The sequence below is a fragment of the Petromyzon marinus genome, chromosome 4, assembly GCF_048934315.1.
Source record: "Petromyzon marinus isolate PM22_M1 ecotype Great Lakes invasive population chromosome 4, UKy_Petmar_22M1.pri1.0, whole genome shotgun sequence".
Lineage (NCBI taxonomy): Eukaryota > Metazoa > Chordata > Hyperoartia > Petromyzontiformes > Petromyzontidae > Petromyzon > Petromyzon marinus.
In genome coordinates this window covers 599,810-743,988 of record NC_133670.1, presented here as the reverse complement: position 1 = coordinate 743,988, position 144,179 = coordinate 599,810, and the positions used below count along the sequence as shown (strand labels likewise).

General features: G+C 47.2%; 4 protein-coding genes across 14 annotated transcripts; 3 read left to right on the top strand and 1 right to left on the bottom strand.

Moving 5' to 3' along the window:
* Positions 1 to 24,338: 24,338 nt before the first annotated feature.
* Positions 24,339 to 31,070, top strand: YBEY (ybeY metalloendoribonuclease). Of its 4 annotated transcripts, none has more exons than XM_032946581.2 (4): positions 24,340 to 25,553; positions 26,370 to 26,558; positions 27,568 to 27,636; positions 29,081 to 31,070. In XM_032946581.2, exons 1-4 carry the CDS (start codon positions 25,293 to 25,295, stop codon positions 29,165 to 29,167), a joined length of 606 nt encoding a protein of 201 aa, XP_032802472.1. In that variant the 5' UTR covers positions 24,340 to 25,292; the 3' UTR covers positions 29,168 to 31,070. The 4 variants fall into 4 exon arrangements, with proteins under 4 accessions (XP_032802475.1, XP_032802472.1, XP_032802474.1 ...); XM_032946583.2 differs by having other exon boundaries at positions 24,341 to 25,553; positions 26,370 to 26,468; XM_032946582.2 differs by having other exon boundaries at positions 24,345 to 25,553; positions 26,370 to 26,525.
* A 430-nt stretch (positions 31,071 to 31,500) lies between these two features.
* On the top strand, positions 31,501 to 42,170 carry LOC116938860 (uncharacterized). 5 transcript variants are annotated; one of them, XM_032946593.2, is made up of 5 exons: positions 31,501 to 31,702; positions 33,337 to 33,374; positions 35,454 to 35,558; positions 36,710 to 36,871; positions 39,620 to 42,170. In XM_032946593.2, exons 2-5 carry the CDS (start codon positions 33,347 to 33,349, stop codon positions 40,726 to 40,728), a joined length of 1,404 nt encoding a protein of 467 aa, XP_032802484.2. In that variant the 5' UTR covers positions 31,501 to 31,702; positions 33,337 to 33,346; the 3' UTR covers positions 40,729 to 42,170. The 5 variants fall into 5 exon arrangements, with proteins under 5 accessions (XP_032802484.2, XP_032802481.2, XP_032802480.2 ...); XM_032946590.2 differs by lacking the exon at positions 31,501 to 31,702 and adding an exon at positions 33,943 to 34,036 and having other exon boundaries at positions 31,733 to 33,374; positions 39,623 to 42,170; XM_032946589.2 differs by lacking the exon at positions 31,501 to 31,702 and adding an exon at positions 33,943 to 34,036 and having other exon boundaries at positions 31,736 to 33,374.
* A 3,572-nt stretch (positions 42,171 to 45,742) lies between these two features.
* Positions 45,743 to 125,421, top strand: LOC116938859 (uncharacterized). 4 transcript variants are annotated; one of them, XM_032946587.2, is made up of 20 exons: positions 45,743 to 48,755; positions 59,425 to 60,757; positions 62,273 to 62,340; positions 62,900 to 63,060; positions 66,047 to 66,180; positions 69,040 to 69,122; positions 85,638 to 86,063; positions 87,447 to 87,528; positions 91,278 to 91,417; positions 93,398 to 93,440; positions 102,262 to 103,226; positions 104,214 to 104,320; positions 107,907 to 108,009; positions 108,741 to 108,932; positions 109,528 to 109,662; positions 110,156 to 110,364; positions 111,496 to 111,542; positions 117,908 to 117,998; positions 119,922 to 120,100; positions 121,744 to 125,421. In XM_032946587.2, the coding sequence occupies exons 1-20, from the start codon at positions 48,699 to 48,701 to the stop codon at positions 121,779 to 121,781; spliced, it is 4,593 nt and encodes a 1,530-aa protein (XP_032802478.2). In that variant the 5' UTR covers positions 45,743 to 48,698; the 3' UTR covers positions 121,782 to 125,421. The 4 variants fall into 4 exon arrangements, with proteins under 4 accessions (XP_032802478.2, XP_032802476.2, XP_032802479.2 ...); XM_032946585.2 differs by having other exon boundaries at positions 108,738 to 108,932; XM_032946588.2 differs by lacking the exon at positions 45,743 to 48,755 and adding an exon at positions 54,890 to 55,166 and having other exon boundaries at positions 108,738 to 108,932.
* An 8,677-nt stretch (positions 125,422 to 134,098) lies between these two features.
* LOC116938861 (toll-like receptor 2 type-2) lies at positions 134,099 to 139,312 on the bottom strand. Its single transcript, XM_032946597.2, has one exon. The coding sequence runs from the start codon at positions 138,644 to 138,646 to the stop codon at positions 136,247 to 136,249; it is 2,400 nt and encodes a 799-aa protein (XP_032802488.2). The 5' UTR covers positions 138,647 to 139,312; the 3' UTR covers positions 134,099 to 136,246.
* Between the last annotated feature and the right edge of the window lie 4,867 nt (positions 139,313 to 144,179).

Here is a 144,179-nt window from a genome sequence, read left to right as displayed (position 1 = left end):
GCTTTAAATCAAAATTTAATCGCCTCTACGGGGAGGGTTTTCACATAACTTTAAGATCTTTCAACAAACTCCGGGATAAGAAAGCTCAGCTGATCGAGTCTCTCACCTTCCTGAAGAGATGCCGCGACTCTGGGGTAATACCAATCGCATTTACACTCACCTCTGCTACTGTAACTTCTTCTAATGCGAAACGAATTCTTTTCAAAACTAGCTTAGCTCTTATCTCAGAAAAAATCAGACTTATACGCACAGAACTAGATCAGTTAGACAAGACACTCTACAAATCACACTTATCATTGACGGCAATAATGTCCACATCGGATTGGGAACATGTAGACAATATGACTGCCTCTTCAGCTGCTACTATGTCGACCAAATGTAAGGAAAACCTGATTTCCAAATTTAACCTCCTCTTAAACAAAAGACCGGACCCACACACCAAAAAGTTAGACGTTAATAAAGTCGTAATTAATCGCAGTAACAGTTCTATTTCCGATGGTCTGAAATCCGTTTTAGCTAAAGGTCTAAACTTTGCAGTCACACCTAAACACATACCAGTTAATGATATAATTGCCCAAGTAGACGTTGCTCTCAGGGGCCTGGGTCACATCGCTGCAGACGTAGCAAGATCTGAAATCGCTGCAACCCTCAAAAACGCTAAGATGCCAGCTAGCAACCTCAGCAAAGATGAGCGTTTTGAATTATATAAATTAAAAAAGAGGAATGATATTGTAGTTCTCTCAGCTGACAAAGGCAATGCTACTGTTATCATGGATAAAATAGAATACAACAACAAAATTAAAGAATTACTCGACGATGGTAGTTATACAAAAATAAAAAGAGATCCCACCAACAGCCTCGTCACACAAACCAACAAAATAATTTCTGATTCAACCGCATTAATTGATCAATCTAAACAGTTTTCGTTGAAACCTTCTGCTGCCAGGCCACCAAGATTATACGGCTTACCAAAAATACATAAAGTTGATACACCTCTTCGTCCCATAGTCTCTACTATCAGCTCCCCCACCTACAAACTAGCTCGTTTTTTGTCTGAAATCCTGCGTCCTTTCACTGGAAAGACCACCTCTGCGGTACAAAATTCTACTCACCTGGTATCAACAATCAAGGGTATTTCCCTGTACCCAGACGACCTGCTTGTCAGTTTTGATGTAGTTTCCTTATTCACCAAGGTTCCTGTACCTGACACCATTGCAATCATTGAAGACTTGGTTCATCAAGGACTAAACACTGAGGTACCCCCCCTGGTGAGACACTGTTTAACCAATACATACTTCACTTGGAATGGAATTTTCTACAAACAAACTGAGGGCACCCCAATGGGCTCCCCCCTTTCTCCAGTTATAGCTAACATTTTCATGGAGAAATTTGAGACTGACGCCATCCAGACTGCCACTCTGCGCCCAACCTTATGGAAGAGGTACGTGGATGACACTTTTGTCATCTGGCCACATGGCCGGCCTGCTCTAGACAAATTCTTCGACCACATCAATTCCATACACCCAGCCATCAGATTTACCATGGAAGTCGAAATAGATGGCAAGATACCTTTTTTGGATGTCCTAATTAAAAAGAGACCTGATGGTTCAATGAGCCACTCTGTCTACAGGAAAGCTACCCATACGGATGCTTATCTGAAACCGGATTCCCACCACCATCCATCACAGAAGAATTCTCTCATCAAGACTCTGTATCATAGAGCCCAATGCATATCCGACCAGGAACACATAAGCAGTGAACTCAAGCACGTACACCAAGCTCTTAGGGCTAATGGTTACTCCGACTATACAATCCGCAAAGCTATCACTCAAACCATGAAGAAGAACCCTCTTGAGGAGCCTTTCAAAACCATCACTTTACCCTACATTGCTGGGATCACAAAAAAGATCTCCAAAATCTTGAATAAACACAAGATCCAGGTCCGTTTCAACACATTACATAAAATCCGTGATCTGGTTCCGTCTGTAAAAGATGTGATTCCGGACATACAATACCCTGGTGTCTACAAACTAAGTTGCCTCTGTGGTAGTAGTTACATTGGAGAAACCAAACGCCATATCTCGGACCGCATTCGTGAACATAAAGCAGACCTTAAACACGGTAGGACCAACACCTCGGCCGTAGCAGATCATTGTTCTAATTCAGTAGGCTCACATGCCATTGACTTTTCCAAGACGGAGGTTCTTTGTAAGCCATCTGGCTTCCATGAGAGATTCGTTCATGAGGCTATCCACATATACAAACACAGAGACAATTTCAACCGAGAAGATGGATTCTATCTTAGCAATCATTGGAAAGATTTGATAAATCATTTCAGTTCTTGATTGATTGTTCACGCTTACAGTGCCTTTCAGACAGCATACATAAAAACAAATTTCGTCTCCCCCCTCCTCTTTTCAAAAAATAGATGGACTAGTCCTGGCAAACTGCCATCGTTGCGCGTGACGCAAACGTTATTTTTATATATATAAATAAATATGCCGTTTTCAAAATAAATTTATGCAAACCGACACACCTGATGATGACCGTTTGAGTTATGGTCGAAACGTCGTGAGAATTTTTTTTTTTTTTGTTTTATATATATTTTGTTATTTTGTTGTTTCTCTTCAACGTGACTTTACCGAAAAAACTAAGAATATGAATTACTGCAGTCACGAAAGCTTTAAATCAAAATTTAATCGCCTCTACGGGGAGGGTTTTCACATAACTTTAAGATCTTTCAACAAACTCCGGGATAAGAAAGCTCAGCTGATCGAGTCTCTCACCTTCCTGAAGAGATGCCGCGACTCTGGGGTAATACCAATCGCATTTACACTCACCTCTGCTACTGTAACTTCTTCTAATGCGAAACGAATTCTTTTCAAAACTAGCTTAGCTCTTATCTCAGAAAAAATCAGACTTATACGCACAGAACTAGATCAGTTAGACAAGACACTCTACAAATCACACTTATCATTGACGGCAATAATGTCCACATCGGATTGGGAACATGTAGACAATATGACTGCCTCTTCAGCTGCTACTATGTCGACCAAATGTAAGGAAAACCTGATTTCCAAATTTAACCTCCTCTTAAACAAAAGACCGGACCCACACACCAAAAAGTTAGACGTTAATAAAGTCGTAATTAATCGCAGTAACAGTTCTATTTCCGATGGTCTGAAATCCGTTTTAGCTAAAGGTCTAAACTTTGCAGTCACACCTAAACACATACCAGTTAATGATATAATTGCCCAAGTAGACGTTGCTCTCAGGGGCCTGGGTCACATCGCTGCAGACGTAGCAAGATCTGAAATCGCTGCAACCCTCAAAAACGCTAAGATGCCAGCTAGCAACCTCAGCAAAGATGAGCGTTTTGAATTATATAAATTAAAAAAGAGGAATGATATTGTAGTTCTCTCAGCTGACAAAGGCAATGCTACTGTTATCATGGATAAAATAGAATACAACAACAAAATTAAAGAATTACTCGACGATGGTAGTTATACAAAAATAAAAAGAGATCCCACCAACAGCCTCGTCACACAAACCAACAAAATAATTTCTGATTCAACCGCATTAATTGATCAATCTAAACAGTTTTCGTTGAAACCTTCTGCTGCCAGGCCACCAAGATTATACGGCTTACCAAAAATACATAAAGTTGATACACCTCTTCGTCCCATAGTCTCTACTATCAGCTCCCCCACCTACAAACTAGCTCGTTTTTTGTCTGAAATCCTGCGTCCTTTCACTGGAAAGACCACCTCTGCGGTACAAAATTCTACTCACCTGGTATCAACAATCAAGGGTATTTCCCTGTCCCCAGACGACCTGCTTGTCAGTTTTGATGTAGTTTCCTTATTCACCAAGGTTCCTGTACCTGACACCATTGCAATCATTGAAGACTTGGTTCATCAAGGACTAAACACTGAGGTACCCCCCCTGGTGAGACACTGTTTAACCAATACATACTTCACTTGGAATGGAACTTTCTACAAACAAACTGAGGGCACCCCAATGGGCTCCCCCCTTTCTCCAGTTATAGCTAACATTTTCATGGAGAAATTTGAGACTGACGCCATCCAGACTGCCACTCTGCGCCCAACCTTATGGAAGAGGTACGTGGATGACACTTTTGTCATCTGGCCACATGGCCGGCCTGCTCTAGACAAATTCTTCGACCACATCAATTCCATACACCCAGCCATCAGATTTACCATGGAAGTCGAAATAGATGGCAAGATACCTTTTTTGGATGTCCTAATTAAAAAGAGACCTGATGGTTCAATGAGCCACTCTGTCTACAGGAAAGCTACCCATACGGATGCTTATCTGAAACCGGATTCCCACCACCATCCATCACAGAAGAATTCTCTCATCAAGACTCTGTATCATAGAGCCCAATGCATATCCGACCAGGAACACATAAGCAGTGAACTCAAGCACGTACACCAAGCTCTTAGGGCTAATGGTTACTCCGACTATACAATCCGCAAAGCTATCACTCAAACCATGAAGAAGAACCCTCTTGAGGAGCCTTTCAAAACCATCACTTTACCCTACATTGCTGGGTTCACAAAAAAGATCTCCAAAATCTTGAATAAACACAAGATCCAGGTCCGTTTCAACACATTACATAAAATCCGTGATCTGGTTCCGTCTGTAAAAGATGTGATTCCGGACATACAATACCCTGGTGTCTACAAACTAAGTTGCCTCTGTGGTAGTAGTTACATTGGAGAAACCAAACGCCATATCTCGGACCGCATTCGTGAACATAAAGCAGACCTTAAACACGGTAGGACCAACACCTCGGCCGTAGCAGATCATTGTTCTAATTCAGTAGGCTCACATGCCATTGACTTTTCCAAGACGGAGGTTCTTTGTAAGCCATCTGGCTTCCATGAGAGATTCGTTCATGAGGCTATCCACATATACAAACACAGAGACAATTTCAACCGAGAAGATGGATTCTATCTTAGCAATCATTGGAAAGATTTGATAAATCATTTCAGTTCTTGATTGATTGTTCACGCTTACAGTGCCTTTCAGACAGCATACATAAAAACAAATTTCGTCTCCCCCCTCCTCTTTTCAAAAAATAGATGGACTAGTCCTGGCAAACTGCCATCGTTGCGCGTGACGCAAACGTTATTTTTATATATATAAATAAATATGCCGTTTTCAAAATAAATTTATGCAAACCGACACACCTGATGATGACCGTTTGAGTTATGGTCGAAACGTCGTGAGAATTTTTTTTTTGTTTTATATATATTTTGTTATTTTGTTGTTTCTCTTCAACGTGACTTTACCGAAAAAACTAAGAATATGAATTACTGCAGTCACGAAAGCTTTAAACCACAAGGGTTGTTCCAATCAACGTACTCCCGATGGGGCTCCACTCCACGCTGGCCACCTTCCAACGATTAATGGAACTCGTGTTATCCGGACTGCAGTGGGAGTCGTGCTTAATATATCTTGACGACATTATTGTTTTCAGTAAGGATTTTGACGAACATTTGCAGCGGTTGCGTGCCGTCTTTGGCCGAGTGCGGCGCGCTAACTTAAAATTTAAGCCTCAAAAGTGCCATTTGCTGAGGACGTCTGTTAAATATTTGGGTCACGTTGTTAGCGCGTCAGGGGTGGCCACCGATCCAGAAAAGACGAGCTGCGTGCGAACGTGGCCAGTATCAAAGACGGTAGCTGAAGTGCGTAGCTTCGTGGGCTTCGCGTCGTATTATCGATGGTTCGTTAAAGATTTTGCCACCATTGCTTTTCCGCTGCACACGCTAACTGGTAAGGGCATGAAGTTTTGGTGGGGGGACGAAGAACAACGTTTGTTCGAGGCACTGCAGGCCGCTTTGGAGGACGCGCCACCGCTTGGATACCCTGATTTCACGAAAACGTTTATTCTTGACACGGATGCCAATGACACGGGCATAGGCGCAGTCTTGTCGCAAAATCTTGACGGTATTGAGAAAGTTGTGGTGTACGGCAGCCGCGTGTTGTCTCCGGCTGAGCAAAAATATTGTGTGATGCGCAGGGAGCTGCTGGCCATCGTGCACTTTGTTCAATTGTACCGACCGTACTTGTATGGCAGGGAATTTCTGATCCGCACTGATCACGCGGCGCTACAATACTCGTTGCGGGTTGACCAGCCGTCAGGCCAGATGGCCCATTGGCTCGAGATCCTGCAGGAGTACTCTTTCACGATCCAGCATAGGAAGGGGACGCGTCATGTCAACGCTGACGCTTTGTCGCGATTGCCGCAACCGACGGGTTCATGTCGGTGTGCGGAGGGCTCGCTGCGTTGCGGTCCGCCATTGCAGGGCGTTCCGGCTATGGTCCCTGCAGTGGATTCAATTCGAGGGGAAGCGATTCCCGCTGTGGGATCGGGTTTATTGGGGTTGACGCTGGCCCAGTGGAAACGCTTACATGCGGATGATTCCTCCCTGGCCAGAATGAGGCTTCGGGCCTCTCGTTCAAGGGGATCAGAAGATTGCCCCTTTCTGCGACTCATTGACGGTCTCCTCATTCGCTGGGATGTCGAAGCGCAAAGATTCTGTATTGTTGTTCCGATGATGTTGCGCGGGAAGCTCATTCGTGATACCCATGACAAATTGATGCACTTAGGGGAGAAAAAGACCACGCTGACCTTGGGGAAAGAGTTTTACTGGCCGGGAATGTATAACGATGTACAACAAGATGTTAAGGCATGCCACGAATGCGCACGGCGGAAGGTGCCGGCACAACCCTATCGCGTGCCGCTGCAATCAAAACGGGTTTCGTGCGTCAACGAAATTGTCACCCTGGATATATTGGGTCCATTTCCCGTCACCCCCCGGGGGCACAAGTATCTACTCGTGGGTGTAGAGTACCTTACTCGCTGGCCTATGGCATGGCCGCTAGTGGACCAATCTGCGGGGTCGATCGCAGAAGCTTTCCTACAAGGATATGTTCTCGATAAGGGCGCCCCGGAGCACTTGCTCACCGATCAAGGCAGGAATTTCTCATCCCGATTGCTTAAAGAAGTGTGTGATTCGTTGGGGACTAAAAAGATTCGAACGTCCCCGTACCACCCGCAAACCAACGGGATGGTCGAACGCCTGCATAGGACGCTGATGTCTATGCTTTGCCACCAGGTTAACTCCTCGCAGGATGATTGGGACCTACACGTTCCAGCGACCCTGGTCGCTTATAGACTGGCCCCACATGCCTCAATGGGGTACTCACCTTTCTATTTGATGTATGGTCGCGGACCAGAGGCGCCGGCCTTGGTCAAATTGGGTGTGCGAACACAAGGGAAGTCGTCGACGGTACCTGCTCCCATGCAGGTGGCATTGGACCGTCTGAGGGAGGCTCGGCAGGCCTTGTTGGGTAACACAGCACGGCGGCAAGCCGCCAACGAATGATTGCTTGGTACGCAGCCTCCTCGAGAGCCTTGGCGTGTGGTGGACAGGGCTTGGTTGCACTGCCCCATGGTACCGGTGGGAACGTCTCCGAAGTTCCATCGGCCCTGGCAGGGTCCCGTAGAGATTGTGGAGGCTCTCCGGGACCAGAGTGTACGGATTCGGTTTGGTCGTCGCACATGGTATGTTCATCCGTCGCGCCTTAAGAAATTTATATCGCCCTACGACGCGTCATCTCCCATCCCAGAGCGGCCTGTATTGGATGTATCCGACGAACCTGTGATGCGGTCGCATGTGAACGCGCCTCAGAAGTCTGCCTCCCGTGTGCCTGCAGGACCATCCCTATTGACCCGGAGAGGGGGTTCTGGCAGATTTACTGGCTGGAAGCCGGCTGACCGGCCGCAACCTCGGGATACTGTCCGGAACGCACAGGGGCGATGGGCGGTCCTGCCGGCGGATGGTCGCCGTGACAGGGACAGGCATGCGTCGAGAATCAGACGCAGCCCTGAATTAACAGGGGAGCATTCCCCGCGCTTGCCCCACAGTGTCCCGTTCAGGGGAAATGGGCCGGCAGCTGGAACTCGCTCCCAAGGAAGAACCTTCCGTTAACGCTACATCTTGTACGGTTGTTGTACAAAGTTCTGTGATGCATTGTTATTGTTATGTCCTTGTTGTGCTCCACTACCTGAAAGTCTAAGTATGGTCTTAGCCGGGACGGCTAGATTTTTTTTCATCGGGGGGGTGGGGGGGGTGATGTAGTGGAATAAATAGGCGCATGGGGGTAAATGGTGAGATCGCGCGGGGGCAGGACAGTATGGGTCATATTGGGACAAACAGGTGCGATGGTTGGGACGATGAGGTAACGATTGGGTCAATTAAGCTGGGGAGCCAAGGACGGCTGTGATTGGCTGGTATTGTTGTCAGGGCTGAAGTGGTGTCTTGAAGTCTGGTGAGGTAACAGGTGCACGGGCACGCGGAGCGTCCTTGGGACGCGGGTTAATTAATTGGAGAGTAATGAGAGCGGGGATAAATTGGGGAGACGGGAGGAGAAACGGGAGTTGGAGTCGGGGCTGGACGAGGCAGGAGGTGGAGAAGCTGAAGAGAGAAGCAGTTAGCAGTGGAGAGAGCACAGTGATAGTGGAGAACGGAGAGCAGAGAGAAGCAGCCAGCAGTGGAGAGAGCACAGTGATAGCGGAGAGCAGAGAGAAGCAGCCAGCAGTGGAGAGAGCAGTGATAGTGGAGAACGGAGAACAGAGAGAAGCAGCCAGCAGTGGAGAGAGCAGTGATAGTGGAGAACGGAGAGCAGAGAGAAGCAGCCAGCAGTGGAGAGAGCACAGTGATAGCGGAGAGCAGAGAGAAGCAGCCAGCAGTGGAGAGAGCACAGTGAGAGCGGAGAGCAGAGACGAAGCAGTTAGCAGTGGAGAGAGCACAGTGATAGCGGAGAGCGAAGAGCAGAGACGAAGCAGCCAGCAGTAGAGAGAGCACGGTGATAGCGGAGAGCGGGGAGCAGAGACAAAGCAGCCAGCAGTGGGGAAAGCACAGAGACATCGGAGCTGACGGAGAAGTAGAGATTGGAGAGACAAAGGCGGCGAGCGAATCGAGTGAAGCACGGCGGGCGAGCCATGGCAACAAGGGAACTGTGAAGCATTGAGGACATGTGGAGAACTGTAAATAAAGTGGTGTTGGAAGAAAGACAAAAGTTGTCCGAGTGAAATCAACCACTACATATATAAAAGTCTCTGCGCGCGCGCGCTTGCGGGGGATTTGGCTCACGGACGGTGGGGTTTTGGTACAAAAAAATTGCCGGGTGGCACGCCCGAAGCCCCGCGGTGGGAATAGGCTATTCCGTTTTCCCAGCCGTCAACTTTAAATTAGTTTAATTAGCGATTTAGTGCCATTCTTATTTTAATTATTGCGCGAGCTCGACCGTACCAACTGACGACAATTGTGTGGGGGGGCGGACCCTGCCAAGGCATGCGCGTTCGGTCCAGCTTACGGCCACACCACGGCACTCTCACGTGAATACTTTGATCTATAGAGTCACTATATTCTGCTATAGAGTCACCATGTACTCATCTACTCATAGCAGGTACCACCACTGTCGCTTGCCCTGCTGTAATCATAGCAGCTTACACCACAGTATGCATGCACTGCTGCAGGGAAAGCAGGTACCACCACAATATGCACTGCTGTAATCATACCAGCTACCAGCCCATTCAGTATGCACTGCTGTTGTTAAACCATGTACCACCACAGTATGCACTGCTGTTATCATAGCAGCTACCACCACTGTCAGTATGCACTGCCTTTGTGATAGCAGGTTACACCACACTCACTAGCCACTGCTGTAGTGATACCACACACCACCACAGTCGGTTTGCACTGCTGTAGTTCAAACAGGTACCACCACAGTCCGTGTGCACTGCTGTAGTGAAAGCAGGTACCACCACAGTCGGTATGCACTGCTGTAGTGATAGTGCATACCGTCGATATGTGTGTGTGTAAGTCCATGTGTGTGTGCGTAAGTCCATGTGTGTGCCTGGTGTGCGTGTGTAGAAAACTACTCTTTTTTTAATTAAGTTACTTCTTTTCACAATAATAATGCCTGCATCTAAGTCCATGTGTCTGTGTGTGGGTCGATGTGCATGTCTGCGGCCATGTGTGTGTGTAAGTCCATGTGTGTGTGTGTGAGTCTGTGTGTCAGAGTCGATGTGTTTGTATGTGTCAGTCGATTTGTTTGTGTGTTTGTGTCAGTTGGTGTGCGTGTGTGTTAGTCGCTGTGTGCGTCGCTCCATATCAGTCAGTGTAAGTACATTTATTTTTGTGCGTGTGTTTTTGCCTGATGTGTGCGTGTTCGTCCATGTGTGTCTGTACGTACATGTGTGTGTGTGCGTACGTCCATGTGTGTGTGTGTCAGTCCATGTGTGTGTGCCTCTATGTGCGTGTGTGAGTCCATGTATGTTTGTGTGGGAGTCTATGTGTGTCAGTCGATGTGTCTATGCCAATGTGTCTATGTGTGACAGTCCATGTGTGTGTGTGCGTCCATATGTCTGTGTGTGTAAGTTCATATGTCTGTGTGTATGTATGTGTGAGTCGATGTGTGTCTGTAAGTCGATGTATGTGTGTGAGTGAGTTGATATGTCTGTGTCAGTCCATGTGTGTGTGTGTTAGTCGCTGTGTGTGCGTATCTCCATGTTAGTCAGTGTAAGTCCATTTCTTTGCGTGCCTGTAGGTCCATGTGTGCGTGTTAGTCCATGTGTGTGCTTTATTAACCTCCTCAAGGCCTATCATACCATCAGTAGGCCTGGCCTCAGGGTTGCTCTTCCTGCTTTCGGAGTCCCTGACCCTCTGCTCACAATCCTTAAGGACCTTCATGATGGTGAGCAGCCCCACGTGGCTGTGAGTCAGAGCCATTCCCTCTACACCTTGGGGTGCGACAGGGATGTCCTCTGTCTCCCACATTCTTTTATATATATTTCGACCACGTAGTTTGTGAAGCCTTCAATAGCTGTACCGGAGGAATTTCCATCTGGTACAGATACAATGGGAGGCTGATCGATGCCCAGGTGCTGAGTGAGTATTAAATTCTGGTAATTAATACTCACTCAGAAGAGGAGTTGGACACGCTGCTGCTGAACCTGGAGCTTGCCACTAAGACGTGGGGACTTACCATCAGCCCCACCAAAACTAAGCACCTGCCTGGGAATTTTGTACCATCGGACAATCCACCCCCACAACTCACAATTGCTGATGGGCCAGTTGTGGAGAGTTTCCCATACCTACCCAGTGTGCTCATGACCGGCTCCGGTTAACACCAGAGGTCTCACTCCGAATCAGTCGAGCGGCATTATCTTTTCATCGGCTGCGTAACACTGTGTGGAAGCTACCTGGTTTCTCGCTCCACACGAAGCTCCACGTCTTCTCACCCACGGTCATTCCCTCCCTTCTCTACGCTTGCGCAACTTGGACCCCCCTAATCCAACATCTTTGCCAGTTAGAAACATTTAGGCTGGCTTGCTAACGATCCAACTTGGGTTTAACCATATCTGTGTGTGTGCGTCGAAGTCCATGTGTTTCTATGTGTGTGGGTCGATGTCTGTGTGTAAGTCCATGTGTGTGTCTGCCTTTTTCGCCTGGGCAACACCGGGTACTAACCGCTAGTAGCTGATATACCAAACCTTGACCTTAGCTGCCCGATGAGTATCATGGTCGATGGTGTCAAAGGTGGCTGAGAAATCGAGGCCAACCACTGGTCATCCATGATCTTGTAGAGGCCATCGGTAATCTTTAGTAGAGCTGTCTCAGTGCTGTGGAACTTCCGGTATGCTGACTACAGCGAGTTGAATCTGCCCGTCGCAGTGATGTGGGGAAGTAACTGCTTCAAACATAGGGGCTCTATGACTTTTGTAATGGTGCTCAGGCTTGTGATCGGATTGCGGTTTGTGGGTTCACTATAGGTCAAGCCAACTTTTTTCAGGAGCTGTGTTACCTGCTCCATTTTTAACTGGTCTGGGAAACACCCCTCGCTGAATGAAAGATTTGCCAGGTGGACAATTAGACGTGCAAGCACGTTTCATCATGATTTGATAATCGACATGTGGATCTATTCTAGCTTCGATGTCTTATTTGGCAGCCATGCAATGAACATGGACACCTCTGCCACCGACCTTGGTACCAGTGTCTCGGGTTTTCGATTGGTTCCAGGTTGATCAAACTCAGATGTCAGATCGGGAGAATGTGTTACCTTGAAGTTAGTTGATCATCATTATTATTTGGCGAAGAACATCACAAGTACTGTGCACAGACCTGGTTGACTAGTTGATGAGTGTTTGGAGTGCAGCAGACCCTTCACGACGCACCATAGAGCATGGAGGTCGCGAGTCAACTCATATATGCGCAGAGCACAGAACAATCTGTGAGACTCAATGAGTTGGTTGGCATATCTGCAGGCTGCTCTGTAAGCGAGTGGAAAGTCTCGAAACCAATTTTCTTCCAAAGATGCTCCGGCCTCCTCTGCATATGCTTTGCAGCAATCGCCTCCGGTGGCAGCCAGTTACTGTGTGCTTTCCCCGTTCTCTTTGTTTTTTTTCGGATGGCCACTAGTTCATGAAGAACAGAAGTGGTGTCAATTTCTAATAGAGCTGCAAATGTATAGACTGTCGATGCAGGATTCAGACACGCCGATGATGACCGGATCTTCTGACAGAAAGCATTGAGGTCCAGTCGTTTCCAGTCTCTGTATGATATCGTTGTGATGGGTGGGTGAATAATATAATCGTTAATGACACTTTGTATGTCACGAGACTGATGTGAAATAGCCACGTCTTCGCGAACAATGCAGGTCACAGTTACAGCATTGGCAGATGTGATGATGTGATGCAGTATATTTCCCAAACGAAATGTTGCGCCACTGACTTGCTGGATTAAATTGTGACTGTCGATAATCTTGGTAAGATCACTTTTGATTTTAGTACAAGAACTAGTCGGTCCCGGACAATTTAATTTACTACAGATGATTTAGCGAGAGCCAAATAACCGACAGTCTAGCAGACCCGAAATCTCGGAAAATAATTCCGACAGCGGTGAAGTCGGCGACCAATAGATGGCAGCGATCGTAAGCTGCCGCGCTTAATTACGTCCGGTGAGTCGTGATCAACTGTTGACGACGAACCACTTTCATATTCTTAGTTCTTTCGGTAAAGTCACGTGACTTTACCGAAAGAACTAAGAATATGAATTACTGCAGTCACGAAAGCTTTAAATCAAAAAGACGAACCACTTTCTTGAGCTGCACGACTGAGCGGTCGTGATACAGTATGCAAAATGATACAATAATGCAGTGGTGGGGTACACTAAGTTATTGTTTCTGCTATGTCATTGTGTGTGCGCAGTACATCATATCTTGCCAAAATTTACAATTACTACTATAATGAGCCAAGAATATCTGTTTGTGTGTAACGCGCGTGACGTCACTCCGCATGCCGCACCTCCCCCCAGCAATTAATTTTCATGAGCGGATGGATTTTTACACTCACGAAGAAGGCCGAGCGAATTTTTTTTTATCGCAAATTCGCTTTAAGTTTGACGTTTCTTTATTGAAAGGGAATCTAATAACTAATTTTACGCAGCAACAAAGTGGATTTGGTGTCTGTATTTATTTCTTTAGCATTTGAGACAAAAGGTAAGTCTAATTTATGATTCTACATTATGGTAAAATAGAAAATTTCGGTGATTTTCCAGAAGAGAATAAAGTATAAGAGCAGTGACTTTGAACAAAGTGAAGGTCAGTTATTTTCAGTGCTACAGTGACATGAAGTGAGGTCTTTTATGACTTATTTTTGTGCAAGAATCACTGCCATTAATACAGTGAACTGCAGTGAAGTGTTTGATGAAATACTTTTGTGCAAGATTCACTTCCATTACATTTACACACGATACAATTATACTCTGCTAAAATTTTTCGTAAATATTACAGCTTCCGTCCTCGGACGGGCAAAAAGCTCGTTATTACATTATTTATGGATAATTATTTTCGCTTAACGTGTTATAATTATTACATTATTTATGGATAAATTATTTTCGCTTAACGTGTTTTTCACTTAACACGGACCTTTTCAGGAACGCATCGACAACTACTAGCACGTTAAATGAGGACTTACTCTATTTGTTTCCGGGTTTGCTCCACGTAGTGGTTTTAATTGTGTCAACATTCTTGTCTTTTACCCTTCAGAATCCGACGGGAACGTCACATTTACACAGATGTTCTTGTTACTGTTGTTATTTATGTGCACCAATCTATGGATCTGGTTGTGACCAATATAACTCCCCACCGGTGGATTAAGGCTTTTCATAACCGAACGTAACGTCAACATAGAGATGACATGTTGCTCAAATTTCCGTGAGCTTCATTAGGTAATGAACTCGGATCTGTTTTATTAAATAATATTCACTGGCAATAAAGGCGAATTCACTCAGCTTGCAGGTTATTAGAGCCACCACAATGACCCGTGTTTATTTCCTGGTTTTATGCCATTAACTCAAAAACAACTCTGTGAAACCTACGTTGTTGGGTTTTGCTTATTAACATGTACATATGTGGGTTATCACGTTCTTTTTCCAGAGTAGCACTCAATTATTACGATTTAAATATATATTTATACATGGCCTCTAATTTCCATATTAATCGATGAATGTGTAGTGGGTAAGAAGGGAGAGCGAGACTTCACTGGAGGCAACACGTTTATTATAACAATAATAAACCTTAACACGAAGGAGTAACTGCCCCTTCCAGCCGATACTCTAAGGAGGTATATCCTCTGGCTAACGTGCCCTAACACACTGGGGAGGCTAACTCCGACCCGACCCTGGCCAGGGTCCGGGTCCTGTCTTCGGGCTTCTCTTCAGGGTGACGGCTTCAGGTCTTCAAGTGTACAACAGCAGCCGGACCCGTTCAGGGGTCCGGCTTATATAGTCAGTCCCGGCCCTCTCCGCCCCTAGCCACGCCCTCCTTCTCGAACCTTCGAGAAGGACCTGGACTGTGGAGACGTGATCCACCCAGCCCCCTCTTGGGGGTCCTGGGGTCCGTACCTCCGGTCACGAGCCCCCCCCAGGTTCAACCAAGACTGAACTCGATTCAGGCACTCTTCCGCCCCCTGTCGTCCCGGGGCTGGAACTACATCCAGAGAGCAGTGGCATTCGTGCATCAACATCCAGTAACGCCACTACAAATGTGTAGTGTTTATAATGACGAATAAACTTCTTCTTTGGTTTTTTCGGTAAAGTCACGTAGAATGAGAATAAAATAATAAATTGATAAAATAAAATAACACAATAAAATTCTCACGACGAGATAAGCATCCGTATGGGTAGCTTTCCTGTAGACAGAGTGGCTTATTGAGCCATCTTATCTGAAACCGGATTCCCACCACCATCCATCACAGAAGAATTCTCTCATCAAGACTCTGTATCATAGAGCCCAATGTATATCCGACCAGGAACACATAGGCAGTGAACTCAAGCACGTACACCAAGCTCTTAAGGCTAATGGTTACTCCGACTATACAATCCGCAAAGCTATCACTCAAACCATGAAGAAGGACCCTCTTGAGGAGCCTTTCAAAACCATCACTTTACCATACATTGCGGGGATCACAAAAAAGATCTCAAATTTTGAATAAACACAAGATCCAGGTCCGTTTCAACACATTACATAAAATCCGTAATCTGGTTCCATCTGTAAAATATGTGATTCCGGACATACAGTACCCTGGTGTCTACAAACTAAGTTGCCTCAGTGGTAGTAGTTACATTGGAGAAACCAAATGCCATGTCTCAGACCGCATTCGTGAACACAAAGCAGACCTTAAACACGGTAGGACCAACACCTCGGCCATGGCAGATCATTGTTATAATTCAGTAGGCTCACATGACATTGACTTTTCCAAGACAGAGGTTCTTTGTAAGCCATCTGGCTACCATGAGAGATTCGTTCATGAGGCTATCCACATATACAAGCACAGAGACAATTTCAACCGAGAAGATGGATTCTGGCTTAGCAATCATTGGAAAGGTTTGATTAACCATTTCAGGTCTTAATTGATTGTTCACGTTTACAGTGGCTTTAAGACAGCATACATTCATTTTTCGTCTCCCCCCTCCTCTTTTCAGAACATAGATGGACTAGTCTTTCTAAATAAACTGCCAAATCGCTGCGCGTAGCGCTGACGTTTTTTAAATAAATAAATACACCGTTTAAAATAAATAATTTATTGCGAACCAACACACCTGATGACGACCGTTTGTGTTATGGTACTGTCCCCCCTCACGATATCCTTGTCAGCTTCGATGTGGTCTCCTTGTTCACCAAGGTCCCGGTACCTGATACCATTGAAATAATTGAAAATTTGGTACAACATGGACTAAACCCCGAGGTACCTACGCTGGTCAGGCACTGCCTCACCAACACCTACTTTACTTGGAATGGTTCCTTCTACACGCAAAATGAGGGTACTCCCATGGGTTCCCCCTTGTCACCAGTGATAGCCAATGTTTTCATGGAGAAATTTGAATCGGACGCCATCCAGACTTCCACCCTCAGACCTTCCCTGTGGAAGAGATATGTGGATGACACTTTCGTCATTTGGCCACATGGCCTCCCAGCTCTGAACCTTTTCCTACACCACATCAATTCCAGACATCCCGCCATCAAATTCACCATGGAAGTGGAGAAAGATGGCAAGCTACCATTCTTGGATGTTCTGTTTGAGAGGAGACCTGATGGCTCATTGGGGCATTTTGTCTACAGGAAACCCACCCACACAGATTCCTACTTGAAACCTGATTCCCACCACCACCCAGCTCAAAAGAATTATCTCATCAAAACTTTATACCATAGGGTTCATTGCATTTCAGACCAACACCACCTGACCAGTGAATTAAAACATGTACATCTGGCCCTCAAAAGGAATGGATACTCTGACCGTACCATCCGCCAAGCTGTTTCTCCCTCCATACAGAAACAACCACTTGATACTCTGGTCAAAATCATCACACTACCATATATAGCAGGCGTTACTAAAAAGATTTCCAAAATATCCAGGTCTGGTTCAATACAGTACACAAAATTCGTGATCTGATCCCATCCGTGAAGGATGACATTCCTGACTTACAGTACCCCGGGGTTTACAAATTGAGTTGTATCTGCGGTGATTGCTATATCGGGGAGACGAAGCGACATGTTTCTGACCGAATTCGCGAGCACAAATCAGATTTGAAACACGGCAGAACGAATTCTTCTGCCGTAGCTGATCACTGTTACAACGCTGTGGGTGATCACGATATAATTTTCTCTGATACAAAGGTTCTTTGCAAACCCACGGGTTTTTATCAGAGATTTGTTCACGAGGCAATTCAGATTTACAAACACATACACAATTTCAACCGAGAAGATGGTTTCAAATTAAGCAACCATTGGAAAGATGTTTTAATCGAACCAAACATTAAACTAATTTTCAATGGTACAGTATATTTTTTCAAGTAGTGGTACCCCAAACTTTCGCAGTTCTTAAAATTCCCTTTTCACACCATCGAAGTGTATACCCAGTTGCTGTTAATAGTTCTGCTTATTGAAGAATATATTGAGTACATTTATTATATTGATGTACTTTGGACTTAGTTTTTTCACATCGGTTTACTGTATGATAGTTGGGTAGTGCAGCCCCTTTGGCGTCCATGTACTAGGTGCCTCTGTGGATGTGTAGGCTTTGACTTTAACATAGCTATTTCTGTGACCAGTCACAAGCTAATCCCTCAGCTATTTCAATGGTAAATTCTCCTGTTTGATATGTAAACTCCTTTGTCAAGGTGCCTCACTTCTCTCACCCAGCTTAAAAGACGCTACGAATCTTAGCAGCGTTCATTGAAGCTCTGTCGTCCCGACAGTTCTGTTCCTTCACCTGAAGAAGGCTACTTGTGTTGTGGCCGAAACGTCGTGATTTTTGTTGTTTTATTTTTTACCTACGTGACTTTACCGAATAGAACCAAAGAGTATGGTCAGCCAGAGGCCTAGCCACAGGTCAGATATTCAACCCCAACGAGGAGGTACTTGTGTCCTCTCTGGGAGACCGGAAAGGGTCCTAAAATGTCAAGGGCCACCAACTCATTCCCCGTGATACAACAATCGACTGTAACGGGATCTGCGGTCGCAGGGCAAGAGATTTCCCATGCGCATAATCGCCACAACCTTTAATCAGGAGGAGTACATCGTTTTCCATGCCGTGCCAGTAAAAGTCATTTTTAGTGTCGCTAATGTTTTATGAACGCCCAGGTGCATCAATTTCTCAGGCACGGCTTTAGTAAGTTTTCCCCTAAGGACCGTAGGTACGACCAAGGAATAACGCTGTGACTCCCCTTCCCACCGCATGAGGAGTCCCTCACGTAATACAATGGATGGGCGACCCACGGGGCCCGGCCCACGAGAAGCACGACGGCGCAATCTCAAGAGTGAGGCATCATCAACTTGTAGCTTAGCCCACGCATCATGGTCAAGGTTCAAGACAGAATCGCGTGGCGACTGAGCGCCCTCATCCCGTGTTGTCCCGGCCGCTGCAAGCACCATGGGTGTACCCTCCTGCGAAGGCTTACATCTCGACGCACCCGAGGCACACGTGCACATGACATGGGGTGGCAAGCGTCACGTTAACGTGCCGAGTGCCTTTCCTGTACACCACCGTGAATGAAAATCCCTGGAGGATGTCAAGCCATCGGGACAACTGCCCGAATGGCTGGTCGATGTGCAGGGAGCACTGAAGGGTCACATGATCCGTGCAGATGAAAAAGTCCCGCCCGTACAAATACGGACGGTAGAGCTGGCTGAAATAGACCATGGCCAGTAACTCCCTGTGCGTGACGCAATAGCGCTGTTCAGCAGGAGACAATACTCGACTGCCGTAAGCCACGACCCTCTCTGTGCCCTCGACAAGCTGGTAAAGGACAGCCCTAATGCCTGTATTGCTGGCATCCGTATCCAATATGAAGGGCCTGGTAAAATCGGGATATACGAGTGGAGGGGCATCGGCAAGGGCAGCACGGAGAGTGAGGAAGGAATCCTCCTCAGCTTTTTCCCATCGAAATTCATGGTCCTTGGCCGTGAGGGCATGCAGTGGTTTCGCAATGGTGGCAAAATCCCTGACAAAACGCCGGTAGTATAAAGCGAATCCGATGAAACTGCAGACTTTCGCCACCGACTTGGGCACCTGCTACGTGCGCACGCACGCGGTTTTCTCTGTATCCGTGGCAACCCCCGGCTGCGCTGACTATCTGGACCAAGTATTTAACTGATGTCTAAAGTAATTTACATTTCTGAGGTTTAAATTTCAACTTAGCTGCACGTACTCTCTCAAAGACCAAACGCAACCGCTGTAAATGTTCATCAAAGGTACTGCCAAAAACGATGATGTCATCCAAATAAATTAGACAAAAATCCCATTGCAATCCAGCCAGGACCAATTCCATTAATCGCTGAAAGGTGCCTGGCGCCGAATTCAACCCCATCAGAACACAATTGAAGTGCCCCTGGGGCATGCGAAAAGCGGTTTTGGTTTTGATTTGTTATCGAGGGGCAATTGCCAAAATCCGGACAGTAAATCGAGTGTTAAAAGAAAACTGTGTGCCCGATAATGCATCTAGCGAGTCATCCATACGAGGGAGGGGATATGCATCCGCTAACAATATCTTATTCAACTTGTGGAAATCAACGCAAAATTGTAAGTTACCATCACATTTTTCACAAGGACTATGGGCACCCCCCACGGGCTGTTCGACATGGAAATAATATCAGCTGTCTGCATATCATCCATGAATACGGGCGAATTGCCCGTATTCATGTGATTCAGAAGAAGAGGAGTGTGCCCAATATAAAATTTGCTGGCGCTAAAGACATCAGAAAAATCACGTAAGAGCCGGCGCAGCTGAGCTCGCTGAACCTCCGTCAGTCCGGGGTTCTCGGAGCATAGAAATTCCAACCATGCGGAATCCGGCTCATTGGTTTCACCAACGCTTCCCGCGAAACCAGGTGTCACCGAGGCGTGCACCAGGACAGTGCAGCCTGAACCACAACCGGCGCATTCCCCGCATTAAGTACTTGTAGGAACGGCATCCGCTACGCGGATACAATAGTCATAGCTCCCGCCAGGGAAGGAGATCGCGACATGGCGTTTGAAGGGGTTAGCAGGATATCCTCCTTTGGGCCCGTTGCAGGCAACTCTTTGCGCAATCGCAGCGGTATGAGCATTTGGGAGCCTGGAGGAACTTTAACGGTTTGACTGGCCATCGCTTGAATGACAGCGTTCTGCTATGGCTCTCGACCGGGGGAATTCAGAAACAGCAATCGCTGTCCTGATGGCATTTCAATACACCCCTGGTCGATGAGAATTTTCAAGGGCATGCTGCCTAGAAAATCGGTGCCCAGCAAACAGGGCATGGCCAATATCCGTGAAACCAATATATGTCTTTCCAAAGAGATTTCCCCAATTTGCACATAGGCCAACATTTGACCTATTATGCCCAGACTCCCTCCGTTAGCCGCCACAAAAGCGCTTTTCACGGGGGCAAGACGATCGGATGATGAAGGCAACATACGAAACACAGCTTCGGAGACCATAGTCACTACGGCCCCTGTGTCTATCAACAGACGAACCTGGATCCCCTGAATTAACCCCATAACTGTTGAAGAACCCGCCATGGCAACCACTATGTGATGAGCCAGTGCGTTCCACTGTTCAACGCCACGCGGCCAACACACTAACGACCCTGCACCCTGTGTACGAGTCGCGACGGGATGAGTTTTCACAGGATGAGTCCGCACGCGGCTTAAGCTAGATGGATGATGGGACAAAAACGGCCGTTTGTCCGATGCATCCGGACTTGCCTGTGTATTTCAGGAGGAAGAGGTGTTGAAGCCGGAGGTTGGAGGCGACGAGAACCTGCCGGTCCCGTAGCGGCAGTCAATGGCAATGTGGCCCGGGCGGCTGCCCCTATAGCAGGTCCGGGAAGAATGCCCAGGCGGCTGGCTCAGTTTGGGGCGCCATTCCTCTGCTGATGGGCGTAGGCCAGCGCTCCTTCCCTCTGATCCCCGTGCAAAAGAGGCACACGTCCGGTCGTCCACGGCCGGCTCCGTTGCACTGGCCACCACCGCCGGCCCGTCCTTAAGGTTGAGGTGTGCTTAGATGCCGTGGGCCACCTTCAGAGAAGTCAGGTCGTCTTCCTCTGCCACGGCGAGGGCGACCCCCAACTCCCGAGCCAAGGAGAGAAGCCGCTCCAAGGCGAGGGAATCCAAGGCGACTCTGGCCATGCGAGGGAAAGCCGCGTGCCCCAAGGCGAAAAGCGCACTGCGATAAGCCAGCGGCGTCTTGTTTTCTCCCCGTCGCTGCTGCCTGAATCTTCTCCGAACATTAGACGGGGATCCAAAATAGCGGCCATATCGGTGTAGGCGCGCTCGAGGGTCGCTATATCCGACTCGGGGATGGCAAAAAAGTAGCTAATTACATCAGAAAAATCACGTAAGAGCCGGCGCAGCTGAGCTCGCTGAACCTCCGTCAGTCCGGGGTTCTCGGAGCATAGAGATTCCAACCATGCGGTCCGGGAAGAACGCCCAGGCGGCTGGCTCAGTTTGGGGCGCCATTCCTCTGCTGATGGGCGCAGGCCAGCGCTCCTTCCCTCTGATCCCCGTGCGAAAGAGGCACATGTCCGGTCGTCCACGGCCGGCTCCATTGCACTGGCCACCACCGCCGGCCCGTCCTTAAGGTTGAGGTGTGCTTAGATGCCGCGGGCCACCTTCAGAGAAGTCAGGTCGTCTTCCTCTGAACACGGCGAGGGCGACCCCCAACTCCCGAGCCAAGGAGAGAAGCCGCTCCAAGGCGAGGGAATCCAAGGCGACTCTGTCCATGCGAGGGAAAGCCGCGTGCCCCAAGGCGAAAAGCGCACTGCGATAAGCCAGCGGCTTCTTGTTTTCTCCCCGTCACTGCTGCCTGAATTTTCTCCGAACATTAGACGGGGGATCCAAAATAGCGGCCATATCGGTGTAGGTGCGCTATATCCGACTCGGGGATGGCGCCTAATGGGATGTCCATCCCACCGAGGTGTAGGCGGCCTCGAATCAATGACGAAAAGCCGTCCAATCTCCTCTCGCAGCAGTGAACTGATGCACCGGTTGTAGCCGTCGGAACTTGGAAGCGTCCAGCAAGGGCGAAGAGGCAGCTTCAACCTTGGAAGTTGGCGGCTGCTGCTGCGGCGCGGGCGGATCGCCCGAAATGGAGGACGGTTGGAGCACGGCTGCAGCCACCAAAATGGCGGGAAGGTCCAGCGCCCCAGTCATGTCGGTCATGGCAGCGGCGGGAAGCGTGTCTTGGTGTCCAAATCGCAGCCGTCATTCGCTAGAAGAGATGAGCGGCGGCAGACAGCAATCTTCACAGGTGACCGGCAATGTCCAGCCAGCTCTGCGGAGGAGGCGGCTGGGCTGGACTCGCCACGCATTCCTGAGCCGACTGAAATAACCAGAGCTGTCAGAGGAACGAAGTCTTGCTTGGCGTCGTTTTCGAATGACGCAACAGGTGGGATTTTACGTTTTACCGCTGCTTTGGACATGACGGCGAAGGATCGTCAGCACTTCTAACACCAAATGTAGTGTCCTTAAAAATTACTCACACCGACACGTAGTAAAAAGTCACCTGCTTACACTTTATTACTCCTGTTCACACGCCAGTTGTAGGCACTCCTATATCTATATTCTTGGTTCTTTCGATAAAGTGACCAAGCTCTTTGGTGACGGTTCTTCGCCAGATGGTTTTTGGCCTCCCCAGTTTTCATTTGCCCGTAGGCATCCATAAAGGGGCCATTTTAGGAATGCGGTTCTGTTTTATTCTTAGGACATGGCCGAGCCATCGCAGTCTTCCTTGTTGAATCCCCTTTGTGATGTTCCGGCTTTGGGTCCTCAAGTACAATTCATGATTGGAAAATTTATTTGGCCAAAATATATATGGCAGATATTTGAGGCATCCATTGTGGAAGGCCTCACACTTTTTCAGGTCTGCTTTCACAACTCTCCAGCATTCAGCCATATAGCAGGATGTACTTGACAACGGTTGTTTAAAAAAGTGAAAGCATGAAATAAAAGTTGTGCCCATCTCTCACTATCCCATGAATGGATCTCTCTGCTATAGTAATTCTGGTGCCACGACCACGGAGCAACTCCGCAAGCGCCGCGATTCCCTCCCGGCCCCTGAACTAAACACACACGCACGCAGCGGACCCACGTAGTGTCCTGGCGGGGGATTGCCTGGCACATCGGCTTTTAATTCGAAGGGACCCTAGAGGCAGAGTCCCACGGTTTCCCGGTGCCAGGAGATTGGCCGACCCTCGCAGGACAGGTTACATTGCGATGCCCCTAAAATTGGTTTAAAATTGTATGGGTGCAGAAAAAGGTTCCCTGGGCCAACCGCAATACGTTACTCACAACACTGGGGGGAGGACGGAGGGCGGAATATTAAGCAAGCAAAAGCGCAAGAGCCCTTCCAGACAATAGGCAACGAGGGACAATTGGTGGCCGGCGCTGCCGCTGTGGCACGCGAAGAAAGACGTGGTAACAAGGGGGCCGTAACCACAGGAAGGTGCACAATTGGTCGCGCGGGACAAACGCCATCCCAGGCCCTTTGAAGTGAGGGGATTAAGCCACGGTAGAAAGGAAGAAACAAGAGCGCGAGGGCGCAGGTAAGTGCACGATTGGCTGCGTGGTATGACATCACCCTGGGTCTTTGAAGTTTAGAGAATAAAAAGGGGGGCCCCAGACGATTTTCGTTCTCTTGTCTTCAAACCTCTTGGCGGTCAAGACCCTCTCCCTGCCGTCCTGCCTATTTGAGCCGCTCACAGCATCCGTGTGATGCCAGAGAGTGCTGCTGCAAGACAGTGATAGGTCAAGTCTTCTCTCGTCCTCCTCCCTCCGACTTAGCTTCAAGGTACGTGGTAGGACCTTTGTGTAACTGGGTTCATAGGCAGAGTTAGGCTAGGCTCTCCTCGCGAAATATTCCCCCTCCAGGTAGTGTGTATTTGCGCCGTTGATAAACTTTAGTTCCGAGTATCGGTGCATACTCTGAACTAAAGCTTAATCACTCGGGAGGTACGCGTGCATATTCATACCGCCGCCGTATCTTTTTATTAGCGCCGGCCTTTGTGAAAAACACGCACCTGCAGGGGCGCGCGCGTGCACGCCACCGCGTTCGTTTTTGTGGCGTACGTGTGAGAGATAACCCCGGGCGGTGGTAAGCCAGCCAATTAGCGATGTCCCTCAGAGGGCGCTGGCGCGGGGAGGCGGGCGTCAGCCCCCACATAATATCGTGTCTCCCAACGCGGGTGTTCGTGCACATACATGGAAAAAGATCCTCCGTTTAGTCTTAACAGACTGCTGGGGCAAGTGCTGTTAGCGAGTAGCACCTAGGTCGACTGAGCCTCAATTGAGTACCCGGTGTGATGTGTAAAAAGATTACCACGAGGGAGACAAAGGCGGCCGGGCGTGGTTCTGGCCACCCACCCCCTCGCGTGCCGTGCGCGGCCTTCATAGATGCTCGCTATAACAGCACTTGCCCCAAAATTCTGTTAAGGCTATACGGGGGTTTGTTTGTCTTTGATCAATTTTGAGTACATAATCTGCAAGTATATTTTTCGGCATTGGGATATTACAATGGTACACGGCGTGTTTTCGAACCGGAGGGGGTCGCTCACGCACTTGCGCCGGCTCGCTCGCGGCTTTAACGTCTCACTACCGCTCCCTCGCTGCCCAGAACCGAGCGTTCTGTTGTCACAATGTGCACCACCCTGCCGCCTGCAGTAACATCTGCGGGATGAGACGGTGCTGAATGTTGCTGTGCCGCTGCTCGACGTGTTAAGGGGCCCCTTTGCCTGGGCCGTTCCCGGGGAGCGCCGAATGCGCCGCGGCGAATCGCGAGCACCGCGGCCCCCATCGAGCACCGCGGCACCCATCGTGCACCGCGGCCCCCATCGTGCACCGCGGCACCCAGCGGCCCCCATCGAGCACCGCGGCCTGGGAATGGAGGCTGTGGTGGTAATGGTACAAGTTGGTGGTGCTAGAGGTACTTAGTTTCTTAAAGAAACGCGCGGTCTGTCCCGTCGCCTAAATCTGCCAGTCAACCCACGGCACCTGCACGGTCTGTTCCGTGAAATTCCTGCCAGCAGCGAGCCTCCGGACACCTCAAGTGGCCTCGAAGTGCACTTAGCCTGGCACAAGCGCCGTGGTTAGGCGGTGGTAGTTAGTGGTGAGTTGTATTGGTAGTTGGTTGCGATAGTTGTGGTCGTGCAATTAGTTTAGTTATGGCGGTAGTTAGTGGTGGTATGAGTGTGCTAATCCGTAACGCGCAGGCCCTGGTGCCCGTGTCCCGCTCGCGTTTGCGGCGCGACGCGGAGCTGCTGCTGCGCGTGCTGCTTGTGACTGGCCGCTCGGCGCCTCCTCCACCTCCCCGTCGCCTCCTCCTCTCCGCACTCTGCGTCTCCTCGCGTCGCATCCGCAACCTCAACCTCCACTACCGCGGGGAAGACCGCGCCACTGATGTGCTGGCCTTCCCCTACGCGCAGGTGCCGCGCCGGTGGAATCGTTCGTTCATGTTTGGTATTCTCGCCACATTGCCGGGGTGACGTCATATCTTGTTTACAATCATGGGTGTGATGTAATTCATTCATTCAAACCACTGGCTGAAAGAACGTCACTCACATTGTCAGTCAAAAGTGATTGCTGCTCAAATGAGTAAAGCTCGATTATCTGCGTGCCGTTTCTCCGATTTGCGGATTAACCGCGCACCTGAGATTTTGACATGAATGAATAACTCATGGATTTTCCTTTAAGCCCAAATGAATAATCTAAAAAGTTATACATTGCTATTCTTGGAAATGTTTTTTACAAGTCACGTGCTTAAACTAAACAAATGTGCTCCGGTTAATACAAAATTCCACGTGATCGCCTCCAGTATAGTAGGTGCAGATCTTTACATTAGTAGGTGGGGTCTGATGTTGATTGGCGTGGCTCTGCGATCCACTTAGTGGGCGGACTCTTCTGCGGGGAAGCAGGAAAGTGTTATCACTGAGCACGCACATTGATCAGTCGATCGTTAGTTTTTGCACAGATCCGCGGAAAATTTGTATTTTTGGATTATCCGCGATTTTGAATTATCCGTGGCCGTCCTCCCTGTCAGCGCGGATAATCGAGAGTCTACTGTATTTAACAGTCCTTCAGTGGTAGCCATGGAATTACACGTTCACGTGGCAGGGGCGAGTCTGTATGTAGCTCAGCTGGCAATTGACTCGCCGCAAAAAGTGGAACTTATTTTATTGACCCTCAACCCCCGGAGGGCTGATTGGCTGTCAACTTTGCAAACCCTTCGGGTGTCCCCGTAGGTCGTGGCTCCAGGGGTGTTGCCGGAAGCCAAGGACGGCGCGGACGACTCTCTGATGGACTCTCTGGGGGACGTGAACCTGGGGGATGTGTACCTGGGGGTGAGCTACATCCAGCAGAGCCTGCGTGCAGGAGAACGTTTCCATGATGCGCTCACGGTGAGCGAGACTCCGGCCAGGCGGACTCCCCAAGTACGCCGAGCACCAGCCATGCGTGCTCACCACGTGGGCTCACGACAAGGACTCACCACGCGCACTCACCATGACTCACGACGTGCACTCACCACCAGGGCTCACAACGCGTGCTCACCACGAGGACTACTGTTATGATTCATAGTTAGCTGTGGGCTAGTACATTAAAGCCAATATTCAGCTATGGCCTCCGCCAACTAACAGAGCCAATCATATCAAGTACTGTAAGTACTTGAAGAGGTAGATGTATTCCTGAAAAGTGCCGTGTTAAGCAAAAAACGCATTCAGAAAAAAAATTCCGATAAAGTTTGGCGAGATACGATGTACTTCGCATACCACGTATTTTTCCAGAGTTTCCTGCCAAGTTTTTACAGCAAGGGGCAATGTTGCTGTTGTGTAATTCCAAATTTGGTAAATTGCAGTTTCTCAGCATTTGTATGTTTAGCCAATACCAATTGAATTTTTGTCCGTTTAGCTATGGGAAAAAAACTTGAGACTCAGAAAATTAATGCATAACAGGGGCAGAACATACAAACTCCACACAAGGCGCCAGAGTTGAAAGTCAAATCCAGATACTTCTTGCTTTGAGGCGCGAGCGTTACCACTGGTGCAGGGGTAGCGCGTTCGTCACTTGTTGGAGAGTTTGTAGTTGAATGATGGCGGTCACCCTGGTTAATACTGCGGTCTGGATTAATAAAAAAAACACCATGCACCGTTTCCTGCACAGTGGAAGTCAAAGATCCCGTGATTTAATTCTAAAAACGCAGGTCATCGTCTGCCGGTGTCATCCAAAATTTGGCAAATGATAAATATTGCATCTCAAATTTCTCTAAGAAGATTAAAGAAAGCCACATCACCCCCCATACTGTGAACACTTAGCAGGACCCTCCTGAAAGAGTTTGAGACTCAGTAAGGCTTTCCTGGCTTAACAAGCATTACACTAATATGTAGTCATCGTTAACTATTTGCGCGTGTAACGATGATTAGTATGTGTCGTGTGCCCTCGCAGGTGACTTTATTACATGGCATGTGCCATTTACTGGGCTACACCCACGATACCATGGCCGATTGGAAGCAGGTGAGGTACTGTGCATGTACATGAGATCAGGCTGGTGCTGCGTGTGCTCGCTGAGAGAGCGTTAGTGGACGTTCTGTGCTACGCTGCCACTCAAGATCAAGGTGCCATGATAGCCAGAGTCACCAATGCCTCCAACACTCTCTAGCCTCCGCCAGATCCCTCAGGTGAGGTCTGCTCTGACAGTATCTCACCATCTAGCCGTAGACTCACAGAGACCCACATTCTCACAGTGACCCACAGAGCTGGCCTGACAGTCTCCCACCAACTGCTCTGCCTGTCTCGGCAATTGGCACTCCCCCTTGCTGCGTTATCATAACTACAACACTCACCTGCCATGTTCTCTTCCCGACTTGTGCATTTCTTCTCCTAGCTTCCTAGCATCTGGCTCAGTCACCTGGGATCCAATGCATGACAACTTCTTTCCTAGCTACCGAGGGTCCAGCTCTCTGACCCCTACCATAATGCCGATAGCCTTCCTGCCTCAAATACACTCAACTTTACCTTCTGTTCCAAAGTGGTTTTATAGCTAGCGCTTGGTACTCGTGGTGGACTCATACCCATTGGCAGGCGAGGCCCTCCGAGTCACCTTGTGCCCCTCCACTGCCACTGGGGGTGCCCTTTCACTTGTTTAAGATCACATGCACAATCCTATGAAATGCCCCGGAGTAAAGTGAGGTTGCTACATCAATAACACATCGTGATCAGTAATCGTTTAATTCACAGGAAGTGGCTTTTCGGTGATCTTGGAAGACGTGAAAAATGTCGATTCAGTCTCCTGGCATGGCAGTTGGGTGTGCACCACAGTTATTCGATCGGCAAGTCAGGTGCGGTGGCGAATCGGGGCGATCGCCCCAGGCGCCGCACTTTGGGGGGACACCACGCTTCGATGTCACGCTGTCAGATGTAATACCTACCGTTTAGTTTTAAGGCATCCGCTGGCCCAACACAGTGGGGTTTGCCCCGGGTCCCCTATCTCCCTATAGACGGCCCTGGTTACCTCCTATCTCTTCCAGAGCGCCTGAACGGCCCAGAAGAACAGAGCAATACCCTTCAGATCGGTCTCTCGTGGAGGCCCTGCCACCAGCAGTGACTGTGAGGAAGCAGTTCTGTATCCGTCCTATCAACCATGGGCGGCAGGGCGGCGATGACGCAGTGGTAACGCTCATGCCTCACAGCAAGAAGGGACTGGGTTGGAGTCCTGACTCGGGGGCCTTGTAGAGATTGCATGTGTCCTTGTTTGCATGGTTTTCCTCCGGGTCCTCTTCTTTCCTACCATATCTACAAAAAAAAATCCAATGCTGAAAATGTTCCTGAAATTTATTGAATTGGAATTATACATTGCAACATCACTCCCTACAGTGGAAACTCAGCAGGACCCCCTAAAAAAGTCTTGAGACGAGCTGTGTAATAATAAAGTGGCAAATGTTGGCGATTGTGCTTGCAGATGTACGAGAAGGAGAGTGAGGTGCTGTTGGAATACGGCCGCAACACAGGCATCACGCTCGCGCCTCTCACAGCTGGGACATTCTGACTCCCACCGTCGAAACCTGCTCGAGCTGCGGGTGGCACAACATTCTAGAGATGCCTCAAGAACCTTACCACGCTCTGCTATGTCAGCCTCACTACCTCTCCACGCTCTACCATGCCAGCCTCCGGACAATGACTTTGGCAACTACCTCGTTACCCTGGAAGCCCCTCTCGAACTTTTGGGATGGTGACGTGGCTCAGAGTTAGCAAGTTCGCCGCTTATTACAGAGGCTTGTAGTTCCAATCCGGTAGGCCATCATCATTAATACTGCATTGTGTGTATGAACCGTAAAATACCACTCGTCATCTGCTTCAGAGTGGACGGTAAAGATACCCTGTCGTAATTTGAGACGGGGAGGCCATTGTGTGCTGGCATTTTGGTCCAAATTCAAAAAAATGACATCGCAAATTAACCAATTGGGATTACACACAGTTTTATTTCAGTTTATTTATTTTGGTATAGCCCTGTGAGCCATTTGGCTCTTGAATCGGGTGCAACCACAACAAACAAAAAAACAAAAACACGAACAAGAAAACATCTTAAAGTGACTATATGACTGCAAACAGAAAATCCATGAAAAAAAACAGCAAAATATTCCTGAAAAAAGCACCGTACACCAACGCTGTGTGCAAAAAATCCCAGTGGGATGCAAGTCAAGCAAAAACAACAGCAGCAACATCGCTCCCTACTGTGAAGTGACCACAGACTGTGAAACAGAGCAGCGCCTTCTTTTGTGATAGCCTTACGCTGTAACAATGAGAGCATGAATACCAAATTGACGGTATAAATTTTGTTTTAAATCAATTGCTGAGGACTGGCACAAAGTTCTATAATGGCAAGTGACCAGCAACAAGCAGCACTATTGAAGGTCTAACAATTTGCATTCAGGTTTGGAACTCAATTGTAAATACTGAATACATTATGGACGTTGCTGAACACATAAAACAAAGTAACCATTGGAGGAGAGGGTCCTAGTCTATAAACATTTGGCAGTTCACCAGGAAACCTGATTCTGCTGATGAGACAATGTCAAAACTGGTCTAAAACCGGTCCAGAGTTTATACTTTGCACTCCTGTCGTTTTTTGTTATTGTTATAACTTGTTAATCCGCCCCTACTGGACATCTGTGAAAAGAGCGTCATAGCTCATTGGATTCGTCCTGCGGAATCAATGAAGATTATGATTCGTGCTTGCGTTGAACAAGTGCTGCTGAAATAATGCACTCCCTGAAGGAGGCAGTGCCGCTAATGGGATGCGTCTAAGAATGCATTTATTTTGTATGGAGGGATGGATGTGTGTGGAGCTGTCTGCAGTTATTTTGTAATTGTCTACAACAACGCCAATGATTGTTTCAATATTGCATTCCTTGGAATTTAGGAGCGTATCACAAATGCATCCTGCTAATTATCATCAGCCATCATTGATCCACTGCTGGATGAAGGCCTCCCCAAGTCGCCCCCCAGGTGTTTACATGGGTGTGTGCCACGGTGGCGAGATGTGAACTCCCTCGCCTGGTGTGCAGTTGGTTCAATCCTGACCCTGACGTCAGCTGTATATATTTGGAGTTTGCATGCCTCTCTCCCCATGGCCGTGTGGATTTTTCGGTCCTCCAGTTTTCCGGTTTTCCCCGCCACATTTAGAATCAACATTCGTTTATAGTATTTGGCAACCATACATTTCCAAATGATCAGCCACTTCATTGAACTATGATTTTTGGCCAAGTCACTTCTGCATAAGAGCTACGCAGTGCAGTGGGCCTTAGGGGCCGTCCATAAATGACGTCACGCGATTTTGGACGATTTTGACCCCCGTCACACGGCGCCACAAAAAGTAAGACCCCCCAAATATGACGTCACAAAGCTCTGCCCCCCCCCCCCAAATAAAACATGCTTCAAATCGCTTTAAACTATTGTCATTGTAGTGCGTATTTAAGGTGGCGCTGCACTCTGATGTAGGAGAAAATATAAAAAAGTATATTTAATTAAGTAGAATGTGTTTATATTTATTTGAAGTTGCGCATTTTGATGTGACGTCACATTTCTCAACCCCCCCTCGTCACAAATGCCTGACCCCCCCCCCCCCCCGGTCTATTTAATTAAGTAGAACGTGTGAGTGAGCCGAGGCTGCGGCGAGGGGGAGTGAGAAAACCTGCCCCCATACTTGACACCTGTCACAAAAAAGAGCTTTAGAGCGCATCGGATTCCTCCTGCGGTCTAAATACAAATTCCGATTCTTTACGTCTCAGTCGTTCGCTGCAAGCGGGCAAATGACCGCGGACCCTCAGGGGATTCTTCCGCGGTCTAACGAATCGCTGGAGTCGATTTACTCCCCCCCCCCTCTCGATTCACCGCCCCCCCCCCCTCTCGATTCATCCCCGCCCCCCTCTCGTTCGTGGTGCAGCGAAGCCACGGGGCCCAGCGCGCCCAACAGCAAACAACGCGGATAGAATTCGCCGCGTGACGGAGAGACAGCGCCGCGTGTGTTGGACTGAGCAAGAGCTTTGGCGGGGGGGGGGGAGAAGCAGAAAAGGTGCACGAGGTGAGTGAGCGAGTGTAGTGGACGGGGTAAGCCAGTGTGGGTGAGTGGTTGGGTGAGCCAGTGTGTGTGGGTGAGTGGTAGGGTGAGCCAGTGTGTGGGTGAGTGGTTGGGTGAGCCAGTGTGTGGGTGAGTGGTTGGGTGAGCCAGTGTGTGGGTGAGTGGTAGGGTGAGCCAGTGTGTGGGTGAGTGGTTGGGTGAGCCAGTGTGTGTGGGTGAGTGGTAGGGTGAGTCAGTGTGTGGGTGAGTGGTTGGGTGAGCCAGTGTGTGTGGGTGAGTGGTTGGGTGAGCCAGTGTGTGTGGGTGAGTGGTAGGGTGAGTCAGTGTGTGGGTGAGTGGTTGGGTGAGCCAGTGTGTGTGGGTGAGTGGTTGGGTGAGCCAGTGTGTGGGTGAGTGGTAGGGTGAGCCAGTGTGTGTGGATGAGTGGTAGAGTGAGCCAGTGTGTGAATGAGTGGTTGGGTGAGCCAGTGTGTGGGTGAGTGGTAGGGTGAGCCAGTGTGTGAATGCGTGGTTGGGTGAGCCAGTGTAAGGGTGAGTGGTTGGGTGAGCCAGTGTGTGGGTGAGTGGTTGGGTGAGCCAGTGTGTGTGAATGAGTGGTTGTGTGAGCCAGTGTGTGGGTGAGTGGTCGGGTGAGCCAGTGTGTGTGGGTGAGTGGTCGGGTGAGCCAGTGTGAGGTTGAGTGGTCTGGTGAACCAGTAGGTGGGTCGGTGAGTGGGTGTGGTGTTGTGACCTTCAGTGTGGTGCTTGAATAAGTTTGTGAGTGAGCCGAGGCTGCGGTGGCCGGCCATGCGGGATACGTGACCCAGCCACCGCACGCTGCCCAAGAAGCTTGTGTTTTACCGGATAGGAGGGGGCTAAACGGGCGCGGCACGGGCTAGAGAAGAGATGGAGTGATGTGGTGCAGGAGGATATGGAGCTAAGTGGACTTGCCGTGGCACGATCGGCCTCTGTGGAGGAGGCTCGTGAAGGATGCTACTGGGCAGTTGGAGGCAGTCGCCCTCCAACAACAACGGAGGGCAGAGGAGCGACCCTCACAACAACGAGCGTAGCCCCGGGCAGCTAAAACGCAGAAAGTTGGCACAGTAGGGGGTACGGGTGGTGCATCTGCCATTCATCTCAGTCAATCAACCCGTGGCACCTGGCTCTGTTTCGTGACCGCCTTCCTCAAAGTGCACCTAGCCTGGCACAAGCGCCGTTGTGGCGTTCACCGAGTGTGTTGTGACATGCAGTGGTGAGTGGGAGAAATGAGTGGGAGAGTGCTGTTGTGACCTGCGAGTCCGTCTGGTGAACGCGAGTCTTCCAACTTCTTTGGCCGCACTGAATCAGGGCAGTCGACCGAAACGTTGGCGGTTAGGCGCTATTTTGATGTTTACATCCTTAGAGAATCGATTCCTAAAACGCGGGCACCACGGACTCGGAGACGCGGGAGAATCGAGACGCGGAATCGCGAGAGGCTAAAGAATCGCCGGTGTGAATGGGCGCGGACCCTGAGAGTGAGACTCGGGAGAGTGAGAGACGCAGGGATGTTGTAAGTGAGATGTTTAGTTCAAGGGTTTGGTTCTCGAACGCGTTTGTGAGATGAGCCGAGCACGAGTCCATGCCACCAATTCGCCTCCTCTCGCCGTTTTGCCTTGCAGAGAATGAGCGATGGAGCAATCCCTGGCACTCGCATCAGGTTCGGTGAACACCTCGCAGTATTTACACATTTGAGTGTTTATTTTTACTGTTATACTATTTTACCCAGGAAAGCCTCAGTGAGTCTTTTTCACGAGGGTCCTGCCAGGTTTTCGCGGTAGTAGGTGATGCTTCTCCTGTGTAATCCTAATTAAGTGATTTGCAGCGTAATTTTTTCAGCATTGGGATTTTTTTGGCCAATACCAGTTACACTGTATTTTTTTTTGCTTTTGAGGAAACCCATGCAGAACAGGGGTAAAACATACAGACTCGAATTAGGTAGCAACCCTAATTGAAATATAAGTTCAAATGCCAGACTCAAGAACATCATCCTATGTGGGCAGAACAATGGCGTTTGACCTGTATTTGCAATTAATAGCTAGCGAAATTATTATCGCTTGCGTTGTTTGCCCAGGAATACAGCCTAACTGAATCTCAATCGTTTTAGGAGGGTCCTGCCAAGTGCTGCTGCTGTGTAATCCCGATGGAGCAATTTGCAGTGCAATTTTAAGTATTGGGTTATTTGGTTAATTATAGTTACATAGTGTATGTTTTTTTTGCTATGGTAGGGAACCAGAGAATCCGGAGGAAACCCACTCAGAACAGGGGGGAGAACATACATATTCCACGCATACAGGCTCCCAAGTCGGGAATCGAACCCAGGTACTTCTTCCTGCGATGCGTGACGCGCCACCCAGAGCCATCGCTAGGGTACAGTGAATCAGGGCGACTTCCCAGGGCCCCGCGCTTTGGGGGCCTCCGCACTTTGACGTCACGCTGTCAGATGTAATACTTCCCGTTTAGTTTGAAGGCATCCGGGGGGCCCACACAGTGGGGTTTGCCACGGGCCCCGCACCCCCCTATAGACGGCCCTGGTTACCTCCCATCTCTTCCAAAGTGCCTAAACGGCCCGGAAGAGCAGAGCAATACCCTCCAGAGCAGTCTCTCATGGAGTCCCTGGCGCCAGCAGTGACCATGAGCAAGCCGTTCCGTATCCGATCTATCAACGTGGGCGGCAGGGCGGCGGCGGCGGAGTGGTAATGCTCGTGGCTCACAGCAAGAAGGTTTGAGTCCTGACTCGGGCGCCTCATGGAAATTGCATGTGTCCTTGTGTTGCATGGCTTTTCTCCGGGTCCTCCACTTCCCATATCTACCACCCTGCCGCCCTTTGCGTTCCTCCTACCCCTTCCCGTCAGAGCATGCCGCTCGGTGAGCCACATGTGTAGAAGCATCAGAATCACGTGACCCGATGTTCATTCAGAGGGAATGAGAACCCTGGTGGTGATGCGGCTCAAGTGGCCTGCTTGTTGCAGGGAAGAAGTTCATGGATCTAACCCAGCAGACCACCCAGACTATCACTGCGGTGTGTGTGTGTGGCGCTAACTGTAAACTACTATGCGCTGTTAACTGTAAACTACTACGTGCTGTCTCCTCAGTGAACGTTGACATTCGAATCAAGTAAGGCCATCATGTGCCAGCGTCGTCAAAATTTGCCAAATTTGCTAATTCCTGTTCGTGGGATGTTGATTAACTGTGAATAACCCAAATAATAATAGATATCCGTTGTAATTTATATGACAACATTAAACCCCTCTCTGGGCTTCTCATTTGGTCGGCTCACAGTGAAGCTATCACATTTATCTCTCTATTTTTAAGACCGAAACAGGAGGATTTATCCACAATTCTGGCTGTCGCCTGATGAGCATTGTTGTAATTACCGGCGAAACGTCATACTCGAATTGTAAATGTTGTAGGTTTAATCTCTCCAAAACACCGGTGTGCTGAACTAATAACTACTTGGTATGTTTTGTTTACGTGCCAAATTTTACTAATTGGCTGTGTCGGGTGGTAGCAGGTTTAATGACACATTTATATTCACACGATCTAACTGAAAAAAAAACCTCATGGATAACACACTGTAGTAATCATCGCTTCCTGCTGTGAAACTACTACATGCTTCGTGAAACGGAGCGCCTTTTGTCGTGATAGCCTCGTGCTCTAGGAATGGCGCCAGCAGTCCACTGGTATTAGGTTGTCAGGACCATGATTGTTGATGGTGACGAGTGGTCTTCACATGCAGGCACGGAGCGGGAAGCGCGTGGGGCGGACTCACGTTTACCCGGAGCAGTGAGCGTCAAGCAGGAGTGCGAAGAGACGCCGAGCATTGGGACGTGGGTGGGGAAAGGTGAGGAGGCGGGTGGGGAAAGGTGAGGAGGCGGGTGAGTCACGGCATTGTGGTGACAAAGGCATGGAAGTGGGCTCGCTCATTGTGGGGAGCGGTGGCGCAGTGGTAAGCGCGTTGCGTTCTGAACCTAACGACCCAAGTTTGATTCCCGCTCACGATCACCAACACTAGTGTCGATTATCTGAACCAGTCCTGGGCCTCCCATAGGTTGACTCAGCCACAAATGAGTACCTGGTACGATGAGTAAACATCACCACTGGGGAGACAAAGGCGGCTGGGCGTGGTGCTGGCCACACCCCCTCGTGTACCATGCCGGTCTTCGTGGGTGCTCGAAAACAGCACTTACCAAAAAAGTCTGCTTAGGCTATATGGGGGATCTTTGACTTTGGAGCCAGTTGAGCCCATCATAGGTCGACTCAGCCTTAAATGAGAACCTGGTGTGGTGTGTACACATCCACATTTGGGGGACAAAGGCCTCAATAGGGGCGCCGCGGTGGCGAGATGTTAACTATCTACAGGTCATGAGTTTGATTTGACCATGACGCCTGTATATTTAAAAATTGCATGTTCTTCCCGTGGTTGCACATTTAGAAACATGTGTTTTAGGGTAGTTTGCTGCTATACATTTACATTTAATGATAAGCCACTTCCTTGAGCTATCATTTGTGGCCAGGTTGCTTCTGAACAAGAGCTATATAGCTGAGTGGGTCTTACCTGGTAAAATAAACCTAGTTTTAATAGTTTAGGTGCTCACTCACAGCACTTTCCCTAACGGTCTGTTGAAGGTTATACGGTGGGTCTTTGTCTTTGTGGTGTCAGGTAAGGCAGGGGACCTCTAGAACATCCTTGTGTTTTGCGTGAAGCCTTGAATTTTTCATTTTTAGTAGCAGAATATATGGTGTCTGTATCAGAAAAAAGTTGGTTCTTACATTCAAATTAATGATGAATGATATCAAGTCATGTTTGATCTAGAGTCGTGTTTGACACACAGTTGAGAAGAATTTCAGATGCGATTGGCGGATAGCCAAATAGGCGAATAGCAAGTTCGTAAATAACGAGGGATTACAAATTTTAGCACGGTTGACTATGTATGGTGCGAAAAAAGTTCAACATGCATACAATGTCAGTAACATTGTGTGTTTTTGTTTCAGTTATGGGAGTAAACCGGAGGTCCCGGAGGAAACCCATGCAGAACAGGGGGAGAACGTATAGACTCCTCACAGAACGGCGCCCGAGTCGGGAATCAAACTCGGGCGATTCTTGCTGTGAGACACAACAAGCGCTGCCCCACCACCCTGCCGCCCCATGTGTTGGTGAGTTTTAAGTCACGACACGCGATCTGATGCACAGTAATTCCTCTTTTAAGGCAGTGATAGATGTGTTCCATGAAAAGTGCCGCGTTAAGCGAAAACAGTTTCCCCATAAAAAAACGTGACGATAAAGTTTAGCAAGATATGATGTACTACACGCATGCGGTGAGATGGTGCGACAAATAACTGGGGTATACTCTTTGGGTCTTTCGGTAAAGTCACATAGATAGAAAAAGAAAAAAATCAACGTTTTGATCGCAACATAAGCAATTGTCTTCAGGTGAAAAAATACAGCAGGTGGACTACTGAGGCAGGAAGAAATATATATAATTAGGGTATATCGGTGCGTTAATGTATAATTTCAGATTTTATCACGGTACAGCTCAGCCGCACAGCTCAAGAAAGTTCATCGTCAACCGCTCAGAAACCGCGGAATAACAGCGCGCGTTGTGCATTATAACGGGTCGCCTTCCGCTTTATAACGGGGTGCGCGTTCCACGTTATAACTGGCGTGTTCCACGTTATGACGGGGAGTCTTTCACGTTCTAATGGAGTGCATGTTCCGCGTTGTGTGGAAACTGTTCCCTTATGGAACAACCGTGTTAGAGTGACAATGTGTTGTGTAAACCCCGCGTGTTAAGAGAGGACTTGGCGTAATCGCGTGAGCACTCCAGCTCTCTCCGCGTCTCTCAGGGACGCTTTTCTAGGTAACGAGCGTTAATCACAATAAAGAATACTAACGAGATATGCACAGCATCGGCTAAATCCAGCTCCGCAAGCAAATGTGATTTGTAACTTTGAACATGACCCGTGTATCAATAGTTACATTTTGAGGGACTGTGTGTTGTCTTGATGTGGTCTGGGACTGTTGTTGTTTTGCTGCCTTTACATTTTCTGTTGATAAATCGGAAGGAATGCATGTGCTTGTGTAATTTGTAAAAAAAATATAGGCAGTCCCCGCGATATGAGCATCCGTCTTACAAACATCGGCACTTACAAACGAACCGCCATTCGATGTTATGATTTTTAACCATCCGACTTGCGAATGTTCGGTTATACTTTGAACTGATTCGTAAAACTATTTTGTTCGGCGGAGTGATCCTCCAGGACTCAAGGTAAATGAAAATGAAACAGATATATATTTTTATGTTACTTCATTTTTTTTATATACGATATATAAAAACCCTTGAATATCGGTGGAGTTATGTTCTTGTAAAGTGCCGCAAACGCCCAAACCGCTTTATTCAATAAATAAATAATAGGGTTAGGTACACGGTAACTAAAAATAGACATGACAATTGATATAAGTGTAGTGACATAGGACGTCACTACTGTGTCGACCTGTACGAGGGCTGGGGGCCTCAAGGGAGTGCCTGGGGGGTCACGTGGTGGAGGACCCCGACCTTCCCAGAGGTGGGGGAAGGGAGGCGTGACCTAGGCGGAGCCGGCCACGCCGGAGCGATTATAAGCTGGGTGTGAATGCAGAGCGGGGCTGTTCAACCCCGAAGTGAAGACGACATCATCGATCCTCAAGTCCTGGGTCGTCGTCTGGGACCAGGCAGCCCGTTGCCTGCCTGGGTCTCGCTGTATAGTGTTCCAGAGTGTTAGTGAGTTGAGAAAGGTGGTCACCACCTTATGTACACTTTTATATTACTTACCGTTCTAATAAATAGTGTTGCCTCCAAGCTGTGTGTGTGTGCACCTAATTCGAAGCCACTACATAAGTACTGTACTGTAATGCAAATGAACTAAAAACTATATAATTGTAATAAACATGTAATAGTATTAATACTAAATATATGCTGTACTTACCGATGATGATCCAACATGGGTGTGTGTGTTTGTCCGTGAGTAGGGAACGGTAGCGAAGCAGTTAGCGCGAACCCGGCAATCCGAGTTTGATTCCAGCTCAAGCCCAACACCAGTGATGATTATCTGAATCGGGGAAGCCCAGGACCGATTATTATCTAAATCGGTCCTGGGCTTCCGCTAGGTCAACTCGGCTTCAAATGGTTACCTGGTGCAATGTGTAAACATCGCCAATGAGGAGACAAAGGCGGCCGGGCGTGGTGCTGGCTACCCACCCGCTTGTGCCATGCCGGCCTTCATAGGTGCTCGCTAACAGCACTTGTCCCAACAGTTTGTTAATAGGCTATACAGGGGGTGCTTGTCTCTGTCCGCGAGAGCTTGCACGGCAAAGGTTGAGGTGTCACTGACTGCCTCCCGTCCCTCGCCTGCCCTACACCACAGTATCAGCCACACAACACCATCACTCGAGAAGCGTCTCGAGTAATACTTGTGTACAGTATATCCGCGAAAGGCTAAAACAAACCACCGAAATAGCTAAATTTGGTTTCCAGAGAAGTTGCCCACGATCGGTCGAAATTGTAAACGATAAGCCCACGATATTAAGTATTGCATACAAATTTATTTTTATTTAGGAGTTTCACAATGCTTCTCTTTATTATTTAACCTTATGTACAATTCAATGTTTAGTTCAAAGATACTAAAACATCGACTTATGAATGGGTCCCAGGAACGTAACCCATTCATAGTCGATGACTGCCTGTATAATGGATTTTTCTTTATTTATAATAACTTGTTTACCTTTTCTCTACTTTGTGCTCATATCGATTTTCGTATTTGTTGTAACTCACTTGACACACCAGCCCCTACTGGACGGCTAGATTAGAGCTTCATATCTCATTGGATTTTCTGAATAAAGATTCTGATCATGATTCTTCCCCGCAGCAGAGACGGCGGACGGCACCGGACAACGGCAGAAGCCATTCCAGTGCTTCCTGTGCCCCTACAACACTGACCACCGGAGCAACCTACAGCGCCACCTGAAGACGCACACGGGCGAGCGGCCGTACGTCTGCCGCGAGTGCGGCAAGGCCTTCACACAGTCGAGCAACCTGCGCAAGCACCGGCGCACGCACTCGGGAGAGAGGCCCTATGCATGCATCGAGTGCGGGAAGGCCTTCGCGTACCGGCACACGCTGCGGGGCCACGCGCGCACCCACTCGGGCGAGCGGCCGCATGCCTGCAGCGAGTGCGGCAAGACTTTCGCCGACGTCACGAATCTCAAGAGGCACGAGCGGACTCACGCGACGGGGGCAGCGAGTGCTGAGGCGCCGCTCGGTTGCGACCGAGGGCTTCTCGAGCCACGCCGGCGGACGAAGCGACGCGAAGCCACGGCAGAGACCGCCCGGACGGCGGAGGAGAAGCCGCACGCTTGCTTTTCCTGCGGCGAAGGGTTCTGCCGCCCAGCCGAGTTTACGCAACATGCCGAGCGTCGCCTGCCGGAGGGGGCCGGCGAGGAGGGCTGCGCCGCGGACGCCTCAGACGACGACGTTGATGGCTCGACGGATGAGGTCGGGGCCTCGGCGGGTCCGGCTGTTGCCCTGCGGGCTGGGGCCAAGCCACATGTCTGCCGTGAGTGCGCCAAGTCATTCGCCAATGCGTCGGGTCTGCGCCGGCATGGGCGGACGCACGTAGGCCACAGGCCGCACGTGTGCGCAGCCTGCGGGAAGTCGTTTTCCCAGTCGGGCAACTTGCGTGCGCATGAGCGCGCGCACACCGGTGGCAGACCGCACGCGTGCCGGGAGTGCGGCCGTGCGTTCTCCTACCCGCACGCGCTGCGGCGTCACGCGCGCTCAGCGCACGCCACCGAGCGACCGCACCGTTGCACCGAGTGCGGGAAGGCCTTCTCGGACTTCTCCTACCTCAAGACACACCGGCGCTACCATGCTGGCGAGAAGCCGCACCGTTGCGCACTGTGCAGCAAGTCCTTCGTGCAGCTGGGCGATCTGCGCCGGCATGAGAAGATCCATGCGAGGACGGAGACGTGCAAGTGACAGGGGTGCTGTAATACGATACAATCGGATACCCCACGAAATAACCCATCAGCCCATACATATAAGAAAGTAGCTGTGGTGTTTCCCATAAGGGTGTCTTCCAATATATGGGAGAAAGTAGGCGTGGCATTGCCTGTTGGGACATATCTGTCCATCATGGGAGAAAGAGGGGGGGGCGTTGCTTGTATGGGTGTCTCTGTTCACATATTGGGAGATGGTCGGCATGGTATTGTCCGTAGGGTTGTGTTTCCCCCAATATATGGGAGAAAGTAGTCATGGCGTTGCCTGTTGGGACTTGTATCTGTCCATATATGGGAGAAAGTAGGCGTGGTGTTCCCTGTAAGGTCATGTCTATTTCCACATGGGAGAAAGTAGGTGTGGCGTTGCTTGTAGGGGTGTCTGTTTACATATTTGGGAGACGGTCGGCATGGTATTGCCCGTAGGGTCGTGTTTCCCCCCATATATGGGAGAAAGTAGTCATGGCGTTGCCTGTTGGGACTTGTATCTGTCCATATATGAGAGAAAGTAGGCGTGGCATTGCCTGTTGGGACGTATCTGTCCATCATGGGAGAAAGTAGGTGCGGCGTTGCTTGTAGGGGTGTCTCTGTTCAAATATTTGGGAGACGGTCGGCATGGTATTGCCCGTAGGGTCGTGTTTCCCCCCATATATGGGAGAAAGTAGTCATGACGTTGCCTGTTGGGACTTGTATCTGTCCATATATGGGAGAAAGTAGGCATGGTGTTTCCCGTAAGGTCATGTCTATTTCCACATGGGAGAAAGTACGAGTGACGTTGCCCGTAGGGACGTGTCTTATCCCATATATGGACTTGTGGAATCTGATTCAAGGTATCTTTTGTATTGATTCTGTTTACAGTAGATCCAATAGCCATGTGAGAGTATCAATTCATCCAGGGTTAATCACTATGTCGATTAATTGGCATGTGATCCATGGATCGAGTAATCCCTGGATCGAGTAATCCCATGGGTTAATATGTGAAAGGCCCCCTTTTTTTGATTGGTTAATATCAGCATGATGAGTGATTGGTTCGCAGTCAGTTTTTATTGGATTGTGGCAGAGGCTGGGTGTCCGTGCGTGAGATGAGATCGAGTACGTTATGAGTGTGCGCAAGGCTTTTTTGCAAAGTGTGTCTGATTGAATTTATTCCGTTTGTAACAAAGTAAAGGTTGTTTTAAATGTAGCTTTGTTGTGGAATCGTTTCTCGTGACACTTTATTATTTTATTATTGGAATCCGATTATGTATCTTGGAAAATGAATCAGATGAGCTATGAAGCTCTTATTCAAAGATGTCCAGTAGGGGCTGGCAGGTCAGCGAGTTACAACATTAATTCATTCATCATGCATAGTCTGCGAAGGACCGTTGCGCCAAACTTGTGACCTCTTGTGACAGTATTCACATAAACTGCTTTGGCTGCCATAAACCGGCGTCTCGAGTAATTTGTTTAATCCATGGATCACGGGAAGCGACCACGGGGGTGGCGCCATTCCTTTGAGAGTCGCAGTCCACTTCGAACGTCAATCGCCAACTGAAGTGTATTATTTGCTGACGTTTGCACATCCAGATGGGCGACGTATTCAAAAAGTGATAGCTGTGTCACTATATGCATGTGGAAGGACTGCAGCCAATCCAAATCAGCTTGAATGTCCATGCCTCTGCACGATACAACAAAACTGATAAAACAGCACTGCCCAGATTTAAACATTTCTGGGACCAAATAAAGTTCAGACCATTATTCCTGAGGCCAGACCTATCCGGCACATGATATCAGGTCTACATCATCCATCAGTTGTCTGTACAGATCCCAGGTAGAGAAATTCCTCCACTGCTTCGACAGCATTGCCTTTGATTATGCAGAGTGCTGGAGGTCTGCAGCCTAAGTTCTGAACTTTTGTTTTCTTCCACAAAACATTTAGTGCCATTTTTCATGGATGGTTGTGGAAATGGTGGAGGACTGGTGTGAATGTTTAGGGCTCTGAACAAATAAGGCTGCATTATTAGCAGAGTCGAGGTCAATTAAGTAGTGCCGGCCAATCCTGACTTCAAGGTCATGGGTCATCTTTTCAAATATGCAGTCGATCGCCTGACAGAAGAGCGCCGGTGCAAGGATGCATCCTTGATGTACTCCAGATGTGGTCTCGAATTGTAGTGAAAAACCGGACCCGACACGAATATTTGCACGTGCCTGCATGCAGATCCTTCACAAGGTCCAGGAGGATGCCAGGGACCCCAATTCCAATCAAGGCAGACCAGAGAGCCAATCAATCCACTGAGTCAAAAGCTGCCTTCAAATCAATGTAAGTGACATGCCATGGGTGGTCGAACTCACGGTGCAGTTCTGGAACTAGGAGGAATGGACACAGCATTCATCTTAGATTGACCAAGCTGTGAATACTGATTGCTGTGGGCGATGGTGTTTTGTTAGGAGTGTGGTTGCAGCTGGCCCAGAAGTACATGTGAAAAACCTTTCCCGGTACTGAAAGTACGGATATAGGTCTATAATTGATGCATGTTGTACGGGATGCTTTCCCTTTGAACAGAGAAACAATTATACTGTCTTTCCAATCAGCAGGTACCTTGCTGGACATCACGACCTTGATTAATAACCCTCTGCTGATAGGATGCAAAGCACCTTTCAATAGTTATGGAGAAACAGTTGTGGAGAAATAAAATACAGTGAGGGAAAAAAGTATATCATCCCCTGCTGATTTTGTACGTTTGCCCACTGACAAAGAAATGATCAGTCTATAATTTTAATGGTAGGTTTATTTGAACAGTGAGAGACAGAATAACAACAACAAAAAATCCAGAAAAACACATGTAAAAAATGTTATAAATTTATTTGCATTTTAATGAGGGAAATAAGTATTTGACCCCCTCTCAATCAGAAAGATTTCTGGCTCCTAGGTGTCTTTTATACAGGTAACGAGCTGAGATTAGGACCACACTCTTAAAGGGAGTGCTCCTAATATCAGCTTGTTACCTGTATAAAAGACACCTGTCCACAGAAGCAATCAATCAGATTCCAAACTCTCCACCATGGCCAAGACCAAAGAGCTCTCCAAGGATGTCAGGGACAAGATTGTAGACCTACACAAGGCTGGAATGGGCTACAAGACCATTGCCAAGCAGCTTGGTGAGAAGGTGACAACAGTTGGTGTGATTATTCGCAAATGGAAGATACACAAAAGAACTGTCAATCTCTCTCGGCCTGGGGCTCCATGCAAGATGTCACCTCGTGGAGTTGCAATGATCATGAGAACGGTGAGGAATCAGCCCAGAACTACACGGGAGAATCTTGTCAATGATCTCAAGGCAGCTGGGACCATAGTCACCAAGAAAACAATTGGTAACACACTATGCCGTGAAGGACTGAAATCCTGCAGTGCCCGCAAGGTCCCCCTGCTCAAGAAAGCACATATACATGCCCGTCTGAAGTTTGCCAATGAACATCTGAATGATTCAGAGGACAACTGGGTGAAAGTGTTGTGGTCAGATGAGACCAAAATGGAGCTCTTTGGCATTAACTCAACTCGCCGTGTTTGGAGGATGAGGAATGCTGCCTATGACCCCAAAAACACCATCCCCACCGTCAAACATGGAGGTGGAAACATGTTTTGGGAGTGTTTTTCTGCTAATGAGACAAGACAACGTCACCACATCAAAGGAACGATGGACGGGGCCATGTACCGTCAAATCTTGGGTGAGAACCTCCTTCCCTCAGCCAGGGCATTGAAAATGGGTCGTGGATGGGTATTCCAGCATGACAATAACCCAAAACACACGGCCCAAGCAAACATAGGAGTGGCTCAAGAAGAAGCACATTAAGGTCCTGGAGTGGCCTAGCCAGTCTCCAGACCTTAATCCCATGGAAAATCTGTGGAGGGAGCTGAAGGTTTGAGTTGCCAAACGTCAGCCTCGAAACCTTAATGACTTGGAGAAGATCTGCAAAGAGGAGTGGTACAAAATCCCTCCTGAGATGTGTGCAAACCTGGTGGCAACTACAAGAAACGTCTGACCTCTGTGATTGCCAACAAGGGTTTTGCCACCAAGTACTAAGTCATGTTTTGCAGAGGGGTCAAATACTTATTTCCCTCATTAAAATGCAAATCAATTCATAACATTTTTGACATGCGTTTTTCTGGATTTTTTTGTTATTCTGTCTCTCACTGTTCAAATAAAGCTACCATTAAAATTATAGACTGATCATTTCTTTGTCATTGGGCAAACGTACAAAATCAGCAGGGGATCAAATACTTTTTTCCCTCACTGTAGGTTAAACGTTGAGTTTTATAAGGGCACCACGGGGTGACCAGCCCCTCCCCACCCAGCCCCACCCCTCCCACCCCCCATTCAGTCCCATTGGATGCCAAGGAGGCACCTTTAGCATCGCGTGTGGTAGGACTGCAGCTGATCCAAATCTGCTTGAACCAATGTCCAGGCCTCCGCACCATACAAAACTGACGAAACGCAGAACTAGTAGACTGTGAATTTGGTGCCGAAATTTAAACGTTTCTGGGACCAAATGCTGTTCAGACCAAAAGTGCAAACAATTGCCCCATAAATAATGTAACGATAAAGTTTGGCGAGATATGATGGTGAGTTACACGCAGTAAGATGGCGGGACAAATAATTGAAGGTACGCCGCTGCATTGCGGTATCACTCCGCTCAGCTGTGCAGCTCAAGAGAGTAGTTAGTCGTCGACCGCCCAGAAACCACATTATAACAGGGCATGTTCTGCGTTATATCGGTGTGTGTTCTGTTAAGATGTTAACGACCTATCCTGGTATACAGGAGGTCGTGGGTTCGATCCTAACCCTGGATTTTTCTCCGGGCCCTTCACATTTAGAAACATGATTTTTGAGTATTTGGCTGCTTAAAATTTCCACGTGATAAGCCACTTCGTTGGGGGCCGTCCATAAATGACGTCACGCACCTGGGGGGGGGGGGTCAGACATTTGTGACGATGTGTGACGAGGGGGGGGGGGGTTGAGAAATGTGACGTCACATCAATATGCGCAACTTTAAATAAATATAGACAACACGTTCTACTTAATTAAATATACTTTTTAATACATGTTTTCTCCTACATTAAATACGCACTACAATGACTATAGTTTGAAGCGATTTGAAGCATGTTTTATATATTTTTTTGGGGGGGGGCAGAGCTTTGTGACGTCATATGTGTGGGGGTCTGTCTTTTTGTGACGCCGTGTGCGAGGGGGGGGGTCAAAAATCGTACAAAATCGCGTGACGTCATTTATGGACGGCCCCTTGACCTATCATTCGTAGCCAGGTCACTTCTGAAAAAGAGCTATATGGCTAAGTGGGCCTTACCTGGTAAAATAAATCATTTGTATTTCAGTTTAGTTTAGTTATAATGAGCGCGTTCCGCGTTGTGCATTCCCGAATGGAAGAACCGCATTACAGCGAAAACGTGTTGTATGAATACCACGCGTTAAAAGCGAGGACTCGCCATACTGAGTAGTTAGTATCCAGCTCTCCGGGTGCTCTCGTCATCCGTTAAGGGCTGGCTAGATGCTTCACTGCTTCACTGGTCATGGCTCGGCCCCAACCTAACACTGAGACTCGGCTCGGGCTTGAGTCGCTCAATTCGTTTCAAAGTTGCGTCAGTTGAGCGACTCAGCCACCGTGCGGTTCTGGCTCTGGCTCAGCCTCATGGGAATCCTGAGAGTGGCAGGCACTGTGCTCAGAGCAGGCACAAGTTAAGCTCATGGCTTTGAGCCGTGGCTCTCTGGAGCCAGGCGTGGGTTAACAAAAGATATGTACGACGCATAATTGAACCTTATGGCGGTACCCCGGGGTACCATAGTAGCCCGGCTCTCGCATAATTTCCGTGATACAGTAATTTTTAGTCTGTTGATGGTCGGCGATGCGGCATTCGACTCATCTCGACGATCTGTACACGATGCACTATACAAAGTTGAATTTTTCGATAACGTTCGTTTTATGCTAATGTTTGGCGTTTCGACATCGAGGAGTAGCACTGATTTCAGATTGATTGGTACCCCAGGTCGCGGAGTTAAGTACACCCCTGGAAAAAATAGTGTCCCAGAAATAAAATATTTAATTGCCTCTGCCATTTTGTATTATTTGGTACCCCGGGGTACCACCATAAGGATAATTTATCGATCCATCCATGTACATGCTCAAGTCTGTTTTATTTAGCAAGGCGAGAACTCGAGAGAGCAGGATGGAGTTACCGATAGGCAAAAAAAAATCTGGTTTCAAACGGTTACCGGTTTATAGGAATAGGTTTTACCCTTTTAACTGGCACAAAAACTGACACCTTTATTCAAGGCATCATGTTTGCAATGACCACAACACAAGCAGTCAAAATGTCTTTTGGCGTCTTCTGGTCCAACACCAATGGAGACTAGGCTCTAAGAAAAGCTGTCTCGGGTGTGGACCAATCAAATTCAAGGACAGTGCATATTATTATCAGAGTTGTCTTTTTTGTTTGCATTTTGACTGCTTGTGTTGTGGTCATTGCAAACATGATGCCTTGAATAAAGGTGTCAGTTTTTGTGTCAGTTAAAAGGGTAAAACCTATTCCTATATCTTGTTTCTGGCAAAGGAGGTCTCATAAGGTTACCGGTTTGTGCTTATACAGAGCCGTATACTCTCTAGCAATGAACACGCGCTTGCATTTAGGTTCACGCTCTGTATGCTGTTTTCAGGGATTGCAGATTTGTCACCGAATATTTTTTCCGGCTCCCTGTAAGATTGGCGAAGGCACGTGACTCGTATCCCCATTCATAGTGAGAGGTACACTTAATCCGCTATTTCGGGTGCAGAAATATTTTCAGGCTCACTGAGTATCTGAATCAACCCCCGGTTATTGCAAGAAAAATTTCCACTGGTAAGATTCAGTGTCCAATTATCACGATTATAATACTCTTCGGTGAAAGTCTTCAAATGCCTTTTCCTACTAAATTAAAGTTCAAGACGATGCCACCAGATCTTGGTACAAATCATGTGCTGCCAGCCAAACATAGATGCCGATTCCCGGACAGGTAGAAACCCCTAATTGAAATATAATTAGTTCAAATGCCAGATTCAAGAACCTCCTACGTGGGCCGAGTAGGTCGGTGAGCAATGCCGTGTGACCTGTATTTGCATTTCTTAACGAGTGAAATTATTATTACCACTGCGCTGCTTAACCAGGAATAAAGCCTGACTGAATCTCAAGAATATATTTTAGGAGGGTCCTGACAAGTACTGCTGCTGTGTAATCCCAATTGAGTAATTTGCAGCGTAAATTTCAGAATGGGGTCATTTAGGTTATTATAGTTACAAAGTGGAAATGTTTTTGTAGCTATGGGCGGAAACTGTAGAACCCGGAGGAAACACGTGCAGAACAAACGCAGAGAATAAAAACTCAGCACACTCACTCTCCATAACAGGGGGCGATATCATTCACACTCCACCAATTCACTGCAGAACAGAGGGAGAACACACAAACTACACTCACTCACTGTCACTCCACAGAACAGGGTGAGAACACACAAACTCCACTCATTCTACAGAACAAGGGGAGAACATACAAACTCACTCTCACTGCAGAACAGGGGAAGAACACACAAACTCCATTCACTCTCACCAGAACAGGGGAAAACACACACATTGCACTCCCTCACTCTACAGAACGGAAAGAGAACATACACTCCACAGAACAGGGGGAGAACAAACAAACTTCGCACAGAGAAAGGCACCCAGGTGAAGAATCGAACCCAGGTCCTTCTGGTTGTGAGGCAAAAGTGTCACCACCACCACCCTGTGCGTGAGCGGAGTTACCGCCAAAGAGCCTTGGGGCACATTCCGCGGTGAGTGACGTGGGACGGTGAGAGACGGCTCACCCTGCTCACTCACCGCGAGTCCGCAGGCCCCAGAGGCACCCTCGCTCCACTAGCGCGAGGCGGCGGCGCCATGGAACGTGGACGGAACAGCGATCAGGAGGCCTCGGCAGCAGAGTCAGCCCTGCAGGTACCCTGCCAACACCTGGGTGCAGGTACCCGGTCTCCACCGAGGTGCTCAATCACAGCATTCGCCGTGGTGGCGAGATATTATTTCCCCCGCTTTGTATGCAGGAGCGCGTGGGTTCGATCCCGACCCTGATGCCTGCTGCTGTATATTAGGAGTTTGCATGTTCTCCCCGTGGGCGCATGGATATTTCTCCAGGTCTTCTGATTTCCCTCCACATTTAGAAACATACGTTGAGAGCATTTGGCTTCTATAAATTTCCAAACTAAAAAGCCACTTTGTTGAGATTATTTGTGGCAATATTCTCTCTTTTTCTCCGGGTCCTCCAGTTTTCCCCGCCACATTTAGAATCAACATTCGTTTAGAGTATTTGGTTACTATAAACACATGATAAGCCACTTCGTTGAGCTATCATTTGTTGCCAATTCACTTAGCTCAGTGGACCTTACCTGTTAAAATAAAATGAGTAGCAGTAGTTGCCCCAAGAGTCTGTTCAGGCTATATGCAGATCCGTATCTTTGTACGTGTTTAGTGCAGTGGTCTCCGCATTGCGCTACGAACGTGGCGCCCGAGTTCGATTCCACGGCCACGATTATCTGAACTGGGTTTCTTTGACCTCCTCCCCTAGGTCAACTCAACCTCAAATAAGTACCTGGTGTGGTGTGTAAACATCGCCACCAGGGGACAAATGCGGCCGGGCGTGGTGCTGGCCACCGACCCCCTCGTGCGCCGTGCTGGTAATGAATATGTGCTCGCTAACAGCACTTAACCCAAACGTCTGTTCAGGCTATAAGGGGGATGTTTGTCTTTGGTAGCATGAGGAGCTTGGGATGATGATGAAGGAAACGTGAGAGTGTTGTGACTGGTTGCTGGTTGCGATGACGTACAGCATTTAAATGGTTTTATATGGATAGGCTTGCTCTGCCTCACTGTAGGAACGGGGCTCGCTGTAGGAAATGGGAATGTCCAACACTTGTTCTTCATTGGCTATACACAGACCGGGTGATTAGTTGGGCTGTGAGGCTTGTGATCGATCTACGATGGATGCTGTGCTTGCACTCTGCCTACTTGCAGAACTGCACTGCGAGTTCGACCGCCCACTGCATGTGGCTTAGATTTATTTGAAGGTAGCTTTTGACTGTGGATCAATCGGCTCTCTGGTCGGATTTGAGAGAAATCAAACTAAACTATAACAGCGAAAAAAATATATTTTACCAGGTAAGGCGCACCGAGCTAATTAGTTATTTGTCAGAAGCGACCTGGCCACAAATGAAAGCTCAACGAAGTGGCTTATCATATGGAAATTGATCGTAGCCAAATATTCTAAACGCGCGATGTTGATTCTAAATGTGGAGGGAAAAACCTAAAGTCCCGGAGAAAAATCCACTCGACCACCGGAAGAACATGCAAACTCCAAATGTACAGGCGTCAGGATCGGGATCAAACCCACGACCTCCTGCAAACCAGGCGATGGAGTTAACATCTCGCCACCGCGGATTAGAGCCGCTTTAACAAGACATCAGAATCATAATATTTAAACTGGAGGAATCCGATGAGCTATGAAGCTCTTTTTCACAGATGTCCAGTAGGGGCAGGTCAGAAATTTACATCAACAAACAAAAAGGATAAAACAGAGGATAAACAGAGAAACGGTAAGCAAGTCGCTATAAATAGATATACAGTATATACGTAATCTTGATTTGAAGCTTTTGTGACCGCAGGAATTCATACTCTTTGGTTCTTTCGGTAAAGTCACGTAGGTATAAAATAAAATAAATCACGTCGGTCATCAGGTGAGAGATCATGCTCTCACCTAATGACGGGCGCTTGTGTTGCGACCGAAACGTCGTGATTTATTTTATTTTATACCTACGTGACTTTACCGAAAGAACCAAAGAGTATAGTATACACTGCGTACACATACCTATACACGCTCTTTCCTCGAAGCAGGAGACCCATAGCTAGCAGAGGCCGGGGACCTTGCCTGTGACATCCGATAGTTCACCAAATTTCATTCAAACAAGCCTGACTCCGCCGATGAGACGCTGTGTCGAAGCTGTTAAGGGAGTTGAAGGGCATGCTTGGGAGTTGAAGGGCAGGTAAGGGAGAGTTGAAGGGCGGGAGCAGTTAAGCCAGGAGAAGAAGAGAGGTGATGTTGTAAGAGCGGGCCGTGAACTTGTAGAATAATGTGTCACAGGAACAGTATACATGCTACCGATAGTTCCAAGTATGGAAGATTATTTCATTAAATCGTTTTAGCCATTTGTGTTCAAACGTACACGACTATCTTAGTCTTACTGGTTATATATGTCGTATAACACTTTTGGCGAGGTTACACTTAGATATGAAATGATCTCGCAGACACAGAAGCACTCCGCTCGTCTTGAACTCCACCATGAAACTCACGGGCACGACAGCTGGGTGCAGTATGTGGTGTGCGCTCCACTTAATGACTCGTGTGTGTTGGGTTGTGACATTCATCTTATACTGGGAAGTGGCAGTGTAGTGGTTAGCGCGCTGCGCTACGAGCCCGACAAACCAATGTCGATTCCCGCTCACGACCACCAACAGCAGTGACGATTGTATGAACCGGTCCTGGGGGCCGTCACGCACCTAGGGAGGGGTGGGGGGGTTTGAGAAATGTGACGTCACATCAAAATGCGCTACTTTAAATAAATATATACAACACGTTCTACTTAATTAGAGTGCAGCGGCACATTAAATACGCACTGCAATGACAATAGATTAAAGCGATTTGAAGTATGTTTTATTTTTTGGGGAGGGTCAGAGCTTTGTGACGTCATATTTGAGGGGGGGGGGTCTGACTTTTTTTGTGACGCCGTGTGACGATGGGGGGGGGGGTCAAAAATCGTCCAAAATCACATGACGTCATTTATGGACGGCCCCCTGGGCCTCCCCTATGTTGACTTATAATTAAATGAGTACCTGGTGCAGTGTGTAGCAAACATCCAAACTGGGGAGACAAAGGTGGTCGGCCGTGGTGTTGGCCACCCACACCCCCGTGTGCTTTGCCGGCCTTCAAAGATGCTTGCTAAAAGCACTTGCCCCAATTCTGCCAAGGATATAGGGGGAAGGGGGGGATCTTTTTCTTTGTTTTGACGTTCATCGTATACAACATCCTGTATAATTTACTTTTGATTTGGGTTTATTTTGGCACAGCTAAAGACCTGTTCTCCATTGCCCATTCGCTTCCCCTCTCCACTCCTTCGCGTCCCTCCCCTATAGCCCAACGCATCCCTCTATCGCGTCCACCTCTCACCCCCTACCCTTCCTTAACTTAATAGCGCTCATAGACTCAACACTGCCCGTAGACTCAATAATGCCCATAGACTCAACATTGCCCGTAGACTCAACACTGCCCGTAGACTCAACATTGCCCGTAGACTCAACATTGCCCGAAGACTCAACACTGTCCACAGACTAGCACTGCTCATAGACTCAACACTGCCCATAGACTCAACACTGCCAATAGACTCAACACTGCCCACAGACTCAACACTGCCCCTGTACATAAAGTAGTCCTGACCTTAACCTCCTTCTGTTCAATTTCTATTTAAAGCTTTCGTGACTGCAATGATTCATCTTCTTTGGTTCTTTCGGTAAAGTCACGTAGAATGAGAATAAAATAATAAATTGATAAAATAAAATAACACAATAATATTCTCACGACGTTTCGGCCACAACACAAGCGGCCTTCATCAGGTGAAGGGACGAGACTGTATGGTGAAACGTCGTGAGAATATTATTGTGTTATTTTATTTTATCAATTTATTATTTTATTCTCATTCTACGTGACTTTACCGAAAGAACCAAAGAAGACTCCTTCTGTTCCTCTATGAAGACCTCTTCTCCATTGCCCATTCGCTTCCTCTTTCCCCGCCCATCCATCCTGTCCCGTCCCTCCCCTTGAGCCCTTTCTTCATGACCTCACGTGCCCTCTGTTACGGTCATTCATCCTCGGCCATTGCACTGCCCTTGCCATCTAAATCACTCCGTTTTTGTTACAGCTTTTAAACTTTAGTATGAAGCACCTTGAGTTAAGGCGCCCTAAAAATATAAAATAAGATTGTAAATAAATCCATTTTTTTTATAGGGACCAGTTACACAATGGAAACCTGGTTACCGCAGCAACATGAACAAAACGGAAAAAAATATACATATGCACGTTGAACTTCTTTCGCAACGTACGTAAGCCAACCGTGCGAATCGGAGGTGCCGGGGAAGGGCAACAAACTAAACACATCAACTGGTCATGGTCAAGTTGCGAATGGAAAAGCCTTGAGAACACCGAGAGAATCCACCACGCAAAGCTCCGCACAGACACATACCAAAATCCATTGCTCTATTTGTATCTCAATCTGCCCTCGTTTCTTTTCTAAGTCGCAAGGGGAAATGTGCAGAAGCATTGCCATTGCACGCTCGCGCGCCACTGCTGGCCGAAAGTCCTCTTCGGGAGTCGGTATATGCCGTCTCCTCCCTTGCACGTTGAATCGGACGCGTTGTGAGAGGTGGACAGATGGCTGGGTGGGCATCCATGGCAGGGTGGGTATCCATGGCTGGGTGGGATCCCACGCCTTACCCCACACCATGGGTGGGATCCCACGCCTTACCCCACACCATGGGTGGGATCCCACGCCTTACCCCACACCATGGGTGGGATCCCACGTCTTACTCCACACCATGGGTGGGATCCCACGTCTTACCCCACACCGTGGGTGGGATCCCACGCCTTACCCGACACCATGGGTGGGATCCCACGCCTTACCCCACACCATGGGTGGGATCCCACGCCTTACCCGACACCATGGGTGGGATCCCACGCCTTACCCCACACCATGGGTGGGATCCCACGCCTCACCCCACACCATGGGTGGGATCCCACGTCTTACCCGACACCATGGGTGGGATCCCACGTCTTACCACACACCGTGGGTGGGATCCCACGCCTTACCCCACACCTTGGGTGGGATCCCACGTCTTACCACACACCATGGGTGGGATCCCACGCCTTACCACACACCATGGGTGGGATCCCACGCCTTACCCCACACCGTGGGTGGGATACCACGCCTTACCCCACACCTTGGGTGGGATCCCACGTCTTACCACACACCATGGGTGGGATCCCACGCCTTACCCCACACCATGGGTGGGATCCCACGTCTTACCACACACCATGGGTGGGATCCCACGCCTTACCCGACACCATGGGTGGGATCCCACGCCTTACCCCACTCCGTGGGTGGGATACCACGCCTTACCCCACACCTTGGGTGGGATCCCACGTCTTACCACACACCATGGGTGGGATCCCACGCCTTACCACACACCATGGGTGGGATCCCACGCCTTACCCCACACCGTGGGTGGGATACCACGCCTTACCCCACACCTTGGGTGGGATCCCACGTCTTACCACACACCATGGGTGGGATCCCACGCCTTACCCCACACCATGGGTGGGATCCCACGTCTTACCACACACCATGGGTGGGATCCCACGCCTTACCCCACACCTTGGGTGGGATCCCACGTCTTACCACACACCATGGGTGGGATCCCACGCCTTACCCCACACCATGGGTGGGATCCCACGTCTTACCACACACCATGGGTGGGATCCCACGCCTTACCCCACACCATGGGTGGGATCCCACGTCTTACCACACACCATGGGTGGGATCCCACGTCTTACCCCACACCTTGGGTGGGATCCCACGCCTTACCCCACCACTCCTCCACCCGCCGACCCAACAGTGCCGTGGCGGCCGTGGCGAACCCATCGATGGGACACCCCCACATGGTCAGGATGGGGAGTTCGGCGGAACTCGCCCCATTGTGGGCACCACGGGGCGGCTTTACCTGAGCTCATTTTAATCGGGCACAAGCTGTGTTAATTAACGCGAGCCATTGCATCTCTCTGTGCGGCAAAACCGGTAACCGGCTTTTTTTTACCGGTTTCATGGCATGCGGTTAGCGGTCATGGAGACAAAACCATTTTACAAACGCGAGGAGAAAAAACCTACAATTAGACCCGCGGCAAATCTCCCCACCTCATCACCCTCCACATCCTTCTATCAACCCAATCATACCCATTACCCACATCCCCTCCCCCATCACCCCTATCCCCGCCCCCATCACCCCCCATCCTCACATCACCTCGTTCCCCCTCACACCGCCACCACCTCTTCGCCAGTCCCCAGGGCTGTCATCCATGCCAAGTGGTTAGCCTTGAACTGGTCCTGGGCTCCCCCTAGGTCGACTCGGCCTCAAACAAGAACGGTCTAGTACCTGGTGCGGTATGTAAACAACACCAGCAGCAGCAACAACAACAGGAGCATTAGCGAGGAGGAAAAGGCGGCCCGGGGCGTGGAGTGTAATCCGCAGTGCCAGGTACTCATGGCGTTACCGATCGGTACCCCGCACACAACGTGGCCGACTTCGCATTCAGAAGGTGTGCGGTGTGCGTGTGGGGTGCGTGTACGGTGTGGTGTGCGTGTGTACTTTGTGGTGTGTGTGTACGTTGTGGTGTGTGTGTACTTTGTGGTGTGTGTACGTTGTGGTGTGTGTGTACGGTGTGGTGTGTGTGTACGGTGTGGTGTGTGTGTACGGTGTGTGTGTGTACGGTGTGGTGTGTGTGTACAGTGTGGTGTGTGTGTGTGTGGGGTGTATAACTCGAACAAAGTCGCCGGGTGAGCCCAAAAGGCCCAACAGGTCTAACGGCCAGCAACAAATAGCACCCCCATAGATGATGTTAAACAGGGAGCAGTTGACGAGATAAGGTGAGATAAGGTGTTGCTGCTGCTGCTCTTTAACGCGTTGGGCAGGAACCAAAGCAGAATCGTGACGTTTATAACAACATCATCATCCATGGTCCATCCACTGCTGGATGCAGGCCTCCCCAAGTGGCTAGCGAAACAAACGTCTCGCGACCCTGTGATGTTAACGATCCGCCCTGCACCTGCTCCCATTTCATTGCTCCGTCTCCTCTCCTCGGCGATCGCGTTCCATTATGTTGTCTGCCACTCCAGAATCAGAATCGTTGCTTAGACAGCAGCGGGAATCTGATGAGCGATGAAGCTCTTTTTTCACAGATATGCAAAAGGGACGGGTCGGCGGGTTACAACAGCAAACATTACAAAAAAATGATAGAAGTGCAAAGTAGAGAAAAGGTAAGCAAGTCACGAAACATAGATATAAATAAAGTTTATAACTACAAGGTGCACAAGTACATCAATTCCTGCCAAGCTTGGAGCAAGGCAGCAAAACAACAACAGTCCCAGACCACACGAAGACAACACACGTTCCCTCGAATAAATTGCACGTTGAAATGTAACAATCGATGGTACACGGGTAAGGATCAAAGTTACAGAATATATTTGCAAATGTGGCTCCAATGTTCTGCTTCATCAATCGATCACTTATGGAGATGACTTCTTTCTGCCCCATGGTGGCATTAACCCTCATGTGATCGCTCATTCACGTGCCCAGTCATGTTGTCTCTCAATATAAGTAGACTACAGTGGATTAACATGGTACAGGGGTCGGCAACCTGTGGCTCCGAAGCCGCATGCGGCTCATTAAGGACCGTTTCGTGACGTTACTTATTAAGGACCACCGTCTCTAGACGTATTCACATGCATTGCGGCTGTTGAAATATTGAGGGTTTTTTTTTACCGAATTCGAAAATATGGCTTTTGTTATTTTGGTTGCTGACCCCTGCAATAGAGGAGATTGGCAAAATGCATATGGTACCACTACTGAACACACAGTATTATATTTTTGCGTTAAGATGCCAAAATGGTTTAGGAGCTAAATCGCAATGTCGAGGTCTGCTAGCCTTGACGAGAGGGCTTCACGAGAGAGAGAGTTCGTGTGGTTTGGCTGTTCCTCCTCCAATGAAGTACAGACCACATTCGTTCACTATATATGGTCCATAGTTTGGGTTGCATGGCCACAGTTGCACTACTGTGGCTTGTCTTTAATGTATCTCATTGAATCGCTCTGTATCTCTTTGTGGCAGAGTCTTTGTTTCTCTATGAGTCTACTGTAAATTCCATAGTTTGGGTTGCATGGCCACAATCTTAGGACTGTTGCTTGCCTTTAATGTATCTCTTTGTGTCTCTGAGTACTCTACGGTCCATAGCTTTTGGTTGCATGGCCACAATCACACTAATGTGGCTTGTCATTAACATTTCTCTTTGAGTTTATGATTCTCTGTATCTCTATGGGTTTTCTATGAAAGTACATTTTCTCAAAAGAAAACTAATTTCTTTAGAATTGCTTATTGTGTTTGGTTTGTTCTCCTTCCCCTGCAACTTCGATTGCATGGTTGGCTACGTACGGTGCGAAATAACTTCTACATACATGACATGTACTGGTAGGAACCTCCTGGTTACACCAGCCCACAGGGGATTATTGTGTCCGTCCGTCGTGCATCCAAAAATGGGAGGGGTGGGGCTGGGTGGAGAGGGAGGGGCTGGGTGGGAAGGGTGGGGAGGGTGGGGAGGGGCTGGGTGGGGAGGGTGGGGAGGGGCTGGGTGGGGAGGGGCTGATCACCCCGTGGTGCCCTTATAAAACAACGTTTAACCGACTCACGCCAGCTTGTGCCCGCCCTCACAGTCGGGCATATTTGCGGAATACACCACGCCGCCGTTGACCCTGGCCATTGACCGAGCAACCCAACGTTCCTACCAGCTCCCTCCGCAGGAATATGTTCAATTTGGGAGTTTCCCGAAAGCCACTCCTCTCTTACTCGCGTTGTTTTGACCGATGTCAAAGAATGTAACGGTTTTCGGCTTGCATTGTTGTTGCAGTTGACGGTCGTTGGCTTTCTATCGAGGAGGAAAAGATATAACTGGGTTTATTTGAATGCTGTTTGGACGTGATGTTATTTTTAAGAGATGAGTGATTTGTGCTGTGTAATGCAGAGGGACAGATAAGTGAAGAATATGTCATCCGATTAGTTAGTCTGAAAAATCACTTTGTATAATATCTGGAGTGTACTATAATTTTATCGTGAACTTCACATTGCTCCACCAATGTTGAGGACTCGATCTGTGATAGTGTATCATCCTCTCCTCCATACTGTGTCAATCACCACACTGCAGGTCACAGAAACACTCATCCACTCAACCACCCATCCACTCACCCACTCACCCACTCAACCATGCACTCAACCACCACACTGCAGTTCACAAAGAATGCTCACCCACCCACTGACTCAACCCACTCATTCAACCACTGATTACGCTGCAGTTCAAAGCAACAGTTACTCACCCACCCACTCAACACTCTCACTCACCACACTGCAGGACACAACGCCTCTCTATCTGTTTCTTCCCTTGCACTGTCCTGCCCTGCACTCAGAAGTTTCCTTCCATCGTCTCTCTTCCCCCAGCCTTGTAAAATAACCTTGCTCAAGTCAAGAATCTCTTGCAACTTTGATCGTGCTGTTTTTTACCAGCCATATATTCTTTCAGCCTATGCTCAGCAACTTTATTTAAGAGAAAATAATTGAAATTATTTGAAATGATTTAATCTCGATTGCTTATGTTCCATGGTATGTTTGCGTGTGGATAATTATTGCTTTACAGCAATCCCTTCTCTCTTGCTGGTTTAGCTATCGCGGTTTTGTGGTTGAGCAAATTATTCGCGTTTTACCGCGACATTCTTGTACGCGTTGTAACTGCACTGTTCGCGATGATGCTGTCGCGGAAGAACACACGCGGCCCATCGCGGGTCTCGGGCCACGCGGTGTTCCCAGCCTCCAGTGAAGAGGTAGTGAGGTTCAGCCGCCTTGATGGTTCTTCCTGTCGTGTACAGTACTGTACACAAATTGTGTAAAGTATTATAAACTATGTTAATTGTTTTCATTCTATACATTTACCATACAAGTTATATTTAACATTGTAGAATATATAGTAATGGGTTTTACCCTTTTAACTGGCACAAAAACTGACACTTTTATTCAAGGCATCATGGTTGCAATAACCACAACACAAGCAGTCAAAATGCAAACAAAAGAGACAACTCTGATAATAATATGCACTGTCCTTGAATTTGATTGGTCCACACCCGAGACGGCTTTTCTTAGAGCCTAGTCTACACTGGTGTTGGACCAGAAGACGCCACTGGTGTTGGACCAGAAGACGCCAAAAGGCGTCTTCTGGTCCAACACCAGTGGAGACTAGGCTTTAAGAAAAGCCGTCTCGGGTGTGGACCAATCAAATTCAAGGACAGTGCATATTATTATCAGAGTTGTCTCTTTTGTTTGCATTTTGACTGCTTGTGTTGTGGTTATTGCAAACATGATGCCTTGAATAAAGGTGTCAGTTTTTGTGCCAGATAAAAGGGTAAAACCTATTACTATATCTTGTTACTGGCAAAGGAGGTCTTTAACTGTAGAATATATTAATCATGTCTTGCATTCAAAATACTTTCTGTTTAATGTTTGGGTTGTCGTAGGGTAACATAAAACATAAGGAGGGGGGTGGGTGTCATTACAAACCGTGAACCAAACCCTATGTTACCCATTTGCCTTTGACTTTGCGGATCACGGATTTGCCGATTGTGGCTATTTGAAAGAACGTAACTCCACCTGCGATGGGAAAGGCTTTGATGTACTAACATTTCTCGTGTTCGTTTCAAGGTTGTAGAAGGAGGGGGAGACGAAGACGTCTTTGAGCAGCCACTCACAAGAGAGCGAAGAGTGACGAAGCTGAGGCAGCAACTTCACGAGACTCTCGCCGATCTGGAGAAACTTTGCAAGGAGGCCAAGAGTGATGAGGTGACCGCGACATTGAGCGACGGCCTCGTGCGGGTGGACGAGATGGTGAGGGACCTCTGTGAGCAAGTGGACGACTTCGACCAGGAATCGCCCGGCGGGGACATTGAGTTCTTCACCGGCTCGTCAGCGAGGGAGGTTGCCTGGCGGCGCCGAGAGGATGAGTTGAGGGAGGAGTTGAACAACGATTTCAAAAAGCAGGCGTCCAGACTGAGCCTACAGCACAAAATCGAGATGGGGGCCTTGATCTGTGGCCACAAGAAGTCCATTGACAAGTACTTGGAGCACAAGGTGAAGGCCGAGCAGCACGCAAAGCTCCTGCGAGAGGTCAACAAGGAACTGGGGCTGAAGGCCAAGGGCTTGAAGCGCCGCGCCGAACTGATGCAGCAGACAATGCAGGGTCTGCGTGAGCAGCTGGCGCTGGCACTCAACGCCAACACAGAGCTTGAGTTCGAATCACTGCAGGAGGTGGAGAACTACCGTGTGCGGGTGGACATGATGGAGCGCGACGCCAAGGAGAGCGAGCGGCTGCGTTATAGTGAGGACGATGTCAAGAGGCTCGTGGAGGACCTGGAGAGGAGCCATATGCGGGAACTGGAGGAGGTCGTAGAGGAAGAGCGGGGCCGGCGGGCGGAGGAATATGTGGCGATGCAGAGTGACCTTCGCTCCGAGCATCGGAAGGAAATGGAACTCGCAGAACTACAGATGGATGCACTGAGGCAGGCGTTGGAACAAAGGCACTCGCAACCGCTTCCGGCATTGGCTGCAGACGGGGAAGGGGAGAGTGGCGAGGCTTCGAACAAACACACTGCGAATGTCGAGGCTCGTGCTGAGCTGGAGGCCGAGAGCTCGAGTCGGGAGCAGCAGCAGCAGGAGGAGAAGGGGAAGCAGGAGGAAAAGCGATACTTCGAGTACGGTCAGCAGCTGGCTGCCTTACAGGAGGAGCTGGTGCATGTTCTCTCACTCCTGAACGACACCAACGCTGCTGGAGGTGATGCGGAGGAGGCTCCTCGAGGTGCCAACGGCAATTCAATCGCCGACGCCAAGAGCGCCAGCGTGAAAACGGTCACGTTGAGTCCAGAGCTACAGCAACTGCTTGCGGTAAGGGGGCTATGCCGAGCACTACGGCAGCGTCTCGGCGCTCTACCGCAGCAGTGCAGAGACATCGTGCCCCTGTCAGCGCTCACGACGTCGCCAGGTAAGAGCCCCATCGTCCATACGACAAAGGCATTTTCAACCTTAATGCGCGAGCATTCGTTCTTGTATGCTGTTGCATGCTCTTGCACGCTCTCGCATACTCTCCTACTTCTCATCTCGCTCTCAACCAGAGCCATCCCTCGGTCATGGCGAATCAGGATGACCGCCCTGGGCTCCGCGCTTTGGGGGGGAGGGGGGGGGCTCTGTGCTTCGGTCTAAGATGTAATATATTTCAGTTTAGTTTGAAGCCATCGGTTAATTTGCCCTGGAGCCCGCACCCCTCAAGGAATGGCCCTGCTCTCAACCTTTCCCATGTCTTATCAGGAGTTCGGATTGCTATACACAAACGCTGTTGGAACTTTCAGGTGAAGTCATTTGCACAGGCACTCCGTTTCCACTACGGGGACCCCATTCAGCGCTAATAGCAACGCCACGCACAGATTGTGCAATGGGCACCTTCAATTTAATTTCTAATTATGCCTACGGTCAAAATAATATTTTAAAAAATATCAATAAATCTATGACTTTCATTTATACCGAGGTATAGACTAATCCAGAGCATTCAAAACCCCTTTACGTGACTAATGACCGACCAGTCATTCTCGGTGGGACCCAACCTCCCAAACTTTACCTACGCCGCTGGCTTCCCAATTGAGATTCCGTGCTGCACGATTCAACTTGCTGTGCTTACTTTACAAAGCACTCTTTCAGCAGTTGCTTCGATATTTGACTGATAAACTGCAGCTTCACAAACCCTTGTTCTCAGAGTCTGAGATCTTCACACTGTGACCACGATCCTCAGTCTGCAAAAAGTTTTGGAGCTCAGGATTTTTAGTTCCGTCAGATTTGGAATGCTCTCTGCCTGAAGAACTGCACCTGACCACCGAGATTGCCCCATTTAGGAAGAAACTTAAATTCCCCTTATTTCCTATATGTTAGATAAACTATAGATGTAAAAAATATATATACTGTATGGCACATCGAAGCCCTTTGTTGCGTTTTTGCACCATGTAAAAACGTGAAAAAGTATATAGGTAATGTCCCAAATATTTGACAAAAGACCAATGCCAACTCTTCGACAGCCAGGGTTGGTGGATCAGGCACACACTCACAGGGCGTCGCGATTGCTATCTCCTGGATTGTAGCCATGCTGTGATGGCAGTAGAGCAAGTGGGTTCATTTCTATCTGAATTCCATCTGTATGGGGATTAAGGGTTACTCCCCCCAATGCACAACGTACGCGTGGGTTTTCTCCTGGTACTCCGGTTTCCCCCCACGTGTATAATAATCACTTGTTAATAGACTTGGCCAAACATCCCAATATAGGACAACAGAGCTTGGAAATTGCTGGCTCTAGTTCTGGCTGCCTTTCAGCTTGCCCGTGGTTTCCCCGTGGCTGTGCATCTTAACGAAAACTGTGTGCGCGGCGTCACACACGACAAACCTGGCGATGGACATACGTCATTGTGAACATGAACGGTGCCAAGTCGTCCATGCCATGTGCTCTGTTTTCCAGAGGAACTCTCCGTTTTCGAGCAGGAGAGGGCGTCCCTGAAGGAGCAGCTACAGACTCACCAAGAGAAGGTGATGGATGATTGATAGTGCGATGAAGAGTAATTAAGCAAGAGGCTTTGTGCTGTTTTAAATTTCGACTCCTGCATGGTTGTTTTTGCCCCGATTTCTATTTGCTTAATTGCCACACTGTATTTGTTTATTATTGCTTTTATCATTTTCGTGGCCCGCGTCACTGTCGTGCCACAATGGTGAGATGTCAACTACCTCACCTGATATACAGGAGGTCGTGGGTTCAATCTCGTGTGGATTTTTCCCTGGGTCTTCCAGTTTTTCCCTCCATATTTAGAAACGTGTTTAGAGTATATGGCTGCTATACATTTCCACATGATAAGCCACTTCGTTGAACTATCATTTGTGGCCAGGTTCATTCTGAAAAAAGAGCTATATAGCTCAGTGGACCATACCTGGTAAAATAAAAAAATGCACCTCTAACCTGCTCTCTTGAGTTCTCACCCTGGCTCAACTTGACACTGCTTCCCTCTCTCCCGTTGTCATTGTTCCTGTGAGGACCCTGCATTGTTTGTATTGGAGGTCGGGGTCGACCTTCTGATGCTTGTGCCCCTGGCAGGGAAGAGGAGAGCTCCCTGGGGAGGCGGCGGTGAAAGGCGGCACGGCGGACGTTCATGACGGAGCGGCAGAGTCGTTGGAGGAGCTGGGGAGGTCTTCCCTCAAGCTTGAGCAGTTTCCCAGCAGCCTGCAGGCCCAGAGGGCAGCTCTGCAGAAGGAGCGGTGAGTTTAGTTTAGGGCACTGGTCTAGCTTTCTCAACCTTTCCTGGGATTTGTTAACTTTTTTCCCAATGCGGGTCTGTGCGTGTGCGTACCCCCGTGTGTGTGTGTGTGGGGAACGGTAGTGTAATGGTTAGCGCACTCCACGACCCACCGGCGACCAAATTTCGATTCCTGCTCATGACCAACACCAGTGACGATCATTTTAATGGGTCTTGGGCTTCCCCTAGGTCGACTCAGCCTCAAATCAGTACCTGGTGCGGTGTGTAAACATCACCACTGGGGAGTCAAAGGCGGCCGGGCGCGGCGCTGACGATGTGCATTTAAATACGATATATTATTGTGTTCCGACTTGCCAACCATTCAACTCTCGAATGCGTCGCAGGAACGAAATTTGTTTATAAATTGAGAACTGTCGATACGTACAGTCTGTCAGTGAGTAATCATGATCGTCCAGAGGCCTCCAGTACAGCAATTCCCCGCTTAACCTGGGGGTTGCGTTCCTGATAATTGCCGAGTAAAGTGAATTTGCATTGAGCGGGAGTGATTTTTCCCGTAAGGAATAATGGTGAAGGTCAGCCAGAGTCTCTGGGGAGGTCTGGACTGTGTATCTAAAGCAGCCATTGCAGCTGCATTAGCCACAGTCCTAAACCTTGCCCATTTCTCTTTGGCATCAGGACGATGCCAAACCCAGCTGCAAGCGATGGTAACGTTTTTGCAACTTCATCTAGCTGAGACCAGGGCACTGTAGTTTTGAATGGTGTCCGAGGAATGGTAGACGTATTTTACAGATGACAAATCGATGGTCATTTGGCAGATCAGCTCCACGGAAGGTCTTGCATCTATGATGTGCTGGAACAACATGTTGGCAATTACAAGCCCATGGGCCTGCACAGAAGTCTAGCAGCCTCCTGCCAATGTCATTGAGCTAATCTGGCCCATGCCTTCCAATCACTTCAGCTCGGGTACCTGAATCATGACCCACTCGGGCATTAAAGTCACCCAACAGGATGACTATTCCGAGGGGCCACTTTAACCAGCACCTGTGACAGGAGGTCATAGAAGCCATCTGACTCATCGGCCTTCCCTGCATCCCTCCACCATTCCTCGCCTGCTGTTGATGGAGCGGCGAGCCCACAGTAGCCTGGGATTACAACTTCCCACAACTCAGCACCAGGCTCCCACACCCACTTCATTCTCTTGTTCAGAAAATAATTGTTTGGCAGTTTCCCACCCAAATAGAGGACTGTCCACCTCTCATATTGACTGGAGCCAGAACCCGTCCACCAGACCTCTTGAATACCACAGAGACCCAGGTGGTACTGGTCCAGCTGCCGACAGAGGAGTGGCAGCCTCTTCTCCGCAGTGAGCATTCAAACATTCCACGTGCCCACTCGCAGTGGCTTTTTTCCATTTTTGGAGGAACTCTAAGGGTCCAGGTTCAGTCTCCTGGCTTCGCCAAATAAGGTTTGGATAGGAGATGTTGTAGACGTCTGTCCCCCCGGGGCCTCCAGACCAAGCGTGGCTTGATATTTACACGTGACTTAAAGCTTTTGTGACTGCAGGAATTCATATTCTTTGGGTCTTTCGGTAAAGTCACGTAGATAGGTTCAAGCGACATGTCTCGGACCGTGTTCGTGAGCATGAGGCAGATTTGAAACACGGTAGAACCAACACATCGGCCGTGGCTGATCATTGTTTTAATGCGGATGGCTCACACAAAATAGATTTTTCGAAGATGAAGGTACTTTACAAGCCCACTGGCTATCAACAAAGATTCGTTCATGAAGCCATCCATATATACAGACACAATTTAAACCGAGAAGATGGGTACAAACTGAGCAATCATTGGAAAGACGTAATCAACCAGTTTAAGTCATAACTGGCTGTGATGTTCCCATCCTGCCACCTTCCGATGTTATTTTTTTTATTTTTTCTCCAACGTGGTCATCTCCGCGCGCCGACCTCGACGTGGCGGTGGCTCTGCGATCTTACATTGACATGCTAATTTCTCACAGTAACATCACTAGCCCCGCCCACTTCATTTATGACCCTTGGACTGCACCTATTTTAAACCTTTAAAACAGTCTGCAGTCAGCAGCTTTCCCCCTCTTTTTTCCTCCTGATGATAATCGCTTGTGTTGTGATCGAAACGTCGTAGTTTTTTGTTTATTTTATATTTATTTGTATTAATTTGAAGCTATCTACGTGACTTTACCGAAAGACCCAAATCATATTTTACACGTGGTTTAGTGGTAATTGAATTGAGGGTGGACGGGGCGCACCCGTCCAGAGCCCTTTTGTGCTGCTGTAGTGGCTATGAGCACCACATTGGGAACAGCCGATTTGAATCGGCCCACCCCCCCATGACATTGCTTACAGCCACGACAGCGTTACCATCTTGCACTATCGAGGAAATGGGGGATGTTTTGGCTGGACTACAATACTATTCAATATACACCTTGCACTATACACCATACACTACACTATACACTGCACACTACACTATACACCGCACTATACCCTGTACATTACACTATACACCACACTTTACACCACACACTACACTATACACCACGTACTAAACTATACACCACATACTACACAATAAGCTACACTATACACTGCACACTACACAATGCAATACGCTACACTATGAACCGTACGCTACACTATACACCGTACGCTACACAATACACTAAATAATACACTTAACCGTATATTATACTGCACACCACACACTACACTATATACTACACACTACACCATACACTATACTATACACCACACACTACACTATACACTACACAATACAGTACACTTTTCACCACACAATACACTATACACTACATTGTACACTATACTATGTACTATACTATACACAGTGCACTCTACGCCGCACACTACACCACACTATACACTACACTATACTGTACACTACATTATATACCATATGGACGATGCGTCGCGTGTGCCATGTGCGAGGCAGGGAGGAGGTGTTCCGAGCCGGCTGGCGCCTGCGGGAGCTGCTGCTCGAGTGCGGCCACCTCGTCCGGGGCGCGCCCAGCCCCGGGCCCTCCCCGGGCCGTGGGCGTGCCGAAGGGGCGGCTCCCGTTGCTGACGGTGGGTACCAGGAGCAGCTAGCACGGCTGACACGGCGGGGCCTCGGGGCAGGAGGCACAGCCCGGCCACTACACAGCCAATAGGGCACCTAGCTAGAAAGGTGGCAGGGGTGGTGGTGGCGCAGTGGTGACACCCGCACCTCCCGACTATACCCCAGCGGAAGGCCAAAACTAACCTCCGCGATAACTAAATTGGTATACAGAGGGATTGCCTGCAATAGGTCGAAATTGCAAATGATACACCCGCAATATTCAAGGATCTCCCCTACTACATTGTAGTTTATTATTTCAGTGACAGGGTGGTGGTATAGTGGTAACACTCGTGCTTCACAGCAATAAGGGGCCTGGGTTTGAGTCCCAACTTGGGCGCCTCTCAGTGTGGAGTTTGTATTCTCTCCCCCTGTTCTGCATGGGTTTCCTCTGGGTTCTCCAGTTTTCTGCCATAGCTAATAAAATACCACACACAGTGTAACCAGTATTGGTCAAAACATCCAAATGTTGAAAATTGACCTTTTTTTATTTCGCAATTTGGATTACACAGCAGCAGCACCAACATTGCCTCTCTGATGTTAAAAACCTGGCAGGACCCTCCTGAACAAGACTCACTGAGGCTTTACTGGTTTAAAAAAGCATAATGGCAGTTAAAATAAATAACACAACGTTTAACTCAAATGTGGGAACACTGTGAGGTGTTCACCAAACCTGATGTGAGTGCCAGGCATTGCTCCATCGCTCATTTTCTGAAAGGACACACGATTCTTAAGACTCCAGTGAGGCTTTCCTGGTTAAAAAGCTAAATAAAATATAATCATTGCAGATTTGAAGCTTTCGTAACTGCAGGAATCCATTCTCTGGTTCTTTCAGTAAAGTCACGTAGTTAGAAATAAAATAAAATAAAACAAATCACGACATTTCGATTGCGACACAAGCGGTCGTGATTTTGCCTGATGACAACCGCTTGTGTTGCGATCGAAACGTAATTTGTTTTATTTTATTTTATTTCTAACTACATGACTTTACCGAAAGAACCAAAGAGTATAATCAATGCAATAGGAACAACTGGGATTGATTCGTGCATGCAGCAGAGTTTTAAGTGTCAAGTTGATTTTGTGTAACCAAAGTGAGTGGAACTCAAGAAACCAGGTTAGAGTCTCATTTGACAAAAGCAAATGCATAACAACAGGCATAGTCATATAAATTAAAACTAAAATAACTGCAATTATGGATGCGATTAAAAACAGTCCACAAACACACAAGCAATGTTTACACGAATAAAGTTTCTGTAACAAAACACACACTTCCAATTAGGCTACGTATGGTGCGAAAGAAGTTCAACATACATACTTCAAAATCGTTCAAAGTAAAATTAGCTTACAGAAACATCACTAAAGGTGATGTTTGCACTCGTGTTGCATGGAGGTAGACAGGAGACTGGCATGGAGGCAGGCAGGGTGGCGGGTGTTGGGATGGGCCAAATGCGACATTCACTAAAGGGCAGCGCTACCACCTCCGTGAACACACAGCACCTTACGAACTCCGCCCGATCTCGCCTGTCCAGTCTTGAGAAGTTCGGACGTGCGAGGTGCTCTGAGTTGGCTGCTCTGGCTTGCTTGCCGCTGCTGTCAGAGTCCCCTCCGGATGGCCCCTACCAGGTAGCGGGGGTCACCTGGCAGGGGAGGGTCCTGCTAGGTTTTCGCAGTACAGGTATCCCTTGTTTTACGAACGTTCAGTTTACGAAATTTAGCATGAACACAATTGACAAATTACGGACACTTTTCGATAAATGTGTCTGCTGCGCCTCTATCAACGTGCATCGCCCTCTCCTCGACGTCCCCTGGACGTTGTGGGGGAGTTCTCCTTTGTACGCCGGACGTCGCGCTTTGGCCACCATGGCGGAGGTTGGCGCGGCAAATCCGCCAGGCCGCCACGGTGAATAGCGATGTAGTGCGGTACGGAACTTAACCGTTGAAGCTCAGCGCACCGTCCGCGCTGCTCCATAGGGGACGTTAAAGATCCCCGCGACGTCGTTCGTAGCAAATGTACACTGGTAATTATTCAGTTGGGATAACACGTGGCAATCATTGCACCCCCCGTACTGAAAAACAGTCTTGAGACAGCAAAATAAAAATAAGATAATCGTAATGCGACACTTGATAGAATTCAGAGTAAAGGAGTTGGCGTGTTTGTTCCAGGATTAATCGATTCACTTCAGGCACCGGCAGTCTGTCACCTCCTTATCACTCTTCTATTGTTACTACCACCATGGTTCCTGTTCAAATGAACTTCACTCATTCATTTCTCCACCCACTTTGAGGACTCGTTCTCCCACCAAACTGACTGTTTTGTCTCATCAATATTGTCTTAAATCACCACACTCCAGGTCATAACAACAGACTTGCCCACTCACTCACTCACTTCCCTATTCACTTACTCAGTGACTCGCTTACTCAGTGACTCGCTCACCCACCCACTGACTCACCCACCAACCCACTCACTCGCGGCAATGCAGATCACAACAACACACAATGAATCATTCACCACACTGCAAGTCACAACAACACACCCACCCACTCACAACACAGGAGGTCTCTTTTCTCCAAGCTCTCACAATAACCCTGCTAATTTTAAGAAATGTGTAAACTCATCCATTATAACTTTATTGGTGCCCCTTGAAGTTTTGGGCCTCAGCAACCGTATGCATCAAGACATATTTTACACACTTGACATTTTTTTATATTCTAGAAATATATATGTATGTGTGTGTACATTTATACAAGGTTCAGTCCATGTAATCTCCCTCCCTCGCCTCTCTCCTCCCACCCTTACAAATCCTCCTCCTGGCCAACCCTGGTGCGAGCAGAGCCTCTGAGTCTGTGGGCCCTGCTGGAGGAGCTGGAGACTCGACTGAGGACCCAAGTCTCTGCAGACACCACGTCGCTACAGGTACTGCGGGTTACATGAGTCACCCGTTGGGGTCCTGCGGGTTGACTGGTCCCTGCCATATAAATGTGTAGTTTCCCTGGCTGTTGGTTTTTTTTAGCCACCAGTGAAGATGGCAATGGATAAACTTTGTGTTCTTTCACCAAATGGTATAGAGTCCGTAACAGACTCACGTTGGGTTGGGTGGTGGCACATTGTTGCCGCTTGTGCCCCAGCCAAAAGGACCTGGATTAGATTCCTGACTCGGAGTGCCTTTCTGCGTGGAGTTTGTATTCATTCCCATTGTTTCCTCCAAGTTCTTCAGTTTCCTCCCATAGCTAAATGCACATGCACAATAGAACCAATATTGGTCAAACATCCCAATGCTAAAACTTTACATGGTAAATGACTAAATTTGCGATCATGCAGGAGCAGCAGCAACATCACTCTCTACTTTGAAAACCCGGAAGGGCCCTCCTGACAAAAGAGTTGAGACTCACTGATGCTTTACTGGATAAACGAGATGGAAATTCGTAATAAAATGTGTTTAATGTAATTTGAAGAAAAACACGTAGCATATAATTGGTGTTCGCCAAACATCCCAATGTAGCAGGACCCTCCTTACAAAGAGTCTTGATACTCGATTAGGCTTTCCCAGGTTAAATCAGTCATTTTCATTATTATCATGATGTTGAAAAGTGGGACGTTCGCCCCGCGCACATTGCAGACGCTCCGCGCAATGCAGGAGGAAAGTCGAGTGAACGTTGTGAATGTCGTGGCTGGCGTTGGCGTCGTGAACGCTCCCGCGGTGTGTCGTGGGAACTCACCCTGCCCATAACCTCCGTAGGGGGGGAGGGGTTGGGGGGGCTCCCCCTAAATCAAGATCGTATGTCTCCAGGATATCTTGCTGAGGAGGAGCACATATAAATTATCTCCAGTGCATCCTTCAAATATATATATATTTGTATAACAATTTCAAAGAAAATCCCTTTGGCATTGGAATTCAGAGAGACCGGCAAAGGGTCTTGAGGTTCACTGAGGCTTTTCTTGGTAAACAAGCTTAAAATGCATAGTTATAAAATGTGCTTAATATAATGTGAAGAAAAAAAACGTACACTGTAATTGGTGTTGGCCAAACATCCCAAACGTAGCAAGACCCTCCTGGTTAAACACGCAGAATAATTAAATAATTGCAATGTAATCAAATCTATCCGGAAACGTGTGTAAACTTAATTACGTCTTGAGGTAAGGCGTTAACGATGGCTATTTTTGCGATGGCGTAAACTGAGGCCATTGACAGCTAAAGAAACGATTACTTGGTTAAATATACACACACTCTGCGGGCAGAAACCAGGACCACTCCCCTATCGCCAACACACCTCTCAGTGCATACCAGGCACCCACACCCCGGGGCTCTGCTGCTGCTGCTGTGCGTTGTCTGTGCTGTTTAATGTCTGTTTCATCTGGGGAGCGGTGGCGTGCTGCACTGCGAACCCGGCGAACAGAGTTCGTTTCCCGCTCCCGGCCACTAACAACACCAGTGACGATTATCTGAATTGGTCCCGGGCCTCCCCTAGGTCAACTCAACCTCAAAGGAGTACCTGGTATGGTGTGTAAACATCACTGGGGAGACAAAGGTGGCTGGGCGTGGTGCTGGACACTCACCGCCTTGTGTGCCATTGCCGGCCTTCATAGGTGCCGCTAACAGCACTTGTTCAAAAGTCTATTAAGGCTATGCTGTTTAATAAGTTCCCAGGCCAAATAGATCATAGCATGTTTGTTTGCATGTTTCACACCCAAGAACTCCAATCATCCTCGCAGCGGCTTTTGGTTATCCATGAAACAAAGAAGGGCAGTGCATCGTGCACTTTCGGATGCGCATCTGCAGCCATCTGTAATGGTCTTCCTTCCGATATTAGGAAGCCACTGGAGCTATGCACTTTTAAATCGAGATTGAAAACTGCTTTTTGTGTTTGGTTTACTGTCCTTCCCCCGCACCTCCGGATTAGCGTGCTTGGCTTCGTATGGTGCGAAAGAAGTTCAACATGCATACATGTGTGGTTAATGCAGACTTGATGCCCTGCGATAGGTGTCTATTTGGTGTTTGGACATCTTAACACCTGTATTCTTGCCGGAAAGGGTTGAGTTGTGTGGGAGAGACAGAGATGATAAGAAGCCACAGTGGTGACAGGTGCAGAGTAATTGCATCTGACGTGGGCTCCGGGCTGTGCAACAAGCAGGGCTGGCCGGACAAGTTCGGTGCATCAGAGAACATGGACACACCTACACAAACACCCCCGTATAGCCTTTACCGACTCTTGGGGCAAGTGCTGTGAGCGAACAACTATGAAAGTCTGAACGGCACACGGGAGGTGGGTAGCGAGGACCACGCCAGGCTGCTTTTGTCTCCCCAGTGGCGGTGTTTATACATCGCACCAGGTACTCATTTGAGGTTGAGTTGGCCTTGGGGAGATTCAGGACCGGTTCAGATAATCATCACTGGTGTTGGTGGCCGGGTTCATAGCACAGTGCGCTAACCAGACACCCCTACACACGTCACATACATGATACACCATCACACCATCTCACACCACCACACACCACTACCACACCGCCGTCACCACAAACACGTCACACACATACACGATACGCCACCACATACCACCACACACTACCACACATCACCACTCCACCAACACACCACCACCACACAACCACACACGTTTTACATCAACACACCATCACACACCATCACAAACCACCACTACACACCACCACCACACACCATCACCACACACCACCACACATGTCAAATACACGATACGCCACCACACACTTCCACACATCACCACACCACCACGCATACCACACCACACAGCAAATTACAGAGGGTGGTAAGGGGTGGTGGCGAATGACAGATCACAGCTAAAAGGACATGGGTTCAATTCCCTACTCGGGCACCATTCTGTGTGGTGTATGTGTGGAATTTTCTCCCTGCTGTGTTCTGTGTGGAATTCCTCCGAGTTATCTGTTCTCCTATAGCTAAAACCCCCCACACTCAGAATGTCAACGATATTGGTCAGGCATTCTTGTGCTGAATGACGGCCTGCAAATTGCTCTGCTCTGATCGCAAATAGCAGCAGCAACATCGAGCCCCCTACTGTGAAAACATTGCCAGGACCCTCCTGAAAGTGAGTCTTGAGATTTAGTGAAGCTGCCCTGCGGGGTGGATGGGCGCAGAGGGGAGCGCGCATGACAAGGCAGGTGCCGCGGTGTTGCCTATATCGTGCTGCCCTCTGCCACCCTAAACACAGCCAAACAAATTCATTGCCAGATTTAGAAGCGTTTTTAAAGCACCAATTGGCATCGATTTCAGCTCGCTCGCCGGTGAGGCAATGAGAGATTCTCACAACTGCATTTAGCGATTAGATTACGGAGCGTTTCATTTGAGACTGCGTCGAGCATCTTAAGAATGAGATCCTGATGGTACTTGCACTCGCAACAATTATGTGTTTGTCTGTAATGGTGGTGTGACGACACAAATTTGGTCAGAGCATTACATGGCCTAACCCAGAGATCAATCATAAATCAGAATATTGGCTGACAACGCCCCGCGTGTCAAGGAATGCATCTCTTCACTTCTCTCAGCAAATATATGAGATTTTGTTGAACTATTTTTTACTATTTTTAGTTTACCAGGCAAGGCCCAATGAGCTATGTAGCTCTTTTTAAGGAGGGACTTCACCATAAATGATAGCTCAACGAAGTGACTTATCACGTGGACATTTATAGCAGCAGCGAAATACTCTAAATGCAACGTTGATTATAAATGCGGAGGGAAAACCCGGAGGAACCAGAAAAAAATTAATACGACCACGGGTAAAGAGAGAGAGACGCAAACTCCAAATATACAGCAGGCGTCAGGGTAAAACCCACAAACTGCAAACCAGGTGAGATAGTTAACATCTGAGTTGAGCTATGGAGTTACTTGAGAATCGGTTGACTCGTTTTTGCCCATGCCCTTGGTATCATCTCTCTGTTCTCCTTTGTGGTTGTAATCGCCCCTTGAGCCTGTGTAAAATTAGCATATACTTTACATTTCATTTCGCAAAATTACCATAACACACATATTCTACCACATTGCATTGGATGTGTTTTTTTGTGGAGCACAAGATTTGAATATGGAGCATCACAAACCCACGCACCACGGATCTGTGAAACATCCGAGAAACTGGCAAAACGGGATCACGCGCGTAACAAATTAAATCGACTTTAAAAGTCGCAGACGCGTTGAGGTCGTGGCGTCTGCACTCCAGTAGACGGCGCCATCCCGTGGCGGGAGAGAGTACGGTTTTAATAATAACTTATGACGCGGGTTGTACACACTGCAAAGTCTCGCCGACTATCAATACTTTTTTTCGGGAGGTTCATGCCAGGTTTTCTCAGTAAGGGCCGATTTCACTACTACTACTGCTGCGTGTGATCCCAATTGAGTGATTTGCAGATTTTGCTCAGCATTGAGATGTTTGGCCAATGCAGTTAAATTGTATAGGCGTTTTCTTTTGTATTAGCTATGAGAAGAAATGATCCAGAGAAAACCTACGCAGAACAAAGGGAGAACTTACAAACTCCACACAGAGAGGCGCCCAAGTTTGGAATCGAACCTAGGGCCCTTCTTGCTGAGGCACAAGTGTTACCATGATACCACCACCCTGCCACTGCAATATAATATATAATAATTTTGGCTTAAATCTTTCGTGACTGCAAGAATTCATATGCTTTGGTTCTTGCGGTAAAGTCACGTAGGTATAAAAAATAATAAAAATAAAGTGAATTATTTTTTCTATAAAAATAATCATTTTTATTTTTACCATTTTTTATTCACTTTATTTTTCCATTTACGTGAGGTTACTGAAAGAACCAAAGAATAATGATAATAATCATCTACCATGTAGTACGGGAGCCCCTTGAATATCACGGGTTTATTCGTTTACGGTTTCGACATATCGTGGGCAACCTCTCTGTATGCCAATTTATCTATTTCGGGGGTATAGTCGGGAATAGAACCCACGACCTGTTTGTTGAGGCGCGGGTGTCGTCGCTGCACTACCACCAGCTCTGCTACCCTTCTAGCTGGATGCCCTCCACCCTGCCACTGCAATAATAATCTCCATATATATAAAAGGCAAAGTTGTGAATGTGTCTGTTCAAAATGTTTAGCGTACTTCCGACATGCAACAAACTGGAAATTTAATTCTCCAACGCTATCCTCTGGACAGGCCAGTCCCTTCATCTGATGAAGGCCGCTTGTGTTGTGGCCGAAACGTCGTGATTTTTTGTTATTTTATTTTTACCTCCGTGACTTTACCGAATAGAACCAAAGAAACTGGAAATTTGCCATGTGGGTACTTTTCAGACTGTACACCATGCAAAAATAAAAACACACTTTTTGCGGGGGGGGAGCTCAAGGCATATATTTTTTGCACGGGAAGTGAGTTGTGACGTCAAATCTGTCATGTGACACGCACATGTGGAAGCGTAACGCATTGTAGTGTAGTGGTTAGCGTGCTGCGCTATGAACACGGCGACCTTAATTCGATTCCTGCTCACGGCCACCACCGGTGACGATTATTTCAACCGGTCCTGGGCCAACCCCTAGGTCTACTCAGCCTCAAACGAGTAACTGCTGTGGTGTGTGAACATCGCCACTTGGGAGACAAAAGCGGCCGGGCGTGGTAAATCCAAGTCCCGGGCGAAGCCGGGTAGTAAAGCTAGTCTCTATATATATATAGTGAGGGAAAAAAGTATTCGATCCCCTGCTGATTTTGTACGTTTGCCCACTGACAAAGAAATGATCAGTCTATAATTTTAATGGTAGGTTTATTTGAACAGTGAGAAACAGAATAACAACAAAAAAGTTGATTTGCATTTTAATGAGGGAAATAAGTATTTGACCCCTCTGCAAAACATGACTTAGTACTTGGTGGCAAAACCCTTGTTGGCAATCACAGAGGTCAGACGTTTCTTGTAGTTGGCCACCAGGTTTGCACACATCTCAGGAGGAATTTTGTCCCACTCCTCTTTGCAGATCTTCTCCAAGTCATTAAGGTTTCGAGGCTGACGTTTGGCAACTCGAACCTTCAGCTCCCTCCACAGATTTTCTATGGGATTAAGGTCTGGAGACTGGCTAGGCCACTCCAGGACCTTAATGTGCTCCTTCTTGAGCCACTCCTTTGTTGCCTTGGCCGTGTGTTTTGGGTCATTGTCATGCTGGAATACCCATCCACGAACCATTTTCAATGCCCTGGCTGAGGAAAGGAGGTTCTCACCCAAGATTTGACGGTACATGGCCCCGTCCATCGTCCCTTTGATGCGGTGAAGTTGTCCTGTCCCCTTAACAGAAAAACACCCCCAAAGTATGTTTCCACCTCCATGTTTGACGGTGGGGATGGTGTTCTTGGGGTCATAGGCAGCATTCCTCCTCCTCCAAACACGGCGAGTTGAGTTGATGCCAAAGAGCTCCATTTTGGTCTCATCTGACCACAACACTTTCACCCAGTTGGCTTCTGAATCATTCAGATGTTCATTGGCAAACTTCAGACGGGCATGTATATGTGCTTTCTTGAGCAGGGGGACCTTGCGGGCACTGCAGGATTTCAGTCCTTCACGGCATAGTGTGTTACCAATTGTTTTCTTAGTGACTATGGTCCCAGCTACCTTGAGATCATTGACAAGATTCTCCCGTGTAGTTCTGGGCTGATTCCTCACCGTTCTCATGATCATTGCAACTCCACGAGGTGAGATCTTGCATTGAGCCCCAGGCTGAAGGAGATTGACAGTTCTTTTGTGTTTCTTCCATTTGCGAATAATCGCACCAACTGTTGTCACCTTCTCACCAAGCTGCTTGGCAATGGTCTGTAGCTCATTCCAGCCTTGTGTAGGTCTACAATCTTGTCCCTGACATCCTTGGAGAGCTCTTTGGTCTTGGCCATGTTGGAGAGTTTGGACTCAGATTGATTGATTGCTTCTGTGGACAGGTGTCTTTTATGTTTAACATGTAGGCTTTCGCGACCAATATTATTCATAATAAAGGTTTTTGGGTTAGATCACGTTTATTTATAAATGTGTCGTAACCCTCCACCACCCGATACGGCCAATCAGCAAAAAAAAAGTGTCACGTTGACAAAAAGACAAATAATTCACTACTTTAGCCCACCGGTGTGTTGAAGAGTGAATCCACATTTACAGTTTGAGTACGACGTTTCGCTGGTAAATACATCCAGCATCATCGGGCAATTCGCCAGAATGGTAAAGCCCTCGCTTGCTTCTGGTTTTATATAGAGCAGCAGGGTGACGTCATCACTTAACTCATATCAGGTGCAGTGATTAGAGGCGGAGGGGGGGTATTGTAATTATATAATCGATTAGTAATCAGTCATTGGTTATGATTAGTAATGAGTTGTAGATTAGTAATTCTTTAAATCAAAATGTAATGTGTATTATTTAATAATACGCTTCCAGGCCGCACTAAACCGGGAGCAAGCGAGGGCTTTACCATTCTGGCGAATTGCCCGATGATGCTGGATGTATTTACCAGCGAAACGTCGTACTCAAACTGTAAATGTGGGTTCACTCTTCAACACACCGGTGGGCTAAAGTAGTGAATTATTTGTCTTTTTGTCAACGTGTCACCTTTTTTTTTGCTGATTGGCCATGTCGGGTGGTCGGGTGGTGGAGGGTTACGACACATTTATAAATAAACGCGATCTAACCCAAAAACCTTTATTATGAAAAGGTGTCTTTTATACAGGTAACGAGCTGAGATTAGGAGCACACTCTTAAAGGGAGCCAGAAATCTTTCTGATTGAGAGGGGGTCAATACTTATTTCCCTCATTAAAATGCAAATCAATTTATAAAAATCTTGACATGCGTTTTTCTGGATTTTTTTGTTGTTATTCTGTCTCTCACTGTTCAAATAAACCTACCATTAAAATTATAGACTGATCATTTCTTTGTCAGTGGGCAAACGAACAAATCAGCAGAGGATCAAATACTTTTTTCTCACTGTAAAAGGGAAATTTGTGATTGTGTGTCTGTTCAAAATGTTTAGCCTACTTCCTGACATGCAACAAACTTGAAATTTGCCATGTGGGTACTTTCCAGACTGTACACCATGCAATAATTATAAAAATACACTTTTTTTGTTTGGGGGTGGGGGGGAGCTCAATAATGCATATATTTTTTGCACGGCAAGTGAGCTGTGACGTCAAATCTATCATGTGACCCGCGCCTGTGGAAGTGTAACGCATTGTAGTGTCGTGGCTAGCGCGCTGCGCTACGAACCCACCGACCCGAGTTCGATTCCCGCTCACGGCCACCACCGGTGATGATTATTTCAACCGGTCCTGGGCCTCCCCTAGGTCAACTCAGCCTCAAACGAGTAACTGCTGTGGTGTGTGAATATCGCCACTGGGGAGACAAAGGTGGCTGGGCGTCGTGAATCCCGGGCGAAGCCGGGTAGTAAAGCTAGTAATCGTATATAATGTACATTTGGTATTGGCGTTATTCTTATAACCCAAGGCTATCATAAGGAAGGAAGGTGCTTCTGTGTGTCACAGACACAGTCACGGTACACAGGAGAACCTCGCGTTGAGATGTCTGGCCATTTGGGCCCATTCCCTTTCTCAGGAGTGGTTGTTTTTTATGTAAGGAGGAAACTTGAGTACAGCAAGTCCTCGTTTACACGTGGAACGTACACCGTTAAAACATGTATCGAGCACCGTTATAATGTGTCACGTGCACCGCTATAACGCGGTTTCTGAGCGATCAACGATTAACTACTTTTTTGAGCTGCGCAGGCTGAGCAGAGTGATAGTATGCAGATTGATACAGGAACGTGGCGGTGTACTCTCATCTCTGGGCGTTTGTAACCACGTGGTAACTTAGACTGCCGTGCGGTTTGTATGTTCGCACAGCGCACCAATCGACGCGTCCTTTCCTTACGTTCCATCGATTGTGACTTTTGGTACCAGTTTACCGGCTGTCATTCAGAGAAACCCGAAATAAATATTCAGATTTTGATACTCGGTAGCATCTCTCCTCGTCGTTGTGGAGCATACATACAGTGAGGAGGGGCTTTTGCCATGATCTCTGTTTGCACACCTCATCCGCTTGGTGAACAAGATCGGCCTCGATAAGCCGTTTTCGAATTTCATTGTAACATTCTGAAAAAAAGCACACTGTACCTGGTATTGACCAAAAAGATCCCATTGCTGAATACAATAAGGCAGACCTTGCTTAGTGCTCAAGATGTGCTCATAGAATCGGCACTAAAAGGGGCCGTTATACTATTGGTATACTACATGGGGATGCGTTCCCGACAGCATTATTTTTTACTATGGGCAGTATATAAGGACTTAATTGGGATATCGATAATAGCGCTATTAATAATAATACAGATGGTGAACATTTTGTAAATAAAAATCATAATTTAATATAACATGAGTAAGTTTTATGTACGTTACTCAAGAGTGCAATTTAATGCGCTCGTAAAAGACAGCGATGGGAGACGAGGTTGTCTGTGGTGAGGTTTCGTTTAGGTGGAGCCGGAGACTATCCTCACCTGGCTATTAACATTGATTTTATTTTTAAAATGTCATTGTCACCATTATTCGTGATAATCGAATCGTGGGGGGTTGGGTCTGTTTGGCTGAGAGCATTCGTCGCTCTCATTGGCTGAGCAAATAATGGGAGTGGGTACGTTTCCTCGGCCGACGCTGCTGTGTACAGGTAGTCCTCTACTTACGATGGAGATGCGTTACGACGACCCCATCATAAGTCAAAAATAGCGTAAGTCGAAGATGGCCTAGCCTACCCAGGAGTCTTAAAGAATGGTGATAATTGAGCAAAACAGAGCAATTTACAACCATAAACTGTATGTATTTATTAATTACAATACTGTATTGCACAGTAAAATGTAAAGTAAAAAAAACAAGGTAAATTCTTAGCCTACCTATATGAACTGCAATTTAATAAAAAGTTTTTTCAGGAAACAATCCTATCTGCTATAAAAACTTTTAACATGCTTTGAAACACAAAAAAACACAGAAAATTACACGCGCTAACACTGAGACAACTTAACTCTGTCGACCGCTGGTGAGAGTGAGGCATCACACAAGGCGGAAGATGCGTACATCCCGGCAGCGTCCCAACGTACAGTATCGTACCTCGTACGCTGCTGCGTTTGCCTGCCGCGCAAAATGTAAAATATTTTACAATTTTGTCGTATCGCTATCGTCATCGTAAGATCGAAATATCGTAAGTCGGACCATCGTAACTCGGGGACTATCTGTATTCTGACTCGTAGCGCTTTATATATGGTATGTTTTTATTTCAAATGTCAGTAAAAATGTTCAAGGCAAAGAGCACTCAAACGAATCAGCGTTCTACGGGGTCGCACTAAGCGAGGTTTGCCTGTAATCGAATTAGAGATGCGTATCTACACCTCCGACCTACTCCAAAAACTTGGCAAGACCCTCTGGAAAAAGTCTTCAGACTAACTGAGGCTTTTCTAGGTGAACAAACGTCAGTATAATAAAATTGCAACGGTAACCAAAAAGTTAGGGCTGTAAACGTCAACCGGTGAACTGGTGACCGTTTTTCAATTTGATTACCGATTTCACAGTCAGTCCTTGTTTAACACGGTAGATGCGTTCCTGAAAAATTTCGCGTTAAGCGAAAACAATTTCCCCATAAATAAACCAGTCACAATAAAGTTTGGCGAGATACGATGTAACTGTACACAGTGAGATGGCGGGACAAATAACTGAGGGTACATGGCCGCATTACTGTATCATTCTGCTTATTGTATCACTTTGCTTACTGTATCACTGTACCGCTCGGCTGCACAGCTCAAGAAAGTAGTTCATCGTTGACCACTCAGAAACCGCTTTATAACGGATATGTTCCACATTGAAACATTCTGCGTTGTAATGGGTGCATTCTGCATTATAACGGGTGTGTTCCACGTTATAACGGTGCGCGTTTTGCATTGTAATGGGTGTGTTCTGCGTTATCATTTTCGCATTGTGCGAAAAAAATGGAAGAGCCGCGTTATCGCGAAAACTCAGTGAACACCGCACGCTTAGCGAAGTGTTGTCGTATTAAATTTTGATTTAAAGCTTTCGTGACTGCAGTAATTCATATTCTTAGCTCTTTCGGTAAAGTAACGTGACTTTACCGAAAGAGCTAAGAATATGTTGTCGTATTGCTTTGGTTTATATAGTTGGGTCAATATTTACTGGTTACCAAGTGCCTGGATTTTTCGGTGATATGTCAATCTTTCACGGTGTTTTTAAAATGCCAGAAATCACTGTAGAATTTCCGGCACGTATCTTAAAAGGCTGCATAGTTCCAGATCAGTTTTTTTTCTTTATGGTCTGGTATTCGTGTCGTTCTTATTGCACAGTGGTGGTCATCACGAAGCTAAGGGCGCTGCTGTGTTTCACAGACAGCCTGCAGTCTCGCAACAGGAGGTGATGTTGCAGCTGTGTGATATCCCAACTTAGTCATTGCCAGTGCACTTCTCAAATTGGGACCATGTTGAAAGACGCCACGTAATCTTTAACGTCCATGCAGCAGACAGTGCAGTGTTGTTATTATTACTAATACTCGGGTTCATATTCTTGGTTCTTTCGGTAAAGTCACGTAGAAGGGAAACAATAAAAAATAAAAATATAAACAATAAAATTCTCACGACGTTTCGACTGCAACACAAGCAATCATCATCAGGTGTGAAAACCACAGCAAGAAAAATTTGAAAAAAGTGACTTTTTTTTTTACGTTAGCACCATGGAGAGCGATTTGGCAGTTATTCAGATGGACGAGTCCATCTATGTTCGGAAAAGAGGAGGGGGGAGACGAAGAGAATGGAATGCGGTCTGAAAGCCACCGTAAGCGTGAACAATCAATTAAGACCCAAATGGTTTATCAAATCCTTCCAATGATTGCTAAGCCAGAATCCATCTTCTCGGTTGAAATTGTCTCTGTGTTGTATATGTGGATAGCCTCATGAACGAATCTCTCATGGTAGCCAGATGGCTTGCAGAGAACCTCTGTCTTGGAGAAGTCAATGTCATGTGAGCCTACTGAATTATAACAGTGATCTGCCACGGCCGAGGTGTTGGTCCTACCATGTTTTAGCTCTGCTTTGTGTTCAAAAAATTCTCACGAAACGTCGTGAGAATTTAATTGTTTTATATTTTTATTATTTTATTGTTTACATTCTACGTGACTTTACCGAAAGAACCAAGAATATGAATTCCTGCAGTCACGAAAGCTTTAAATCAAAATACGAGGGTTATGCACTCCTGCAGTGTTAACCAGCGCTGCTAGCTAGAATCATACTGCGAACCTCTGTGTTGTCTTGGTGTGGTCTGGGACTGTTGTTGTTGTCTTGATGTGGTCTGCGACTATTGTTGCTGTTTTGCTGCCTTGCCCAAGCTTGCATTTAGTGTCGATAATTTGGCAGGAATGTATGTAATTATGTAATTTGTATTTATATATTTTTATATTATTTTTAGTGTGTTGCTTACCTCTTCTCTATTTTGCACTCCTTTCGGTTTTTTGTATTGTTAACTTGCTGACCCCCGTGCCCCTACCGGACATCTGTGAAAAGAGCTCCACAGCTCATCGGATTCCTCCACTTGCAGTTTCAACAACAAAGATTCTGACCTTCTGCAATGAGTGGGCGACGCGCCTACCCCTGAGCTGCGTCATCGCCTCGCGAAGCGTGCCGCCGATAAGAGACTGAGAGAGTGGGGAGAGAGCGGACAAAGTCAAAGTTTCTCGGGTTACAGCTGGGTGTGGCGCGGCTCAACGTAGCGGCGCTCCTTGCCCCCTTTGCTCCGGGGCGCATACCGATCGCGTGCCGGTCTCGCGCCGATCGTGTGATGACCGCAGCAGGCCGTGCGTGTACAGTGCGCGGTTCCTCCCCCCCGTCCAAACACCTGGGCGCAGAGAGAGACGCCGATTGAATGCGCCGGTCGGCGGCGGTGGCGGTGCATGTTCACGAGCCACTGGTGTTCGAACCGCAGCCGTAGTTGCGGCAGGTGGCTGTGTGCGGTCACGCGCCTTGCGCTGTTTGGACCCTCTGTGGATCGCGGGGGAGGTGAGGGGCGTGACTTCTCCTGGCCATGGACGGTGAAGCAACAGAGCCTGGAAAGGTAAGGGGGGGTTTGTCGATTGCAGGCATGGTTGAGGCTGCGCTTATCACTGTATGGAATCTGGCCAGGGTTTGCAAACTCCCACTGCCCCTAGGTTTGTTCGTTTCTTGCGAGGGAAGGTCGGCATTGTAAAATGTGTATACCTGCTCATTTACTCGGCGAAGCTTCGCCAAGTGTCAATAATCTTTTTCTAGGAGGGTCCTGTCAAGTTATCGCATGAGGTGGCAATGGTGCTACGTGTAATGCCACTCACTATCACCACTCACCATCTTACTAACCCACCATGCCACGCACCGTCCCACTCGCTAACCCATTCACCTGCCCACCCACCAAGACACTCACCAAGACACTCACCAGACAATTCACCAACCCACTCAGAAACCCACTCACTAAGACACCAGACATTTCACCAACCCACTCACCAACCCACTCACTAAGACACTCACCAAACCATTCATCAGCCCACTCACTAAGACACTCACCAGACAATTCACAATCCCACTCACCAACCCACTCTTTAAGACAATCACCAGACAATTTGCAATCTCACTCACCAACCCACTCGCTAAGACACTCACTAGAAAATGCACCAACCCACTCACTATGATAATCACCAGACAATTCACAATCTACAGACAATTCACAATCTCACTCGCAAACCTACTCATTAAGACACCAGACAATTCACCAACACACTAAGACACTCACCAGACAATTTACAATGCAACTCACCAACCCACTTAGCAACCCACTCATCAGTATAGAAAATATATATTTGGTACTGGCATTATTATAAAATATAACTACACTACAGTACTACCCATTGTAAAACTAAACCGGTTGTGTCTATATGAATGTTTGCAAACATTCTGCTAAGCTTGTTTTTGCCGAGTGCCGTGTGGCCTACCAGCCGCGCGTTCGCCAACCCAGCTCGGGATGGGGCTCGGGTGGTCATTAATAATTCAGCGTGTCACGTGACATCGAACAATGGGCCTTATCAGTCGGGGATCGTTTGACCATACTTCGCCACACTGGTTAGTGCCAGTTTGGCAAAGAGATGGCCGAGGATCGGTTTAGACGCTGCTTGTCGGGTGTCAATGACGTTAGCCATGGTCGCGGATTGAACGTAGTTCGCTGGGGTTGACGGCACGGTGCGCTAACCACTGCGCCACAGCTTACAATTTATTTTTTATAAATGTTATTTCGGTAAGTCCTCGCTTACCGCGAGATGTTCACACAACTGGTTTTGTCCAATGTGGGTCTTCCATTAGTGAACACTTGTCATGCATAGCGGATCGCGCACCATTATAATGCAGGTGATGCACCATTATAACGCGGAACCTGTACCGTTATAACGTGGAACCTGCACCGTTATAACGTGGAACATGTCCATTATAACGTGGAATCTGGACTGTTATAGCGCAGACTTGGACTGTTATAATGGGGAACGCGCACAGCTATAACGTGGAACACGCACCGTTATAGCGTGGAATGTATCCGTTATAACGCAGAACATGCACGGTTAAAACGCAGAACGCGCCTGTTATAACATGAAACATTCCCATTGTAGCGCGGACTGTGTACCATTATAGCGGGGGACGTTATAACGTGAGACATGCGCAGTTATAGCGTGAAACGTGCTTGTTATAGTGCAGAACTCGCACCGTTAGAATGTGGAACACGCACCGTTGTGACGCAGAATGCGCAACTGTTACAATGCGGTTTTTGAGTGATCGATGATGAACTACTTTCTTGAGCTGTGCTGCTGAGCGGTACAGTGATACAGTACGTGGAGTGATACAGTAAGGCAGCATACCCTCATTTGTCCCACCATCGCACTGCATGTGCGTTGTACATCTTATCCCGCCAAACGTTATAGTTACTACATTATGGGGAAATAGATTTTTTCTGAAAGTGGCACTTTTCAGAAACGCATCTCGCTTTAAACGAGGACTTACTGCGCATGTGTTTTCTTTCCTGTTATAGGAAATTTGATTGTAACACGTGGCTTAGGCCACTATGTAACAATCTGGCCACTGACAAACAACTTAAATGGTCAGGTGTACAAGCATCATTCGGACAAGACAGGAAGTAGGAGTAAAATAAAATACAAATCTCAGAAGTTAGAGCAACAATTACTCTGACTTCCTCCTGGAACTTGTTCTGAAGATGCTTCACCATTTGATGGCGCCAAACGACTTCATCATCAACATATCCAGTAGTTGAACGCTGCTTCGTACCGTTCTCGCTCACACCGGTGAAGTGAAGGCCGATTCTCACAGCCAGATTGAGAGATTTAGATTCGTGATGTTTCACTTGAAATTACATCAAGCATCATCATCAGGACGAGGTACAGGAAGTTAGAATCAAACTTATGTATGTAGGGACTTTTTGCACAGTACATAGCCAATTATGCTAATCAGAGGTACGGGGAAGGACAAACTAAAAACAAAAAGCAGTTCTAAATAAATTAGTTTTCAATCTAGATTTAAATGTGCATAGCTGTAGTGACGAAATTTATTTTTGGGGGGGGGGGTGGAGGGTCTTAAGGATTTGGTCATACTATCCAAAAATTCTATCATGAATCAATATATTGATATGTAAAATTTTAAAAAGAAAAGATAGTTACAAATTCCAAGTACAGGTAGTGCTCGTTTTACGCGGGAGTAGATGCATTCCTGAAGAGTGTCGCATAAAGTGAAAAAGGCGTTCAGTGAAACCAATTTCCCCTATAAATGATGATGTAACAATAAAGTTTGGCAAGATACGATGAATGCACGCGTAGTGAGATGGCAGGACTAATAACTGAGGGTACGTCACTGCGTGACTTATCACTCTACCGCTCAGCGGCGCAGCTCAAGAAAGTAGTCAACCGCTCAGAAACCGCTTCATAACCGTGTGCGATCTGCGTTATAACAGTGTGTGTTCCGTGTTCTAGCGAAAATGCGTTGTCTGAAAATGCATTAAACGAGGACGTGTTGGAACCGTGTGGTGCATTGATAACACAGCAAGAAGGGTCTGGGCTCGATTCCTGGTCGCTGTTCTGTGTGGAGTTTGTTCTCCCCCTGTTTTGCATGGGTTTCCCATTCCCTCTTAAGGTACCCGGTCTCCTCACTTAGTTAAAAACCTAATTCTGAAAATTTCCTGAAAATTACTCAATTGGGATTACACGCAGCATCAGCAACATCGGCCTCTACTATGAGCAAGAGTCTTCAGACATGCGTAATAATATTGTTGGGAATGTAGTTAAGCAGCATTTGAAGAATTCAGTGCCGGGAGCAAGAGAGCTTTGCACGTGGTTCTTATTGTTTTCAGGGAGCCACAGTCCAACTCTTCACCATCTCGGAGGAGCCCGAGGAAGCCGCCTCTGATGTGGCGAACCCGGAGAAGCCAAGGAAGAAAGAGAAACTCAAGAAAGCGCTCCGGGACAAGAAGGCGCGGGCCGCTCGCACTGCGGCCGACGTGCCACCGCCACCACGGCCCCTTCTGCTGGGCCCCAATGGGGCTTTGCCGGCCTCCATGGAGCCGGCCCCCGAGGGTTCGGTGTGGGCGGGAGGCGCCGAGCTGGGCGTGTGCGAGGTGCTCACCACCGTGCCGCTGCCGCCCGGCGTAGTCGCACCGCCTGGCGCCGAGGGCCGCATCAGCGTGCGCACGCGGATCTTCCGCTACCACGATGAGGCGGACGATGCGAGCGGGGCGCGCATTGCCACCGAGATCGTGCTGCCTACACCACCGTACCGGGTAACCATGTCGTCGTCGTCGTCATTGTCGTCGTCATCGTCGTCGTCTCTCCCCCCGCAAGCAGTGCCCGGGCGTGCCATGCAGTGCGTTTCATTGTGACCCGCGTTCGATTCCTGCTCACTGCCAACACCAGTGATGATTATCTGAAATGGTCCTGGGCCACCCCTAGGTCGACTCAGCCTCAAATAAGTATCTGGGCGGTGTGCAAAACATCTTCACTGGGGAGACAAAGGCGGCCAGGTGTGGTGCTGGTCACCCACCCCCTCGTGTGCTCTTTCGGTTTTCATAGGCGCTACTCGTTATCAGCACTTGCACCAATAGGCAACAAGAATGGGTGACAAAGCCTTTACCATTGCAGCACCAACGTTTTGGAAGAACCTTGTTTCCTCCCGTTAACATCGTAAATCTTCCTTCAAAACATATCCTGATGCAGAAGAAAGGTGCTGGAAACAGCAGGCACATTTGCAAATTTGATTTGTAACTTTGATCCTTACCCGTGTACCATCGATAGACACATTTTAATTTGCAATTTATTTCAGGTACTGCGTGTTGTCTTGGTGTGGTCTGGTACTGGTATTGTTTTGCTGCCTTACCCCAAGCTTGCATTTAGTTTTGAAAAGATCGACAGGAATTGGTGTACTTGTAGTTATACACTTGATTTATATTTATTTTATCTTGACTTTGCTTATCTTTTTTTATTTTGCACTCCGATCATTTTTTTGCATTGTTTGTTGTTACAACTTGCTGACCCGCCCATACTGGACATCTATGAAAAAGAGCTTCATAGCTCATCGGGTTCATCCACGATAAATAAAGATTCTGATTGTGAGCTGCCTTTGCTATTGCTGAGCCACCTCACTGGATGGATAACGATAACAATAATAATCACTGCAGCATTGACTCAAGAAATGCCACTCAGCCTAACGACGTTGGCAATTGGCTGTTAGGAGTGCTTAGGATGAATACACAGCACGTTGACAATGCTGATGTGAGTGACACATTTTAATATTTTGGCAAATTATGTAGCCGGCCAGGTGGTAGGGCCCTAGACCGGGCGGTTCCCAATCGGAAGGTTGCGAGTTCACATCCCTGGTTGGTGATTGACTCAGCCCAATCATCTCTCTAGGGTTGATAAAATATTTACCACTTTGTGGGGAAGTCATCATTGGTTGTCTTGTGTATAAATGTGCCGCGACCATAGGAATGTAGAATGTTCACTACCGGCAATAGTTTGTGTGGTTGTGTATCTATTTGATTTAGAGGCACTAGAAAGGCAGCCAGAACTGGCACTACTAACAACTTGCCCATGCTCTGTTGTCCCATATTGGGATGTCTGGCCAATTCTGTCGTTTGGTGGGGGTTATGTGTGCTGTGCACGCGCAGAGTGAACAGGGGTACGAGGTGGAGACCAGGCTCATACAGGACACTACGAGGACGGGCGCCAGGGTGGCGCGCGAGATCACGAGTGAGTCCAAGCCACCACCGCTGCCTCAACGCAGCTGCTGAGCACAAAGATCCCCCCCCCCCCCGTAACCTTTACAGACTGCTTGGGCAAGTGCTGTTAGCGAATATGAAGCAAGGAATGGTACACCAGGGACTGGGTGCCCAGCCCCATGCCTGGCTGCCTTTTTCTCGCTCGTAGACATGTTTTACACACTTCACCAGGTCCTCATTTGAGCCTGAATCAACCTAGGGGAGGCCCAGTACAGGTTCAGATAATCATCACTGGTGTTGGGCAGTGAGTGGGAATTGAACACGGGTTGCCAGGTTTGTAGGGTAGGGCGCTAATCGCTGTGCCACTGCTCCCCACACACTGAGACACGCACATTGATAGTACACTGACACATCTACACTAACACACACTGACCCCACACACTGACCCCACACACTGAAACACATCTATACAAAAACAAAGATGCCTTGTATAGGCTTAACAGATTGTAGGAATAACTGCTGTTGGCGGGCACCTCTGAAGGCTGGAACCGGCACATGAGGGGATGGCTGGCTAGCACCATGCCTGGCCACCTTTGTCGATGTTTACACAATGCACCAGGTACTTATTTGAAGCTGATTCAACCTAGGAGAGGCCCAGGACCGGTTCACATAATCGTCACTGCTGTTGACCGTGGGATCGTAGCGCAGCTCGCTAATGGCTGCACTACCACTCCCCTTCACTACTGCTAAGAACAGGCCCAAAACGTGAAGCTGCCAGCAACAAACAAACACAAGTTGTACTAGATAGCTGTGAGGGTTTGCCTGGGATGAGTGGTGGGGGTGCTGGTTCGGACGCCACGCTCACTCTTATAGACGCAACCCAGGGGTTTGTTTAGGCTCTGCAGACTCTGGGTTGGAGTAGAAGACCAAAGGCGCCAGGCAAAAAGGGACCACCACAACTGATTTAAAACAATTACGAGTTTAAGTCTTTAATGACTACAAAGGAAGGCTTATAACCATAGAAGTATACGTTAACAACCACCGGTGGCAAAAGCAGGCAAAGCAACCCCAGGTTTAACAGTACCAACACGACCTCAGACCTGATGTCAACTACAAGAAAATTTCACCCTACGAGGTGAACACTAAATGCCTCAAGCATGACTCAATTTGATAACAGTAATCACAAAGCACATATCCGACGCACTTAAACTTCACGAACCTTGACATAACAGAACAGGAAGAGACGCACGCAAATAACAAAGTCCTTCGATGAATTTCCATGCCAGTTCACACGCAGTCATCAAATAAAGATCTTCTTGCTGAGAAACTGTCTTGAAGTGGGTGCATTGCTCAATAGTCCGAATGTGTGTATGGGAGTGAGAAAGTGTTAGTGTGAAGATGAGAGTATTGAGGTAGGTGCAAGGGAGTAGCTCACAGCCCTTGCAAATCTTTACGGTTGCTCACAACCTCCAACTGCCGTCTAGGATGCCCACCGGTGCCAAGGTCACCAAGGAACTGACACCAAGGTAGCCCTCCTCACGATCCTGGTCACCCTTGATCAGCGCTCCCTGCTTTGCTGCCCAGCTCTCGAGTTGTCAGGTGTTCAGCCTCACAGTGGCCCTCCTTGTAGGTTGTGCATGCCTGAAATTCAGCCTGCTTGGTGGGACTCAGTGGCCCACCACTCTGACAATTCTCCGCAGCCTGGATAAAACCACCTTAGAGGCTACACCCAGGTCCAGCCGGCCCTCAGAACTTACGGTTCCACCATGCTGGCTAATGCTGCCTCGTGCACGTGGCAATGGTTGCCTTCAACAGCCCTACCGGAGCTCTTCACCTAGCTCTGCTGGTTGGTTGAACAACTGCACGGTCTCACCACAGAGTACTGTCCAGAAAAGAAAATAATGCTCCCAATCAGCCGCCTGCGCGGGCAGGGTGCATTAAAATAAAACAAAAAATATCTGCCTAGCTCTCCTGCCTCTGCGGTCTCCAGCAACCACCATCCCCCGCCCACACCTTTGGGTGTGCAGTCCCTTTTTAATCCTTTCCTGGGGCACCACCCCCAGCCTTTTCCTCACTCATTCACACCTCTGCCCTCAGATGCGATGCCTATCTCCACCTCAACCCACCTCAGTCCATGGGAGCCACCAATCCCACCTTATGCCTCTGCCCCCCCCCCCGTCACATCATACGACCCCACATGGGCATTACCACCTATACGGTCACATCAACAGTTATGAATTATTATTTTTCTTGATAAAAAAGTCACACATGACCACAAATGTTAGGATGAGTGTGGCCATGTTAAAGTAGAGTCCTGTACTCAATTGATTAATTGGAAGATAACTTTTCAGCATTGCAATGTTTTTGCCAATACCAAGTACATTCTCTTTTTATCTATTGGAGGAAATCGAAGAACCCGGAGGAAGCCCATGCAGAGTTGGGGGAAGAACACACAAACGCCACGCAGAAAGCTCCTTAAGCCAGAAATATAACCAAGGAGCTTTGTACTGTGAGGCACAAATGTAACCACTGCGCTACCGTGCCGCAATTCGAATTACTCTAAATGCTACTATTGGACAGCAAGTCCTCATTTAACGTGTTGAACTTATGAAGCAAAAATAATTCCTCATAAATAATGTAATGCTAAAGTTTGGCGAGATATGATGTACTACGCGCACGCGTACTCTATCACTGTACCGCTTAGCCGCACAGCTCAAGAAAGTAATTCATCGTTGACTGCTCAGAAACCGCGTTATTTATAACGGTGCATGTTCCGCGTTGTGTGAAAGTTCCCTAATGGAAGAAAATACTTTGTGTGAATGCTGCACGTTAAGCAATGACTTATCGTACTTGAATATTTAATTTAGGTATGACAGAGTAATAAACCTAAGCCATCTGGTGGATTGGGAGTCAATGTTTAGTGTACGCTGGTGTGGTAATCATCCTATATGCACAGCAATCCTGCGGACGGTGTGAGTGTGAGTAGGCTACTGCGGTGACGGCACGGTGGTGTTGTGTTCGTCACCTTTCAACATATTCCCTGCTGTTTAAACATGAGTGCAATCATCTCCTGAAATCTATGATGACGTTTCTGTAAACCATTTTCAAAAGTACGGCAAGTCCTTGCTTAACGCGTTGGTGTTCACGCTGATGTCCAACCGATATCGCGACCATGCAGTTCTTCCATGAGGGAACACTTTAGCAAAATTCGGAACGCTCACCATTATAACACAACCAGCACTGTTATAACGCAGTTTCTGAGCGGTCGACTTTCTTGAGCTGCATGGCTGAGCGATATAGTGATACAGTACGCGGATTGATACGGTAATGCGGTAGTGTACCTTCAGCTCTTTGTTATCTCACTGCGTATACGTAGTACACCGAATCTCGCCAAACTTTATTTCTACATTATTTATGGGGAAATTGCTTTTGAATCATGCGGAACTATTCAGGAACGCATCTCTACGAGTGTGTTAAACAGTGACTAATTTGTCTGAGCCAACTTATGCTATTGCTAATTCATTTGATCGAAGATAGATTATTTTTCGTGTACCGTTGTCGATATTGTATGTAACGGGGTTATCTCTGCTCTGGTTCATATTCGGTTTTTGTTCTGATTTCTATTTTCTCGTTTGCTGAACTTAATTTTTACCCCATTGCTTGTTTCATTTTGGTGACCTGGGTCACTCTTGCAAATGATACTCTATCCTGGTCTCTTGAGTTCCACTCTGCCTGGTTACACCAAACCCTACATGACACTTGAGCTTCATGGTGCGACAGGCCGAGTGGAGAGCGATGCACGGAGCGGCAAAATCCCGAAGCAAACACGAGGCTCGCTGGGCAACTCGACGGAAGGTCTGCCAGGCTTGCCGGGTGGCCCTCAGCTAAGAACAGCAACGGACACAGACCACCCACAGCCGGTAACAGCTCCCTGTCTAAGCGCACGTACATTAAAGCCTGTGCTGGACTTGGGCACAAGCTTAGTAAGCTACAGCTTATTGCCCCACATGATGAGGGGCCTCTAAATCCGAAAACAAATGAAGACAACTATAATTATAAGAATAGGTTTTACCCTTTCTGGCAATAAAGCAGGTGTTAAGATGTTCAAACACCAACCAGAAACCGTTTGCAAGGAATCTTGGTTGCATTAACCACGTATACTTATGCTGAACATGCAAACAAAAATATGCTCTTGTAATATATGCATTGTCTTTGAAACGGATTGGTCTACACCAGAGACAGCCTTCTTTAGGGCCTAGTTTCAGCCAGTGTTAGACCAGAGAACCCCAAAAGGCAAACAGCACAAAGACAATGCACTATCAGGGCATTTATAGCTCGGTGAGCAGCTACAACATGGAACCTTACTTGCCAGTATCAAGGGATAAGAATAGGTTTTACCCTAAGAGTATAAAATAGGGTAAAACCTAGTCTATAAATGCCCTGATAGTCTCTTGTCTTTGTGCTGTTGGCCTTTTGGCGTTCTCTGGTCTAACACTTTTGAAAAACTAAGGAGAGAGGGAAAAAGTACTCTCTAATACGGTTATCTTCATTCCAATATGACAAAAATATACAGACATTGACGTAGCTTACAGCCCCAGCAATGTTATCATCCGGCCCTGATTAAGGCTCCTGTATTCTTAGTCAAGGCTCGGCTCAGGATTTGCTCTGGCTCGAGTGAGCTGGCTCAAAGCCACCGTGCTTAACTTGAGCCAGCTGTCAGTGTGGGTGGCATGAGGCTGAACCAGAACCAGGCCATGGCTGAGCCGCTGACTCGCGCGAGCGGCTCAAGCCCGAGCCGAGCCTGAGCATTGGAGGCCAAGCCAGAGCCGAGTCTGGACTGAAGATACGGTCCTAAAACCCCGGCTCACCGGACTAATTGGGGGAGTCCTGGTCCCGCTAAGTTTACAATTTTCATAAACATCAATGAAAAACAAGAATGTGGTGTGCTGTGAATTTTTTGGCGAGCGCTCGGTGTCGGCGCATGCAGTGAGACGGCTTGTTGCGGGGATGTTCATCATTGGAATCCGGCAGGCCACTCTGGTGAACGCTGCGGTGCATATCCGCCATAAAATACCACATGCTGTCTTCTTCAACAGTGGACGTGAACGATCCTGTGACGTCGTTAGATAAGAGAAGGCTGCGGTGTGCTGGCGGCATGGTCCAAGTTGACCGAGTTTGACAAATGACACCGCAAATTACTCAATTGTGATCAGGCGCACAGCAGCAGCAACATCGCCCGTTACAGTATTGCGAACGCCTGGCAGGACCCTCCTGACAAGAGGCTCATATCCAGACATGGTGGGAGCTATCTGATTAGTGTCTCAATTCTAACGCTCTACTCTTATCTGTTGTATGGAGTCTAGTGAATCCGGGCACTTGGACATATTTTAATTTGAAGTTAGAAATACACTGAAGCTTTCCTGGGTAAACACAAATCTAAATAATAATTATGATAAACAATTGTGCTATATATAGACCCTGACAACTGTATATTTGGAGTTTGCATTTTCTCTCCGTGGATTTTTTTCTCCGGGTCCTCAGGTTTTTCCTTCCACATGTAAAAACATAATTGAGATGTATATTATTTTGCTTCCTTAAATGTTCAAGTGAAAAGCCACTTTGTTGAGTGATCATTTGTGGCCAGGTCACTTCTGAAAAATAACTTAATACCTCAGTGGGCTTTGCCTCATCGGATTGGGATGGTTTAGTTTTATTTGTATCTGTTTGGGTTTTTTTTTACCTTTCTCACACTACTATCATATTGTTGTATTGTTTGTTGTTGTCACGTTCTTACCCGTCCCTATTAGACATCTGTGAAAAAGAGCTTAATAGGTCATTGGATTCCTCCCGTATAAATAAAGATTCTGAATCTATTTCTTCATTACTGTGTTGGCGAACAGGAAGGCGGCATGACGGAGCCGGTGGGGAGCAGCCTCTCGGCAGGTGAGTCGCCTTGGCTCTTAAGTGGCGCGCTCGCCGCTTCGTGCGCAGCTTCGTGGATCTAATCCATTAGGCCGTCCTGGTTATCAATTCTTTTTTTCATTCACTACATAAGCCCCATTGCGGTGGTGTGGTATTAATCATGAAATACCATGCACCGTCTCCCATTAGAGCAGAAGTTGAAGATCCCGTGACATCGTTTGAAAAGAGGCGGCCGCCGTGTGCCCGCGTCATGGTCTGTTAGAAAAATGACACAGTTAACAGTGTAACATTTTTTTAAATTTTTTGTTCCTGGGTAGTAAGTGCTATTTCCTAATTGCTTATTCCTCAAGAGTACAGAAAATAGCTATTATTCCCCACAAATCTTGCTTTTGTGACCAGGACAGTGATAATTTGAAATTTACCTATTTTCAAAGAGAAAACGGGCAAATTTGTGTCTTTACGTTCACATAACGTAAAAAACCAACATGAATCACAATTAACATGTGTTTATTCTAAAGTAATACAAAAATGACTACAAAGATGTAGACACCAAGCCGCACTACCACAGGCGGGACTGGCCACAGCGGACCAAGTTATCTGTGGGGAGGAACAATTTTGAAAAACTACTCCTAAATCTTTTGTAGTGTAGCGAGTCCAACTGAGTCGCAGACGTTATCTTGGGAGCAACACTATTTATTCACATAACAGTACGTAACATAACACAACCTACAGCCCACAGGCGATCCAAATGCTCATCAAACATGCAGCCAAAAACGATGACGTCATCTAAATATATCAGGCACGAATCCCACTGGAGATCCGCCAAAACCAATTCCATCAGTCTCTGAAAAGTGGCAGGCGCGGAATGAAGCCCCATCAGAAGTTAGTTGAACTCGAACAGCCCTTGGGGCATCCGAAAAGCCGTCTTGGGCCTCGAGGCCTCGTCAAGCGGAAACTGCCAAAACCTGGACAAAAGGTCGAGGGTCGAAAAATACCACGCGCCTGCCAGAGCATCCAACGAATCATCCATGCGAGGCAAGGGGTAGGCATCCGCGACTGACGATTTGTTAAGTTTCCTGAAATCAATGCAAAACCGCAGACTGTCGTGTTTCTTAACAAGGACAATCAGGGCCCCCCATGGACTGGTGGACGGCGAAATAATATCCGCGGCCAACATTTCATCTACCGCCACATGAACATGGTCCTTTTCAGCCGGACTCAGGCGATAAGGATTCTGGCGAATGGGGGCAGTATTTCCCGTGTCAATATGGTGGCTCAATAGAGATGTCCAACCGATATCAAATTTAGACTTTCTAATTATGTTGGAAAATTCCCGCAGGAGCGCCCTTAGCTTCCGCGTTTGGCCCGTGGACCCTGATGTTCCCACAACATCTACTTTCGGACACGCCGGGGACGCGTGAGCGATCACGGAACCCTCTTGAATAATCGTGTCAGACCCGGTGTTAAGGACCTGTATAAATGGCGGCTGGTCCTGGGAGACCAGCGTCTGTGCCGCAACCAGCGACATCCCACGACTGATTTTATTCGATGGACCAAGCACAATGCCGTCACTCACGGCATGCTCATCGAGCGTTTTTCGTAAACGAAGAGACGCTAGCATTTGCGCGCCGGGGGGGATCCGCACTGTGCGGCATGCAAGTGCCTGCACCGTAGCATTAGCAACATTAATGCGAGTCAGAGACGGAAGAAAGCCATACGCCGTCCCAACGGCAACTCCAAACATCCCTGATCGATACGAATTTTCAGGGGCATCTTGCCGAAAAAATCAGTCTCCAGTAGGCACGGGACAGCCAGGGCTGTGGAAATCAACATGTGGCCTGACAATTGGACATCGGCAATGCGCAACGCAACAGAGATCCGGCCTATTATCCCCAACGAACCGCCATTAGCGGTGAAACACGGAGCATCTACAGACTCCAAAACGCGACACCGGCGTGGCAAAATGTTATAAATCAACTCGGATATAATGGTCGAGGACGCGCCAGTATCCACAAGCATGCGCATGTCAACCCCCTCAACAAACCCGAGCACGGCCGACGACCCCGCGGTTGCCGCGACCACGCAACCTGCCAGCTCCGACCGCTGATCAAGTCGGAGCGGCCGCGCGTCGCGAACACGACCCGACTCCCCACGAACACGCGCGCGGCCCCGACGCACACCGGACCCCTCTGATGAATGAAGGGAACCCCGGGGCCGAGTGTGAGGTGCACTGCGACTCGCCTTAGGGGGTATGGAGTTGTAGGAAGGCGGACGTCCCAAGGCCCGCCGTAGAGGAACCCGGCAGCCCGACTGCACATGCCCCGGCAGGCTGCAGTTGTATCAGGTGACCCATCCGTCGCTGGAATGGGATGAAACAGACCTCGCCCGCCGCCGGTCATCCCACCGCCGATCACCGTCACCCCGTCGATCGGTGCCCTGCTGATGCAGCAAGCACGCGGACGCAGCCTCTCCGTCCGTGTGACCCTCGGGCCCCGCAAAAGACGCGGAGCATGCCACCAACACCTGTCACACTGCAGGATCTGCTGCGCCTGGATACACCTGGCGATCTTGAGTGAAGAAACCTCCCCGCCATCGGCGGGAAGCACAGTGTGGAGATCCTTAGCGAGCTCCAACAACTTCTCAAGTATCCGTACGCGGATACGCAGCCTTCGCCAGCGCCAAGAGCGTACTCCTGTACGCGAATGCTGATTCAGCGCCACCTCCACCTCACTGCGAACTTCTGGCGAGTAATAGTAATAGGTTTTCCCCTTTTAACTGGCACAAAAACTGACACCTTTATTCAAGGCATCATGTTTGCAATAACCACAACACAAGCAGTCAAAATGCAAACAAAAGAGACAACTCTGATAATAATACGCACTGTCCTTGAATTTGATTGGTCCACACCCGAGACGGCTTTTCTTAGAGCCTAGTCTCCACTGGTGTTGGACCAGAAGTCGCCAAGAGGCGTACAACTCAAAAACAGCACACTATCAGAGTATTGAGGGCTCGGGGTGAGCATTTACATTTTGAGACCTCCTTTGCCAGTAACAAGATATAGTAATAGGTTTTCCCCTTTTAACTGGCACAAAAACTGACACCTTTATACAAGGCATCAGGTTTGCAATAACCACAACACAAGCAGTCAAAATGCAAACAAAAGAGACAACTCTGATAATAATATGCACTGTCCTTGAATTTGATTGGTCCACACCCAAGACGGCTTTTCTTAGACCCTAGTCTCCACTGGTGTTGGACCTCTCGGACGGCAGGATGGCGAGGAACGCCGGCCAAAGCATCGTCATCGAGAGTTGCGGGAAACGCCTTCAGCACGTCCGCCTCAGACCACCCTGCCACGTCGGCATTTGTAAGAAAACTCCGCTGGCGGCAACAAATTCTTTAATGAAGGGCAGCCAACGGCGGAGCGATTGAACGTCAAATGACGAGGATGTCCCCACTTAGAGCTTGGCGGGCTCCGTGCTCCCCTTGGGGGGCAAAATGGCGCCCGCGGGCAGCGGCGATGGCATTCCCGCCCTTTGCGAAATGGCGGCCAAGTCGCCTCGTTCAGACAGCTCCACCGCTCCTTCCTTTGCTGTCGAGGGGAAGGACTGCATCTCGACGAGGATGGAGGACGCCGCTTGGAGGTCAGCGAGCTCCTGAACAGAAGGCGAGGCGCCCGGCGCCCCGCGCCCCGGCTGCGCCCTGCTCCGCGGCCAGCGTCTCCGCTTCGTCCGCGGCAGCCGTGGGCGGAATCAGTTCCTCGTCATCTTCGTCGTCCGACGCAGTACATTAACTCTGCGACGTGTAGACATACTCGTCTACCGCTAGCTACAGCTTAGCAAGTTAGCCACTTCCGACACCAGTTGTAGTGAGTCCAACTGAGTCGCAGACGTTATCTTGGGAGCAACATTCACATAACAGTATGTAACATAACACAACCTATGTTCGAGTCTCAAATGCCCATCTAACCACGCTACGGCAGAACTAGACACGGTTCCCTATCCCGGTCTGGACCACAAGCTGGGTCCCGGACCGTGTGGCTAAAGGCCTCTTCTCCCCGACGTGGATCTTCGAACACCAACACTTGAAGAACCCCGAGTTCCTAACAGAGCTCTCATATGCTCCCGGGCTGGGGCTGGCTCTGTCCTCAGCCCTGCCTACCTTCCAGGCTTCTCGAGCTCCTTCTCAAATGTTCCCGAGAGCCCCTCGGAACCACGTGACCACCCCTCGGCCCCCGTCCACCGGTGGCCTCCCTCCAGTATCGTCCGGTCACGTGACAACAGGTCAGCCAGAGTGTCATGCCCCAGAGTAACCCTGGCTGCCTGACGCTCCCTCTCGTTCACTCACTGGGAGCCGGCACCGCACACTGCTCGCGGTGCCTCCGCGCTAACCAGCGCTCACCCAACCACCGCAGTCCATAACCCGGGCTGCCCATAATCACAACGTTACCGGCCATGACATCGCAAGCCCGGCTCCATACAGCAACAAGTACAGTCACTACATTAATATAAATACATGTTAATTTTGATTAATGTGTTGTTTTTCTCCGATTTTATGTGAACGAAAAGACACACATTCGCCCGTTTTGTCATTGAAAATAGGTAAATTTTAAAATATCACTATCCTGGTCAAAAAAGCAAAGTATGTGGGGAATAATAGCCATTGTCTGTACTTTTGAGCTATAAGAAATTACAAAACATTTACTACCTAGGAACAAAAATGGTGTTACATAGTGTAATCAACCAGCATCAGAATATTTATGTGGACTGGAGCAGGGGTCGGCAACCTGCAGCTCCAGAGCCACATGTGGCTCTTTGGCTTCCCCCTTTTGACTCTTTTGTTGTATGGTGCGAAGGTCTAGACATTGCTTCAAGCTGATTTGGATTGGCTGCAGTCCATCATGCGATGCCAAATATGCCTTCTTGGCATCCTATGATTTGACTTGATCAGAAAAATTACCATTGTATTTGCAAATTATCTCCTAGTGATTGAGAGCTTAGTTTGAGGGAGACGGCTGTCACTTTTTGCAAACGTCACCTGTCTTGATGAGTAAAATCCAGCAAATTGCGCACTACAGTTGGCGGTTGACGTTCGAAGTGGACTGTGACTCTGAAAGGAATGGAGCCACCCCCGTGGTTGCACGCCGTGGTTGCACCCCATGATCCGTGGAGCAAACAAATTACTCGAGACACCGGTGTATGGCAGCAAGAGCAGTTTATGCGAATGCTGTCGCAATAGGTCACACGTTTGGCGCAACGGCCCTCCGCTGGCTATGCATGATGAATTAACTAATTGCTGCTCTTTGGCTGCCCCTTTGCGGGCAGCCATTATATAAAAAAACGTTAATCCTAGAACATAATTTAACATAAACATAATATAGTAAATATGGCAGCGAATGGGCAACTATGGAATGTCTTGGTGACAACAAAATGTCCAACGGTCAAACTTTATTGTTGAAGAATAACTAAGGAGGAATTTATCTAAATATATGCAGTTGATTCCATCACCTATAATGTTTATATAGGTCAGAATTTGTAATTTTCTGTATACCTGCTGTATTTATATTTGTGTACAAGTAGCTGTGCATGTGATGCGGCTCTCGAATTATTTTGGTCAAAGACAAAAACTAAAATGATGGCTCTTCTTTGAAAGGTTGCCGATCCCTGCAGTTTTGGAATATGATGAGCTATGAAGCTCTTTTTCTCAGATGTACAGTAGGGGCGGGTCAGCAAGTTACAAAAACAAACATTACAATTAAACAAGAGTGTAAACAAGATAAAAAGTTATCAAGTCACTCTATATAAATAAAAATGACGCATTATATATCTTGATTTGAAGCTTTCATGACTGCAGGAATCCATACTCTCTGGTTCTTTCAGTAAAGTCACGTAGATAGAAAGAATAATAAAAGAACACGACGTTTCGGTCGCAACAGCGTCCGTCATCAGGTGAGAAAGAATGATCTGCTGTTGTGGCTTTATAAAGGCAGCCACGACTCTACAAACCCCCCCTTCCCCTCCCTCCCGTGCCTATATAAAGCCACAACAACAGATCATTCTTTCTCACCTGATGGCGGACGCTTATGCTGCAACCGAAACGTCGTGTTCTTTTATTTTTATTTTCTATCTACGTGACTTTACCGAAATAACCAGAGCGTATACTGTATATCAGTGCAAATTGCATAAGTATATACATTCCTGCCGATTAGTCAACACCAAATGCCAGCTTGAAGCAAAGCAACAAAACAACAGCAAAGTCTCAAACCACACCAAGACAACACACAGTCCCTCAATCAAATTGTACATTCAAATTTTGCTATCGATGGTACATGGGTAAGGGTCAAAGTTACAAATCACAATTTTAAATTTGCCTGTCTACAGCACTAAGTTGAGAGACGCATAGCAATCGTAACTGATGACTGCAAAAATGTTGCAGGACCCTCCATAAATAAGTTCGATCAATAAAATTATCCTATTCAACCAAAGAGTATGGATTCCTGCAGTCACGAAAGCTTCAAATCAAGATTGAACCACCTCTACGAGGAGGGTTATCACACATCTGTTAGAGCTTTTAACAGACTACGAGACAAGAAGGCTCACATGATCGAGTCTCTCGTGATTTGTTTTATTTGATTTTATTTCTAACTACGTGACTTTACCGAAAGAACCAAAGAGTGGATTCCTGCAGTCACGAAAGCTTCAAATCAAGATATCCTATTCAAGTTGAATTAATAACACATGCGGGTGTATGCAGCATTGCGTGCACAGTAACTCTCAGCATTATCCACACCACCAGTTCACATTAACTGAATGTATGGCCATGTTGCCGTTCAGACCACCAACTCTCAAAGAGTTCAGCGAATGTGACCAACTCACCAGGCAGCAGTGAAACTCACAACTATTGAGCCACTTAATCCTCATTGAGACTCATCAGTACAATACAGAAAACCCTTCTCTCTGGCGGGTTTAGCTATTGCGGTTTTGTGGTTTTGCATCCCTGTGACTCGACCATTCACGGTTGACCCCGAGATTCCTGTACGCATCATAACTGCACTGCTCGCGATGATGCTTCCGCAGAAGAGCACACGGTGCCGTCTACTCTCAATCTTGTCTCTCAAGTGGCCCATCGCAGGTCCCACTGGGTGTTCCCAGACTCCAGTGAGGAGGCAGTGAGGTTCAGCCACTCGCATTTATTCTTCCTATAGTGTACAGTACTGTTCAGGGATACATGTACAGTACTTTTTTCATTATATACATTTACTGTACAAGTTATATTTAACACTGGAAAATGTTAATAATATTTTACCTTCAAAATAATTCCTGTTTGGGGTCATGCAGGGTAACAAAACAAAAGGAGGGGGGGTGGGGGTTGTATTACGAACCATGAACCAAACCCTATGTTACCCATTTGCCTTTGAGTTTGCGGATTTACAAATTGTGGCTATAATTATCAATAACGTAATCCCCGTGATGGTCACATTAATCAATGTTTTCTGCTGCCATATGCCTCTGTGAGCACACATCCACTTCTGGATAAGGCTAAGAGGTATTGTACATCCATTGCTGCACACGTATTTGTGTTGTTACATCTATTTGTTTCCAGCTGCATGAATGTATCTATCGATAAAACTGCTCAACCTGAGCTATTCTTTTATACCTGCATTATCCTTGTGTAGTGACATTGCTGGATGTCAACAGGCTGTGGGTGCAGTACCGGCCCTAGACGGGCACGGCGTGCAGTGTAGCGATATCGCCGGATACCACAATGGTGTGGGTGTAGTACCAGCCCTAGAGGGGCCGGTGTGCGCTGAATAATAGCGCTAGATGGCACCACGCTTTAAGTGCAGTGCTGATCCTATAGGACAGGGTGTGTGGGTGCCGACCGAAGGATGAGGTTGTGTGAGGCCATGGCACTCTGGTTGACCCGGGAGGATACGTGACCGGTTAAGTTGACAAAGGGGCCCCAAGAGGGGGCTAGGGGGGGTCACATGATTGGGACCCAGATCCTTCCCGAGGATTCTGGAAGGTGGACATGGCTAAGGGCGGAGCCGGCCATGCCACAGAGAATATAAGTCGGGTCCCAACAGGGAGTAGGGTTGTTGTTCATCCTAGAAGAAACCCTTCGTCTACGTTCTCCGTTCAACGAGTCTCCAACACGTGGACCCGGGCTGAAGTCGTTGGTCCCGGTTCGTAGTAGCAGTTACGTTGTAACTAGTGTAGTTAGCCTGGTGGTCACCACCTTAGGTTGTTATTCTGTTAAGGGGAAGTTACTCCGTGTGTTGGAACTGAATAAATGTGTTGCCTCCAAGTCTACGTCTGCGACTCAGTTGATCCCCTTACACTTGTACTGTTCGCCTTTTGATGTTCTCTGGTTGGACACTGGTGAGACAAGGGCATTAAGTAGGCTGTATCTGGTGTAGGCCAATCTGTTTGAAAGATAATGCATAACATGATCAAAACAATCTTGTTTGCATATTTTACCACGGAAAATGATGTGTGGTAAATGCAGATCTTATCTTGAAATAGGTGCCGATTAGGTGTTTGAACATCTTCACCCCTCCTGTATTCTTGCTCCTGTATTGTTTTTGTCATTATATAGATTTATATATTGCCTTAATTAGAGGCACGATATAAATATATATTAGATAAGTTTATCACATCAGCCTACACTGAATGACATTAACTCCTATTTCACCAAATTGCTTTGCTCAATGACTCTATGTAATACCTAAATTAAATATTCAAATACATTGGTCGCAATGACAGTAAAATCTATCAAAAGTTGATCTTTTTTACCTTGAATGTTTCTGTTAAGCTAATTCATGTCGTTGCACCCTTCACAGGGAAGCGTCAAACCGAACGAGATAACAAAGGAGATAACAATGAAGGAGATGCCGTGGAACCAAAATCTCTGGCGGACGGGCAGCTCGGAAGGCTGCAGGCAGACACAAGGGAGCTTGGCTCCCTCATGGCTCAGAAGGATTCGGAAATCGAGTCTCTGCTGGTGCAGCTGAAGAGCCGCGAGGAGGAGGCCCATAGCCTGCACGACCAGGTCTCCAACATGGCCTCTGAGCTGCACGCACTGCACGGGCAGATCCAGGAGATGGCACGGCAGAGGAGTCAGCTGGAGGCCACGGAAAGCGACAAAAGGGCTCTGAGAAATAACCTGACAAAAGGGGACTTGAATGGTCCGCCAGAGCACTCTGCTAATGAGGCTGGGAATGGGATGCTCAGCAGCCAGGTCTCTGATAAAGATGCACCAAAGGGATCGGTGAACTCTCCCGGGAAGGAGTTTGGGAATGACGAGGGATGTGATGGTGACAATGATAATAATAGTAGTAACGTGGACGATGACACCAACGTCGGGGCTCTGTCAAAAATCAACGAGCGCATAGAAGAGCTTGAAGAAACAATCCGTGAGAGAGACAGCGAGATCGGCGCAATGGGTCGTCAGGTGCAGGAGCTGAGGCTCCAGCTGCAGGAGCGTTCCGCAATGGGGGAGGCGGCCGCCACCACCTCCTCCTCCACTCAGACCGACGGTCACACCGACCCCGAAGCTCTGGTGGGCAGCGATGGACCTCAGCAGTCCCACACACGGTCGGTGCAGGCTGAAGGCGACGATCCGAACGCGGTGGCGACACGTCCGGTGGGAGAAGATGGCGGCATTGTGCAGAGAGGGCCCCCCGAGGGCCGCCCCATTGTGGGTGACATGGCCGGCGGCCTTCAGCTCTCAGCGAAGCAGCTGGGTCCTAGCAGAGAGAGCGACGGGCTCGGCTCCGAAGAAAACGCGCGGCAGCAAGACCCACGGGTGAGCCGGTCCACGTAGAGCAGCATCGTTCGTGATGCTCGTTCACCCAGGAATGTATCGCCAGGACTCAAAACTCTTTTTTCAGGAGGATCCTAACAATTCTTCTGTAGGAGGGGGCTCGATACTGCTGCTGCGTGTGATCCCAGTTAACCGGTGGCATAGCGGTTAGTGCACTATGCTACGAACATGGCAACCCAAGTTCGATTCCCACTCACAGCCAACACCAGTGACGATTATCTGAACCAGTCCTAGTACTCCCCTAGGTCGACTTAGCCTCAAATTAGTACTTGTTGCGATGTGTAAACATCGGCACTTTTCTTGGTGCAGTTTATATTCGCTCCTTCTGTTCTGCATGGGTTTCCTCCAGGATTTCTGATTTCCTCCTGTGGCTAATAAAAACCATACAATGTAACTGGTAGTGACCAATATATACCGATGATGCCAATTACTTAACTGGGATTACACACAGTAGCAGCAACATCTTGAGACTCAGTGAGGCTTTCGTGGGTAAACAACAGTCATGATTTTGATGGCAACGGCAGTGCAAGGTGCCGTGGAATGAGTTACCATAACACAGGTCATGAAAGGGCTATAGGGGAGGGAAGGAGTGGAGGGGAAAGGGAAGAAGAGGTGGCACTTTAAGAGAGGAAAGGAAGGAAGTTAAGGAGCAGGACTGCTTAATGTACGGTGAGGTGTCAAGTCTACAGGCATTTTTCGATTAAACGCTTTCGTGACTGCAGGGATTCATCTTCTTGGTTCTTTCGGTAAAGTCACGTAGAATGGAAATAAAATAATTTGAGTCTACGGATAGTAGACTCAAATATGGATAGTATTGAGTCTATAGGCAGTGTTGAGTCTATGGACGGTGCTACTTAATGTACAGGGGAAGTTTATTCCAGTGAAAGGGTACAAGGAGGGAAAAACATAATAGTAAGCTCCACGCAGTGTGCCAGTGTGTGACGGGCGCGGTCTGTGTCGACTCCGCAGCCACCGGAGGGCGAGGGCACAACCCACGGCGATGGCAGTGCAGATCGCCATGGAGACGTGGAGCAGCAGCCGGGTAGTGGCATGGAGGAGGAGGAAGACGAGGAGAGGTGCGAGGCTCGAGCACGTGGGGGCAGGGCTGGCGCGCCCGGCTCCAAGGGGCTCGCTGGCTCCACGTGGCTTGCTGGTTCCACGGGGCTCGCTGGCTCCAAGCGGCTCGCTGGGTTTAGGTCATCTCCACGTTAATCAAAGGGACACAACTCAGCTCGCTAGATAAGGCCTTCGTATGAGTTTTGTGAAGTACAGTAAGTCTCCATTTAACGCGGTAGTAGTCGATGCTGCGTTAAGTGACAAATGCGTAAAGCGAAAACAATTCCCCCATAAATAATGTCATGATAAAGTTTGGCAAAATACCATGTACTACGCACACGAAGTGAGACCACGGGACAAATAATTGAGGGTACACCACCACCTTACTCTATCATTACACATACTGTATCACTGTACCGCTCAGCTCAAGAAAGTAGTAGTCGACCGCTCATATATGACGTTATCACGGCACGTGTTGCGCGTTACAACGGTGCTCATTCCGCGTTTGAACGGCACGCGTTCCGCACTACAGTGGTTCACGTTCTGCGTTACAGTACATTTACGTGTTATCACGGCACGCGTTATGCTTTATGACGGTGCGCATTGTGTTGTGCGAAACGTGTTCCCGCATGGAAGAAACGCGTTACAGCAAAAACGCGTTGTCAACACCCCGCGTTGACCAAGCAGTGCGCCTCCCAGTTAACACACGTGATGCCATCGCAACTTGTTTACAGTTGAACTTTTATTTGTTTTAAAGCCTCAATGGAGGCAACGTCGGTGCATGAGTCACAGCCCTCAAGTGCCCTTGGGCAGAGCTGCGACTCCACCAGCACAAAGGGCAATAGGCCAGTGGCACAGCAGTGACAATTGCGCCTCACACCAAGAAGCACCTGAGTTAAATTCCAGACTCGTGCATCTTTCTGCATTACTTTTGTATTCTCTCCCCCTGTTCTACATGGGTTTTCTCTAGGTTCTCCGGTTTCCTCCCATGATTAAAACAACATAATAATAAATTCATTTTATCTAGCGTCTTTAATGCTAATTACATCCCAGGCATACAATGTAACTGGCATTGGTCAAACATCCTAATGATTAATGATTATGTGAAATTTACTCTATTAGGATTACACACAGCAGCAGGACCATTGCCGCTTAATGCAAAAAAGTTGGTAGGAACCTCCTGGAAAAACAATCGAGGCCGTCGTGGATGAACTCGCACAATCGTCAACATGGCGATGCCTCGCTCGTTCTGTGGGGGGCGCCGTAGTGGCTAGGAGATGTAATCTACCTCGCCTGTTTTGTAGGAGGTCGTGGGTTCGATTCCAACCCTGACGCCTGTATATTTGGAGCTTGCGTGTTCTCCCCGTGGTCCCGTGGATTTTTCTCCGGGTCTTCCGGTTTTCCCCTACACATTTATAATCAACATGCATTTACAGTATTTGGCTGCTATACATTTCCACATGATAAGCAACTTCATTGAGCTATCATTTGTGGCCAGGTTGCTTCTGAAAAAAAGCTACATAGCTCAGTGGGCCTTATCTGGTAAAATATTTTTTTATACATTTTTTTTTAAATTATACAGTAAACCCTTGTTAATTCGACACATGGGGCTCTGGCTTTGCCAAATTATTCAATATTCCGAATGATATACAATGGCACTCCCCAATGCATCCTGCCCCAATAAAACAAAATCTAAAATCTAAATTTGTTTTCCAAAAACAGTAACACTTATTCTTAGTTTTTTCGGTAAAGTCACGTTGAAGAGAAACAACAAAATAACAAAATATATATAAAACAATAAAAAAAATTCTCACGACGTTTCGACCATAACTCAAACGGTCATCATCAGGTGTGTCGGTTTGCATAAATGTATTTTGAAAACGGCATATTTATTTATATATATATAAAAAAAATAACGTTTGCGTCACGCGCAACGATTGGCAGTTTGCCCAGGACTAGTCCATCTATTTTTTGAAAAGAGGAGGGGGGAGACGAAATTTGTTTTTATGTATGCTGTCTGAAAGCCACTGTAAGCATGAACAATCAATCAAGAACTGAAATGATTTATCAAATCTTTCCAATGATTGCTAAGATAGAATCCATCTTCTCGGTTGAAATTGTCTCTGTGCTTGTATATGTGGATAGCCTCATGAACGAATCTCTCATGGAAGCCAGATGGCTTACAAAGAACCTCCGTCTTGGAAAAGTCAATGGCATGTGAGCCTACTGAATTAGAACAATGATCTGCTACGGCCGAGGTGTTGGTCCTACCGTGTTTAAGGTCTGCTTTATGTTCACGAATGCGGTCCGAGATATGGCGTTTGGTTTCTCCAATGTAACTACTACCACAGAGGCAACTTAGTTTGTAGACACCAGGGTATTGTATGTCCGGAATCACATCTTTTACAGACGGAACCAGATCACGGATTTTATGTAATGTGTTGAAACGGACCTGGATCTTGTGTTTATTCAAGATTTTGGAGATCTTTTTTGTGATCCCAGCAATGTAGGGTAAAGTGATGGTTTTGAAAGGCTCCTCAAGAGGGTTCTTCTTCATGGTTTGAGTGATAGCTTTGCGGATTGTATTGTCGGAGTAACCATTAGCCCTAAGAGCTTGGTGTACGTGCTTGAGTTCACTGCTTATGTGTTCCTGGTCGGATATGCATTGGGCTCTATGATACAGAGTCTTGATGAGAGAATTCTTCTGTGATGGATGGTGGTGGGAATCCGGTTTCAGATAAGCATCCGTATGGGTAGCTTTCCTGTAGACAGAGTGGCTCATTGAACCATCAGGTCTCTTTTTAATTAGGACATCCAAAAAAGGTATCTTGCCATCTATTTCGACTTCCATGGTAAATCTGATGGCTGGGTGTATGGAATTGATGTGGTCGAAGAATTGGTCTAGAGCAGGCCGGCCATGTGGCCAGATGACAAAAGTGTCATCCACGTACCTCTTCCATAAGGTTGGGCGCAGAGTGGCAGTCTGGATGGCGTCAGTCTCAAATTTCTCCATGAAAATGTTAGCTATAACTGGAGAAAGGGGGGAGCCCAGTAACACTTACCATCAGTAACCAGCACCACAGGTGAAGAAGGAGGATGTGATAGGTGACAAATGTTTTGGAGGAGGGCTTAATGCACTTAGTATTCACTTACTGTACTGTATGTTCACTTTTATCACTAAATTATAACTTAAACACCAAATTACACTAACCTAAACTTCAATTTTTTTACTTAAAGAGTACTTTTTTTACACTTTTACACCACATTACTCGCTGTCAGACGACATCAGCTGATGTGGCACTTGACTGCTGACAGAGGTGTCTGTGAAAGAATATCCAGAGACTAAAGACACTGCACTTGGAGGCTTCATTGCTGGTAGGATGTGGCGAACGGCGTCATTCTACATGTATGCCGAAATTGGACCATTCAGTACGGCAATTCGGCTCATGCCAAATTACTAATATACAGTATTTGCTGAAAGTGCAGCTGTGCTGAATTCTCCCCAATAGCAAATTATCAAATACCGAAATAACGAGGTTTTACTGTCGTTCAATGTAGTGTGTAACGACGCTGCTGCCCGCCCTCGTTGTGTCTCTGCTCGGACAGGTTCCATCGGCGCCTCCTGGAGGATGAGGATGTTAAGATGCTGCTTACTCGCATCAGGCAGACTGACCAGGAGCTGGTTCATGTCAACTTACAGCTCGCCCAGGTACTAGCACAGGGAACTGCGACATGGCGATGGATGTGGTGGTTGTGATAATAAGTTGCATTTAACAGAGCGCTTTGCGCGTGATAAGAGAAACATGTGTCGCTTCTCATTTCCAATGTTAAAAGGACACCGCCAATAACAGCTGTCCCTGTGCAGCACAAGGTGACTGCAAACGGGAGTTTGTCAGTGCGAGGGCGTCACACGCTCGACCATAATTAATTCCGTCATGATGATTACCGCAATTCATGGTTACACAGGACAGCCTCAAGACTCATCAGCAGGGGGCAATGTTGCTGCTGGTCTATGTGATTTCAATTGTGTAATTTTCAGGTTTTCAACATTTGCGATGTTTGGCCAAACCATGTGTGTTTATGCCTTGCCGTGTCAGAGTGCTTTACACGCGATAAGCGACTTACACCGCATCTCTAACATTTGAAGAGGCGCTTCCAGTAACAATTGTCCCTGTACGGCACGAATTGACTCTGCATGTGGCCTGCAAATGTCTCCTAGTCGTAATCGTTTTGTCGTCGTTGAGTCATCGTCATGTCACCGTCGCGTCATGTTGTGTCCATGTCATCGTCGTGTCATCTTTTTGTCATTGTTGTGTCCGCGTCATTGTCTCCTCATCGTGTCATCTTTGGCGTGTTATTCTGTTGTCGTGTCCATGTCGTCGTGTCCCATGTCGTCATCGTGTTGCCGTCCTATCATCGTTGTATCATTCGCTTTAGCAGGGCGCTCCTCTAGGGGACAGTAGCCTGCTGAGCCAGCTGCTGCGCCAGTTGGCGGGGCTCACGGAGCACGTGTGCTCACTCACCGCCGAAAAGGCGGCCCTGCGCCGGACCGTACTCGCCATGGAAAGGGAGAATGGGCACATTGGGAACGCCCACCCGGCACGACGGGCCAACACGGAGCCTGGTGGCCACGTGAGTGACGGCAGCATGTGAAGTGGGGCATCCCTGGTGGCAGCTGTCCCTGTGCGGCACAAGGTGACTCGGCACCTAGCCTGTGATGGAGCATTAGTCTGCCAGTGGGGAGTAGCGATGACTGCTTTGTGTGATGCAACTTAGCACCGTGTGCTGACATCACGGTCCAAATTTTTGAAAATTCGAAACATTACCTGCAAATTCAGAATCAGAATCTTTATTTAGATTGGAGGAATCTGATGAGCTATGAAGGTATTTCACAGATATCCAGTAGTGGGTGGTGTCAGAAATTTACAACAACAAACAATACACAAGATTAAAGATGATAGGAAAAAGGTAAGCAAGTCACTAAAATAAAAACATTTAAATAAAGTATATAAGTAAAAATTGCATGAGTACATTAATCATATGTGTTGTGGATTGTGCAGTTTCCATGAATCCTGCTCTGTATAAAAAAAACATCAATTGTTTGTCTCATCATTATTGTTTTAACTTATGTTTTGAATAAATTGAGGTCATCTCCATGCTGAGAGTTTGCCCAGCGAGTAGGATGTGTGGGCGATGGACTTCTGATCTGTGCCTTGACCCCCCGCAGGCCAGTGGCCAGCCGGGCGTGGGAGAGGCTCACGATGGGAGACACGTGCAGGAGGAAGAGGAGGAGCGGGAGGATTGTGAGCAAGACCCTTTTGAGTCTGGATGCATCCCTACGCCGTCCGTGCCAGCTGACAAGGTACGAGAGTCACTGCCTCTTGATTTTATGAACAAAGGTAAGTTTTTCACAGCAGGGGGCAATGTTGCTACTCCTGCTGTGTAATCCGAATTGGGTCATTTCAAGATGATTTTCTCAGCATTGGGATGTGTAGGCAATACCAACTACAGTCCTCCCGGAGATGCGCCCAGCCGCTGCTCCACGTCACATTCCCAGTTGGGATTGATGCAGAAAAATCATCGCTCCCTCGCCACGAACACCAATGACGATTATCTGAACTGGGTCTAGGCCTCCCGTAGGTAGAAACAGCTTCAAATGCGTTCCCAGTGCGGTGTGTCAAACATTGCCACTAGGGGAGACGAAGGTGGTGTGGTGTTGGCCACCCAGCCCCTCATGTGTCGTGCTGGCCTTCATAGGCCCTGCTACTCACTAACACCACTTACCCCAACAATTTGTAAAGGCTACAATGTACCTTTGTCTTGACGGCACGTTTCCGGCTGCGTGTCTGGTGCAGTTTGCCGAGGTGTACGAGCAGTTCCTGCAGAGCGAGCGACACCGGCGATCACTCATCTTCCAGAAGCAGTACCTGCTGCTCGCGCTGAGCTGGGAGCTGGGGCGGAGAGACGGTGGGGGGGGGATGACGGCGATGACAGCGACGGCGGGGAGTGGCACGGCCCTCAAGAGGCTGCGCACCGCCGTCAGGGCCGTCATGGCTGCACGCAGGTAGCGGAGGCGCCGCCACCGCCCGGTCGGGAGGGGGTGGGGAGGGGGTGATAAGGGGGGGGCGGTGAGGGGGAGGAGACGGGAAGGGGGGCAGTAATGGGTTGTCGGGGAGAGGGCGGGGAGGATTAGGGGCGTTGAGGACAAGGGGCGGGGAGGGGGGGGTGGGGAGGGGAGGGGGCGGTGAGATGGCAGGGAGGTGGCGGCAGGGAGAGGACGCTTCAACCAAGCGGTGTCGAGGCAGCAACAGTGATGGTTGTTGTGAAACTCCCTTCCTGTGGGCGTCGAGGTGCCCAACCCTGGCTTGCCAGGAGCAGACGGTACAGCTAGGGGACTGATTGCCGTCTGTTTCCATCTGTATGGGGAACAAGTGTTTGCCCCCCTTCCTCTCAGATGTGTGTGTATTCATTGAAGCTCTGAATTCACACGATATAATAAACACTCATTAATTGACTGAAAATACATTTAAAAAATGCAGAACCTTACTGAAAAAGACTTCTATGACTCTGTATGCCTTTCCTGGATGCATATAAAGAGCAGTGCAGGGGTAGACGCACGGCCACGTATGGTTCTGTGCTGGGCTGTGGAAGCTGGGTCATGCAGCCGAGCCACCGTGTGCTGCCGAAGCATCTTATGTTTTTTTCCGGATAGAAGGGGCTAAATGGGCTCGGCATGGGCTAGAGAAAGATGGGCTGATACGGTACAGGAGGATGTGGAGCTGAGTGAACTTGCTGAAAATCAGTTCCAGCCATGTCAAGATCAGCCTCTATGGAAGAGTCTCATGAAGGATGCTACTGGGCAGTTGGAGGCAGTCGCCCTCCAACAACAGCAGAGGGTGAAGGAGCGATGCTCACAACAACAAGCAGAGCACCAGGTGGCTAAAATGCAGCAAATTGCCACAGTAAGGGACATTAGGTGGTGCATCTGCCAGTCATAACAGTCAGTGTACCCATGGCACCTGGGTCTGTCCTGTGACCTCCTGCCAGCGGGGCTTCGACACTTCACGTGGCCTCGGAATGCACCTGGCCTGGCACAAGTCTTGTGGTGATATTACCGCCTCTTCATGGCTAATGGCAGATGCTGTTGGTGTTGTTGGTTTTGTGCTATCGTGTGTGATGCCAATTTCCCCGGCAGGTTTCAGCTGCAAGGCCATGACAGGCAGCTCTACTACCAGCTCCCAGGTAACACTCATTATTATTGAGACTTGACCCTTCCCGGCAATACTACAGGAAGGTGTTAAGATGTTCAAATACAAAATAGATGCCTATAATAACAAGGCATCAAGTCTGCATTAATCACACGTGCTTGTTGTAAAACATGCAAACAATGTTTGCATTGTCATTGAAACTGTCTGGTTCATGCAGACTTGATGCCTTGCAATAGGTGTCTATTTGGTGTTTGAACATCTTAACACCTCCAGTATTCTTGCAGGATCAAAGCCAATTCTTTGTTCATAATTTTGATACCTGCAAAAAGGGTCCCATCCATCTAACTGCTCAACCTGAGCCATTAATGCTTTGATATTTGCATTGTCCTTGTACTGTTTGCCATGTGGCATTCTTTGGTTTAACACTGGTGATACAACGCTATAAAGGAAGCTATATCTGTTCGTTCATTCATTTCTCAATCCGCTTGTCCTGGTGAGGGTTGCGGCGGCAGCATGTTGAGTAGGGCGGTCCAGACCTCCCTTTTCCTGGCGACAGACTCTAGATCTTCCTGGGGAATTCCCAGACGTTCCCAGGCCAGCCGAGCAACATAGTCCCACCAGCGTGTCCTCGGTCGGCATTGGGGTCTTTGCCCAGTGGGACGTGCCAGGTAGAGTTCCAGGGAGAGTTTACTGGGGGGAATCATTAACAAGTGCCTGAACCACCTCCACTGACTCCTCTAAATCCAGATGAGCAGCGGCTCGACTCTGAGGCCCTCCTGGATTACCAAGCTCCTCACCCGATCACAGAGAGTGAGTCTGGCAACCCTGCAGAGAAACCTCATTTTCGCCCCTTGTACCCGCGATCTCGTCTTTTTGGTCATAGGTGAGGGTGGGAACGTAGATCGACTTGTAAACCAAGAGCTTTGTTCGAGAACTCAGCTTTCGCTTTACTAGCATGGAGCGATACAGCGCCCGCAACACAGCAAATGCCACACCGATCCGCTGGCAGATCTCCCGCTCCCACTTACCATCACTCACGAAAGAGACCCCGAGGTACTTAAACTCCTCCACTAAGGGCAGTTTTTCCCCCCTAATCCACCATCTCCCGGGAGTGAACCATGACCTCAGATTTGGAAGTTCTGATCCTCATCCTAGCCGCTTCACACTCGGCATCAAACTATTCAAGTGCACGCTGGAGATCACAAACTGACGAGGAAAAGAGGACAACATCATCTGCAAAAAGCAGCGATGCCACCTTCAGGCCCCTGTACTGGATACTCTCCATGCCTCGGTTGCGCCTTGGTATCCTGGCCATGAAAATCACAAACAGGAGTGGAGACAAAGACGTACCCTTGGCGGAGTCCAACACCCACAGTGAAAGACTTTTATTTAACATCAAGAATACGGACACAGCTCTCACTCCAGGACTAGAGGGACTGGATAGCACACAAAAGTGGTAACTGTACATCATACACCTGCAGCACCTACCAAAAGACATTGCAGGGAACACGGTCATATGCCATCTCCAACTCTACAAAGCAGAGGTAGACTGGAGAAGCATACTCCCATGACCCCTCAAATATCTGTGAGAGGAAAAACAGCTGGTCCATTGTTCCATGACCCTGACAGAATCCACATTGTTCCTCCTAAATCTGAGGCTCGACCACCAGGCATAGCCTCCTGTCCAGCACTCTGGCATTGGCTTTACCTGGGACACTGAGGTGTGTGACCCTCTATAGTTGGAGCACACCCTCTGGTCACCTTTCTTAAAAATGGGAACCACGAGGTACTGTACCTGCCTTCCATGCAACATTGAAGAGGCTTGTTAACCACGACAGTCCTGCACTGTCCGGCACTTTTAACAACTCTGGGCGAATGTCATCCATCCCAGCAGCTTTGCTGCTATGAAGGCCCTCAACTGCCGCAGTGACTTCAGCAAGCGTAATGGATCCGACCCCCCAGCTGTTTCCAGGGCTACCTCCTTAGAAGAGGGCATGTCCTCAAAGTGTTCTTTCCACCTCTCGACTATCTCCTTTTCGCAGCTGCATCGACAATTGAGGTTTTGAACATCATTCACTTGGACTCAATGTCAATGACCTCCCCTGGAGTGTAGAAGTTTTCCTGGAGGTGGTAGTTGACACCTTTGTACACTGGGTCTTCTGGCAGACATTCCCAGAAAACCCGCGCTGTTATTTTGGGCCTTCCACATCTATCTGGTCGGTGCCCCAAGCATTGGATCTAACTTACCACCAGGTGGTAATCAGTTGACAGCTCTGCCCCTCTCTTCACCTGAGTGTCCGGAACATTTGGACTTAGGTCCGATGATATGACTATAAAGTCAATCATTGACCTTCGGCCTAAGGTACTTTGATACCAAGTACACTTATGAGCATCCTTGTGTTCGAACATGGTGTTTGTTATTGACATTGTTACTAGTGCAGAATTCAAATAATATCTCACCATTTGGGTTCAGATCAGGGGGGCATTCCTCGCATTCACGCCTCTCGAGGTATCTCCATCATTTCCCATATGAGCATTGAATTCACCCAGTAAGACTATAGAGTCAGTAGGCGGCACTCTATCGAGCACTGCACCCATCGTCTCCAAGAAGGCCGAATACCCTGAACTGCTGTTCGGTGCATAAGTACAGACAACAGTCAAAGTTTTCATTTTTGAAACCCGAAGTTTCATTGACGTGACCCTCTCATCCACTGGAACAAATTCCAACGAACAGCACCCAGCCAGGGGCTTGTGAATATTCCCACACTCACCCGAAGTCTCTCACCAGGGGTTACTCTGGAATAGGAGAGACCACCCCTGATCGAGAAGTTTGGTTTCAGTGACAATGCTGTGTGGAGGTGAGACCGATTATATCTAGTTGATACCTTTCCACCTCTTCCACCAGCTCTGGCTCCTTCCTCCCAGTGACGTTACATTCCACGTCCCAATAGCCAGTGTCCATTGCCAAGGTCCAGTCTGTCTCCCTGCCATACTCGCATCGCACCCGCCGCTCACCCTTTGTCCTGCGGATGGTGGGCCCACAGGACTGTATCTGGTGTAGGCCAATAAATTTAAAAGAATGCATATATTTTTTTATTTAAAGCTATTCGTGACTGCAGGGATTCATATTCTTTATTCTTTCGGTAAAGTCACGTAGAAGGGAAACAATACAAATATAAAACAATAAAATTCTCACGACGTTTCGACTGCAACACAAGCAATCATCATCATGTGTGAAAATCACAGAAATTTTGAAAAAAGTGGCGTTTTTTTCTTAATGTTAGCACCACGGAGAGCGATTTGGCAGTTATTCAGATGGACGAGTCCATCTATGTTCGGAAAAGAGGAGGCAGGAGACGAAGAGAATGGAATGCGATCTGAATGCCACCATAAGCGTGAACAATCAATTAAGACCCGAAATGGTTTATCAAATCCTTCCAATGATTGCTAAGCCAGAATCCATGTTCTCGGTTGAAATTGTCTCTGTGTTTGTATATGTGGATAGCCTCATGAACGCATCTCTCATGGTAGCCAGATGGCTTGCAGAGAACCTCTGTCTTGGAGACGTCAATGTCATGTGAGCCCACTGAATTATAACAGTGATCTGCCACGCCAGAGGTGTTGGTCCTACCGTGTTTTAGGTCTGCTTTGTGTTCACGGATGTGGTCCGAAACATGTCGTTTGGTTTCTCCAATATAACTACTACCACAGAGGCAACTTAGTTTGTAGACGCCAGGGTACTGTATGTCCGGAATCACATCTTTTACAGACGGAACCAGATCACGGATTTTATGTAATGTGTTGAATCGGAACTGGATCTTGTGTTTATTCAAGATTTTGGAGGTATTTTTTGTGATCCCTGCAATGTAGGATAAAGTGATGGTTTTGAATGGCTCCTCAAGAGGGTCCTTCTTCATGGTTGGAGTGATAGCTTTGCAGATTGTGTAGTCGGAGTAACCATTAGCCTTGAGAGCTTGGTGTACGTGCTTGAGTTCACTGGCAATGTGTTCCTGGTCGGAGATGCATTGGGCTCTATGGTGCAGAGTCTTGATGAGGGAATTCTTCTGGGATGGATAGTGGTGGGAATCCGGTTTCAGGTAAGCATCCGTATGGGTAGCTTTCCTGTAGACAGACTGGCTCATTGAACCATCAGGTCTCTTTTTTATTAGGACATCCAAAAAAGGTAGCTTGCCATCTTTTTCGACTTCCATGGTAAATCTGATGGCTGGGTGTATGGAATTCATGTGTTCGAGGAATTGGTCTAGAGCAGGCCGGCCATGTGGCCAGATGGCAAAAGTGTCACCCACGTACCTCTTCCATAAGGTTGGGCGCAGAGTGGCAGTCTGGATGGCGTCAGTCTCAAATTTCTCCATGAAAACGTTGGCTACAACCGGAGATAGGGGGGAGCCTATTGGGGTGCCCCAAGTTTGTTTGTAGAAAGTTCCATTCCAAGTGAAGTATGTATTGGTTAAGCAGTGTCTCACCAGGGGGGGTATCTCAGTGTTTATTCCTTGATGAACCAAGTTCCTGTACCTGACACCATCACAATCATTGAAGCACGTACGCCAAGCTCTCAAGGCTAATGGTTACTCTGACTACACAATCTGCAAAGCTATCACTCCAACCATGAAGAAGGACCCTCTTGAGGAGCCATTCAAAACCATCACTTTACCCTACATTGCGGGGATCACAAAAAAGATCTCCAAAATCTTGAATGAACACAAGATCCAGGTCCGATTCAACACATTACATAAAATCCGTGATCTGGTTCTGTCTGTAAAAGATGTGATTCCGGACATACAGTACCCTGGCGTCTAGAAACGAAGTTGCCTCTGTGGTAGTAGTTACGTTGGAGAAACCAATCGACATGTCTCGGACTGCATCCGTGAACACAAAGCAGATCTAAAACACGGTAGGACCAACACCTCCTCCGTGGCAGATCACTGTTATAATTCAGTGGGCTCACATGACATTGACTTCTCCACGACAGAGGTTCTCTGAAAGCCATCTGGCTACCATGAGAGATTCGTTCATGAGGCTATCCACATATACAAACACAGGGATAATTTCAACCGAGACGATGGATTCTGGCTTAGCAATCATTGGAAGGACTTGATAAATCATTTAGGGTGTTAATTGATTGTTCACACTTACGGTGGCTTTCAGACCGCATTCCATTCTCTTCGTCTCCCCCCTCCTCTTTTCCGAACATATATGGACTCGTCCATCTGAATAACTGCCAAATCGCTCTCCGTGGTGCTAACGTTAAGAAAAAATCGCCACTTTTTTCAATTTTTTTTGCTGTGGTTTTCACACCCGATGATGATGCTTGTGTTGCAGTCGAAACGTCGTGAGAATTTAATTGTTTTATATTTTTATTATTTTATTGTTTCCCTTCGACGTGACTTTACCGAAAGAACCCACGAAAAATGCATATATTATCAGAGCATGTGTGTTTGCATTTTTTTACCACAAGCATGTGTGGTTCATGCAGACTTTCTTGTGATATGCGTCTATTTGGTATTTGAATATCTTAACACCTCCTGTATTATTGCTGGAAAGGGTAAAGCCTATCTTTTTATATAATTTTGATACCGGAAAAAAGGGTCGCATAGATAATAATAATTTAATTTAGTGCATTTGGTGTATGCGTCATTCCTAAACCACAAGGTTATCACGAAGCAAGGTGCTGTGAAAACAACGCCTTCATGATAGTCTCATGCTATTGGAATGGAACATGGCGAGAATCTATTGATTATTGATATAGCAGGTGGCAAGGTGGTGGTGCAGCAGTAAGCCTTGTGGCTCACAGCAAGAAATGTCAATTCCCGATGGGGACACCTTTCTGCGAGGACTTGTATGTTCTCTCCTCCTACTCTGCATGGGTTTCCTCCAGGTTCTCCGGTTTCCTCCGATAACAAACAAAAAACTGTTTGACCAAACATCCCAATGCTGAAAAATTACCTGAATATTCCTAAGTTGGGAACACATACAGCAGCAACATCGCTCCCCTAATGTGAAAAGGAGTCATGAGACTCCAGTGTAGCATTTCTGGGTAAAAAGCCAAATAATATTATTAATGTAATAGGAAGAGTTGGGATTGATTCGTAAATGCAGCAGAGTTCGAAGTGTCAAGTTGATTTTGTGTAACCAGGGTGAGTGGAACTCAAGAGATCAAGTTAGAGTCTCATTTGCAAGTGTGCCCCAGGGTCATTCCATACAAATCAACATCGTTCCCGACTTTAAAAGCTTGGCAGTACCTTCCTGAAAAAGAGTCTTCAGACTCGGTGAGACTTTTCTGGGTGAACAAGTGGAATGATAAGAGCAATGGAGTTCTGAAGTGCCGTCTGCAGCAGAGTGCGGTTCAGAGTGTCTCTCTGTCTCTCGGTCTCCCTTCAGGGGCCCAGCAGGAGCACCAAGCCTTGATCCCCTCTCCATACATGGACTGTGATGGCTGCTGTCTGCATGGGAGCGCTCGCCACTTATCCAGGTGCCACAGTGATGGATGCTCTTGTGCATGTGTCTGTGTCACTGGTTGGCGTTCTCCATGAACTTCACTCTTGGATTCTTCTACCCACGTTGAGCACTTGGTCTATAAGACTCACCGTTTCTTGTTGTCCACACACACACACTGTGTTCAATTCCCACACTGCAGGTCACAATAGCACACGCACTCACTCATCCACTCACAATGCTACAGGTTACAACAAGACACTCATTCACTCAATCACGGACGAACCCGGTCAATCACTCAAAAGCCACCTACCCCTCACCCACTCACCACACTACAGGATACAACAACACACTCGCTCATTCACTCACCCACCTCACACCAACTCACCCAGTGAACTACTCACTTAATCAAGAGCCACTCACTCACCCCCTAACAACACTGTAGGTCACACCATTTTTCTTTCTGCTTCTTCACTCGCACCGCTCGACTTTGGAATCCCCTCCTTCCCATTGCCTCTTTCCCCAAGCTCTTACAATAACCTTGCTCAATTCAAGAAACTCATTAACTCTTATCTGTTCCAATGGTAATGCATGCAGTATAATGCGGGGACAGATAAACAGACAGGGATAAATATGCACAGACATGGCACCCTTTTAAAGTTTATATGCCCTCAAATTGAGAACATTTTAATTTGCAGTGCTAGCTTCCAACATTACTAAATTTGGAACACGTAGAGCAATCATCGCTCCTCCCTACTGGTAGACTAACTCCCGTTTGCAGGCCAGGTGTTGAGTCACCTTGTACATCACAAGGACGACTGTTACTGGGAGTGCCCGTTAAAATGTTAGAGATGCGGTGTAAGTCAGCGGGCACCAGGGACCGGTTTCGTGGAAGACAATTTTTTCACGGACCGGGGGGGGTCATCATTGGGTCTTTCCCCTTTTTCAAAGAAGCTCTCCAGCGACATTTGTTTTTTACTAATTTTGGCTAGGATTAGCTTGTGGGCTTACCAAAACTGTGACTGAGACAAGTGCGCAGTGCGGGAAAGAGGCGCGGATGGAAGTGGTAAATAAAATAATGGGCGGGCCACGCGCGGACTCACCGCTCACCTTCTGCTGTGCGGCCCGGTTCCTAACAGGCGACGGAGCGATACCGGTCCGTGGCCCGGGGGTTGGGGACCCCTGGTGTAAGTCGCATATCGCATGTAAAGCCCTCTGAGATGGCCAGGTATAAAAGAAGGTGGCTATATTCCAAAAAAAATAATTGTCAGTCGCTACAAACACACATTCCAACTGGTGTTGGCCAAACATCATAATGCTGAAAACTGACCTGCAAATTACATTAAGTCCGCGTTTAACGTGGTAGATGTGTTTCTGAAGAGTACCGCATTATGTGAAAACCGCGTAGTAAAAACAATTTTCCCATAAATAATCTACAAATAAAGTTTGGCGAGATACGATGTACGCATAATCAGTTAGATGGTGGGACTGATAACTGAGGGTACGGTGCCACGTTACTGTATCATTCCTTGTACTGTATCACTCCACTCAGCCACGTAGCTCAAGAAAATAGTTTGTCGTCAACCGCTCAGAAACTATGTTATAACAGTGTGTGTCCTGCGTTATAACAGGGACGCATTCCGCGTTATAATAGGCACGTTCCAGGTTGTGCGAAAAATGTTTCCCGAATGAATGAACCGCGTTAGTGAAAACGAGTCGTGGGGTGAACCCCGCACATTAAGCGAGGACTCTCCGTACTCAATTAGCATTACACACAGTAGAAGCAACAACATCGCCCACCTCCTCTATGACAAAAACTTGGCAGGACCCTCCTGCCAAAGGGGAGTCTTGAAGCTCTCCTGTGTAATCACTTGTGGTGGTAATCAATCATGACAATGATGGCGGCGTACATTACGGTTGAGCGTGCGACACCCCCCACGGCCTCTCCCCCTCCCTCCAGGGTGTCGTCATGCGTGTCTTTAGACGGCGACGGACGCCGCCAAGGCCGGCGGCGTGGGCACGGGCGTGCCTGCGCATGCGCGCTGTGCGCTGGCGACCATGGCGACCCCGACAAGGCCCTGCTCGACTACATCAGCAAGCTGGATGACATCCAGCTGAGGCTGGGCCAGCACTACGCAGGTTCCTGGTCTCCCGCAAATCGTTATTTAGTTTACACAAGCACGGCTTGACTGAGACCCATGCTGTCCCTCCTGCCTGATGCCGAGAGGCTGGTGCATGCCTTCATTTCATTAAGGTTGGACGATGGCAATGCCTTGCTTGCTGGTGTTTCTAAAAGTGTTTTAGATAGACGAAAATATATTAAAAACTCAGCTGCCCACGTTTTAACCCATATATAAATCACGTGAACTAGGTCACTCCGATTATTTCCTCCCTGCACTGGCTCTCTGTAAAGTACAGAGTCCACTTTAAGATTCGTCTTCACCTAATGTTTAAGGCCTTGAATGAGTTGGCTCCTAAATATCTCACCACTGACCTGCTTAATTTTTATATTCCACTGTGAATACTTAGATCTGCCGATTCTTGTGTAAACTAATGATAATTCCATGAAGACCAGATTTTGTTCTGTGGGAGACAAAGGCTTTTTGCAGCCAGGCTCCACGATCATGGAATTCCCTTCCTCCTCAGTCCATTTGGGAATCTGAGTCTGTTACACTTTTTAATTGCATATTTTTGCAAGCTTTCTCCATAACTTAAGCTTCATGCACAGTGCCTTCGTGTGAATGGCGCTTTTTTAGAAAACCATGTTTATTATTATCATAACACGATAACATTTGACAGCACACATAGGTTTTTGACAGCATACATAGGTTTGTGCGGTTCCACAGACCACCGGTTCAAGATAACTGAACGTCTGCGCCATATCGTTGTCATTTTGGATAACCGCCACCTCAAGGAGTTAAGGAATTGTGGTCGTCCCAGCGGCAGCAGTGTAACAGAGACGCTTTTGGCGACCAACACGATACGGTCATTAGTGTTGGCTGTTGCTATCTGCCTCTGGGAACTCCGTACATGGAGAGGGCTGTGACCTTTACACTGTGGAGCTGATGAGATGTGTAAAAAAAAAATACTTGTTTATGTGGAGAGACAGATTGTTAATAATATTTTCTACAATACTGCATTTACTCTCTCTTGCTTTCTCTTCTATAAAGTAGCTTCTGTATGCCTAGTTTCCTCCCGTTTAAGGCGGGAGATATGTTTCTGAGAAGTTTGACGTTAAGCGAAAAACCTGTTCAGTGAAAACTATTTCCCCATAAATAATGTAGTCACGAGAAAGTTTGGCGAGATACGATGTGCGCACAGTGAGATGGCACGACAAATAACTGAGGGTGTGCCACTGAGGTTACCGTATCATTCTATATACTGTATCATTATACCGCTTGGCCGCGCAGCTCATGAAAGTAGTTCATTGTCAACCGCTCAGAAACCGCGTTATAACGGTGCGCATTCCGCATTATAACTGTATTTGTTCTGCATTGTGCAACAAGTGTTCCCTAATGAAATAACCGTGTTATAGTGAAAAAGCGTTATGTGAACACCATGTGCTAAGTGAGGACTTACTGTAATTGGTATTGGCCAAATATCTCGATGCAAAAAAACCCCTGAAAATTACTTGATTTAGTTCAAACTACCATATTGCAGATTCTTGATAGCACCCTCCTGAAAATGACTTTAGACCTTCCTTGGTAAACAAGCACAATGATAAATAATGTTTGACTATTAATGGTGCTGAACGAGTGACCGTTCTGTGTGTTTGCGCTTAGAGCCGCTGCTGGTGCAATACAGGAGCAAACGGATTTAGCCTGGCTTGTGGACAACCCAGCACCAGCACGGGAACTCCCTCCCAGCGACGCGCCCGGCAGACCCACCTCCGGTTGACGACGCGGTGATACCCTCCGTTGGCAACTCGGCACAAGCACCAGCAGTGTGAGGAAAGTGTGAATTTATTGTTATATGATAACTGGCGGTCTTGGTAACTATGATCAGAATGATTACCGGTTCCAAAAGTCAGGAGGCGGAAATCGTTTCCAGTAGAGCGTTAGTGATGAATGAATGGACCAATTCTCCTGCCTGAATCTACAGCCATCTGGAACGATCTTCTTTCTGATATTAGGATGCCACTGGACCTATGCACTTTTAAATCTAGATTTAAAACTAATTTCTTTAGAACTGCTTTTAGTGTTTAGTTTGTTGTCCTTCCCCCGCACCTCCGCTTAGCACAGTTGCGAAAGAAGTTCAACATACATAGGAACTGCATGGCACTTGCCACTCTTGATCTGCTATCTATGGGATCCTTTTTGTTAGGATGAAAATGATTAAACAAATTAAAGGCTTTACCCTTTCCAGCAAGAATACAGGAGGTGTTAATATGTCCAAACACCAAATAGACACCTATGATCACAAGGCATCAAGTCTGCATTAGCCACACCGTTTTTCATCATCTTCATACCGGCACAAAGGGTCCCATAGATATAACTGATCCACTCGAATGGTTAATGCTTTGATATTTGCATTGTCTTTTCCCACATCTCAAATTCACTTGGTTTGCTATGTATGCTGCAAAATAAGTTCTATATATACATATGTTTTTGAGCTGTTGGCCTTTTAGCATTGTCTTCTGGTGTAACACCAGTGAGATAAGGGCATACAGAAAGCTGTCTCTGGTGTAAGCCAATCCGTTTCAAGGACAATACATGCATGGTTAGCAAAATATGTTTGTTTGCATGTTTTACAACAAGGATGTGTAGTTAATTTAGACTTGATGCCTTGCAATAGGTGTCTGTGGTGTTTGGTCATCTTAAAACCTCCTGTATTATTGCCACAAAGGGTAAAGCCATTTATTTTTTCATGATCTCGATCTCTTCTTCCACTGTCCTCGAAGAGGTAGGCATACCCATACTTTACCTCACTACACTCAACCTGCCGATCGACTGGTTGTGTTTAACTTGCTTGTAACTGCCGTCTTGGGAGGTAGGAGTTTAACCGGTGACCTCTGCAATGTAAGTCCAGGATGCGAACCGTTACGCCACCGCTGTTTTTTAGTAAAAATTGTAAAAAAGTTGTGTTTATTGCTAACGATTCTGCCATGCGATATTCAATGCCGTTTTGTCAAAACAAGTTGTAACCGTTAAATATCCCGTGACCTCATCCAAAGAAAAGGGGTAATTGGCAACCACGATTACAGTTTAGAGTTTGGTTTATGCCACATTCCTTGTTCAGTGGAGCAAAATTATCTGGGCATAACACTGCCCCAGTCATAAGGTCCTGTTCTTATCTGTCACGAGATCTTGCCAACACACTTCAAATAGTCAACAAGTCGAAGCGAGTTTCTACTCAAATTAGCATTTGATGTCCTGGTACTCACCTTGATTTGAAGCTTTCGTGACTGCAGGAATCCATACTCTTTGGTTCTTTCGGTAAAGTCACGTAGGTAGAATATTAATAGATCACGATGTTTCGATCGCAACACAAGCAATCGTCATCAGGTGGGACAACCACAGCAAGAAAAAACTGCTGAAGTAGGGCCTACTTCAGGGCCTACTTCAGCAGTTTTTTTCTTGCTTGTGTTGCAATCGAAACATCGTGATCTATTATTTTTCTACCTACATGACTTTTACGAAAGAACCAAATAGTATGGTACTCATTTGTTTACAACACTGAGCCAGTGGTGGAAATTCGTCGTTTATATAGTAGTCAGTATCGAGTCTATTCCATAGGAAAACCATTTATTGAATCCCCACAAACTACAACTAATTTAATCCACTCCGCAGGGATGGATGATGGGCTGAGTCAACCGGTAACCAGGATTTGAACTCACAACCTTCCTTCCGATTGCGAGCCTCACTCAACGGTGAACTGAATTGGTACAACATCAACATGTGGGATAACTGAAACTGGATGGATTGATGGTGCAGAGATATGGCCCAGCCGTAACAGATTCACCACTTGTTGCAGAGGTTCGTGGTTCGAATACAGCAGCCACCCTGGTTTATCACTACGCTGTAATAACCATAATAATATCACGCGCCATCTGCTTGAGAGTGAATGTTCAAGATTTCGTGACGTCATTCGCAAGAGTAAACCATTTTGTGGTGACATCACGGTCAAAATTTGCACATCCTAAAAATCACCTGACATTTACTCAATTAGAATTATACATGGCAATTATCGCCACCTCCTGCGCAAACTTGAGTCACGAGACTTGGTGATGCTTTCCTTGGTAAACCAAGTGAAAACAAATACATAAATAAATATGCTGTAAAGTTAACTGAAGCTGAACTATTTTTCCCCTTAATTATGGGAGGAAACCACTTCACATTTCTTTTTACAAACCATTTGATTTGCAAACCAGACTATCAGCTTTATTTCTGAATGGTGAACATCTGGGATTTATTCAACACAATGAGGCCCATTCGTCCTGCTTGCTGTTGGCATGAGTTCAGGTAACCTTATGCATTGTAACGTGTAATTGGTGGCCCGTGTAATCTCATGCAGCTCTCCATCGTCATGCCACACACAGCTTCCCAGCCATTCTAACGCTACATTCGTGACTAGCATCACTGGTCACATTGGTATGCTGATGATCCATAACAAAAGTGAAATCGGTGCTGCTGATATATCATTTTATTTGTACTTATTACTATTGACGGTTGGAACTAATTTACAAGTGATCTGTTGAAACCTGTGCACTTACTCACTTCTCACACAAAAGACCAGATGCTGTGTGATGCCGTGGGTCTGTGTGCGCAATGGAATTCATACTACTGTTGTCTTTAGGAGTCCCGCATCTCTGCCTGTGAGTTTGGAGGACTGCATTTGCAATATAGTGAGCAGCAGCATGCATGTAGCTGGCATGCACGGGTCTGTGATGATTGGGTAGGGCACGGCTCATGGCACATCACAATAAAAATAAAACACGTAGTGCCTTAGTATGCGATTGTACTACAATTAACACTCAATATTATTCCAAAGCATGGAGGAGTTTAGCCGTCTCAATACACCGATCTTGAAACCTGGTCTCAATACACTGAACCTGAGACCTGGTCTCAAGACAATGAATCTGATACTAATAATGTCTGTGCAAAGCTAAAGAATAATACATTAACAAGGCTGTGTATTTCTTATGTGTGTAACAAGTCGCTACTGCTATTATGATTGTAAACTGCCAAGAGCCTGAAAGTATAGCCTGATTTAAATTTAATTTGGGAGTATCTGAATGCTTTGAAGTTTGCATTTTGTCTATGGCATAAATGCTGATATGCTTTCAGGGAATATGGAAACGTGTATTGTTTTATCAGTACTTTAAGCTGCCTCCTAACCGTTTTTTTTTACTACTTTTTCCCCTGTGTGTTTTTCAAACGGGGCATGTAACTTTGCTGTTCTCTTCATGATGTTGGCTATTTGGTTTCAAATAAATAAAGCTCTACAACTGTTTAAAACTACTTTTGTTTAATATTCGTAGGATATCCCAGATTCGTAACTTTCTCTAACTCCAGTTGTTGCTGAAACACTCATTGCTGCTTATGTAACCTCCAGACTGGATTACTGCAAGTCTGTTTTATATGGTCTCTCAAATTATCTTTTTCAACAGATTCAGGTAGTCCAAAATTCAACAGTGTTGACTCTTGCCCACAAACATGAACATTTCACCCCATTTTATATTCCCTTAATTGACTCCCCCCCCCTTCCCACCAGCCCCATTAGTTTACGAATTGGGTTTAAGATTGCACTCTTAGATAACCCATATGCTTACACAAAGAGACCCAAAAATTCACAGAGACACATTGAGGCACACAGAGACCCATAGACTCACACAGAAACCCATAGACACAGAGACAATTTGAATGGGACACCCAATTCAGAGTACTTTGTTCATCCAGTATGGAGCTGCTCATTCAGAGCCTCTAGTTAAATGCAAGATGGTGGGGTCGGCGTTCCTTCATGTCAGCAGCTCCCACAGAGTGGAATACACTCCCGCTCCATATACGTCAAATACATTTCCACTATTTAAGTCCAATTTTTAAAATACCTTTAAATTAGTTGACCATGGTTTGGGTGTGATATTTTTTCTTATTTTATTTCTGTTGTCTTCTACAGCGTTGTGATATGCGATTTTGCGTGAACGACGCGATACGCAAAATTATCATTTTGATAGCGTTTTGCGAAGGAGGGGTTAAAGAAATTGTCTGGAAAATTCCAGAAAAGATCCACGTGGGCAGAGGGTATAGAAGGGGCGTTTATGGCCTGTGGCCGGAGCAACGCCAATGGAGACCTCACTTCTAAGATCGCCGCGTGTGGACTTCCTTTCAAAGACAAAGATCCCCTGTATACCCTTAACAGACTGTTGTAGCTAGTACTCTTAGTGAGCACCTAATGAAGGCCAACAAGGCACACGAGGAGTGGGTGGCCAGCACCATGCCCGGCCTACTTTGTTTCCCCAGTGGTGATGTTTACACATTGCACCATATACTCATTTAAAAGGGACAGTCTTCTTCAAAGCGAGTTCTCAATTGTGAGGAGACTGGTCGCAGATGCAATGGAGACATTTCTAACAAAGTCGAACCATAGAATGGCAACGAGACGTCTTTGGCATCGCATGTGAAAGGACTGCAGCCGATCAAAATTGGCTTGGAGCAATGTCCAGGCCTCTATACTTAGACCGCTATAGACGGTAGCTTCTTCTCTTTGAATATGCAGAAATAAACAAATCGCTATCCCCTTCACCCTCCACAAACTTTCTCCCCTTTGGGATAACCCGTCCGTCAGAATTGGAGGAATTGGGATCACATGGCCACTGGAGGGCAGCTCACATTCGCTAAATCGGAGACCTGACCAAAGATGGAGACTTTAAATCACTCTAACTTATGCAATCCCAACACGACCTTCCACACTACCACTTCCATTTTTTTCCAGATTGGAGACACTGTCACTAAAGCCATCCTCTGGTTAACTGGCTTACAGCAGGCGATGATGAGTACAAAATAGTGTAAGCGTTATCGGGTCCTTTGCCTTGAGAAAGACCAGCCCAGACTAAAAACTTAAAGGCGGTGGGAAATACCACCGGGCCAACCCATCCCTCCCCAGAAATGGGCGCAATTATGGCGGGTCCCTTCTGCATGTCCCAGATTGCTCCCGCTTAAAACCATTCCATTTAAGTGTATGCATGGAATATACCATACCAGTGAGAAGATGATGACGTTTTCTTATACTTCGCCAGACTGCTATAGGTGCCCAGAAAACACCACCCAGACTTAGCTGCACGCCTTTGGTCATGCATGGATATTGTGGAATTTAGTTAGACATCACCACTTCAATAGAATAAATGCCACATGTTTTACCCACGATCGACTCCTCCCTAAGGTGCCTGAAACCCCTGAACATTTCAAAGGCACATGCATGTCTTAATTCATGCCTTTAATATCTCAGCCAAAAAAAACACATTCTGAGCAAATGGAAAGATCACGAACTGCCCTCTGGGAAAACATTGCCACCATTCGTTTTATGTTCTGGCAGCAATGGGAGTCCCTCAGATATAAATTTTAAAAAATTGAATTTGAGGGAATGTGGGGGCCCTTCTCGAACAGCGTGCTTAACCCAGTCCCCTACCGATATTTATCCGGTACAGGACAAGATCCAGGAAAATCTGGCAGGAATGAACGAGAGAAAAACTCACAACCGCACACTACAAACCCTCCCCCAATGCTGTGGCCAGCTTTAGAGAAAGGGTTTTGTCCCCCCTCCAATCCCCTCTAGCAAAAAAATGTGGTCCCTTATAAGTAGATATAGCCCAGAGGACACCATTCAAATATCATTCCTCCCCGCCCCCACGTACGCATACAAGTGTAATGTCATAGGTCTCTTCTCCCTCGGCGAGGCTTGTGTGTGTGCGGGTGGCGTGCACTAAGTCGGAGACGAGGTCGTCACAGGGGGCACCTTCCTTTATTACTTTCCACCGTCACCAACTCCGGCCCCTCTCTATCTCTCTCACGACCACGCTGCCGTACGACCCGACCCATACACGACCCTGTCCGTGTTGCACCAACGGCGTCCACCGGGATCGGGCGAAGGCAGCAGCGACGAAGGGGGTGACGACGACAGCGATGATGAGACGAGTCCACTCCCAGAACTGCTGCTTATATTCCCTTCTCGAACCCACCAGAGGGTTCCTGGGGCCTCCCCACGAGGTCTACCGCGACCCTTGCCCCAGTTCTTCCACCCTGCCGGCACACCAGTGTATATGCTCAACGGCGTGTGCAGTTGCAGCTGCTATACAGCAGTCAGCGCTGTGTCACTACACAAGTAATCCCTTTTTGATTTAAAACTTTCGTAACTGCAGGGATTCATATTCTTGGTTCTTTCGGTAAAGTCACATAGAAGGGAAACAATATATTTTTATTGTTTACCTTCTACGTGACTTTACCAAAAGAACCAAGAATAAGTAATCCCTTATAGTAATAGGTTTTACCCTTTTAACTGGCACAAAAACTGACACCTTCATTCAAGGCATCATGTTTGCAATAACCACAACACAAGCAGTCAAAATACAAACAAAAGAGACAACTCTGATAATAATATGCACTGTCCTTGAATTTGATTGGTCCACACCCGAGACGGCTTTTCTTAGAGCCTAGTCTCCACTGGTGTTGGACCAGATGCCGCCAAAAGTAAAAGTAATCTCTTGTCAACTGCAAATTTACCGTGAGATTTGAGTATACGCGGCTTTACTTCTGTATATCTTTTTATCAACCGTGAGCATCTCGGTTTGAGGATACGCGAATCGAAAGTCGTGCCAACTCGTGAACTCAAAATTGGGGTTGCCGCATAGCATCTGCTGTTGTCTCACAGACGCCCACGAGAAGCGTTGCTACCTTCGCGATGGGTTAGATTCAAGCTCTGTCTCATTACATATTTGTATATTTGTTTGCGATTTGCATATTACCATTTTGTGCTAGAATATCACATACTGTACTAATATTGCGTGACAGTGATGTAATTTTTTTCTGAAATATCTATACATATACAAAAGTCCAAAATTGTGGCGGGGTTTGTGGGTTTGTGTGGTTGCGTGCTTGGCTCTCCAACAGTGGGGTTTATATAAAAAAAAATAGCCAGGCACCACGTCATAAGCCCCGCGGTTAGCAAGTGCTATTCCTTTTGACATCTGTCAACTTTTAATTAGTTTAATTAGCGATTTTGTGCGATTTTTGTGCGCTTCCGCTTTATTTATTTATGATGCGTGTACGACCGTACCAACTCACGAGCCTTTGGTGAGGGGAACGGCCCATGCCAAGTCGCACGCCTTCGGTGGGAGTGAGGGGGACATTTTATTTCACATAAAACATGCTATAAAAATATACTAAACGCTGACGTCAATTCTTCACCGTGTGATGTCCCCCCCACCCCGATGCATGCAGTTATACAGTCGCCAGATACTAGCACTATAGGCAGTAGACCTTTTTATTTATTTATCACGCACACACGACCATACCAACTCACGCGCCTTTGGTGGGGGGGGGGGGGGTAGCAGCCCAGCCCCAGCCTGCCAAGGTGCCACCTCGGCCAGCTGGACAATCTAGGCAAGGCCGGAGACTCTGCACAGGACTAGGCCTCACCACGCCACTCTGTCAGGTGAGTACTTTGTGCTATACAGTCGGTAAATACTGCTATAGCGTCAACATGTACTACTGTAGTGATAGCACGTATCACCACAGTCGGTATGCACTGCTGTAATCATAGCAGGTACCACCATAGTATGCACTGCTGTAATCATAGCAGGTACCACCACAGTCGGTAGGCACTGCTGTTAGATTTTAAGAGTTTTGAAATATTTTTAAGACCCGGGCAACGCCGGGTACTTCCCGCTAGTTTCTTATAAATGAATGTAAATTTTAAGTATGGCCCCTAAGCAGAAGACCAAGAGTATTGGTGATGGAAATGCCTCATTATCATCAAAGGTAAATTCTATTTTATTTACTGTTTTTAAAATTAAATGTCTTAAATGTCACTTAAATTCTCTTCATTTAGTGTGCTGTTTTAATTGGTTAATTGTAGTGAATTTAAAACATTTACACGGAATTTAATAGGTTTACTCATCACTTCGGCCCCCTCATCCTATTTTCCCCAAAAGGTTGGCAAGGGTTACTGTACTCTCTCCTGTTTCTACTGGTGTTGTAATGGACTCCATGAAAAAATGTCCTGGATTACATACCGAGAATGATGCAGAGAAAAACAAGATAACACATCTATATCAACGACTCTTTGGTTCTTTCGGTAAAATCACGTAGAAAGAAAATAAATTAAATTAATACGACGTTTCGATTGCAGCACAAGCTGTCGTCATCAGGTAGAGAGAGACAGAGAAAACACAGACACGGAGACACAAGCAGAGAGAGACACAACATAGACACACAGAGACCCAATGCCTCTGTGTCGTAGTCTTAAATAGAGAGGAGGGGGGGGGGGGCAGAGAGAGAGGTGGGTCTGCTGGAAATCCACCTCGCGGCGGCAGGGGGAGAGAAACACCCAGCAAGTCTGGTAGAGCCTGGTAAATTTTAAACAGAAATAGGCAGTTTGAGAAAACAAACTTAACAAATCTTTGGAAATGTAATGCAATGCAACGCAGAGAGTCGGCTAACACACAGCCAACGCATAGCCTGGTTGATTAACGTTCTCCAAAGATTGCTAAATTAGAGCTGTGTGGAAATCCACCCCGCGGTAGCAGGGGGAGAGAAAGACCCAGCAAACCTGGTAAATTTTAGAGAGAGTTGTGTGGAAATCCACCCCGAAGCGGCCAGGGAAGAGAAACAGCGAATGGACCTATGAGAGCCTGGTAAATTTTAGAGAGAAAAATAGGCAGTTTGAGAAAACAAACTTAGCAATTTTTTGGAAATGTAATGCAATGCAACGCAGAGAGTCGGCTAACACACAGTTAACGCATAGCCTGGTTGATTACGTTCTACAGAGATTGCTAAATTAGAAGTTGTGTGAAATTTGACAGAGACACACAGAGAGAGAGAAAACAAACTTACATCCTCCCCGTAGAGGTGGTTCAAACTTGATTTTATTTTTCGTGACTGCAGGAATTACTCTTTGGTTCTTTCAGTAAAGTCACGTAAAAAAGAAAATAAATTAAACAAATACGACGTATCGATTGCAACACAAGCAGTCATCATCGGGTAGAGAGAGAGACAAAACACAGACACGGAGACACACAGACAGACACACAAGCATAGACAACACAAAGACACACAGAGACACAACATAGACACAGAGAGCCAATGCCTCTTTGTCGTAGTCTTTAATAGAGAGAGGAGGGGGGGCAGAGAGAGAGGTGAGTCTGCTGGAGCAGAGAAATTAGCATGTCAACGAGAGAGCCGTGTGGAAATCCACCCCGCGGCGGCGGGGGGAGAGAAAGACCCAGCAAGTCTGGTAGAGCCTGGTACATTTCAGAGAAAGAAATAGGCAGTTTGAGAAAACAAACTTAACACATCTTTGGAAATGTAATGCAATGCAACGCAGAGAGTCGGCTAACACACAGCCAACGCATAGCCTGGTTGATTAACGTTCTCAAAAGTTTGTTCAATTAGAGCTGTGTGGAAATCCACCCCGCGGCGGGAGGGGGAGAGAAAGACCCAGCAAGCCTGGTAAATTTTAGAGAGAGTTGTGTAGAAATGCCCCCTGAAGCGGCCAGGGGAAAGAGAAAGAGTGAATGAACCTATGAGAGCCTGGTAAATATTAGAGAGAGAAATAGGCAGTTTGAGAAAACAAACCTAGCAATTTTTTGGAAATGTAATGCAATGCAACGCAGAGAGTCGGCTAACACACAGTTAACGCATAGCCTGGTTGATTACGTTCTACAGAGATTGCTCAGTTAGAAGTTGTGTGAAATTTGACAGAGACACACAGAGAGAGAGAAAACAAACTTACATCCTCCCCGTAGAGGTGGTTCAAACTTGATTTTATTTTTCGTGACTGCAGGAATTACTCTTTGGTTCTTTCAGTAAAGTCACGTAAAAAAGAAAATAAATTAAACAAATACGACGTATCGATTGCAACACAAGCAGTCATCATCGGGTAGAGAGAGAGACAAAACACAGACACGGAGACACACAGACAGACACACAAGCATAGACAACACAAAGACACACAGAGACACAACATAGACACAGAGAGCCAATGCCTCTTTGTCGTAGTCTTTAATAGAGAGAGGAGGGGGGGCAGAGAGAGAGGTGAGTCTGCTGGAGCAGAGAAATTAGCATGTCAACGAGAGAGCCGTGTGGAAATCCACCCCGCGGCGGCGGGGGGAGAGAAAGACCCAGCAAGTCTGGTAGAGCCTGGTACATTTCAGAGAAAGAAATAGGCAGTTTGAGAAAACAAACTTAACACATCTTTGGAAATGTAATGCAATGCAACGCAGAGAGTCGGCTAACACACAGCCAACGCATAGCCTGGTTGATTAACGTTCTCAAAAGTTTGTTCAATTAGAGCTGTGTGGAAATCCACCCCGCGGCGGGAGGGGGAGAGAAAGACCCAGCAAGCCTGGTAAATTTTAGAGAGAGTTGTGTAGAAATGCCCCCTGAAGCGGCCAGGGGAAAGAGAAAGAGCGAATGAACCTATGAGAGCCTGGTAAATTTTAGAGAGAGAAATAGGCAGTTTGAGAAAACAAACCTAGCAAATTTTTGGAAATGTAATGCAATGCAGAGAATCGGCTAACACACAGTTAACGCATAGCCTGGTTGATTACATTAAACAGAGATTGCTAAATTAGAAGTTAAGTATACTCTCTGGTTCCTTCGGTAAAGTCACGTAGGTAGAAAAGTAAAGCAAATAAACAAACGAATAAATAAATAAATATATCACAACGTTTGGATCGCAATATAAGCGGTCGTCCTCAGGCGGAAAAAAAATAATCCAGCGGTGGAACTGCTGAACCAGCGAGAGAGCTGTTACAACAAGAGGTTATTTATGTGGCGATGGGCAAGCAAGCGGTGTTAATGAGAGATTAGCACTATGTTGCTGTTGTGCGCTTATGCGGGACGATACTCTTATGCGGCTACGGAAGCTCATTTCATGCTAAAATCTCTCTCTCCCTAATCTTTCCATTAACACAACTGACGTGCTTGCGTCCGGGGATGGATTCCTTTCCAGCTCAGACCCAGCTTGCTTGCCCATCGCCACATCTATAACCTCGTGTTGTAACAGCTCTCTCGCTGGTTCAGCAGTTCCACTGCTGGATTATTTTTTCTGCCTGAGGACGACCGCTTGTGTTGCGATCGAAACGTCGTGATATATTATTTTTTATTTTATTTTATTTTTATACCTACGTGACTTTACCAAAAGAACCAAAGAGCATAATTTCCTGCAGTCACGAAAGCTTTAAATCAAAAGTTAAGTGTAAAATTTGGCAGAGACACAGAGAGAGAGAGAAAACAAACTTACGTCCTCCCAGTAGAGGTGGTTCAAACTTGATTTGAAGCTTTTGTGATTGCAGGAATTACTCTTTGGTTATTTCGATAGTCACGTAGAAAGAAAATAAATTAAACAAATACGACGTTTCGATTGCAACACAAGCAGTCGTCATCAGGTAGAGAGAGAGACAAAACACAGACACGGAGACAGACAAGCAGAGAGAGACAACACAAAGACACAGAGACACACAACATAGACAGTGAGAGACCCTATGCCTCTATGTCGTAGACTCTCTGCGTTGCATTGCATTATATATCCAAAGATTTGTTTTTTTTTTTCTCAAACTGCCTATGTCTCTCTCTTAAAATGTACCAGGCTCTACCAGACTGACTGGGTCTTTCTCTCCCCCTGCCGCCGCGTTGTGGATTTCCACACGGCTCTCTTATTGACATGCTAATTTCTCTGCTCCAGCAGATCCACCTCTCTCTCTGCCCTTCCCTCCCTCTCTCTCTATTTAAGACTACGACACAGGAATTCGGTCTCTGTGTGTCTATATTGTGTGTCTCTGTGTCTTTGTGTTGTCTCTCTCTGCTTGTGTCTGTCTCCGTGTCTGTGTTTTGTCTCTATCTACCTGATGACGACTGCTTGTGTTGCAATCGAAACGCCATATTTATTTAATTTATTTTCTTTCTACGTGACTTTACCGAAAGAATCAAAGAGTAATTCCTGCAGCCACGAAAGCTTCAAATCAAGTTTTTATATCAACGACATTAACAAACAATACCTCGGATACGGAATGAGGCAGTACTCCCTGCAGAGACGCTCAGCAGCTCATGGAACTGATGTCAGTGTTAAGTGAGAAGAGTGGAAAATTGGGTGTAAAGATTAACTTAGCTAAGACGAAAATTACGCAGACTTGAAGCAGACCGACAAACAAGGAGTGAAACAGGACTTAGAACATGCATCATCGGCTTACAAACTTTAGGAGCAAAATAGATTAAAGGGATGGAGTGTGAGATAACAGGCGCAGTAAAAAAATGGGATACATTTTTCAAGCGACTTGATGTGAAGTTAGACATAAAACGAAGAATAATTAATGCGTCAATTATTCTGGTATTAATCATTTATGGTAGTGAATCATACTGCCTAAAATCAGTCACTGCAACACTTGGATTTGGTGTGAAAACGAATGACAACCATGAATATTTAGACCAATAAAACATCACACAGACAATAAAATCAGACAAACAACTAATCAAGCACAGACACATTTGTAAATTATATTTGACTACTTTAGTTTTATTTTAATAAACAATGTCTGTAAAACGCTGATTTGGGGTAATCATCTCGTGAAAGATGAAGACATAAGATTGGTTGATTAGCCAAATAAGGATGAAGTGGGCAGGGCATGTATTAAGGAAGGGAACAAACTGGCAAAGTTAATACAGGCAGGCCTCACTTTGTCCTCAAGACGTTTTCCTGGAAATGTGAGCGCTCATTGAATCACCACTAAAAGGGCCGTTATACCATTGTATATACTGTATATGGGATTGCATCTCCGACAGCGTTATTTATTTCATATAAGAAATATATGAGGCCATCATTGGGGTATCGGTAATAGCGTGAATAATAATACAGATAGTAAACATTATTTGATAAATAAAAATAATTAATTACAAAATAATTAATTACAATAACATCAGTAACTATGATGCACTGTACTCATGAGTATATTATACTGGTAGGAACGAAGTTGTAAACTGAGAGTACCAGCCTGCAATAGATTAATGTGTCCGTCCGTCCGTCCCCTTTCAATACTTTAGCGAAGTGAAATCTCGTGCTGTTGGGTGTAAAATCAGCAATAGACAGTGCAGAGACTTGTCCTACCAGCCCACCCTGCAGGGACCTGTTACTGTACTCCTACAAGGCAGTGGTAGGAGACGAGGCTGGAGCTGCTGCGCTCCCAATCTGGGTCTTAGTGAAGCCCTCAGTCTAAATGTCTGTGGTGAGGTTTATTTTAGGTGGAGCCTGAGACTCTATCCTGGTCTGCCTGTATACATGTGGAATCTCTCCGAAAATAAACACATGGTCAACCAAAGACACACACGCAGGAGGGACTACCTGAAGAGACTTGGGCATGGCTGAATTATCAGCACAAGGGATGACAACCAAAATAAACTAGATTGGTCTTGATGAGCTGACAAAGGATTAAGAATGAATCAGGAATGCGACTTCTGCTTCAGTGGCGGAACAGGGCCCAGTGGCGAGAACCAAATCCGAATTAACGTCCTCTGGTGTTATTTTCATTGTAGGTTGCATTTCCTATCATCATGGTATAAGGGCATTCCCCGATTTACAAACAGGATGCGTTCCTGAAGAACAGTGCGTAAATCGAAAAATAACTCCCCATTATTTTAAAGGTTCAAATTAAGGATGCATTCTTCTATCGCAAAATTACAATAAAGGTGAGGGAACGTGTAATGTCAACCAAGCATTCTCAATTCTTGTTACTGGTGATGTTGACTTATGCTTGCTACTCATATTGAAGGCTGCTTAAAGTAAATGGCAAATAACACAATAGATTTGGACCCACGGAGCGCACGCAAACAAACATTATACAGACTGGGAAGAGGAGAACTGGTGATCTAGGGAGTACACCGATGCAGAGCGGCCAACCAGAAGCCTCTTGTTTATGTCGCGCAATTCAAATTTCGTGACAGTAAAAATTCGTAAATCGAGAGTTGGTAAATTGAGGAATGCCTGTACTGGTGTTTCACATAGCTATCACACGGATGTATGGGCCTCAAAATGGTTGCCGTTGTAGGTTTAGTATCTCAAATTTGGCGCGGTTGTCAGTTTTTAACGTTGCCACCGTTCGCCAAGCGTGGCTCGCAGGTTTGCCCAGAAGAGGACCTGCTTGCCTTGTTCTGCAGGCCACTCCAGGTAGGTCTTGCGCCCCATGAGGCGACGCAGCCTGCAGAAGCGGCTGGGCACCGAGTCACGTGGGATGGGCTCCAACAGCACGAGCACCAGAGCGTCGTCTCGGCTCTCCATTAGACGCTGCTGCGCAAAGTACAGCTCGTAGTGGCACCACTCGCTCTCCACGAAACTCCGTGAGAGAACAAAAAGAGTCTTGCGGCTCTGCTCGATGCAGTCAATGATGTTGTCCATGATAAAACGTCCGGGGACAAAGTCTCGCTCGTGCACGCAGAGTCGGAACGGTGGTACTGAGTGCGACTCTAGCTCAGGCATAAGCTTCTCCATTACCCAGACTGCGTCGTGCTGGCTGTATGACACAAACGCATCATAGGCTGCATTTCCATCTGGATCTGAGAGGAAACTCCGCCGTTTGGCTTGGAGCCAGGCCCACGTCATGCGCAGGTACCACAGCGCATCCAGGTACCAGCAGAGGCCGACCAGGAGAGCAGTGCACACGAATGTGGTAACACAAGCTATCACGATCTTCAGTGTTGTGTCACAGTAGAGTATGGGGAAGGAGACTGAGGACAGCTGTTTACCAACTTCTTTTTCTGGATTTGAGCATTGGTAGTCAGCTGGCCATCCTTCAATGCGTAATGGTGAGGAATTCTCACAGAAGGTGACAAAGTGGAGGATGTTGCACGTGCAATAGAATGGGTTTCCCCTCATGTCCAGTAGGGTGAGATTACCCAGACTGTCCAGGTCAGTTAGTTTCATCCCCAGTAGTGTGTTGTTGGCAAGTGTCAGCACTTTCAGGGATGGGATACCATGGGCTAGCTCCACTGGAAAAAAGTTGAGTTTATTCTTACTTAAGTACAGTTCGTGCAGATGTTTGAATTCCAACAATCTCTTGCTGACTTTTTGGATTCTATTGTTGCTGACATCGATTGAATAAAGTGACGTCGGCAGGCAGTCAAATGTCTCGTCTGTGAGAAAATTCGAGGAAGCATTGAGGACTTGGAGATTCATGGGCCACATGCATCCAGACTTTTGATCACTGTGAATCTGATTAGCAGATATATCCAGCAGCGTGAGAGAAGTTATATTATTCACCATGGCACCAACCGCACTCAAGGAAGACATGTAATTTTTGTGCAGACGGAGTGTGTTGAGATTTTTTAACTGAATATTTTGACACTGGGCAAATGCAGTATTTTCCGTGAGTAAATTATTCGATAAATCGAGAAAATGTAGGTTTTGACAGAGGAAAGTAATCTTACAAGGCATGTAAAAAAGGTTAGAATTTCTTATGGTCAAATATTTCAGATAGTATAGAAAAAAATGTAAGTTTGTCATGGTGGAAAAGCCAAAGAAGTTTGGGTTGGCTATCCCATCGACCAAGAAACTCTGTAAAGATATAACGGGACTTGGTAAGAGTGGCACCTGCCAATCACCAATGCCATCAAACCCAATTTGTCGCAGATTAAAAGAGATAATTCTTTGGGACTTCATAATATTATTGAGCATGCCAGTGATCGTATTGTCTGTGACTTGTGAATGTGATATGTTGAAAACTTCAATTGTGCCAGAATTTGAAATGCATTTGAAAACGTCGACATTTTGTCTGTATTCACTAAAATCAACAAACTGCACATGTAGCTCCACACTGCTACCGGAGACATCACATATGATGTCAGTGAGCAACGCAATGTTTGTGCGCAAGGTCAAGGCCAGAGTCACACTCTGTAGGCTGCGAAATGCCGACAGGGAGCCTGGAGTGTAGATGGTCAGGTCTCCAGTCATAATGGAGAGATGTTCCAGTTTCATTGTCTCGCTGACATTTTGGTGAATTTCAGTGACATTCAGGCCCCCAACCTTCAGATGATGCAGAGCCTTGAGAGACCTGAAGGAACCTGGAATATTGAAAGAAATGTAGGAGTTGTTTCTGACGTCCAGAGACCTTACACACTTGAGAACAGCAAAGGAGTCATCCCATGCTCCTGGTAATCTGTTATTACTCAGGTCAACGTCTTGTAACGCAAAGTTATTTGAGAAAGCCAAGGGGTCAATGCTTGATATTTGGTTGAAGGCCACATTGAGAGTTTTTAGCCGTAAAAGTGCTGACAGGTGCTCTCTCTGAATGCTCGAGATCTGGTTATAGGACATGTCCAGAGAGGCTATGGTGACTGGGAGCTCTTTAGGCATATAGTGTAGGCCCAGGCGTGAGCAGTCGGCTTTGTCTCCTCTTATTAAGCAGCCGCTTGAGATGGGCGCCCCATGGCTCCAGGCAGCTCGCGTCATCAAGATGATCGTCACCAGCAAAGCCACGCTCATCTCCATTGCGCTCCTCCAGCCTCCTGCCCAACACTGACACACACAAATTATGTTTAGTTTATGTACAGCAAATCCTTACCTCTCGCGGGTTTAGCTATCGCAGGGTTGCGGCAACTTTATTGAGGTACAGTTCACCGCTCTCGCCCCTGTGGCTCGACCATTTGCGGTTGAATGCGAGATTCCTGTACGCGTTGTAACTGCACTTCTCGCGATGATGCTGCAGCGGACCAAGACGCATAGCCGTCTTGTTTCTAGCTTGTCCCCCCAAGCAGCCCATCGCGGGTCCCAGGTCACGCGGTGTTCCCAGCCTCCAGTGAGGAGGCAGTAAAGTTCAGCTGCCTGCGATGTTTCTTTCTGTTGTGTACAGTACTGTACACGGATATGTGTATAGTATTGTACACTATATTTTCATTCTATACATTTACCACTGTATAACATATTTATCATGTCTTATATTGAAAATACTTCCTGTTTAATGCTTGAGTTGACATAGGGTAACATAAACAAAAGGAGGGGTTGGTGTCGTGTTACGAACCGTGAACCAAACCCCAGTTTTACCATTTGCCTTTTAAATTGCGGATCATCACGGATTTGCCGATTTCCAAATCGTAACCCCAGCCGCGATGGGCAAAGGTTTGCTGTACCGTTTTGGAGATTCATTATGGGAATGCAACATTTACAGCGTTTGGACATTCATTATGGGAATGCAACATTTACAGTGACGTCATAAATCCATAAAACACGTCTATGCAAAAACCGGCACAAATGTTGTAAAAGTTGGTAAGCACTTGCACAACAGTACAGCCAATAAAAAAAGTAAAATAAATAGAGAACACAACCTATAGAGACGTCTGCAATAAATACACTAAATACAGTAATACCCCGATTTACATATCCCCATTTACGTCGTTTCGCAAACACGACGTCACTTTATTAATACAGCTATCTGATTTGGGTTGCCTCAACCCACACAGTTGTTGCTAACAGCATAATCCCTCCTCTCTCGTACCCATCACCTCGGCCTTCCCCTCCACCTACCCTGTACATTAACTATTTTGTGACACACATAACGAAATGTATTGTACTGTAGAGTACAATATATTATTTATGTACAGTATTTTGGTGATTTTATAGTGTAATGTATCTTATTGTACAGTGTATTTTTGTTGACGTTAAAGTTTACTGCCATACATTAATGTTGCATCCAATATTTTTTGTAATTTTATGTAACGTTGTGGGTACGTGATCCTTTAGCGTCATGCCTCTTAGGCGTGTTTAAGTGACAATGATGGACAGTCTATGTGGCTAAAATTCATAATAAACGTTTTTGGGTTAGATCGCGTTATTTCTAAATGTGTCGTAACCCTCCACCACCCGACACGGCCAAAATAGTGAACTATTTACTTTAGCCCACCGGTGTGACCGGTGGGCTAAAGTAGTGAACTATTTGTCTTTTGTCAACGTGATACTTTTTTACTGATTGACTGTGTCGGGTGGTGGAGGGTTACGACACATTTATAAATAACGCGATCTAACCGAAAAACTTTATTATGAATAATATTGGTCGCGAAAACCTACGTGTTAAAATGTGGCTAAGAGGCAGCATGAAAGTGCTAGATACCGTAGAAGTTAAATTAAATGTTATTCGGCGCTGCCGGTGAGGCGAATCACACGCTCCTGTGAGTGTGTGCAGATCTATGAGTGAGTGTGAATGTTTTTGTGTGCCTCCAACTCGCCACCTCCTACCCAGCAAGCGAAGCTAGCCCAGTACTGAAGGTGAGAACATTTGAAAAGCAAAAATGTAATTTGTATTTAGTTGTCCGGTATTTATGTGTAAGGTAGTGTTCGACTTACGAACGGGTTACATTCCTGAGACCCATTTGTAAGTCGGAACACAATAATGCACTATTTAAATGCACATACTGTCGGTGTGATGAAATGTGTTTAAGGTTCAACAAAAACGAGAAGCATTATTAAACTCGTAAATAACAAGAAATATTGTACATTAGCATGTAATACAGTAATACATACTGTATAGTAAATTAAACATAAAATAACATAAATAGAAGAAAATGTTTCATTTTCACTTACCTTGTCCTGATGCTGGCTGGCTTGTTGGAAGGGGCGTAATGAGACTCGCAAATACACAACGACAATGGTCTCCCGTGTAGCCATTATAGACTTCTTGGGCAAGTGCTTTTAGAGAGCAGCGATTTTCTGTAAGTACTTTCGATTTACGTGCTGCTTTTCAGTCACGCATCTTGGGCGTAAACCAGGGTATGTCTGTATTTATGCATAAACAATTGGAAACTGGTATGGAAATACACGAGAAACACTGTACACCAAAAACGATCCGGGATGTGACGATTCAAGAGCTGTGTTTCTCACTCTACTTGCTTGGACATCTGTCCAAAGGTCATATTTGGTCTTGAACAGGAAACCCCAAACTCAGACTAGAGATCGGACATTAACATAAAACATCTATATATTGAACACAATTGATAAATAACAAAAAAAGTATATATATTTTTAAAATGTATATTTGATGTGTTTTATGAACTGTTTACAGGAAAGAGCAATGTACATATTCAAAAAGACATTATTATCTAAGGCAATAATGAATCATTCGAAGGAACGTGTCTGGTGCTGACAACCATTTCTCCAGTTTCTCTCTGGCTTTGTCATTTTCTGAGTAGCTCCACTGCGTGTGGTGTCTGTTCACGTTACCCTCATCTATAGCCGGGTGAGTGGCTGCTGGTAAAGGTGATGATGGTGATTGCTTCTTCAAGGACTTGCACAGTGAGTCCCCGCTAAGCGCGGGGTTGCGTTCCTGAGAATTGAAACGTAAAGTGAATTTGCGTTAAGTCGGAGTGATTTTCCTGTAAGGAATAGCGGTGAAGGTGGGGGTGCCGTTCCAGCCTACAGTTCTATTATTGCTTTTATTTGAGTGCACTGTTTTACATGTTTCTTTTCATATGTGTTGTGTTTATATAGTATTTCTATAAATGTTATGTGTGACAGTCATTTACCTCAGTATAAAGTGAGTGAGAGAGAGCTAAAGATGCTGCCGGAACACAATACTACAGTGCCAGTAGTGCAGTACCAGTCCGACATTACCTACCTTTCAGGGTGTTCAATAGTGTAAACATGCGCCCTCATAGGCTTTATCTTATATAGAATTTGAGATACATTGCTAATTTAATGGATATAAAGTATGTTACGTTGTTAGATTGAGTTTAGTGCTCTATAAACGTGTTACATCGCTGATGTAAAATTGTTTTGGTACAAATGTAAAGGTTAATACTGAATCTGAAATGTCTAACCACGATGTCTTTTGTGGCTTTTAGACATTTGTACTGTATATATGCTTCCCTCGTTATTTGCGAGGGATATGATCTGAAGATGCTCGTGAATAGCACATTTCACGGATGATATTGACCTACAAAAAGTTGTTTTCATTAATTACCTTAAATTAATATATAAATAACGTATGAAATATATTAACATCATAAACCAAAAATATGGTTACAATAAACATAAAGCCAATAAAAATAAATATTTAAGTATTATTAATACTTTATAAACGAAATTATCATGATGCGCATCATCACTTTAGCTCATCACTTTCTTTATATTTCTCTCTCCTTGTAGTCGTGTAGAAGCAACTGTAAGTTGATTTTTTTTGTATCTGAGACAGTGAAACATCAATGCATGCAAACTTATTGCAAAATGCTTCTTTTGTAGCAGTACACTGAACATGAAACTGTTCATATATTATTGTTATGGACAGATTCAGTAACCGAATGGCATGTGGAATGGACCCTACCTCATCATTATAGAATCCTGCAGTCACACACCTTAACATTTCTGCATTACAAAACAAAACACCCAGTGGATTTGATTGTGAGTGAGAAGTACCTGGCGCAATTGAATCATGAAGAACCACGGAAGATGGAGACAGTCCTCTCCACACAGACGTCCACGCACTGATGGGCATGTCCCACAGAAAAACGGTCCCCTCTGCCTCTGCTCTCTCAGCCCCACTCGTCACGCGATCCATGCACAGCGACCACAAGGCGAGTCATTGTCCCTTTACGGCTTCACGCCCTGAGCTTTCAAACGTGGATCTTTAGCAAACAGTTTGAGCAGACCTCGATCGTCATCGCGCTCACATCCATTCGCACGATGCGCTGTAAAATAATGTAATGAACACTAAAATAGGCACTAAAATGGCACTGAGGAATGCACACGTACAGTGAAACGTCTAAGTGTTTTCATTGTAAGCCACATATACAGTGTAACTGTGGTGCCGCCGCAGCGGAGCAGCTCGGCCGGCGCTACCCGCTCCTCGCACCACCCCGACCCGAACACACGCACGCCCCACTAAACACTCGCATGCACACTCTTTGGTTCTATTCGGTAAAGTCACGTAGGTAAAAAACAAAACAACAAAAAATCACGACGTTTCGGCCACAACACAAGCGGCCTTCATCAGGTGAAGGGATCAGGCTGTCTCGAGGACAGGGCTGGAGTGGAACACAGCCACGCTCTGAGCGAATAGAACCAAAGAGTATGGATCCTTGCAGTCACGAAAGCTTTAAATCTAGAACTCGCATGCACCCCCGTAGGGTCTCGAGGAGGGATCACCTGGTACGATGGGTTTTCACCCAAGAACTCCAGTAGCAGGGACGTTCCACGGTTTCCCCAGACCAGGAAATTGGCTGAGCCCCCCAGACCGGATTACATGGCGGCCCCCCAAAAAGGGGGGCATAGAGCTTTACAGGCCGGCCGCGATGAAGCATACACAACACGGGGGGGATGGGAACTTCAGCCAGCACCCAGCAACAGGGTAAACAGTGGGGTGGGAGGGAAAAGCCCCAGGCCGATAAGAAATTGACTTAAGTGGGAAGGGGCGAGGAGATTATCCTAGACACAGAGACAATGGGAAGGGGGGGGATGATGCGACCCCCCCCCCCCCCAACGGCCAGAGCGCTCAAAACGGCCGCAAAGAGGATTCGATTGGATGTGCAGGATGACATGATATGACCCGGGGGGTTAAGGGGCTTTGGACATATAAGGGGGGAGGAGGGAGAATTTGGGGCAGAGTCCTTCTGGAGCGGCGGAGAGAAGCCAGCCGTCCTCGGGGTGCGACGCCTACAGGGTGGAGCTGAGAGCGATCGATCAGAAAAAGTCCCCAAGGCAAACATCTCCCCCAGCCCCATCGGGCAGCTGCAGAGAAGAGTGGATATGGAAAAGGGAGGCCAATTCAGTCAGCTCGAACTTAGGTGACAGACGCACTCTGCGATGGGTAGGTGAGAGGAGGAAGGGTGCTGACTGGAGGGGGCCATACACGGGGGTCCCTATTCGCTCTGGGAAATAAATCTTAGCACAGACTGACTTTGTGATGTGTGGTGTCTGTGTGCGTGTGAAGAGCAGTGGTACAGCGATCGGCATACGACAGTGTGTGGGTGGCGTTAATCAGTATAAGTGTAGAGGAGTAGAATGGGGAAGTGGCGTCACTTGTGCTGTCCAGGGCGAT

Bases quoted from the DNA above. Each gene is read 5' to 3' on its own strand.
- LOC116938860 (XM_032946589.2), top strand. From the start codon at position 33,297: ATGCCACCAATTCGCCTCCTCTCGCCGTTTTGCCTTGCAGAGAATGAG. The intron at 35,559-36,709 runs GTGAGGAGGCGG...TTTTTGTTTCAG, and splicing joins TGGGACGTGGGTGGGGAAAG to TTATGGGAGTAAACCGGAGG. The intron at 36,872-39,619 runs GTGAGTTTTAAG...TCTTCCCCGCAG, and splicing joins CCCTGCCGCCCCATGTGTTG to CAGAGACGGCGGACGGCACC.
- LOC116938859 (XM_032946585.2), top strand. From the start codon at position 48,699: ATGGAACGTGGACGGAACAGCGATCAGGAGGCCTCGGCAGCAGAGTCA. The intron at 63,061-66,046 runs GTGAGTTTAGTT...TGTGCGAGGCAG, and splicing joins GCAGCTCTGCAGAAGGAGCG to GGAGGAGGTGTTCCGAGCCG. The intron at 110,365-111,495 runs GTAGCGGAGGCG...TTTCCCCGGCAG, and splicing joins GCCGTCATGGCTGCACGCAG to GTTTCAGCTGCAAGGCCATG.
- YBEY (XM_032946581.2), top strand. From the start codon at position 25,293: ATGGCGGTAGTTAGTGGTGGTATGAGTGTGCTAATCCGTAACGCGCAG. The intron at 26,559-27,567 runs GTACGCCGAGCA...GTGCCCTCGCAG, and splicing joins CGGCCAGGCGGACTCCCCAA to GTGACTTTATTACATGGCAT. The intron at 27,637-29,080 runs GTGAGGTACTGT...TTGTGCTTGCAG, and splicing joins CCATGGCCGATTGGAAGCAG to ATGTACGAGAAGGAGAGTGA.
- LOC116938861 (XM_032946597.2), bottom strand. From the start codon at position 138,646: ATGGAGATGAGCGTGGCTTTGCTGGTGACGATCATCTTGATGACGCGA.